At 38.5% G+C, this 103,419-nt stretch overlaps 1 protein-coding gene across 3 annotated transcripts; it reads right to left on the bottom strand.

Moving 5' to 3' along the window:
* Nucleotides 1-14,152: 14,152 nt before the first annotated feature.
* wscd2 (WSC domain containing 2) lies at nt 14,153-93,530 on the bottom strand. 3 transcript variants are annotated; one of them, XM_006640219.3, is made up of 9 exons: nt 92,784-93,530; nt 54,863-55,843; nt 45,468-45,582; nt 42,966-43,150; nt 38,124-38,245; nt 36,749-36,923; nt 31,480-31,644; nt 29,753-29,953; nt 14,153-21,932 (listed from the first exon to the last, which is right to left on the bottom strand). In XM_006640219.3, the coding sequence occupies exons 2-9, from the start codon at nt 55,227-55,229 to the stop codon at nt 21,580-21,582; spliced, it is 1,683 nt and encodes a 560-aa protein (XP_006640282.1). In that variant the 5' UTR covers nt 55,230-55,843; nt 92,784-93,530; the 3' UTR covers nt 14,153-21,579. The 3 variants fall into 3 exon arrangements, with proteins under 3 accessions (XP_006640282.1, XP_069038219.1, XP_069038220.1); XM_069182118.1 differs by lacking the exon at nt 92,784-93,530 and adding an exon at nt 83,137-83,199; XM_069182119.1 differs by lacking the exon at nt 54,863-55,843 and having other exon boundaries at nt 92,784-93,529.
* Between the last annotated feature and the right edge of the window lie 9,889 nt (nt 93,531-103,419).

A 103,419-nucleotide genomic window follows, 5' to 3' on the forward strand; every position in this document is an offset into this window, starting at 1 on the left:
ATCAAAATGATGCCAAAACATTAATCAATTTCCAAAATCTGGTGTTCATTGTTCATTGTTATTTTTCTAGTATACGTGTATAAAGTGATAAGCTTATCTTGATGCTTATTGTATGTTTTTTGCCTCGGACAAAGAAAAAATGCCCTGTTTTATTTTGGCAATAATGGGCAACTACTGTATGACAAAGAAAATTATTACTTTTTTCTAACTTCACACAGACCCAAAATGGGACTTTAAATTACTGGAATCTGTCTTCTGTGCACCTAACCTCCACATTTCACATACAAATGATCATTGTGATTTATGACATTGTCCTGGTATTGTCTGGGAATGATATAGAAAAAATTCTACTATACAAGATGAGAGAAATAATCAATATCAACAAGTTCTTCAGCTTGACTGTTTCTGTCTTTTTCATCTGTCTTGTTCCTTACACCATTACTGTGTCCTGTATATTGTTAATGATTTCCATTGGCACTTCAGTCTAATGTGCAAGTTGACCTCCTTTGTAATGTTTCTGAAAATGTTCAGCAGTGTCCTCCTACCACATCTCCACATAGAGCGAATGGTAAATACAGTGTTATAACTGGCTGGGCTGCTTGGTTTTCCAGGCACACCCTCATCGGAGCTCTCTGACACCACAGTCAGATAATAATAGTTTGCTTTACCAGCCACTACATGGTCGTGTCTACAGTAAACACAATCTTATGTCAAATTATCAACATAGAGAAATTTGTTTTAAGCATATTTATCTTTGGGTGTGCCATGCAGTTTGTTGTTATTGATTTGCACTACTCTGTTATCATTGTAAAACTGAATAAAAATCTGAGTAAAATCTTTCAATCCGTTCTGGATAATGATGGCAATCTTCTTGACTTTCGGTGTCTGTAGGTTATCTTATCTTCTCACACTTTTAGAATCCAGAGAGAAGCCAGGTTCTCAGTCCCTATTCTCATAAATGAAGCCATGGATTAATTTTTTACAAAATGGTGGAGGTTTCTTAATCCTGTTCTTTATGTGCTAATGTAATGTAGAAAAGCTTAGTGTTTAAAATACTAAAACTTTATAGGTACATTAACAATCATTCATAATAATATGAATAATTAAATAACAATTCAAGCAATAAATGAATGTTCCTCTGATAAGAAAGTGCAAATAATACAATATCAGTACTGTCTTCAGGAAAAGCACAAGAGTAAACAGATGTGAGATGTCTTCTTTATACTCTCTAACAGCAATAAAAATGAACCGGGAAAATTTCACAAGGTTTAAAAAAACAGATGAGATGTGTTTATCAACATATCTATTTTCCATAAACTAATGTGTATACGTCTTAGATAAAATTAAATGGCTACTGAATTGACTTCCTAGGGTTTTCACACTGTAAAAGCACATTACCACATTGCCGTCTTGGTACTTAACCTATCTGATAGGTTTTACACAGATGAAGTCCCATCACTGCTGAAATGATTTATTCTGCTGTTTTGCTTACTTGTACAACTTCCTATGCATTATAATCTTCCTCTCCAAGCATGACACATCAGTGTGATTCAAAGACACAAACATACAACTTCAGTTATTGCAAATACTGTATTGTAAAAGGAAATAGCTGTGCTTTACATTCTTTTGCCTTGCTTGACTAGTTGCCAGTTTTGTAGCAGCTAGTCTCTCCTGCCCAAATCATCACTAGATACAACAGTTTATTTTACTTTGTTGGCAGATCTGGCAACTGTCTATGCTGTAGTAGAGATGGAAAGCACCCGAAGAAGGCTCCACAGCAGAAACGCTGTGTTTCCTTTCTTCTCTTTTCAGCATGAAATAAACGTATTACTTGTTCCTTTGCAGCCTACGTATGCTGACGCGGCTACAGTACCTACTTGAACTACTTCATATAGATAGTTTGCCAATGGACAGAACTTCAAACAAAGATGTTAATTATCAATGTAAAAAGTTAACCCTTGTCATTAGAGGAATTGCATTCTATTTTCATCATCACTTGATATTACTGTACGGTATGTATAAGATAATATGAGGGGGTAGTGGAGTACCCAACAGGAAGAACAAAGACAGAGATGAAAGCTGCACTGCTTTACATACAGTTGACTGGTAGGCCTGGGCACATTGTTAACACATCAGTACAATTGTGAGGTTGACAAACTGGTTATCAAATTTGCAGTTTCAGATGTTACAATGCACACATTGCCAACATTTATTCCTCATCGCATCTGTCCTGGCACAGAGAGATCATGCCTAATTTTTCAGCAGTTGATATTGCTAATATTTTAATAGTTAGGATGGGCGCCTGCTTGAATTCTATTGGGCAGGCAAATCAAAGACCTACAGTAAAGAGAAAAAATGATGAGCTATGAAATTCAAGGTCCCGAGTTATTTACAGCCAGATGTAAGTTTCATGTGATTTCCTTTGTTGTTAAGATGAATATATTCTTACAATTAGGAAATTCAAAACATTCAAGTCATTATTAGTGTTTCAATGTGTATCATACTGACAGGCATCAGACACTGCATTCGCAGCACTGTGTGAAATTACTGTCCCATCACTTTTACAGTCCCCAGACTATTTATAGTCCACATATTAAGTATTCAAGACAGTATTCACATCCTCCTCCACACACAGCACACATACACACAGTGTTCTGTCCCTGACCTAATTCAGGAAGCCTGATTTCCCTAAACTGTATGTTGATCATCTAATCAAGAGGTTATACGTGTCATTTTAATGAAGCTTTTCTATATAAAATGTGCAGGGACAACTGATTAGACATCACAGGATTGCTAATGTGCTTTAGGTCATTATACAGGAGCTGCTACTCTACAAATCATGACATTAGCCTTGAAGTTTAGATGCAATACAAAAATGTGAACAATAATGCAGTTGGGTTGTTTTATTTATTTTATTTGCTTTTTGATTTCATGTTCTATTTATAAATGTTTTCTCAATAACTTCAAAGCAAAAAGCATTGTAACAGATTGACAGAAAATGAATAGAATCTGAATAACCTGACAAAGACTGGCCCCTTAATAATGATTGATTGCATGGTAATTAACTCAGGTCAGATCACTCTAATATCTACATGTCTGTTAATGGTTATGTCGGTGTTACTGCATTTTAGAATGCATGATGCAAGTGAAAGAGCACAAGTGCATTCAAGGAATGCAAGTGAAATAGCCCAGGTAAAATCAGAACTAGATTGCTCATGGACAATGTGGTACTCTCAATCCGTGCAGTTCTTGCACATTGACATGTGAATTTGACACATTAAGTGCAAGTTTTTTTTTAATGGGTATGCCAGTGAGTGGCCCAAGGCTTTGTAATAGTTAGGATATATGTATGTGACTGGCCAATGTCTGTATCATTTCCTGCCATGAGTGAGGAAGATGAATTGCCACCATTTTGTAAAATGACCCTTTTGAAACACAAAGCAAAGTAAATAGCACTTCTAACATTGTAGCTGCAGTTTCTTTGTTCTTGTGTATATTCTCAGATTGGAAAATTACCTTTGAATAATGTCAAAAATATTAGACTCTATAGTACATAGTGCAAATTTCAAGAGCATAAGCAAAATAGCTTGAAGCATGAGCCAGTTACTGTACATCCACTCTGCACTCTTACATGTGACTGGTATCTCTGACACATTCCTCAGAGGCCAGAAAGGAAAAAGAACACAACAACATGGACTCTGTACCATGTAACAATGTACCGAGAAATGTTTTTATGTAAGGTCATTTAAAATTAACAATGACATTTACAATTTTGTGAAAACGCACATTCAAGAACTTTACCATGGTTGCTGCCCAAAATCCAGACCATGAAACCCTTTTTGTTCTTTTGTCACTGTAATTGTAAACAGGTCAATCGAGTCAGGAAGCACACGTCTGTCATTCCTTGCCTTACACAGTTTTACCTCAATAAACAGAATACAATAAAGCAGTGACAAACCAGAACAATTCTTAGGCTAAATGGATCCATAGTTGTTTTCAGATGTTCCCAAATGGCTTTGCATTTTGGAAGGGACCCACTTTATCCCCCAATGAAGTTCACCCACACCACAGATCACATTATGAACATTATCTTTTGAACAATATAAATACATATTAGTAATAGTAGCAGTAGTATTACTATTAGTATTATTATCTAACTTAGACACATTGTAGTATACACTTAATGTAGTTACTTTTCTAACAGGTTGTTTATCTCTTACATTTACACCAAGTTATTGCTCTTAATAGCATCAATATTCCATTATATTTCATTTGCATGTAGAACTGTCAATGTTTTCTGCAAATGAAAGTGATATACAAGAGTTGAAGTATTCGTGTTATTCTACTATAGAAAGAAAACCTTTATGAGGTACTGTACATCAGAGCCATGTATTTTGGTGAGGAGTTGAGTGGCTAAAAAATGTGTAAAAAATAGGTTTGGGAGACAAACAGGTGTTCCAACCTAATAGAAGACACTTGCAAAGGGTTAATCCATGGAGATTTAAAATGCTGAAGAAACTGACGTCATGGAAACCACTGAGCAGAATGATCGAATTTTCAAATACAATTCCATTGATTGAACCAACACATTCTTGTAAGACAGCATGTTATTGTCAAGGCCATGTTGCAGAAATTGGTGTGAGCCGTTCTTGTGCCTAATGGACCGAGGAAAATAAAGTAATGAGTTCTTTTTTTCAGACATATGACCACATGACCAATATTCTCCAGCAGCTTATGAGCTCCAAGTAATTCCTTATTGTGGGAAACACACTCATCCAGCTGCTTGTCTCTGAAGGAGCTTTTTATTCCTTTCAAAAACTAGAACTGGAATGCTGCTGAAAATGTAATGCACCAAATTTCTTGACTAATTTATTATTGTTGTATGATATCTTCAGCAGAGATCAAAGGGATGACTTTGACCAATGACTAAAATCCTGCCAGATCTCAATTGGTACTCTTTTTGAAAAACTTCCTGGGAATTTTTAAGGACCACAGGGAATCAAGATCTCTGTTTTATGTCTTATCCAAAGGATGATGCCTTTTTTACAGTATAGTTGCCCCATCACTATACTGGGACATTAGGACCCACACAGGGCCCCCTACCAGTCCCACTATTACCTCTTCCAGTAGCAACCTTAGCTTTCCCAGGAGGATTCCCATCCAGGTACTGGCCAGGCTCACATCTGCTGAGCTTCAGTGGGTTGCCAGTTGTGATGTAGCTGCTGCCATAAGTTGGATAGCTAGTATAAGTTAAATAACCTGTAACTTTTAATATTTTAAAATATTTATGCAGCATGTTATCAAAATCAAGGCAATACCGATAAAGCAACTCTTTCAGTTTTATCATTTTATACGGTATAATCGTGTTGTCATTGACTTTGTTATTTTCCCTGTTATTAAGAATAAATGACCAAAAAAGTTAACAAAAGTATTAAGAGATGGTTAGTGGTTTTGGATGGCGCACAAAAAGCCTTGCGGTCGATGAAGGTTAGCTGACTGTGTATGAAGTCTAAACCTCAACATGCCGTCCTCAGCATCCAAAAAGAGAGCAGCTTGATTTAGACGCCAAGTCATGCACCTTAAAAAAAATTTGCAAGCTTGCTTGAAAAGCCAAAGCTTTCTTTGTCTGTTGGGGTGAAGTATTGTTTGTCAGCTTTGCCACTGTCCTATCTTAGGCTTACGGTTATTTTAAGGCAATACCACTTTGGATGTGTGTAAGCAATGAAGTCATCTTTCCAGAATTTACTGCATCTCCTTTATATAAAAATAAAAACATCAAGCATCCATTACTGAGATCGGAAAAGGAATTTGCAATGATTGGTTCAAAAATACACCATGGTCTGGAGAGCCTTTGTGACTCAGACACTTTGCCAGGATACAGTGAGCTGCTATGGCAGAGAAGGTGGCAAACGCTGTACCAGATAGACTTTAGCAGCTTGATTGGCAGCACTCTCCATAACACTATAACACTCGCCTTGCAAATAAAATCCAGTTTTGCTATCTAGACTTAGACACCACATTGAACAGTACAATTCCACATTCATAAAAGCTATTCAAGACCAGAGAATGGAGCAGTTAAAGACAAGAGCTAGTGAACAAAACCCAAGCGGCAAAACATGATACCATTGTCAGCTGAACCCTTGGTATGGTTAAGCCACAAATACATAACCAGTCAATTGTTAGTCTTTTTTTCTCATGCAGTGGTAGATTTTGTGAAAACATTTTTGATTTGCTGCTGTGAAAGCAACCCCTTTAAATATTACTGTACTGACATAACACCAGAATTCTTACCTGAAGTTCATGAAGGACAATAATAGACAAAGCCAATTTCATTACAGACTTTTGCTATACTTTATGTACTGTATACAGTATATATATATCTTTCACGCACCTCTTCTTGCATTTGTGTTGTATTTGTCACAACTCCATCTTTGCAACCACCCCTTGGTTAACTCCTCTCTCTGAATTGGGGTTCAAGGCCCCCCTTAATCATGCAAGTTAAGCCAAAACTTACTATAATTACAGTCGGTACTTAATAAGCATTCACAACACATCTGATTCTTGGATGTTGATATTTCTCATGAAATACATTTGGATTTCATTCGGCAAATGCATTATTCATCTTTATATAAGACAACTGTTTAGGAAGTAATGTTTCTCATTAAGGTTATTGTTTTTCTTCATGATACACAGTTTTTAGGCCCACAAATTGTAGCTGGTGTTTCGGCACAGACACATGTGCATTTCGTTTGAATTGAACTCAAATCCTCCCACTCTCTTCGCTGTTATATACCACCATAAGTAACAGTATACTGTACATCACATGAAACCAGTGAAGCATCTTTGTGAGGCCTTGGCTTAAAAACCAAGTGCCAAACAGACCAGCAGTTTTCTGACAGTAACTGCCATGCTTTTACATACTATCCTAACATTCAAGGACAAACTGGTACAGATGCAGAAGGCATCTGTACCAGACTTTTATTTGTTTTGCTTGCTGTGCAAAGTGATGTGCAAAACAGCATATTTTTCATGTCAATATTAATCCGAAATAAGAACTGTAGCCTCCCATAATCCAGTCAACTTTTGTTAGCATCTGTTTATTGTTTTTTTTTTTAATATTCAGTAACTTCCCAGGACATTCCTGTAACACATATAGTATAAGACATGGACATCTCTCAACATGTCTTTTGGTGACATTTATTCTGTTGGGTAAAATGGAAATACTGTAAGCAAATTCCTGGTATATGGGAATTAGGGTTTAATGTTATTAACCTTTTGGTAAAGTATTTTTTAAACTGAAAGGCCCATTCTTTCTGTTATTGTATATAGAACTCCTGCTATGGATGTCCTGCAGTTCCTAGAGATAAATGATTTGAGAGTATTTTGTAATTGTCTCCTCAAACCTACTGCATCTCAGCATTTTTAAATTGTATTGCTTTTCTGCACTAGGATTTGGATTTCTAAATTATTCCAATTTTAAACACCCTGGACTAACCATAGCAATAATTTCCCAAACAAGACAAAGGAACATTCTGTTCATTGCTTTTCATTATTACATTTCTGCATATTCACTTTTCTGCAGATAGTGTGTAATCACGGCTCTGATGTTATTCAGACGTCACAGAAAGGTTGACCATGCACAGGTGTGATTCTATTTTATGATCAGCTCTACAGGTCAGACAATGGATGCAATCTGCGTGGGAAATGTAAAAACAAGAATGATAATGCGCTTCCCCTTAGTTTCTATTTTGTTCTTTGGTTTGTGTTTCACTGTTGATTCTGGTGGTGGTGGGGGGGGGGGATCAGAGAGTTAACTATTTTGATAGGTCAGTGATAGAAGAAAATACACTTTTCTATGCTGTGTAATTACCTCATTAATTTCACCCATAACAGTGGGCATTTTTATTGTTGTTTTGTTATTTCTTATCTTCAGTTCTGTTGATTGGATCACTCCTTATCAGCTAAAGCCACATTTTGGAGCACTCAGCACTGTGTGAGAATGCTAATTGCATAGCCAAATGTGTTAAACCAAAAAATGGGGAAAGAAAAATGACCGTTCTGTTGCTAGAGTGACATTTGCTTTTGAAGTTGTTATAAAGTTTTTTAACTTTTCTTTTCTGAAATTAAACTTCTAATATTGAAATTACTTCCTAAAAGACAAAAATTCCAACTTCCTCAACTTGATATTTACTGTACAAAACAACTTCCTTTTTTTAACATGTTCTTGAACTTGAACTTGAACTTTATTGCCATATGTAACAGGTACTGGTTCAATGGAATTCTTACTTACAGAAAGTCTCTCGATTGTAAAACAAGTGTAAAAAACAAAACAAAGTGCAAACAGTGCATCAAGACAATGTACAAACAAACAATAGACAGTGTGCAAGTAAACATGCAGACAGTTTGAATGTAAACAATACAGACGTGTAAACAATGACTGGAGGTGTGCAATAGATAAGAAATCATAAAGAGGTAGATGGTGATGGTGTAGGTGTGGTCCGAGGGGGATGGCTAAATGTGTTCGCCAGTCTCACTGCTTGTGGATAGAAGCTATTGAAGAATCTAGTGGTAAGTGTCCGTATGCTCTTTTATCTCTTGCCTGAGGGCAGTGGGGTGAAGAGCTCATGCTCGGGGTGATGACTGTCCTCTGTGATGGCCAGAATTCTACCACGGCAGCGGTCCTCATAGAGCTGTTTAATCTCGGTGAGACCGCAGCCGATGATCTTCTGGGCCATATTGACCATTCTCTGCAGTGCCTTTCTCTCTGGAGAAGAGGTGTTGCCATACCACACGGTGATCCTGTTGGTGAGGACGCTCTCGATGATGCAGCGGTAGAAGTTCACCAACACATGTATTGGCACCTCAAGAAATAAAGGCGCTGCTGAGCCTTCTTCATGATAGAGTCAGTGTTCACAGTCCAGGTTAGATCTTTAGAGATGTGAATTCCCAAAAACCTAAAGCTGGTGACTGTTTCCACTTCAGTTCCATCAATACTGAGTGGGCTGTTTACTTCTACAGAATGAAGTAAACTCTCTCCTTTTAGAAAAACAATATGCTTAGCGAGCTTTGCCATTAAATTCAGTGAATGTAGCCTATTACAAAATCAGTACTGGTACTGCCTTTAGGCAATAGGATTGTATTTTTGTTGCTACAACAAAGAAAGTATAACAAGACCCCTAAGCGTATACATACAGTACAAGTTAAAAAATGATTTGCATATGAATGAAATTCTGAGGAATATGCCATCACCCCAGACAGCCAGTGAATTGTCTGGCAGTGAAAAGTTGAAATACAAATCCTTGCAGTATTTTTTATTAATGAAAGTAAGTTGTTTTCCAGTTAATTATTAACTTTAAAAAATCACTCTATCAGAAAATTTGCGATTTAATCTGTGTTCATGTTAAGGGAGTCTAATGCTATTTCTGTCACTTATGGATTACAGGCTGATCTAAATTCTCCAATCTGTTCCTAAACAGCTCCTTTCAGAAGCTCTGTTCAATCTGGAAGAAGAGACGGTGTGTTTAATCAGAGATACTGTTTACCATAAATAGATAAATGAGGAAAACAATTTTTATATGCACATTATTTTAGTGTTTGTAAGACCCAAGGGACATGATGTGACCATATTTCAAGTATTTTAATTAATTTAGTCAGAGCCAATAAAAAGGCTGATAAAAAGGAGAACACCTGGAAACTTTCACAGCTCCACTACAAGACAAGAAAAGTAACTTAAATGACAGCTGTTGCTGTCAGAAGGACAACTACAAAGCAGAACAACAGCCTGAATTATTAGTACCATGACCATACACTCAATTGACTCAGGTTCTGTATATCATCTTCTGAATTTACAAGCCTCTTTGATGCTTTGTTTGAAAAAAAAAAAGAAAATCTGTTTCCATTATAGTTCCTGTGATCAAGTTGAAAGAAATGAAACAGTACATGAACTCCTTTGTTCCAATAATCTCACAGTACAGCAAGGCTAGGTCCATAATTTACACACCCACCATGTGCCAAGAGTGTCTTAACAGGATAATTTTTTTAAATGAAAAAGAAACACATTAATCCTTTTAAAAGGGGAGAAGAAAGGTGGATGAGTGACATTATTCAAATACTTAAGTGCACTTCAAAACAACAAAAACAGTATAAATGAATCTGAATGACTTTAAACATGGAGGTTAGAGTGCTGTCTTTTTTTATTTCTTGCAGTTCTTGAGTACGAAAAGTAGATCAGAACGAATCACAAGTTACTTCAACCCATTTTGCAAAAGCAGTGATACACAGCGATCTTGGTCATTTCATGACAAACAAAAACAGAGGTGCTTTTCTGGTCTTGTCCTGCTGTAAAAAACGGGAGCAGTTTTTAACTGTTGACTTAATTTTGTTATGTGAGAAGAAGCCATTGGAATTTTCTATAAGTCAGAACTTAAGAACATAAGAGAGTTTGCAAGTAAGCAGAGGCTATTAGCCCATCCATCTCATTTGATTTTGAGTAGCTATTTGAAAGAAGCCAGTGTATCAGCTTCAACAACACAACTACTCAGTTTGTTCCAAACTCCCACAACCTTTTGTGTTAATTAGTCCCTATTATACCTAATTTTAAATGCACTTCCCCTTAGTTTCTATTTTGTTCTTTGGTTTGTGTTTCACTGTTGATTCTGGTGGTGGTGGGGGGGGGGGGGATCAGAGATTTAACTTTGCAAGTCTTTGAGGACTATTCTCTGAACTTCAGTTCAGTTTATTCAATTATTTTAGCCTGTCAGAGTACCACTTGCTCTTCTCTGTGCTTTTAACTACAGTATACTGAATATCCTCACATTGTCTAGATAGAAAATGACAATTGCTGTGTCAATAAAGGCAAATATTTTCATAAATAGGTTCTTAAAAATGAACCATCTCTAAGAGAAGACAAATAATTCCTTGTGATACATTTACACTTGCAACAAACACAAAGGATTCAGAGTTTAATGATTCAGTGTCCATCCTTTCTTCATTCACATCTTCAGCTCTATTATTATTACTGAAGTAAGTGTGCTACAGTACGTGCACAGCAATGAAATCTGTTTAATGTTTTTTTGTGATTCTTCATCATAATGAGCCATTGTCAGTAAAGAGTGCAGGCTTATAGTAAATAACATATCATTTACAGTACAGTATGTCTTCTAGACCACTGGTTCTCGAAGTTCTATGGTCCATGGACCACTTACACCAAGTCACAGATGCGGTGGACCACCTATGCCTATGTCCACTTCTTACCCTGTAAAAATCATCACCTATTAAAGTACTAAAATTAATATTGAATTTAATATACTAATATTTGTATGAATAAAATGCCTTATTTTGCAAATGCTTTTATTAATTAGAAAGTTAATGTGAAGAATGGAGCTGCTTAGACTTGCTTTAAGAGAGATGACTAGGGCAGTCCGTGGACCACCTGGCACACGCTTGCGGACCACCAGTGGCCCACGGACCACACTTTAAGAACAAATACTCTAGACAACATGGGGAAGCAAAAAAAAGGCAAACAAAATGTCAGGATATATGATTAGAAGTAGAAAAGTTAAATTGAGGGATCTTATGTTACTGAACCTTTTTAGTCTTGAACAGGGAAGATTACAAAGGAACCTGATACATATATACAATATGTACATCATACAGTATATATGTGTAATATAATTGATTTAGCTTTTTTGGTTGTGATTTCATGCAAGCCTGTTTTTCCTGCGATCTAGTCAAATCTTTTTTTATCCTTGTTGAAAATATAGCTCCTGTGTACTTCACTTGATATTTCGTCTGGTCAAATCTTAGATGAACATTTATCAAACCCAAATGTTTAGCGCTAAAAACAACAGGAGAGAAATGGGTGATGTTGGCTGCAGTGTGGATTTGCAACTCCTTAAGAAAGATAGGGTAGTATTTGGATAAGTTCTCTGTGAAATGCTTAGATGTATCCTTATGATTTATTTTCCCACACATGTCTTCAAAGTAATGAGCTTCAGGTATTTTGATTAATCACTTGGCAGAACTCAGGAAGAACAGTTTCATTGCCACTTTATTTCAAAGCTAAAAGTTAACAGATATTTAATTTCTCTGTCAACTATTGACTTTCACTTCCTCTACATATTTTTTGATGAGTTCATCTCATTAATATTTTCTGTATTTTCATTATGGGGTCCTGTTGTTTTTACACGTTAACTTAACTATGAATTTTCAGCTTATATTATAGAGTTAAAATGCGGCCTGCTCACCCAGACTTCGGGAGATTATAGCTGACGTTGGATGGTTTTGAGAATATTCTGCATTAGTCATCTCTATGATCTGTTTCCAAGGCCTTGATTCACACTCACATACCTAATGTGAGCTGGCCAATGGGTGCCTTCAGACATGCTTTAGGTTATACTCCAGGATCCATCAGGATGATTTATTTATACTGGAAGTTTAATGTGGAAATGAGCATATACCCCACAAGCTAAAAGTACTCACAAAAACAGTGGTCTATTTGCAGCATATTAGCATAGAAACTCCTAAGCATGCAAAGCATTGCATATACAGTATGCACTATATAATGACATATTCATGCATTTAAAATGCATATACCAAACAATGTGGGTTTTAGGAAAAGGTGATTTTTTTATGTGTGCAGTAAACACAGCATCTGTGGTAGACCAGCACAGAAATGCATCATAACAAACAGAGTTTCACTTCTCCTTCCTGCAATGAACATCCACAGGTCTCTTAACAGCAAAAATGACAATTCTGAAATTTATCTGACAATATTCTTGCCAGCTGACACTTTACCATGAAAAATCCGATCATTCAGTTCAATGCAAAAGCCCTGGCACATTGCTACTGCTAGCAACAGTCTTAGAAATAATAATTAGAAAATCTATTTTTAAGAAAAGGCTAGGCTGCACACAACATTGTGTCAAATGGAAAGAGAGACGTGATACTTTCTATTAATGGCACATCAAATATGTTTGCAAATGCTTGCGTCTCAAAAAATACTGGGAATGTTTGAAAGTTTCACCTTCCTGTTGTACTTTAACATGACTCTCAATTCCTTTGCAAATTGGTGTGTTAAAATTGTATTATTTTTACATTATTTGTCATTGAAATGCATAATTTAAATTGATTAGACCTTTTTGCGTCCCACAATCAAGCCTCCCACAAGAGAAGCTGATTAATACAGCATTCAAATTTGAATTCAGCATCACACACTGAAAGGAATGTAGATTACACTGTATTCTTTATCATGCAGCGGCATCCCACAATAAAAAATGTCACTCAGAATGAAAGGATAATATTACCAATTTTTTTGTGAAGGCATCTGAAGAACTGGAGTTTAAAAAAGTGGCTTATAAAACAAAAAATCTTTAATGATAATCAACTGCAGTAAGATTTTGAGTGTCAGTCCATGGTGCTTCTTAATCAATGGAAGAAGATGGAGTGTAATGTTGCAACATAGATCCACACTACATGTAACATCAAGTAGTTCTTGCTGGTACTCACAAGACTAAGAGGAATAACAGGCCAATCTCATTAAATTCCCTACCTCTCTGGTACATTTTAAGACATGGCTTCCAGTTCAAAGATTGCTGTGTAATGTCCACCAGTTCTGCATTTTCACTTTATAAATGTTCTTTTAATGTTTTTAATGTTTTAAATCCTTTATAGAATGACCTATTCTATAAAGGATATAGAATAGGTATATATAAAAATATATACAGATTTATTTCTTACATGTCCTTTTTTGTGGGAGTTTAATATTAAATGGAAGACTCTGTAATGTAAGAAAAAAGAAGAGATATTTGTAGCCTGCAGTTGCTCACAATGAAGTGTAGACGCAAAGGGCTGATAAACATTTGTAACAGTTGCTACACCTTTTTTGCTACACTGTGGCCTTGACATTCCACATTGTCTGGGAGAGCAGAGGGAGAATTTAGGAACATCAGGACATCTTAATGTAGCAGTAAAGTACAGTATATGTCTTCAGTTCATAGTCACAACATTCTGACTTAATCTGTATTAAAGTCAACTATGCTCATAGCACTTGCTGTACTTGTAAGTTTAGAATAAATAAAGAAGATGACTCTTTACAGAATGCTAACATCAATTTAAAGTTCTAGTGTGCTTCAAAAGGACACAAAACACTCGATTGGAAGATTAGGAAACATTTAATTACAGGTACAACCTGAGGATAATCCAGGCAAGTGCAATACCTTAACATTATATAAAAATTGAACAGATAATTTCTTTCCTTTCTCAGGAAATGAACATGTGCATTTGGTCAAGCATGTCAGAAACATAATATGCAAGACTGCGCAACATATCCCATTAGCATACTTCTGGGGTTTTATTTCTTTGTTTTGCTTAACGTTTTTGGTAAAAACATATTACATTCATTCCATACAAAATACATTCAATGAAATACCCCCCAGTATAGTACCAAGCCAAGATCAGTGGTAGCATGACACATTCAAAAGTAGCCCATGTCAAAAAAATAAGTTACAACTCTGAAAATCCCCATTTATTTTGGTTCTATAAATCTTTTTAAATCCTTTATTGAATGATCCATAAAAAAATATATACAGATTTATTTTTTATTTTATATGTCCTTTTTTGTTGGAGTGTAATATTAAATGGAAGGCTCTGTAACGTAAGGATAAAGAAGAAATATTTGTAGTCTGCAGTTGCTCACAATGAAATGCCTTCTGTAACATAAATCCAGACACAGAGGGCTGATCAACATTCGTAACAGTTGCTAAACTTACAGTATATCGGAAAGCCTCATGCACCTTTATTTATGCATCTGAAGGTAATTTGGGGGGTTTCTGTTCTCACTGAATTTAGATAATCCCGTATAGATTGGATTATGCAAATATCCTGTAGTTGTCAATGCAGTGTATTGTGTAACCCACATATAGAAGAATATGAAAAGAGAAATGGTGACCACATCCATGATCACAAAATGTGATACATGACATGTCACTTCACTCTCTTTAAGCAAGCAGGGTGCATGTACAACCAAGCCATATCTAAAGAATCTCAAATTGTGAAAATATCAGAGTCGATTATTAGGGAAGCTTGTATTTAATGATAGGGAGGTATTTTATGCAAATGTAAAGCAGTTTCATCAAAACAGCAAGAGAAGAGTTGTTTTTTTCTGTTACTATAGCTGTGGTATCTGAAGTGAGGGATCAATTCCATATACAGATGTTCCTTTTTAAAATTCATAAACATAATAAAATTGCAATGCATGGATCGATTGATCTTTTTTAGTGTTATATTTTACTGAGAGAAGCTGACTTACTGCAATAAACCAATGAGAGATACAGGTAGATGTAGAAAGAGACTCTAAATATAGTTTTTAGAATATGCTGTATCCTTCTCACTGCGGTCATTTAAGGGGGGTATTTTTGATTTAACAGGAAATTTGTAAAGGAAAAGTCCCGTCATTTCACTTTGTTTTTATGTAACCAAGAATTAATAGTTTACACATTGAGCTGCCATATTACATCTGACAGAAACCCTGGCTAGTCTTGAAAAATGGTAGTAAAGAACATGCAAGTAAGAACATAAACATTAATGGCTCAAACAACTTGTTTGGGTTTTAGTAGTGAGTTGATGAGAGAAGCTCACACTTCATTAAATAAGCCAGGGTATTGGCTTCAACAGCATGGCTGGTTTTCTGCTTCCACTCAACCCCACAAAAGGTTTGAATATACAGTACAGTGCATTCTCAGCACCGTAGTGCATAGAGCCAAAAAAAGAAAGAATATCAGATGCCAATTTTGTCCAAGCCCTCAAACATTTTGAGAATAACAGGATCTGTTGTTGGTAACAAAAGCTAATTTTAACTAAAGCGACATAAAAAACCAACATAACCTGCATAACCTGAGTCAGGACTACTGAAAGGAACACAATTCTTCAATAGTGACAAACTGTATCAGCTCAACATACTGTATGAATAGTCCCAACAGTGTGTGTGTTTATTTGAATTTTTTTGTCACTATTTTCAGTCTAAAAGATTACCCGAGAGGTTACTCAGCTCTGGTCATGAGGATGGAGAGCAATTTGTCACCATAACTGTCTTTGTGGATGTGTGAGGCTAAGCAAGTACATCCCTGTTAAAAAAAAAACTATCTCTTAGCAACTGTGACCTCTGCAGAGCTGGTTGTTAAAATTCCATATTAACAAAAAAGCAATTCCCCACCAGTTATTTTTAATTCCACTTACTTTACCTCAGAAAGAAATATGAGTAAAACACAAAGAACAGGGAATGTTGCTAGATCTTCAGTGACGCCCTCAAATTCTACACCAGATAAATTACTCTGATTTCTATCATGCCAGAAATACCTAATTCAAAATCCAGAACCTTCCTTTTCTGTAGGCTCACAAGACTCATTGCTCAGAGGGGAATCAACCAGAGATTTATTTTCTCCCTTTGGGAGTTTTTCTTTTTCTCGTTTCCATGCCCATTGGCCTACTTTACCTGTACCTGTGTTGCAACTTGTCGCAAAAGCACCTACTGTACATGCAATTAGAAAGAGATTGATAAAGCAGAAGTATTATCCAGTGTCTCCTTGAGTCACAGGTTCTTTTCTGTTTTTTTCTGGTTAGAAAGGTATAAATATTGGAGCAAAGGCTACATAGATTGACTTTTTATGTTGAATAACATTTTAGGAGTGACACGAACTGAAGCACTTTCAGAAGCAAAAAAACATAAGTATTTTTTTTTTCTGTGTGGAAATGGGAATCTCTTGAAAGAACTACTGGGAATTGTATCTCCTTATCTAGTAAAATGGATTCTCAATTCAAGTGTTATGAGCTGTGCTAGGGTAACCGCTGGGACTGCTGGTGTGCATTTTACTGCTGTTGTACCTAAACTGTTTTATCACTTACTGCAGGTCAGCTCACAACATGTCTTACCACAGTGAGGTTTTGGCAGATTTCTATAAAGGCCATCTAAAATAAACTGGGATTCAGCTGTGAGATCCTGGGTCGTGTTTTTGTACTTTTAATCTTTTACAATTTTTCAATTCTTTTTTCAATTAAAAAAATGAAATCTTACACGACTCAAGTTCAAGAAGGTACCGAAAAGGAAGCCATAAGGGAGACACTTCGTATTTTGTTTTTAGTTCGAATGCTGGAGTGTGCTGGGCTGCATTTTCCTTCTAATAATGAAATGTTGAGCTCATACAATGTCACCCCCTCTTATTCAGCTTCACCAGTTTTCAGTTTAAGATTAAACTCAGGTCAGTTTCAGTTTTCAACATGATTGTTTTATCTGATTCTCTATATTCCTCCTGGCAGTACCTGAATACATGGCTATTTGAATTTCTTACAAACATAAAATAACTTCAAATTAGAGTTTTGATACTAATGGAAAGTACCTAAAATCTATTCTGCACGAGGCACTAAAATTTGCAAAGAAACATGAATCTAATTACAAATTGCTATTTAATTCTAGAGACAAAGAGGTCTAAAATTGTGAAAATATCTGCATAATTGCTGGGTAATTGCACAATCAATTCAACATACACTGTGCAAGTCAATACAGTTGGCAAGCTGGGGCCTTAATTACTCTGTCAGATGTTAAGGAAACTGTCTGAAGAAGATTAGATAAATCAATAAAATGAAACTTATGTAAGGCAAACCAAAACATAATTCTAGTTTTCAAATGTCATCACAACAACGTGTTTTCTTTTTGTTGCAGTATCACATTGATTGAATCTTTTATGTTAAAACTATCTAAACCAGCCCAAGAATACTCCGTCTGACTTCACTATTCTAGACAATGACATTCATTGCTACAAGAATAATAATTTCTTGGATTTATGTAGTACCTTTTGTCCCAAAAATTTTCAATTCACTTTGGCATGTGCCAGTCAAGTGGAAAAGTATCTACTTCAAAAATTGGGTTTTCAGTAGCTGGGTTAGATCCTAATGAACGCAAGACAAGAGGTGATTTAGGCGACTCACTTAGCTGAGGGAATTGCTACTGTAGTCACAATCTCCCCCTCACTGTTGCAAAACTGATCTAGGGAGCAGCTACTAGGCTGCAGATGGGGTAGTGAGAGATGTGTGAAGGGAAGTCCCAGGTGTAAAATACATACATATACTGTATATAGAAGAGAAGTTGACAAAAATTAGGATCGAACCTTCAACCCAAACTTCTGTTATGAATTCTATATGGGGAAATTTGAGAAAAAACAGATTGTATAAGCCTGGAGTAGAATTCAACCAGGACACTCCTGTTAACTCTTCTGCTCTTGGGTCTTATTCAGGGGACAGCTACTAAGGACAGTGCAAAATATATGTGCAAAAATGAAGGGGTACTGTGCAATTACAGGGGCTCAGGGGAATTGTGGGGGGCTAAACATACAGGTTCAAATGGATTCCTATAGGTGAGAAAAGAATTAGTCACTCTGCAAGCCCCTCACAGGAGAGTTGGCAACAACTGGAGGGTTGATGCATCTCTCACTGTTGTCACTGCAACCCTGCAGGTTCCCAATAAGTTGCAGGAATAGGCTTTGTATCGAGAATTACGTAAGTGGAACCTGACCGACTTGGCTTCATGTCCATTGAAGCACAGTTGGAATTCCAGTCACAGTATGCTAGTGACGTGACTCAGGCTCAGGCTAGCTACTGTACATTTGAGCCACAGGGCTTGAACTGTCATCTGTACAAGTACTATTACTAATTGAACCAATCTGGAGCCCCGTTCACTTTTTTTGCAGTTTCACTGCAATGCTCATACTTGTGAATACAAAGTAAAATTCCGCAGTGCAGACATAGAGGCAACACAGTAATTTGTAGTGTGGAAGAAGAACGCAGCACAAAGGTTTTCTAGTTTTCAGTTCCTCATTTTTGTTCCGGCGTTCATATGGGACTTGCCGTATTGCACTCCACAGGAAATTGCTTTTTGCGTTGTCCCCAGTTTTTGGAATTTACTCATTTTCAATGAAATAAGCAATATCACGGTTATGGGGTCTTGTGTCAGTGAGGGTGTCCAGAGACTTGCCAGGTACTGAGCTTTCAGTGATGTCAGTGGGAACTGCATCTCACTCACAACTGGGGCAGCTCAATAGTGGGCACATCACATGACAGTGTGCAGACAACATACAATAGTTGTTTATCAACTGGCAATTTACCATCACTAATAAATATGGATCTATCTGGCCAAAGCTTTTAAGCAAAAAAATCACAGAGGTATCTATTATATCTGTTACTAGTCATCTGAGATATCTAATTTTCCAACCACTAATCACTGCTCCGAGCTGCCCACCATTGGGTGGGGATAAAACAATAATAAAATTATATATTTTTAAAAATGTACAATTTTAACCCAGGAAAAAGCTGGCATTTAAAATATTGCTTTATGAAAAACAAGAACTTCTTTGTTTTATGTTTTCTTTTAGTTTCCTGCTGGAGTGTAAAAATGAATATTAAGAATTAATGTGCAGCTCCATACTGTGGGCTTTGATTTATGAAATAAAAAAACGTAACACATAAGTGCTGTTGTAAAATCAGCCCTTCAGATTACTTTAACATACTACAAAAGTCAGGGAAAAGTGACCTAAGGAAGCCTTTGGTTGAAAACTGAGCATCTTCCACTACAATATTAACAAGAAAACATAACCTGAAAACACACTAATGCCCCAGAAGAATTCAGAAATCAATAATCTTTTCTATTGCAGCAGGATAGTGACATCCAGATTATACATTTCTAACAGGGAATTAGAAAGATAAGGAATTAATAATGGAAGAAGATGAACTAAGAACAGAATGCCTGTAGAGACCTACAGAAGTTCTAATAATTATTATTAATAATAATAATTGCTTGCACTTATATAGCGCTTTTCTGGACACTCCACTCAAAGCGCTTTAAAGGTAATGGGGACTCCCCTCCACCACCATTGGTAAGGTGGATACATTGGTATAAAAATGGTGATGAGAGAGTGGGATGTATTGTGATGTAATCACTGTTATAGAAGTAAAAGCAATAGTGGAAAAAGTATTTTTTCTTAGCGAACTATGTTTGCTAATCTTACTGTTCTTTGAAAGAGAAGGAAGCAGAGCAGAAATGTGTCAGTATGACTTAGTCACCCACTCAGCCGTCCAGAAAGTCTTGCTTCATACCTTTCTCTTAGTCACAGTCTGTACCTTAGTCACAGACTGGTAATGGATCCAATTGAAAGTGAGCTACCCATACTGAAAACATACATATTGTGGAAAATAAGTATATTTGGGAAAGTACCATTTTTACCATGAATTTGACCAATTTAACAGTGTATCATTGCCTGATCTATTTCATAAGACATGTACAGTATGTTGAATTTTGCAATCGGAAAGCGTACAGTAAATGGTCTGTGTACATACTTTAGTTTGTATTCAGAATATTTTAAATATATATTTAGAAAAGAGCAAATATGTTCTATGTATGGGTAATAGCAGCACAGAAACATATATATATATTCAAATAACTTTTTTTTTCTATTTTCCACCCACTGAGTGGAAAAAAAACTTCAGCTGGAATTAAATCAGCCATAAATTGTCATGTGGACATACTTCCGAATACTGATACTTTAATAACATTAGAGTAGTTACAGATTTCTAATACTTAAGGCATGATCTTAACACAACCTGACACTCTGAGGAGGAATTAAATGTTGACGTTACATCCTTTGTGCAATGTTGTGAGATCACTTAACTGATTGGTATGGAGTTCTTTACTGACACTGCTGCACAGTGGGATATACAGTAGGAGGCTTTAATCAATGCTATAATCGATATCAATATATCAATGCTACAGTAAGGGATTAAAATAAATTGTTTGATTGGGATTCTTGGATCATTAGATCCAGGTGCTAGACTTGTCAAAAGCCAACTCTTCTCATATTTTTTCTACTATATGTTTTTGTATCCTCAATTATAGGAGTCAGTGTGCTGGAATTATACGTCATAGTGTAACACTGTTACACTGGGCAACAACATGACTATTTTGAGAAACACCATCACATGACAATATTAAAAAATGATGGAATAGCTAGTACAGAGAAGTAGTGGTTTCATCCTTAACTGAGTCCCACTGATTTCTACCTACAGCACGTCTCTATCTTGAGCCCAAGTGGCCATTGTATTTATGATCTTCATTTTTAAATGTATTCAATAATTCAAAATGTTGTTTATTTTTTATTCGTCCTCTGCATTGCTTATTAATTCTAAATTGTTACGTGGAGCAGGCTGGGTGCCTGCTCTTGACAGATTACAACGTCAGTTGCTAGGGCACTGAGAAGTAGTTTGAAAGGGAAATATAGGCAGAATATGGTCGCAAGGCCTAAAGCATGCCAGCAGCTTGTCCTGTGCTATAAGTGAGCCTCAAGGACCTAACATGAGAAAAAGTGCTTCCTGTTCTTAACCATCATTTCCCCTTCATAGAGCATGGTGTTAGCTGCATGTTACTGGTATTGCAAACTTGTAACAACAGTTCATTATTAGCGTATCAGTATTTTGAAGTGTGTCCACCTATTAAGCTTTCTTCGTGAAGAAGTCGGGTGGAGAGCGAAAGACGGTGCTGTATCATCTCGGGCGGTAGTCCTCCGGCACTCTGGGCAGCCGCCTCTCCTTCAGGGCCGCATCGACAGTCTTGATGAAACCGTTGATCAGGTTCTTCATCTCTGGGGTGTAGGGGTCGTACTCCAGCTTGCGTAGCCCCGAGCGCTTGAAGTTGCCATCTTTCTGTCCTTCCACACATAGCAGCCGGTCCTCAGACACCTCCAGTCCCAGGAAAGTCACCATCCCCTTCAGCTGGTTGAAGAGGGCCTTCTTGAGGTCTTCAAAGTGGACCACGTGCACGTTTTTCCCATACTTCAACCAATCTAAAGTATGGGAAGCCCACCATGGGGCGTAATTTTTCACAAATTCTGGCCACTCTAGGGAAAAACAAACGAAAAATATATACTGAGTTGAACAATGCACTGCACGTGATATTTTAGATACCCTCTGTATACTATAGGTACAGTTGATTGTACATGCAGCTGAGAGAGTTATAGTAGTGATTGTTATATCGGGAAAGCAGTGATCTGTCAGTCCCCCTGTGTGCCACGACGCAGTATCCCCACATTAGCACGACAGTGTCGCATGAACACTAACCCTGGGTGCCAACATAACAGTGATCCCACCATCACGTGAAATCTAGACTGTGTAAAACTCTGCCCCGACAGAGGATGATCTTTCAGAGTGGGGGAGTGCTTTCTCTGAGACTACTGGAGTCCATGATCGGGTCAGGGGCAGGGGCAGAGGAGAGCTGTAGATGTCAGTGCAGTGTCAGTAGATACCTTGCTTGGGCAAAAAATCTAAAGATGAACACCACTAAAGAATAAAATAAAGATACCTGTATATTTCATATTCTGATCTTTCCTGTTAATCCTTTCATGTATCATATCTTTGAGAAATATTTCACTTGTAAGTGGCTCATATAATGTGTAATATTGTATTTAATTTAGGCAGTTCTTGTATGTCATATTCTTTTTCACCTGTGCCATACAGTACAGTAAATATTGAATTTATTTGTTTTCCTTTTGGTGTGCTGCAGCCTGACAAATGTAACCAGTCAGGCCCCATTTGGCATCACTGAGGGAACAGTGTATCCAGGTTGAATTTCACAGATCCTTTGTTTGAATACTATTAAAAAGACTACATTCCCAAAACAGTTCTAGGTAGCATGTTCTGAACTCCCACAGCCCCCTTCTTAAAGTTCACTAGGAATGCCAACGCCCAAGATCGAAGCGTAATTATGGAGTGGACTATTATGGAGTGGATATTTGGCTTAAACCTGCGTAACCTCCTTGTTCACAGCTCCCTTGACCGCCCTCAACAACCATCCACACCAGGCACTTTCCCTTGCAACAGAGCTCGCTGTATCACCTGCAAGTACACATCCACCACCACACTCATTCAAGGCCCATCAGGACAATTCCGGATCACCCAGACAGCATCTTGTACCTCCAGCAACCTTATTTACTGTATCTCTTGCAGTAAATGCCCAGCCATCTATATTGGAGAAACAGGAAGGAGACTCTGAGACTGCTTCAGAGAACACATCAGGGCTGTGAAGATTAAAGATCTCTCCAAGCCCATTGTTTCTCATTTCACCTCTGATGGCCACGACCACTCTAATCTCTCCGTCTGCATTCTCAAAGACGGTTTTCCGAACTCATACATCAGAAAGACAACCAAAACTAAAATTATTCTGCATCTAGGATCACACATTCTCCCTTCTATTAACGACAGACTACTGTTTTTTTAAATTTTCTCCATTCATTGGAAGTTTCATTTCACACCTCTCTGCACCCATTCTGACTTCACACCTCTTGATTGGCCTCTCTTTCTGTCCCCTGCTCCCGCCTCTCACTCCTCCTCCCTCCCAACCTTTGTTCTCCATTTATTTGTTCATCTCTAGCAGCTCTGGCTGTAACTACAGTAGGTGATCACAAGCAGAAAACAGTTTGATGACACTCATACACATCAGACCCTTTAGTAAAAAAAAGGCATATGTTATTGCCAATTTGAAGGAGAAAATAAATCATAAATACAGTTAAAAAAATAGAAGAGAACACGAGACCTGCAGTCTGCTGCAGTCTCACTAATATCAATCCTACTGTACCTGACTTCCTCATCAGGTCTCTGTGTGGTGGCCCGATCACTGGGTCATGCGTAAAACTAGTCAAATCCCTGAAGAATCATCAAGCACTGAATTTATTTCATTAAACAGATACTACACAAATCACCTAATGTAATCACAGCACATAAAGCTTAACTTTGAAACGGCCCAACAGAGATTAAATTAATGACGTGGAACAAAGTATTTTTTAAGAGATTCCTTAAGCATGAATTAACACAAAATTTATTGCAGGGGACTGGGATAGTTAGAGGGTCTCTAGGCATTTTTATCCCTTTGATTTTGCACTTTCTAAGCTGCTGAAGATAAATAATCATTTCAATTTTTGGAGTTACGGGACTATTGATATACAGGTATGCCCTGTAACATGTGTATGTGTACGATTCTGTTAAGGTTAGAAAGATCACAGTTAAAGAGAAAAAATTAAACTGAAAGAGAAATTGCTGCTGGTATGTTCCCACTGGTTAATGCACGTATTTGCATGTGGTAGATACTGTACTTCAAATTGGTTGAAGGAGGCTCACATTTGGAGTCTTCCAGTTAAGGTTAATTTCTTGGTTAGTGTTTCCAGTAAGGTAATAGTTAAGATCAGTCTCTCTGCTGCAAGCGATTTTAGATGGGTAGGTTTTGAATTAGAAAGATTTCATATCCCCTTAGGAACCAGTGAAGCTCAGGGTGACACTGAAGGCTGGGAATCCAGTCCTGGAGCAGCAAAGGCCCAGAAAAATCCAGTTGCAAGAAAAAAAGACATTTTCAAACTTGCGTAGCTATGAAACATCAAGTTTTGGGTTGTGAGTCACAGATAGAAGGTGGCCATGGCGCTCACAGTGGTAACAAGTGGAGACTGTTAAACTACCACATTACTTCTTCTCAATGATAAATCCTCCATGGAACAATCATCCTTGATGGAAACCACAACATTCCGCCCTGCAACACTTGATTCTGGTGACCACCCCTGATGAAAAGTCCTCACCCCAACAATTCGTCACTGGGGTGAACACCACACGCTGATGAACTAGAGACCGATATCTTTTTAACATGCGGACTGTTTCACAAATACTTAACTTCTCTTCTAGTTCCTAATAAACTGCAATGGATAACTCTCCTGCTTTTGTTGGCATGTAAAATAGCATGTGTTCAGATGTTGGAGCCCACAGTAAAAGGTTTGTCACCTAATGAAGTTTGTTTTATTCCATGCATTATTAATTTTGTTTACTCAATGTTAATTTAATGTATACATGTGCCATACAGGGCCACTGTAAATAGGGGTGGCAGCACTGTGAGGATTATGTTTTTTGATGTCTCCGGTGCTTTTAACACTTTTAACACTATCCAGCCCTTATTGCTAGGAAGGAAACTGGAAGAGACGCAAGTGGGTGCCTCCATGATCTGACAGGCAGGCCACAGTTTGTGAGACTGCAGAACTATTTGTCTGAGCAGGTGGTGAGTGATACAGATGCTCCTCAGGGGACGGTTCTACTCCGTTCTTCTTCACCCTCTATACTTTGGATTTTAAGTTCAACTCGAAGTTGTGCCACCTGCAGAAGTTCTTAGATGACTCTGCGACTCTGCGACTCTGCGATGACTGCATCAGCTACAGTCCTGTGAGTGTGCGGGCTTTACGTTAGTTTCTGTATCAATCAGATTTCTACTTTCCAATTCATCAGATTTAAAAAAGTGGCCACATACAGTATGGCAGGCACAATCACATCCCGGAGCAATGCTCATGTAGGTCCTTTTCCCTGGAGGTGTTGCACAGCTTTGCAAAACAAGACAAAAGCTGTGCACAGCACAGTGCATTATAGTGTCCTATAAAATTGACATGAAAAAGCGAAGTATTCCCAGTTGTCACTGGGTTTAGTGTGTGGGTGATTTGACAGAATCGGCTCTTGGATCCTGTTTCTGAGTCACAATACCGATAGCTGAAAAACATCTGGTGCACCAACGTGTTGTGCATTCCAAGGGCATCTACCCGCTTGATGGATTTTTTTGTTTTTATCATAATACTCTTGAACACCTTCCAAAGGGATAGATCACAGACATTCTGCTGATTGTTTGACAAATCACAAACTGGCACTCGCAAACACGAATTTTCAGCCTTATACTGTAACTCCTAGGCCACTCCCTCGGCGTTGATTTGCACACACAGGAGACACAAGCAGAGATCAGAAAGTCAGTATCTTGCACAGATCACACTGACGACATTATTAACATTAACGTAAAATCGAGAGGCACCTGCACTTCAAAGATGATATCACATTACTGTGTACTATTTGTTGTAGCTGCGTAAGATGGTTAGGATAAGTCAGAGGTGTGTGACTATAACCTACAGTATATGTCCTGCTGTGTAATTACATATGGACAGCATTAAACAAGCCCAATTACTGATGTTGTGATTGACATTTTAACTCCTCAGAAATGCACTGGTGTTGTTTCTATGACAGCAGAGGCAGTTTGCAACGGTTTGTTGCAGCAGTCCACTTCAAACTATACTGTATGTCAATGTTATCTGAACATTTTTTTCCTGACATATACAGTACTGTATGGCCCTATACAGTACATTGTCCTGAAGGGGACTTTTGTCTAATTTGCCCTAAAATCAAAAGTTTGGAAGAAATTGATGACACTAATCAAAGCTCTTGCATTTTGTATTTAATGTACATGTATTTTTTAGAAATGAAACCATAATTTATTAGGTATTCCTGCCTTTTACCGTAGCTAAACCTGATACCAGGCTCAGTGAGAACACCATTCAACACAAAAGTTCCGATTAACAGTATAGTATCTGAAACTTGATTATTTCATCACTGGGCAATCAAAGTGTCCCATACAAAGCGTTTTCTTGAATATTTTGTTGTTCAACTTGTCTTCTTAAATACTGCAGCACTAACAATATTTAGATCTATATCCATGTTCTCTGCATGTTGGGTTCAAGGAGTCTGAGACACTGTCCTTCTTGAATGCTGTCCTTTCTCATCCTTTTACTTGCAAATACTGTACAGTATGTGTGAAATACAAAAACTGAATAATGTGTTAAGAAATCAGCTAAGTGTTTTCTGGCTTTTTGGTGCAGCATACTGTATAAGCTATCTGACTCATGATATTTTAAAGCAAATGACAAGTTTTATGTGAACTCTTGCAGTCTCTATCTTCCAAAATCATGTATGCTTAGTAAACTGTGTATTAAAAAACCTCAACTTCCTTTGATGATAGTGTGATGTGTTTTTACACAGTTAGACCACACCCACGTGTTTTATAGCTGATTGGTACTTTCAACCACAAGCTTCAACATTACCTCTTGCCGAGAAAAGCCAAGATAGGGCACAGTATGCTGGTAAAAGCAGCTCTAGCATGAAAAATATCCAACCAAAAAATAGCTTATGTGACCATCAGGTTCTAGTACAATATTATGTAACTGGTGAGGTTAAATCTGACAGCACAGTAATTACAATGTGATGTACACATATCCTGAGAGGCATTAGAAATGCAACAAAAATTGCATTTCAAGGTGGTTCTGAATCTCATTTGTTGTGTTTCATTGCCTCTCAGTACATGATACAAGAGGCAAAACCCAGTTGTGAAGGATTCCTCTACACTGGCTTTGAAAACATGACTTGACCGAATATCCCCACGTTTGTAAAAACAAAACAAGCAAGTAAATAAATAAATAGCCATTATAAAAGCTCAGTGGCATACCAAGCGCAGCCAGGTATGGTTGAGCATGAAACAAACCGAAGAAAAACATAACGGAAGCTGTGGGCAACTTACTGTAATTATTCTACTTTCACAGTGACAAACTTATCACTTGATAATATGATATAATAACAAGTGTCCTTATATATAAGCTTTAATATTTAATATTTAATATTTAATTATATTAGCTTTAATCTGCTTTTACTGGAAAAGGTCCAGTCAGAATGATCAAATTAAATTTCAGTTTTATATATATATAAAGTACATGTGCGGTATTGAATAAACGTGCTATTGAATTTACATCCATGTATCAATAAGAACCCTTTCATTGTAAACGTGTAGACCAAGTAAGAAGTAAGGATGCTGTGGCTTTTTTGTGAAGACACAAAAAAGTGTCTTCTCTTTTTTGTTCCAACCTCAGTAGTCAATTAAACAATTAACCTAATTAAATTTTTAATCCTTAACTGTTTAATACATAACACATTCACTTTATTAAAGATGCAGTACCCTATCAATCACCCCAGAGCCTGGTTAGACAATTATGCAGCTAATTAAATAATTACACCAAGTATGTGTAATCACATCACTAATATGATAGCACAGCAGACTCAGACCAGATGGCAGCCCTTGTCTGCGGTCCATTCCCCTGAAAGCTCCACGGTCATCTGACCAGTTACTGAAAGACAATTGGTCAGGTGACAGTTTAAAATGCAGCAAGTCAATGTTTTTTTTGTTTTGTTTATCCTGTTGGGTAACTAAAGTTTGGAGGACAAAGGGCAGAGTCAAAGGGCAGTGCCAAAAAACCAAATCAGCAGAGAACTGGGAGTAGGAAGTGACTGAGTGAGGGACAAAGACATTTTTGAGAGAAACTAGTCTTTTGAGAAGAGTAAGCAGCCAGCTGCATGGCAATATTGGCAGGGAGGGGTTTTCTGAAAGAGTCAAGGTAGCTGCTCATAAAAGAGCTAGGCTTTTTGTTTTGGTTTCTATTTTTCTGCACTGAAAGCTATTTTTTGTCCATTTCCCGAGCTTATCGAAGTAAAAGATTGGTTTACTATATGGCAAGCCAACCCCTAGTGAGTTTCACAAGTTATAAACGGATAATGGGCAAAAACCAGCAATCACCCTTTCACATCCTTCCTAATCCAGGTTCCTGTGACCCCAGTGTCTGCTCATTTTTGTTCTAGTTGAAATGTATCACTATTGAGTTAAAGCCCTGATTTAATTAACTTACCAAGTGGACAAAATTAGTTGTTTTCAGTCCTCGAACTGTCAGCCTACAAAAATCATACCTTGAGAGCTTAATTTTCTCTAGTGGAGAGGAAAAGAATAAAAAAAGTCTCAATTTGATCTAATTACAGTACAGAAATTTCCCTGATGGGAGGGGGTCCATCTAGCTCAGGGGTCTCCAACCTTGGTCCTGAAAAGGCCCAATCCTGCAGGTTTTATTGGTCATTAAATCTTCAATTTCTACAAATCTTTAACAATTCTATTACAGTCATATAAAGAGGTGATTTGTTCAATTAAGTAACTTGGAGATCACATTGGACTAAAATCTAAGTACCCTTCAGCCCTCAAGAACCAGACTTCTCTTCTGCTCTCTGAACAGATTATTGCTTGATTCATCAATAATACACAGGAGTCACCAATCTTTAAAAACAGGTGACTTACAGTATAAGACTAAACAGACTGGGGCTTTGGGGTTTTCCGGGAGTAGGGCGGGAGACCCCTAATCTCATCTAACTCGTTTGGGTTTTGGTAGCAAATTGAAGATGTCCCCAAACACTATTTTGAAAATAAGAACAGTGACCACACTGGCTTCAACAACATTGGTAGTGTAGTAGCTTGTTCCAAACTCCCATAATTCTTTGCATTATGTAGCACCTCCTGTTCTCTGTTTAAAGGTACTTCGCCTCCGTTTCTATTTGTGTTGGTGTCTCACTGTTGATTAAAGTTCATAGCGCATGTACTGTAGCTCCCATTCATTCAATTAAGGGTTCTGTTATATCCAGTAGTTGGACTGAAAACCAGATAACTTTGGGATCACCAGGATTAGGAAGCTTCACAGCTCCCTGTCAGAAGCATCAACAGCTATGTGTAGGGAGGGCAGGGGTTTCTACAGCCTTGCTCTCACAGCAATCCCACATCTGTACCAGACTGCCATTTCACAAAGCAGGCACTCCCATCTGTATATATCTATGTGCGTTTTGCACATATTTTATTGTTTTACAGTGACTATGAGCATATTTTGCACACACCTAACTCCAGCTGAGATTCATTCTTAAAAGAAAGAACTGCAAGGTGTGCAACCTCTGAGGTTTGCCCAACATTTGCTCCCAACTCCGAGAGAGCTGGAAAAGAGAGACCTTGACTTGCTCGTACCTTTCCCTTTCCAGTGGGCCTGGGAGGCAAATCCAATATGGCCGCCATATTTCCGGTTGAACTCCGCCATCAGCGCTTTGTAAGGGTTGCGTATCATCAGGATGCTGGAGTCAAAGGCCTCGATTTCCTTCTGGCCGCTCTCATGGGTTTTAATGCAGATCGTCCTTCCACTCCTCCAGTGATCTCGTTCCCCCTTAAAACCTAGTTTTCAAAAAGGAACAATGCATTGGAAGGAGCTGACAAGTGTAAGAGCAAATGGGCAGTACACTTTAATTCTTTAATTTGCCAGGATTGTAAAGGCTGATGGTTGTGGACACCTGGTGTTCCTTCACTACATCTTTACAGCTCTGACTATACATTATTTACATATTTACTCTGGATGGAAGTTATTTAGTTTTAAGCCGCATTGATTAAAGAATTAAAAGAGTTTTGCTACCATCCATTATTATCATCTGACTTCAAACAGCAGGCCAGAAAACAGTCTTCATTAAATTTACCACCGAGGTTCACTTTGGATAACAATCACAGAAAAATGTGTGTATTTGGAAATACAATAAGTGTGAATTTGTAATGCAAATGAATATGAGGTAATGCATCCCACAGAAATAATATGAAATGCACTCTAACTCAGGTTGAAATCATGGATTCATCTGTTTATGTGTAATCTTAAAGACTTAATTATGAACAGATGCTTATCCTGATTGATACTGTATAGCTAGCAAAATATGTTGATATGTTGAGTTTTTTAAACTGTAGTGACTAAAAAATGAATTCTCACATCTTGCAACTAGTTCTATACTGTACACTTTACTGTACGTAGAATGTGGAAGTTTCAGCATACAAGAGTTTCACATTGCATTTTACTTTAGCTTACATCACTCTTTCTTTATCTGCAAGACATGAGGTACAATTGTACTGTACCAATCAGGAGAGATGCCCATTTTGCATTACATTGTACATTCCTGACAAGAAACCAGAAACCCACATTTTCACAGGTCTCTTTGAAAATGGAGAAAGGACATTTAGAGCAAAAAAATAAAATTGAATGTACCTACCTATAAATAAACCACTTCAAGCTGATAGTAACATTTTGCTGTGTGATCATACCAAATATAACAGCAGTACTGAAGTTTACTTGTTTCTAAATAATCTTAGCTCAGTGGCAAAAAACCACAATGACCTCAGAATGTTCTCCATACCCTACATTATTCTTTCCCACATTCATAAGCTGTGTTTCTAGCCTGTCATTTCACTGGAACATAACATTGAGACTCTAGTTCATTAACTTTTTACCACCTTTTCTGATGCAGTGCTGAACACGCCACGTAAACAGCAGCTACGTTATACATGAACAATTTGCATATTTTTGTGACTCAGTTAATAGAAGCCTTAATGTGTGGCACTTAATAACCTGTGAATCACAACAATACCTCTCTGACGTAAAGTTTAGGAGGGTTAATAGAATGTAAACAAGAATCAACCATGCATATTGAAAAAGACGTCTCAAAATGTTTACAGCCTTTAACAGCTTAGTCCACTCCACCCGAAGTCATCAATGAATCTCTGCGAGGCTGTGACGCTCATAGGTCCTGTTGTTAACAAAAGGTTAGGGTCAGGGTCAGTTAAACTCTTCTGCCAGAACCGTCCCTAGTGGTGAGTGAGGAAGCTGTGTAGATCTGATCTGGGATTTAGCTCGTCTCTGAGCTGTGTGAGAAAGACCTTCTCACCTTTGTTGTAGAGGGACCCATCAAAGTAGTAGCTCCCAGTGTAGAAACCAGTGGCCAGCTCTATCAGGTGTCTGGCCCAGGTGTTGCCTGCCCCAGGGAAACTAGCCAGAGCAATGAGCTGCTTGGATCGGGTGGGCAGGAAGCGTCTGTCCATGCACCGGTTATCTAGACAGGAGAGGGGAATGTTAGAGAAAGTAAATCAAGCAGGACCCAGTGTCTGCAAGCTCATTTTTATTCATGAGCAAAGACCCCTAGTCTTCGGTTTTCAACCCCTCAATTAAAGAGGCTGATTTCCAATCTCCCCGGGGGCTCTCCGAATTTAAATAATAATGAGCGATAACCTGTCACTTACACTGACATCTCTGTAGTCATCAACAAAACGACAAGTACGACAAGCGCTTTCATTTTTTTAATAAAACGACTGTAGTTGCATCTTGAAAACCCAGAGAATGAAAAAAAGCAGAGAGATGTGTGTGTTAAACAGCTGTTTTTGTTAATATCAGGTAAGAAGTGAGGTTTGCCGATTTATCGTGTTAAGAAAACATAAGCATTGGTAGGTTTTTGGAATTTATTCCAAGAAACTGTAGGAATAGAAATATGACCAAAAATGTGAAGTTGTCCCTCAACACTGATTGGATACAAATGACATCTTAAGATTTTTTTGCTCAGGTCACCGTTCTATACTGAATGTTTCTTATTGAGAATTTATACAATGATTTCCACCTGTCTTCTTCACTGTTCTATTATTAGTATATCTGGTGCAATCACATACAGAGCATCAAATTTCATGTTCCACAACAATTTCACAAAGTTATTAGCAGGAAGATGAGATGATTAACATTGATCATCAACAGGGTGATCAGTAGAGAATATATTGTGAAAATCATAAACTAGCAGCGTGTGTGGCCACCATTGGAAACAATACAAGTTATACCAGGTTGCAAATACTGTCATGAGGGATTGTGTCCCATTCCTCTCATAGATCCCAAACATGTGCTTGTTCATTGTTCTCTGAACCCTTGGAGCCACACGTCATCCCAACGAATGCAAGAAATGTTCAATGGGGCTTAGGTCTAGCTCGTAGGGCATCCACGACTTAACTGTCACACTGTTATCTCGAAAGAGAGCCATTGCTACACAAGTGGCTTATGGATATTTGTTGTCCTGCTGGAATGTTGTCATTTCAGGATGAACCCACAGAATGGGCCACGAGTGAGTTCCCAGGACTTAATAAGTGTAGCAATGTGCAGTCAGTCTGCCATCAATCACTACAAGTGGAGTTCTGCAGTGACTAGACACTCCTGGAAAGAACATCACACCTGAGTCTTTGTATCTGTTGGTGTGGTGTACATTTGTTGCAGAGGTTCTACATTTTTGCACCAGACTCACTGACATCCATCAAGGTGGTATATACAGTACAAAACCTTGTTTTTTTTTTACTCTGTGGGAGAGTTCAACAAAGGTATTGCTCCAACATACTGTACAGAAGCATAAAGGCATATTGGTTCCTTTCTGTGTTCATTTCCTGAAGAATGTCCTAAGCCCAACAATCTCTCTCTAATGAAGTAGTTTAGTCCTTATTCCACAGTCAGAATCACTAGAGTGTGACTCCGGCATGAATGACCAATTAATCAAAATTTTACCAAACAATTATCAGTTTGTTTGATAATACACCCCGAACGGGACACCAGTCCATCGCAGGACACACACTCACTCAATCAGTATGTCTTTGGACTGTGGGAGGAAACCCATACAAACTTGAGGAGAACATACAAACCCCATGCAGACAGCAGATAGTCCAGGGCCTCAGCACTCAAGGCAGCAGTACCAATCACTGTGCTGCCTTTCTAAAAACATACATGCAGCGATGGAGTGATAAGCTTCTCTTGATGCTTAATATTGCTTTTATTTTCAAATCACAATGAATTTAAAGTGATCATATAGCTTTTTAAACAATTCTTACTGGGAACGTGCAATGTGTATTCAGTACCTCACATGTACTCTACACAGAAGCCACCCCATTCCCCCAAAAATACAATATCAAAATGCCACTTTATTGTGTGGGAGAGGATATTTACTTGATTGAACCGAAGCTTTTTGTACAGTTTCATGTTTAAAAGAAGAATTTAAAGAACCTTACTGTAGTAAATCCAGCCATTAACAGAGCAGAAAACAGCTATAAATCTTTTAGAAAGGTAGGTCTAGCGACAGGCCGCAACACTTGCACAGGTTAATCCACTCTAGCAAGGACAGATTCAAATCTGGCTCTGTAAGCACTCCATGTAATGCTAAAAAGGGAGAAAAACATAGGGAAGTTAATGAGTAAGTCTGATTAATGGCAACTTGAACATGTGGTGGCCCCTTGTGATCTGCTTCTGAATTGCATTTTAGGAAGTGAAAGGACTGAGTCAATTCACTTAGAGGCTCTAGTAAAGATTGCTTTTTACAGGCTGTCTGAAGGACCCACTGCTTCCTAGTTACAAGAGCTTTTGATTGCTTATGTAAATACAAAGAGACTGCAGAGCAATGTTGACACTTTAATGATTGGCTTCCTTCATCCCAGTTAGAAACAGAGGGTACTATTCAAGACAGGCCTTTGACCAAAACGGAGAAAGCAGCAGCATACCAGAACATAAAAAAACACCTGGTAAGTACAGTAGGTTTAAACCTTTAGAAATGAGTTTTCCAGGAGAATTATATTTATTCATTTTTAGATTACTCAAATTGGAATATCCATTTATTCCAGCACCACTACTGCAGCATTATACTGTGTACAAAGAGAGCAAACTAACGTCCTTTAGGAAATTAGATTCCTCTTCTTATCCTCCATCCTGGACAGCCACAATACATCAAGGTTTATAGCTCACTTCTAATTGTCAATGGACAAAAAGACTTGGGGTCAATAAATTATTGTACTGGTTTGGGTAATTTAATAAAATCAGATTTGGCCAGCTCTTGGGCAGCTGCAGAGTGCTGGTGATTTTCTTGCAAAGTGAAATCATTCCATGACAATAAATTACAGACTTAGAGATGATTATAAAATCTACTAAATTGTGACTCTCTAGAAAAAAGTGTTGGTCATCCCCCTAATGCACCAAGCTTTCCACTTTTATACTCTGATCCTAGAACATGGCTTCATTGCTTTAATGGAAAACACAGAAAAGACACATTGCTCTTCCTGATAGCATTCAGTGCTGTAGGTACACAGCCAGCACCACCATGATGGTGTGTGCTAGATCAAGATTCCTCTTCCTCACTGCAACACAACCCTCACAGTATACCACAAATAATGCTTTGAATGATGATTTGGATGAATTGCACAACCTGGACCTGAACCTGAACCCACAACCTCCAGCAATAAGAGTAAAGTAAAAATACACATTTTAAAAATGTTTTGCCTGCTGTTAAAATTGAAACAAACTGCATTTTGATGCAAAACCCTTTTAACCATTGAAGTGCAGTAAAATACAGCAACATCAGCGGTTACAGTATGTTCCGGAAAAAAACAATTTCTTACTCCATTGAAAGCATTACATCCTGAGAAAACAAGCAATTATTGCTTAACAAATTTACACAGAAAAACATCTGGCTGTTTTCTGTATTCATTCTTAATGGCAGGAAGCAGATCATACCTAATAGACTTACAGTGTCCTCCATAAGCATTGGGACAATAAAGTCAAAATTGTCACAGATATATTTTAACATTTAAAATAATACTGCTTTTTGTGTTACATTCCCCCATTTTAGGTGACCATGAGTAGTGGGACAAATTAACTTAAAGTAAATTGAAGTAGTATCAAGCTTGCAACTCATGGACCTCACCAAACTCTTGTTTTGGTCTTTTGCGATGCTTTACCAAGTCTTTGCTACAGCCATTTTCAGTTCCTGTTAGTTTGGGGGGGGGGGGCTGACTTTAGTCTCCCTTTCAGCCAGTGAAATCTAGTTCGATTAGATTTAAGTCAGTTTAAGACTTTCTTCTTTATTCCCCTCATGAACTCCTTGGTTGTGTTGGCAGTGTGTTTTAGGCCATTGTTTTGCTGCATGATGAAGCCTTGCATCTAGAGGCATTTTCTAGTACATAGACAGGCAAGACGTTCCTGCACACATCTGAAGTCATTCTGCTGCTACAATCATTAGTTACTGTACATCAATAAAGATGAGTGAGCCAGTTTTGGAGGTGGCCATGCATGCCCAAGCCATGACACCGCCTATGGAAGACTCTGTTTGTTTAGACGCATAAGTCAAATAAGAAAAAGGCTCCAATCAATAGGTGCACCTGACGGTATTGAGCATCTAATCATAATGACACATGTGTAAATACCTCTGAGACATGGCAAAGAGTGTGTGCTCTAGCACAGAAGATAGAATGTGTAAAAGCATTTTTTTTTGTAAAATAGTCTAAAATATTAATTTAAACTAATATTCTGGGTTTCACCGTTATTTCCTCTTCCCGTTTCATTTCATAAGATCTGCAAGGAGTGCCTCAGTGTTAAAGAAGCCACTCATGCTGCACAGCAGCTATTTGTATGAAGATTCGCAGTGCATAACTTCTCCTTTTCATCTCTGCAAAAGTGCATGAAATTCAGGTGGACCTCATACTGCAGCTCAAAAGTTTTTTTATGATTCCTGTGTGTGTGTCGTCTCCCACATTAGCTCGATCTTTATTGTTCGAATATATTAGAATGTGTTTAGCATATTCAACATGGAATACAGAATATCATTTTGCCCCCCTTATCTTTGGCTTATACGCTTTTTGCCAACAAGGTCCTAAGCGTCTAAATTAAGTGTTTGAGGTTAGAGTGAAGAGGCATGTGTAGGATTGGTCTTGTATAAAACAAAAATAAGTTTTGGAGGAAGCACGACAAACGTTCAAACCTCTCCAGGGCATGTCAACGTCCGGATGGAAGGTGGACATCAGAAGCCACCGTGATTTTGGCTTTGTTATGTGAAAATACACTTGCACTAAAAAGTGACTTGAATAGAAAAATTAGACGTGTTACAGTGCTTGGCTGGAAGCAGTCAGAGAAGACTGATGAAGGTGTGTCTGAAGGGGCAGAGGAAGCAGGACCAAATGTATGCTTCGATAATAGATAAATAGATACTTTATTGATCCCGTGAGGGAAATTGAGGGAAATACACTGTTGTGGAGAATGGAGAATGGTGATGACGGCCAAGTTGGACATCAGGAGGGGGTGTGAAGCACTGGGTATAACAGTCCTACATCTTGTGGAGCGCGAGCGAGCTCTCGGACGCCGCGGGCAAGTCTTACCTTGGGCCTGCGTCTGATACACCACGAAATAGTCCGCGGTGCCGCAGCCCTCGAACTCCTCCCCCGCGCAGCGCTGCAGGCAGAGCTCCTCGTCCTCGCGCTCGTGGAGGGAGAAGAGAGGCGTGGGGAAGCCGCAGCGGCAGCTCTGGCCCGCCAGCACCGCCAGCGAGTACTCCTGAGGACGAGAGAGGTGCTTCAGCACGCAGGGAGCTGTCTCCTCAAGGGCCGGCCCTCGACGAGAGCTCCTCCAACCTGCAACCCACTTACAGATCATCTCCCGCACAAGTGCTTCCGAAGCTTTGATGCTCTTCATCCTGCTTCACCCTGAGTTTGCCCACAGTAATTACTAGCCATTCCACAAACGCTCACACATGTTAATTGAGGATGACGGCTCCAATTTCTTGGAGGTTGAGGTGGATTCAAGCTTTTATTTCACCTCAGATCTTAATTACTCCACTGGATTAATTATTTAAATTATACAGTTAAATTAATCAGTTTTGGCTCATATTAAGCAGCTCATAATTGAAATATACCTAGAAAACCAACAGGAGTACAGGTTCTGAGGTCTGGATGTCCAGATAAGAGAGAGGCCTTTTGCAATAGAAAGATACAGGGAAAGAGAACAAAAAGGCAATACTGCAGTAAGGGCATGACACAATGTACTAGATTGTACTATTTACCAAGTTTTCTAGAAACCCATGTTTAACTGAGATATATTTCTTCTTAATTACGGGAAAATAGCAAAATACAAGTTATTCATCATTTGAAAAGCAACGGTGCAAATATATTGAGTATCTCCTTCAAAATGTAGCACAAAACCAGATTCTGAGAGGGTCAGAGGTCTGAAGTGAAATGTGGATCTCTGAAGACTTCCAAGGACATTTGCAGCTAATGATATTTCTTGAAAAACAATCAGCACAAACATCTTCCATTCAATGAGAATTAAACAATTAAACCCAAAGGTTGATTTGTTAAACTGATATCCAGCATTTCAAAAGCTTCTGTGCACTGCATCTCAAATGTATAGTCTAAGAAAAAGATCAATAGAGTCCAAGGGCAGTATTGACATAGAAGCTGCTATTTTAACAACTAGACTAAAACATACTGTAAACAGCATATACTGCACTTATGAGTCTGAGCATAGATGATTACGTGAAGTGCAGATTTTGCCCACTGTTGTCACCATGTCTGCACATTCACGCTACTTTACTACCAACCCACCTGTCAGCTTTAACAAGAGTGAGTGTGTTTCTGCAGTTCTCAAAGGTCTGAATGGGGCAAAAAGAGTGTTTCTGGTTTGGGTTTTAAAAGCTGAGAAAAACTGGTGATTCTAAATATCAATTGAAAAGAAAAACAGGCTGAAAGCATTTCTCACCTTTTCGGTACAGAAATCCACACATTTATCCACCGACATGTTCAGTATGACTGCATGGACTGGTAAGGCGAAGGAGACGTTTTCTGGTTTCCTGAAACACCCCTTAAAGATTGCACTCCCATCTGAAGAACAAACATACAACACAGAAAACAAAATGTGGAATTCTTGAACACAGTGTTCATTGCTCATTGCAATGAAGAGCAGACGTATTGGATTTACAAGACACACAGAGCCAAGCTTTGTTAATAAATAAGAATTTCAAAGGCATCTTTGTGCCATGGGCCAAAACTCTGTGGCAGCCTCTTAGAACTTTCATGCAGGAGATGTGCTAGGAATAGGGAAGAGCCAGCCCTCCAAAAGGAAGATATGAATGAAGAGAATACTCATCTAATTGCACACTCATCCTAATGGTAATTAGAATCTAAGTACAGATGGCATGGTTGAAAAATGGATGGAATTAGTCATCATGAGTGGGCTGGCGATGATGCCTTTGGAAGTGACAGAAACAGCCATTAGATGGTCTATTTATATCAGACGGAACTTGGAATTAAACCTCCTTTGGTAGCGCTCACCCCACAACCCTTCACATTGATAGCGTGCTCTCTTGACAATGAAATTCTTTGTCCCAGCATGCTCTTCTTGTGACTCCCTGGGTTTCTCACTTTGTAAAGTGGTCACCATAGCTCCCTTCCCCTGAGTGAATATGCTTTTAAGTCTATTCATTCTATCGCATGTCTAGCTCATTCACACACACGCACAAACCATTTATTTGATTCAGTCAGAAAAGTGCATTTGTACTTTTCTGAAAAATAACAGCCAGGACTGAAAAGCAGTGCCTATAAGCTGAGTGAGTCGGCAAATGCTATTCTTCCCCTAGGATGTAACCAGCTTTCATAGGTCACAAATGTCAGGCAAAAGCAAAGGCTAGACATGTCTATCCCTTTTCTCTTCCTGGTGTAATGACCATTGACCAGACATGCACTTAGAGAACTGCCACTAGTCAACCCTTGAACAATGTTTTTTAAATGACCAGTAACACTAAATGAGACGATACCTGACCATAGCGCACCAGTTGCTAGATAAAATGTACGTGCTTCTGCTTTGCAGTCTTTGAGGTGTTTTGAGTACTGCTCTAGAGTCTGGGAACAGTCACATTTTTAGTCATTTACATGCTGAGCATCAGCTTGTGTGTTGTGACCTGTGTCTGCTAACATTGCTTGAACTACAATATCTATTCTAAATATATCAGAAGTTAATTATGCCAACCAATGAACATGATTACAAATCAAGTGTCGGCTACCACAAGATAAAACTGCATATTAATTCCTTTTATAATAAGCGGCTTGCTTGATCCAGACCATGCATATTGGGTACGCCACCTATAAAAGCATTTAGCCAGCTTTATAAATTCATGAAGAAGGTCTATGCGTTGGAATTTCAAAAAACACATTTCGCAAAATCAGTTGCTGCTGAAATAAGTACATGTTGAACTGAAAGGTAAGGAAGTGAATCTTGCTTCTCAATTGGTGCGCTACTGCCAAAGTCTTTTTAAGTTTAAAGTTTTTTTTAGAGTTACCGGTCAGTTTCAGAGGTGTTTAAAGGCTTGACATGTGGTTAATGCCTACCAAAAGCAGATGCCAGCTGTGATTTATCCAGGAAACAATAGTTTGTAGAAATATGCAGATGATACTAGGAAGTCCTGCAAAGTCCAGGTGATATCTCTCTAACATTGCTATGTGATGCTCATATTGCATAGCTCTATACCATATGGGAAAAAATAATAATACAAAGGGTCTGGTGTAGGCGTGCACCTTGTAATTTGTAAAGTCATGTGAAAGGTCCTTAATTCTGTTTAATTGCAGGTTTTTAATGTGCACATCATTACATTTTGGCAGTAAATTCATGACTCAAAACTCTTTCTAAAAACTATTAATTGTGCTGGAAGACAGGTTTGTAATTATAGTTCTTGGGCAAAGTTCAGCAATCTAAGTGCTTCCTTGTTACTTTGAAACACTTAATTCATCAAATTCCTACGTGAATCCAGTCGATCCTTTAACAATTAAGTAATGACAGTCCTGGTAGGCATAAAAGACTGAATCGAAAGACTCAAGTTTGCCACTCTCTAGTGGAATGTCACAAGGAATTAACAATGATCCTACAAGAATCTGGTGGAATTAACTGCAACTCTCCAGTCACCAGTAACAAACACCCTGGGATATGCAGACAGATTAAGACGTACAGTATGAGGAAAACCAATATTTCTCGCTGTAATTCACATCACATGTAAAAATATGTTTTTAGCTAGAGTTTATCCTCTAAATTTCAAGGCCTGCTACTTTACGGCTAGGGAAGAAACAGATGGACAAAGCACACTTTCATTAGGATCGAATTCTGGACACGTATCATAAGAACATAAGAAAGATTCGAAACAAGAGACGACTATTTGGCCCATCTATCCTGTTTGCTAGTTAGTAGTTAATCGATCCAAGGATCTCATCCAGCCATTTCTTGAAAGAAACCAGGCTATCGGCTTCAACAAAATTGCTAGCATGTCAACCATTTTGTGAGAACAAAATAAAATTCCTCCTTCTCTAGAACTCAGGAGGAGATAGGAGACAGAAGAAAGAGATTCCTTAATCAGAGCACAGCCTAGACCCCGGAGTTTATCGTATCTAATTTATCTCACAGGAGACAATGAGGGATTGGACCCTAAGCACAGACATCATTAGCTGTTAATGGGCTGGCTGCACAGTTGTGGCACCAAGGACAATGGGGAACACAATTAGTAGAGCTGCATGTCTGAAACCGTTAAAGTCATTGGTGCTGACTGAGATTCACAGCAGTCAATCACACCAGCAATTAATTTCCCTCTAAATATGGGTCAAAAGCACCATAAATATTGATTGGCACACTTTTCTGCAAAGACTAGAGACTGTGTTTGTTTTGTCACTAATTTCATTTAGACAGAAAAAAACGACCTCTGGAAGCCAAATGAGAACAAGCCAAAGCAGAATATCAATCCATGAAACTAAATGAGCTCATTATTTCAGTGCTAAATTAATAGTCTTAATTTCCCTGTTCGGTTTAAACATACAAAAACAAAAACAGAGCCTTTGTTTCAATAATGGTTTTTTTGGTTAGATTTTCTGCTAAATAAATCTGCACTGATGCTGTGCTGGGGGTTACATTTCAAATAACTTGTTGCAGAAAACAAAATGGCAAAACCACGAAACAAAAAACCTATTAATTGTACCACAACTTAAAAGTTTGTAATTAGTGTTTCTACAACCCAAAAAACAAAAGTGTGACATCTCCCTCAGCTGACCTGGTTTTCAGACAAGGGCATATTGCTTGCACCCACCATATTCACTTTGGGCGTGACAATCCAACTTAGAAAACATAGCTCACAGCTAGGTACAGTGATGCTTATACTGTACACGTCTGTGTACTTCTAATATAAAACCCCATTTCAAACATGCATAAATGGGTCATTATGTGGTATAACGCATCCTGTGGGCTGCTCTGCTCACAAATGTAGTCTCCAACAGCTGAGACAGATGGAGAGGGCCTGAGCTCAGCCTTGTGGGCACAATGTGCAACTGTAACCTCATGATTCAGGAGCAAGAGTGTAACATCTTCAGCCTCCATCACAGCGTGTTGTCAGTTTGGAAGCTTTACAGACAGAAGCTCCATTTTACACCGAAAAGACATTTGTGTTTAGACATGCAATTTCATTTTAAAAATGCATTCTTTTGTGATAAGGCCCTCGCAGGCAAAAAGGGCAAAATGTCCCTTCTTGAGTTCTAATATGGAAGAAGATCTATAATCGAAGTTGCAAATTGAGAATTACTAACCTTGCTTTCTTAGCTTTTATTTTCATTTTCTTTTTCTCACTTTCAGTTTTCCAGCTAGCTAGGTGCCTTGGGTTTCAGTTGAACTCCCATTAGGGTTTTGTATCTGAACCAGCCATTGTAAACAGCAGCTCAATAATTTATATTTAATTTGCTTCACAAGTTAACGCACCTTACAAAGGTTGCATTGTTCACCTCAACACAGATATTACTTCGTTGGCGAAGCAAAACTTTAAGGCCAGCTGACAACATTTTAAGGATTTTTCTCTTTATAATAGTCCTGCATACAGAGAGACACTGTATGTTATAGAAACATATTGTATATACTGTAGATAAGATGTTTATATTATTTTGGGCATAATTTAAGCTAACCTAAAGTGTCTAAATTGGAGTAAAACCATAAGAATAAATGTTTTTCTATCTTTGATTTCTAGACACCATATTTTTTAATTTTCTTTCTAACAAAAGGGCCTGCATTTTCATACAGTACTTATTTTTAGCAGTTAGATTTTCATATAACAAAGGAGAGACCGTCATAGCAGAAGAGAATACACCGTTCTTGTAGGATGACCTCCCACAACACAGCTGCTCTGTGCATGTCCTTAAAATTTTTCTTGTCAATTTAACTTGTTAACTTCCAAACTAGAGTAAACAGGGTACTTAATCATAACCAAGTAACAGTGTTGTTGCTTTGATGATTTACAATAGGGCTCTGTTTGGGTAAAAATATGTCAGACTTGGTCATTTCCTACACCTTAGGAACAAATCAGAAGGTTTCAAATGTAAATTAATTCAAATTTCATTTTACCTTAAGAAAAGGTTTTTCGAAAACGAGAATTTTAAGGATTTAATTGTTACATAGAAATATGGAGGTATTTTAACAAAAAAAAAATAGCACCTTAACTTAGGTACAAAAAAGCGACATTATTTATTTTTTTTACTTTAGAAGCTGATCTTGTCAACATTAGCCAACAAGTGCGAATGTACTCACACCGCCGGGCTGACTCCTGGCTCAGCTCCAGCCTGTAGATGGAGAGACGGTTCGCCCCTCCACAGGTGTTGGTCTTCTCGCCCTTACACTCCATGTTACAATCACTTTCGCTGGCGTTGGGCGCCTGGATCTTGTGCCCACAGTAACACTCGGCCCCAAACTCCAACCCAGCGTACATGTAGCCTCTGTTACGGGGCATGAAGGGGAGACAACAACAGCGGATGAAAAACAATCTGGTGATGGCGGCTACCACATGCCTGCGGTAATTTCATATTCTGCACACATACTGTACAAGTACATCGTGTTTCTTTTTGCGGCCCCGGTCTTATCCTTGAGAGTCTAGCAACAGAGGTTGCGCACCATCTCTCAAACTGTGTGCTGAAATGCTGAGACACCTGTACTGCTCCTCACTTCCATTCCCCCAGATAACAGAACTTGTTTTGGAAAAAGCAGCCTATCTGTTTAAAAAACGCTCTGCCTTGGAACATCATAATTCCGATGTCGGCATTACCACAAATGACAAACTTTACCACCCTCGCGATTCATTTTATAGGAGCTTTCTAAAATTTCCTCTGGTGGTAAGCCATCCAGGACCACAAGGCAGCCTTTTCCTGGTCAGTTTCACCCATAGCCTGTCCCAGACGTTTAGGAAGCAAGGCAAGACTATAGCCTCGATGCCACAGTGAGTCCATTTAAGGACACATTCAAAGAGACAAGGACAATTTAGGGAAATCGCTAGCCTGTAGTTCTTTGGAAGGATTGAGGAAAACTCACAGCGCCTGCAGAAAACCAGAACAAACTCAGGGATGCAAAATCCATGGAGAAGGCATCGCAATCCAGAATCAAATCCAGCATCCAAGAAATGTGAGATAGCAGTGCTTAGCACCATGACACCACCTCCCCCCATGGTGTTGCCTGATGTTAAAAAAGAATCACCCAGACATACCCACGGGCTGCTTTTGAATTTTGCATTTCAGAGAGGATACAACAAAGCTAATATGTAAGTGTTACAGAAGAGGGAACAAGTGAGTGCCCAAAGGTATTATACTTTTACTACTTTGTAATAAAATCGGGCTTTAAAAAGGTTTAAGGGCTCCCATATGGCTCGTGTGCACAGTTTGAAGCTCTGCTTTCCAGAAATTGGCAGTTCAGGCCTTGACTGCTGTATGTCAATAGGTGACTGTAACTGGAGCCCTGATCTGTAGGGCAGAATTGGTAGGATGGAGAGGCTTGAGCTGGCCAGGTCATCCTGGACTTTGCCCACTAATGAGCCCTGTGACTCGCCGGGTGCCTGCAGTTTGCAGTGCTTTCAATGAGAGCTGCATCACTCCTTCAGTGGATGCTAACTCTCCTGCTGGCACTGTGGTTCTCAGAACATGGTGAAGTGGAGGTGAGTCAGAGAAATGCATCATCCTCATCACACTGACAGGAGGTACAATGCCAGCAGATGCCCTAAAAGACAATTGGCAGTTCCGATTTGGGGATGGAGAAGCATATAACAAGAAAACAATTGATGATCTCAAATTTAAAAACTCGAGAATCACGTAATATGGTTGAATTTGTTTTGTTTTTTTCACAATCCAGACGTGAGTGTAAGCTTAGAAAGCTGAGACATGCCTAGAAAATGCTTTGGAAAAATGAAGGTATATGTGTTAAAAAATGTAGAGAGCAAAATTCTCTATTGTACATTGTCAATTGATTTCACTGATATTATTTTGCCTCTACAAAGTATAAAACATCCTGCACAGGAACAAAAATACTACATGGATAGTCTGAAAGTAGGAGAGGGGGTTTGCTTACATATATGGCTTATTTGGCTGGAGAAAGCTCCAGGATGCTGCAGTCTGAGAAAGAAGAAATAACAAGAACGTTGTGGATCTTTTCTTTTAGTTTTAGTAGTCTTTCATGGTTATCCTTGTGTAGACGCAGCAGTATAAGCAATGGAGCGAGAAGGAAAATCAGAAATGTGTTCAATGTCTGAGAATAGGTTTACTAGCTACACAAACATAAAGCAGGCAATTCATGTTCCACGTGCTGTTCTATAATGAGGTACGGTCACAGTCTCCGAATTACTGCAGGAGGCCACTTAACAAATGCCTTTGTCATTGTTACAGAAAACTAAAATCACGGTTTTAAATGCAGCCTCGAATTATTATGTAACTAGTCAACTGAGGAACCTGTGCCTTTGTACTACTGTGAAAACCAAGAAAAACATGCCTGATAACTAGTGATGGTAACACTTTACATTTCAAAATGAGAAATGTTACTTTTACTTCTGACGTTTTCATTTTTACTGGCATGATCCTGACAAACAGAAATGGCTGCGTGTGTCACTTTTTCTGCTTTTGCGACAGAAAATGTTAAATCTCTTTAGGGTAGTTTCTGAAGTCACTCGTTTCCCAAACAAGCCAGCTAACTTCAAGCAGTAGCAGTATTTTAAGGTAATTGTGAAAAAATAACAGTAAATAGTAAACACTTTAAATTAAGTCTTCAGAGGCCTACCTTTCAGCACAGTTGTCCTGGCAACGAAAAACCGTCATTTTCCTGTAGTCAAAAAAAGAAGCTCCCCTGAGTGCTCTCTTTTGTGTATCATCAGTATAACAGCCAATATATTTTGCTGTGGAAACACAAAAACAAGAATTTAAGATGTATAATTGTAAAAATACCTGAGTGCTTTCACTATACTTGCTTGGAGCTGAGTGAAGTCACAGCCATAGCTGGTTCACAGATTATAAGACTGCACAATTTGCAACGGACACTTTCATAGGCTTACTTGTCAGTTTATTGATTATGGGTTTATACAAAATTCCCAACATAAAACAAAAATGTCAGTTCATCAGGTATGAAATTCCTTATTTTAGAAATTTCAGTTAAACAAAAAAAAATGACACAGCATCATAGTATCTGATAAAGTAAGAGTATTTATACAGTAATTCAGCAGAGACGCAATAAAACATTCGATTACTTCCAAAATCATTGTTCTCATCCAAACACATTGAGAAAGAAGTGAAGATGCCTAAACGTACAGCATCTCTAGAGGGCTTTATGTGTTGTGGCATTCTAAGTAATCATTTATAAAATATCTATGCAGTGTTATATTGAAAGCCAGCATGTTTTACAAACAATAGGATGGTTTTTCTATTTAGAATAACACGTGCACGGCGTGCTGCTGTTATTTCTGATACAGCTTTAGTGCCATATCTACAGTGCAGACACACACCAGCACAGAACAAGTCTGGACCTGGTGGCTGAACACTGCAGACTTGAAGGATTGGCCAGCCAAATGCTCATTGTCTTCTTAAGTGGTGGGTCAGCAACCTTGAACGAAAGCACTGTGCGTGCTGATCATCTCTTTTTGAAGATGGTTTTCTGAACACAAGCTGACAATTACCAAGAACTATAGAGCAAGTGCTTCGGTTACTGAGCTGATGGCAACTGATTCCCTGGTCAATGTCATGGGGTGGGAATTCATATTACAACACAACCAGAATGGACTGTGCCAGCATATTTGATATGAAAGGTAAAAAAAAATTCTTGCACTGTTAAGACACAAAATATCATTGTCTAGGTTAACAGTACAAATTTGATCAATTTGAAATTTTACTTTGAAAACAGTTTTCTACAGTTACAGCTGGAACGCTATTTTGCAGCAGCACAATTACTTTAGACAATTAAAAATTGCCAGACTTTAGTGTTTCCCAAACGGGAAAATAAAGTTAATGTGATAATGTATTATTAACAAATGTAATGTAACACATTCTTCTCTCTTATTTTATTAATACATGTACTAAACATTGTTTTAACATATTCAAATGAGATCTACCGTACAGTACACACCGTATGCGGGTCTAAACAGATCTACACAATAGTTAAGAGTGCAAAAGACATGGTCTGTTAAGCCGCATTTTACAGCAGAACTAGTCAACTCAAAGTATTGTAGAACACATGGTATAGAGTACAGCATATGAAACAAATCAAACAATAAAAAAAACAGAACAGAATAGAACAAGCATACAGTAAATGTCTCCTATCATTTAAGTTCAATTCAATGTAATAAAAATGTCAAAAGTGCTCAGCAGATGTGATTTTACAGTTTTCAGGTCTTTTGCTAATTCTAAAGAAGCCTGTAAACAAGTTCATACTACCTTCTGGTGGTCTTGTGTTGTAACAGCAGTTTTTTTTCTTTAGTTTCATAAAGTAAATGGCAAATAGTCTCGAAGCTGGCCACTTAGTTGATAAATTTTATCCATTTTAATCAATCTACCCATGTTGTCAGGTCCATATTATACCTTAAACTTTCTTTGCGACTGACCTTCATGTAATCAATACATTACATATTGTGCTTCAATGATTTCATTAAAATCTTGTAGAGACCTTTATTTCAAAATGTGGTTAAAACTATAGTTATGTAGCAAGTGTTCACCACTACACAAGCCTGAGGTGATTTTTATTCAGAGACATCTAACTTGCTTTGCCAGAAAGTAGGGTGCAGATTTAATAAGGTTTAGCTCTAACACAAAGGATTCTTCAGGTTTTCCAGAACTCCCTGCTGCTTTCAGAACCTCAGACTGATAAAGTGCAAGATTACCCTGGATCGCTTCCTTTCTCTCACCCCAGCAAATGCCAGCAATGACAAAAGAAATAATCAAAGCCCATATTCTCTCTTGCCAGAGCTTTTTCCTTTAAGCAGAATCCCCGAAGAACACTTGGAGTATTATAAAATAACTTCTGAAGTGTGATATTACTGTACATCGTGGCTGTACTGGAGGTAATGTGCTAGCAATGTCAACAAAAGTGTTTTGATCAAGACTTCTCACATGATAAATAATCCTTAGCTCTGCATATTTCTTACAGTGACTGTAATCTTTTAAATGTTTAGTGGTCCTAAAGAATCAGACCATCCCTGTTTGCCAGAAGATCCCATGTACAGTACCATTTGATGGCTTAAGGCCTCCTAATCTTTCTGTCTCACATTTGTTTTGCAATGGTGACAAAGCCAGCATTGCTTTATTTTTTACATAGTAGAATCTGCTGCACTCGAACTAGCCCCTGTTATCTTTAAGAACAACACAACTCCATTCATATTAGATTCTCATGATTTGCAATATCAAGCAAAATTAGTTTGTTTTTTTTACTCCATTGCATTTTTTGGTCAATACAGAAAGAAAACAGGCTCGGCTCCACTGAATGAACTGAACAAAACCATAGAAACTATGGAAACTATGACAAATGCTCATTAAGTAAAACAGCATACTGCACATCAAAATAAACATGAAAATGATTGCAAACGTACTGCAAACAAGCCGGATCATAAAAGCAAGGGGGCACTGATATTCAAAGTTTTGAAACGAAAAGAGTGCCAAGAATTGCAGTCAAGGATCTCAGCAGCTGTCTGGAAGGTCTGGAAAAGTCAAGTGCAGTAGCTAAGCCTGCTGCTTTCTATAAACCTCCAGAGTCTTAATCCTGCTCAGTCTTGCATACACCAATACAGAGGGCAAAACATATGATGAGGGTTCATTACAGATGCTTCGCTCTGCGCAATGTTTCAGCACAATCTACTACTCATTGTTCAAAGTCAGAGAAAATCTCTTCTAAATAGATTATTACAAGACTCAAGACTGTGCTCTTCAGATTTTTGGCTGTCACCGAAACTCTTCATTGAGTAACCTCAAAGCTGCTACAATACTGCAGACTTCCAATCCCTCCCCCTTAAAAAATATCCTGGCTTCATCATACAATTGATTCACTCTCCTTCTCTGTCACTCTCTCAGAAAGGGTAAAGGTCCCTTGTAGTGTTGACTGTATTAGTATGTGTGTGGTTAGATATTGCATGCTTTTGTATCAATCTGCATCAAGAAAGATTAAGCAGGAGTGAACAGGTTTTATACAGTATGTACTATATATGATTAGCCAGCTGTGAATTTGCTATCTGGATTTTGAATCACCGGTTCTGTTGTTTTATCTTTCTGGTTATAGCTATGAACCTCACTGCACATGAGGGAGAAAGAGGAAGCCTGGACAGACTTTCTGATCCACCCAGCTTTCAGTCACTGTATTTTCTAACATGTCACAGCCAACAGAACTCCATACGGGAGGTTCACTGCTGACCGCAAAAGAGGCACATTCCTCACCAACAGCAATGCAAGCCTGCAGGTGACTAAGGAGCTACTGTACAGTGGTCACTGTATTGCTTGGAGCCAAGAGAGCCCTGGCTGACTACCCAACAGAATTCTTCGCAGTGCAACATTACAGCTGATATGATGTGGTGGCATGATCCAGACTCGTACCTGTGATGTCAGGTTCATAGAGTTCAACTTTCACTCAGACAAGCATCTTGACTGGTCAAGACAATTAGAATGCCCCTCTACTTGTAATTTCTTAATAAATGCAATACGTTTTAACAAAGACGCAAATGCCTACATTCCCACATTTAAAAGCTTATCTTCGTCTCCCACTTGTTGCAAGACGGGGAGTGATCTAGGAACCACAAGCACTATAAAAGAAAAGAGCAGATGACGGTGCAAAAAGGCTGTAGGTCCCAAGGTGCCCCCCACCAGCTCCCGTCGAAAACTATGGAATACCCCTGTTTTTGATGAGAAGATGATTCTACACATGAATAGAGCAACACTTCCAGCAAAGGAAAGAGTGCGGGTTCCGAAGTCTAAATTTCTGCACATCCCCTCATCTGCTAGAGTGGCAAGAGACCAACCGGGGGAGAGGCAGATAGAAAGAAGGAAACCCCAGCATAAGAAGTTCATGGAGCATCAGCGCTTGGCAGCACTGCCAGGGGAGGTGAATGCAAATCTGAAAATTAATGCGCTGATAAAGTTCTGGAACACCGCACAATCACATACAAAACGCTCCTACCAGATATGAGCCTTGTGATTTACCATCTTATCAAATACAGGTTGTGTTAACATGTTTACACAGCAATGCACTCGGGAAGCAGCTGCAGTTTCTCCGATGCTCCAGTTACACCCTCGATTTGCAAAACATTCCCCACAGATCTGACATTTTTAGACCTATCATTTTAGCATGAACACTTCATAAACGTCCGCTGATCTGCCTGTAATCTACCTGTGTACAGTAGCTGTGTTTGCAGCTGTGCCTAAATGCAGAATGTAAAGAAAACCGATCTGCATGCCAAATAGTACTCCTTGCAGGAAACAACAGTCTGAGTGAACGGGGACTGAAGTGAACTTACAGTAGCTGACCCTATAATGATTCAAACGAATCAGACTGTCAGGTAAAAAGCGATGCTCTAAATGGACTCAGTCTGAAAGGTCAAATTTCAAGACATTTAAAAAAAAGGAAACAAAAATGGAAAAATCAGACACACTCATACAAATACAACAAGGATTTTAAAATTTGTACCTGGATCTGGACTCTAGTGCAGATGTACAAACTAGCCTTCTTGGATTATGAGTGATGAGTAGCAATAATGTTGAAGGTTACGAGTTGATGGTCTGGATTATGGAGTGTGAATTATTTTAAGGGCGGCACATTTATGGCGCAGTGGTTAGCACTGCTGCCTTGCAGAGCTGGGATGCTGGGTTCAATTCCTGACCTGGGGTACTATGTGGGTGGAGTTTATACGTTCTCCCCGTGTTCACATGGGTTTCCTCTGGATGCTCTGTTCTCCTCCCACAGGCCAAAAACATACTAGTTGGTTAGTTGACTTCTGGGAAAACTGGCCCAGGCGTGAGTGTGTACATGTCTGTGTTTGTCTGTATGTGCCCTGTGATAGACTGGTGTCCGGTCCAGGTAGTACCCCACCTTGAGCCTGTCACTTGCCCCTTGTGACCCTGAATTAGATGAAGTGGTTAGAAAATGGATGGATGTTTTCTCAATAAGTGCAATGAAGTGATTTCAGACCTATGTACCAGTACAAATGACTGACCATGACATACCAGTACTAATGACTGTAAATAATATATTTAATGACTTCTCCTAGTTTATTTTTAAACTGTTGGATCATTCCTAAATGATTAAAATGATTTTTTCCAAGGTCATAAGAATCAGTGTTATCTTTAAAGCATTTTTGCCAGATAATAGAAATAAATGCTCCTCAAACAATCACCCATGACTTTCAACATGTTCACTGGAAATATATGTCATAAATGGTTGGTTTCAAAGATATAGTAAACATATCTGATTTTCCCTGAGGCAGAGCTGGACATAAATATATTTTTTGTCCCTGACTTCCCAGTTAGATTTTATTTTATATAGGGAACATAATTATATTCTGGGGACGAACCACAAACAGTACAGTGCAGAGACAGGCTACGTAGGATCTGTAGTTTCACTGTGGGACTTTGACCTATCAAGTACTCTACCTTAACACGTCCTTAATTACAGTACATAATTGACTATGCCTCTGAGGATTACTAAAATAATTAAGGTAGAGCTAGGACAAAGGCTTGCAATGGAGATGAATTTAAGTAGCCACATTGCTTTTCTCTGATCTAGAGTATCCCTCCAATCAGAAGACAAACATTCCAGCTAACATCTTTACCTGCTGTAGGTTAATGTACTGTAATCCTTGCCACAGCATCTCCTGAGGGTATCATTGTACTAGCAAGGGTTTGTACTAGAGCACTATCTGTCTTTTCAGTCTTTGAAAAGACCTTTAGGTTTTTCTCTGGTTCCATTGCGCCAGGGTGGACTATGTGAAGTTTAATTGAGACTCCCAAGGGCTCTAACACTAAAAAAATGAGTTTTGGGACTAGCTGGTTCTTCAGGAACAATAATGCCTGGATAATCTCCCAATGACAACATTAATTTCTGTCACTTAGAGGACGAAGCTGTTTTGTCAGAGGTTAATTGCTCTGGACACATTACATGTAGACCGGAAAAAAGGTGCTGTGTGGTTTTACAGTGACTCTAAATTTACACATTTCGAAACCATCTGCTAGGAGTTCTTAAAATGTCGGTTCTGATTAGCCTAATGAACAGAGAGTGATAGAATCTTCAAATTCAGTTTTTTTTCTATTAATGGGTCCTTCCTTAATTTGTCAGACAGCACTGAATATGAAGGCCCTGTACGTGATTATGAGTGGACTGCAAGCCAGGTATTCACAGAGGTTATTAAAACACTCCCAATATCTTAAATGGAAAAAAAAATGAACATGGGGATTATCAGAATTTAAGCAAAGTAAAGGCAACACAATGCTGTAGAATGAGTTATAGTTTAAATATATCCTGAGTTATAGTTTAAAACCAGGTTACATCAAAATTTAGACACAACAATCAATCACATCTCACAAACCCAGTGCTTGATGCTTGATGCAGCACTCCTGCTTGTGACGAACTTGGTTTTACCCATTGGAACCTCACCATTATGTAACTGACTTGTATTCTGTGATTACTTGAGCATTAAATGTAATAAATGCTGTTATCAACAAAATGTGGCACCTTTGTGATAAGCCTTACAGTACTGAAAAAATTATATCCAGATGTTTGATATATGATCTATGCGGTGACATATACACCAAGTTGGTACAATATAACACATCCACTTACTACATACAGTACTGTGCACAGTATGCACAGTACAAATGTGCTGTTACAGCAATATAATGCAGAGCCATTGCAGTGACTCATACAGCAACTGTGATGTACACATTTGATAATGCAATAAGTTTGAGGAATACAAGGGAGTGTATTTCAAACAAAAGTGAAAAAAGGAACTCAACAATAGTTGAGGTGCTGTCCAATACACCTCAGTAAAGACAGCCAATTAAGCTTGCACACTTTTTCTTTTTTTATTAGAACTCATCGATGTTTTGGTACAGCATACAGCACACAAACCTTAAGCAGGACACACATTTCCAGTGTGTGAAAGCTTATCTTATCTGTCAGCAGGGAGAGAATTCAGCAAGAGTACAACATTCTTTAGGATAAGCGATTTGAGGTTTAGAGGGGTATGTTTAAAAAATGTGAATTTGCGTAATGCCCAGGAAGCTGGGGGGCTTCTACTAGTCCAGCAGCAATGAGATTTGAATAGAAAAAGGCAAATGACACTAATGCGATTTAAAAAAAAACTGACAAACTGCAAAGGACAATTACTGCAGTTTGAAGCCAAAACCTGTTGTGTGAGAACCTCTGTGCTCTTTTCTTATTCAAAGTTATTCAAAGGTTTGGTAAAGTGTAGCCGAGCAAATACAGTATGCTAGACCTTACTGCCATTAGATAAATGATAATACAGCAGCAATTTCCCTAAATACCAATGCCATCCATTATGCTGCTGTCACAAATTCAATGTACTATATCAGTATGTGACTGTACTGTGCCTCTTGTCACTGACCCACTTTATTAATGACAACAAATTGCAACCACATGCATGGTCCCATGAGGAAAGAAGAGAACAAGCTGTTTCAAAGAGCTGTGAACTGTGGCAATCTGCTCACTATATTCTTATAATGCATATTGATTCACATCAAAAACATCTGCCTTCAATGATGATAAATAGCTCTGGAAGCAGCCTGATGTTTACCTGGGATCTGGGAATAATTCTGAGTTCCAGCCTTTCCAATGAGATAGTAACAAAATCTGGGATTGCTGCTACTACTAGCCAGTGAAGTGACAGTAAAAAAAACATTGAGACTTTGTAGTTCATGCATTGCAGGTAAAGGATATAGTAAAGGCATTTGTCTCTATAAGAAAGGAGCTTTAAAAATGCATCCAATGAAGAATTATGTCCGTTTCACCACTATGAGAACCAGTTATTGCTTATAAATTTAAATATTCCTGTAATTCACAGAACAGTCATTGAGTGTGCTTACTGACTCTCCGGTTAGCTCCAAAAGCTTTTAAAATACATGCAGGCAATAGGTTTATGTAGGTTCAGCAGAGATGTTGTAATCTCTTATCAGTGACTTCTCCTGACAGTTACCTTGATTTACAATAATGCAGAGTCACTCAGAACAGAAAATGTACAGTATTAGGATCCCTGTATTATCCAACACGGGCTGCACTGTGGCACAGTGTTAAGCATTGCTGCCTTGCAGATTTGGCTTCAGGGTCCATTTCCAGGCCGGAGGTGCTATCTGTGTGTTTTTGTGTTCTCGTGTTCACGTTGGTTTCCTCGGGGTGCTCTGGGAAAATGGCCCTAAGTGCGAATGGGTGCACGTTTGTGTCTGTGTGCCCTGCAAAGGACTGGTATCCCACCCAGGGGGTACCCTGCCCTTTCCCCATTGTTTGCTGGGAGAGACTCTGGCTCCCCCGCGACTCCCACTCCCTGGCAACCCTAAATTGAAAGAAGGAGTTAGAAAATGCAATGCAAACTAAACTACTCGGGTGAACCTAATTCTCTCACACAGTTTTTAAGTTCATCCCTACACGTTGCAGTTCAGTTTGAACAGGGGATACACTTGTTGTTGTTTTTTAGTTTGGAAAAACGCTGGCGTCGTCTCAGCTGTTACCGAAAGGTGGATAACCTGCACCGAGTGACAAAATGAAGGACTCCACCTGTGTGAAGTACTCCTCATTAGCACTCAGTGGGTCACTTGAATTCGTGGGCACTGCTGAAGGGAAAAATGGCCACAACTGATAAACCCTCCTGTAGCACCACAGACAGCAACGTCGTAATAACGTTCCTGATTTTCTCCTCATAGGCTCTGTCTGCCAACGCTTTCATTCTTATCTTCATGGCCACCTTTAGCTCATACAATAAAAAAGCTGAAGTTAATGTTTCAGTGCTGTGCAGTGTGGCTTTATCTTTTAAAAATGTCATTAGATCCTTTTGTTCCATTTCTTTTTTTTTTTTGCAAGGGCTGTATGGGCTGGAGAATTCCCGGTAGACTTAAAGTTACTCCAAAGGGACTTTCTGCATGGAACAATTGTTTGCCTGATAACAAATATCAGGGAATGGTGGGAAAAGTCAAGGCGCTACTTACCTCTGCTTTCCTCCAGATCCTTCGTATTCCTTCCTTTGAGTGCCCGGTTCCACCTGTTGGCATAGTCCCCTCCTCTCCCTCTTTCTGGAGCATCCAGGGAAGCTGGCTTCAACCAGGGTGGGCTATACCGCCTTGGCGGTCTCTGGGTCTCCTTGAAGACCCTACCAATGAGGCCCAGGTTCTGTGCATCAGGTCCGTTTGCTGTCTCTCCAGCCGCTGGCCCCTTACTGGCCTCGGCAGTCTCCCCGGCAAAGCCAGAGTGCAGGAACACGAGGCTGCCCGCCGTCAAGTACAGAATGATGAAGGAGAAGAAGCGTACCGGCTTCCTTCGGAAGTAGCGCTGGAGCTTCAGCAGTAACCTAGCCATCCTTTGCCCCTCTGCCCCTCAAACTCTGGATGCTGGGACCAAACATAAAGCAGTCAGCCTAGTGAAAAAGGTACTTGTCGCCCAGTTAAAAGGATAGTCCCCACAAAACAAACAAACAAAAGAAGGTAAAACTCAAAGAGCTCGGCGGAAACTCTGTGCACTTGGTATTCCGCTTTAGGAAAAAAAAAAGAAGAAAATTCTGTTGACATCAAAAGATGACCACTTTCTCCTGTGTCGTTCTGCGGTTTGCATAGTATCTGTTTCCCATGGTTAAATGTATCCTGTGTCGCTCCGTCTGAAAACCACCCCCCCTATTTAAGTTCCTGCAGAAAGCCCAGGAGACAGGGCTGATGGAGGGTTCATGTCGTGAAAAATGAGCGCTCGCCGGTGGTTTGAAAGATGATCAGTTGATGCAGCTCCTGTTCTGTTATCAAGGCAGGGACACAGCTCCTTCGGAGCATTTTTTCCCTCCTTCTAATGAGAATGGCTTTGTCTGCACTCCTCTGCCAGCGCACCCGGATGCTGATTCCCATGTACAAAGTGCTGACTGATATCCTTTAGTTTTAATAAGACGCCATTCAGGATGCCTCAGCCGGGGGGGATGAGTTCAGCATCTGCAGGCAAAATCAGATCTGTCAGTTTGTTTTGTCCCCCATGTAATTGCTTGACTTTACCTGATGTGTGCTCCTCTCTGGATTTGGGGGAAAAGATCCAATTCAGAAGCCACAACAAAAAAGTAAACAAAAGATGTTAAGGAATGACACTGACACCTTTGTTTTGCCTACAATTTTCAGGAGAGTCCATTCTTGGTTGAATGGTATTATGATTCGATCACCCTAACAAATCTTTATTTGTGGAAGGGAAGAGGTGTCATGTGATACATGAGCTTTGAAAGATATAAAATATCCAGATAGCAATACTGACCACACAGAGGCATTGTGTTGATCTGGCTTTAATTGTCTTCGGCTGTAATTAATGAAGTCAAAGTAGAGTGTAATTAACAAAAACACTTTGTCTGAGTGTAACATAAAAAAACAAGTTAAGTGATTCACTTATACTGGTAGTTTGTCTTAAGTACAGTACCGAACTCTTAATTTTTAGTTTGAAAGTCTTCAAAAAAGCCTCCCTGGCTGTCACATTCTAGCACATGAAGGTACATTTTATTCTTGATTTTTAAATATTAGATTTCCACAGCACAGAACACAAACAGATTTTAAAGAAGAATTTTTCCTTTTGACTGAAAACCACAGGCTGTTCTCCCTTACTATAACACGGACATAAACTAAGTCGTGCAAGGTAAATGACACCTTCAGACTGCTAAGGCCCCTCATCTTCAGCTGTATTGCGTAATATACGCTATATAAATCCAATTGCTCAAATTAGTTATGAGAAAAGTGAGAATGTAAGGCTTCAGAAACTCTAGCAACAAATGAAATGAAGCCACTAAGCTCCTGACTGTTTACCTGACTCCTAGTGCATAAATTATTCTCGAACTTAAGGTCAGAGTTCAGGGGTTAAGTTTAGGGCCTTGGATGTTTTAATGTTAAGTGCTTTTTGGGCTAGTACGTCCTCTGATCATAAAACATTTTTCCTACTAAATTTGGACTTTGAATAATAGTTTACTGTAAAAAGACATTTGCATAATTTCTTAGTGAGACTGTCCAGGTTGACATCTGACTGGGTGTAAAGTCAAGTCTGCACCTTCACTTGAAAGTGATTTTCAGTTTTTATTATCTTATGAATATCAGACATGCTAAAAATAGCATATCACTGAGCCCTCTTAAAATACCTTCAATTTTCTTTACTATATTGTACATTTACATCAGAATATGTAACTTTGTAAGAGCACATCAGCATAAATCCACTGAAACACATTGTCATATCTAGAGGACCTACAGTACACAACATTTGTACATGTTTTTACAAGAACTGTATCTCAAAGCCATTCAAGATTACATACTGTATAAATTATTTTTTTTAAGACTGATACAGTAATTGTTGTTGAATTGTAGCACAAACCTTCAGAGTTCCCTATTTTCTTTCCTTTCTGCAAGGGACAGAATGATGGTTGCTAGCCAACATACCAATGAGCCATGCCATAATTTGTCTGTCCTCTGCACTGTATACCATCTGTTTCAGGTGCTTTTTAACATGGCCAGCTTTTAATGCATTTTTGATGGCTGTTGTGTGATGGGTTTATTACAAGATGAGTCGGATGTGATGTGCATCATCTTCTAATGAATGGCTTTCACAACAAAACTTGGAAGAAATTTGAATGTGTAACAGTCTAATGGACTTTACCTTGAAGCCCCAGATAATCTTGTCTCGTTTTTTGGTCTCGACACTAGAGCTCAATTGCTATAAAAAAGCAGAGTGGTTTTGCTTTAGCCAACTCTATCTTGCTGCTCATCACATTCCAAACACTGTTGGCAGCTCACTGGGAAAGTCACACAGTCATCTCCTCCTAAACATGATTTAAAATTTTGAAGTGGTGTTGTCAGGGTGAGAGTTCCCACAGGAATGGAGGTTTCCAATTGGCTCAACAACACTGGCTGCTATTGCACACTGTTTGCTCCAGCACACCCAGCAGAGCACCTGTATTACCTGATATTATACTCCCCCAGTCTCACTGCCATGACTGCAAGGGAACCAAAAAGTCAGAACTCCTAGGGCTAGCATGTAACCTTTGAAGCGTTCAACCTTTGAAGATACGAGGTTGGTGTATGGATACCAGAACCCAGCTTTGATCTCTGGAGCCCATCACTGATGCCTGACACAGGCTTGAAAAGTTGATTGAGTCTGGTGATCTTTGAAAGAAACATTAGAATCCTGAGCCATTATTACACAACCTACTGTAAGTGCTTTTATAGCAAACCCACACGTTTTTCTCAGATATTTTTCATTCCTACTGTCTTTTGTTCTTTCATTCATTTTTATAGTCTATCTTTGACATTGACACGCCACAGACGGTATGCAATTTGATTGTATGTTCATCCAAACCACTGTTTTTCTGTATCAAGGTTGACCAACCCTGGTCACTGAGGGCTCCCGTGCCTGGTTTTAAAACAGCAGAGCTGCAAGAGATGGTTAAATTAGTCCAATTAAGCCAATTAATGAGCTGATTGGGGTCATTAAGAGCTGAGCTGGAATGGAATGAATATCTGGAGACACATACCATCTCTCATGGATGAGGACCGCGTAGCCTATCTCTCCCAGTGTAGCAGCTTCTTTCAAAGGAAATGTCAAAAATAGCCCTCGTCCAACTCTTCTGAGAAACAACATACATGTCTGTCAGGCTAGACATACCGTGTTATTATTATGTGATAAATTAGGAAATCATCCTATCAGTGAGAGCTTAAATAAATGTCATTCTTTTTTTTCTGAATGTGCATGAAGTTATGTAAAAAATTTGCTTGACTTGTCATTATTTGTTTCCACACAAATCAAACCTACATCACTGGTAATGAAAAAAAGAGAAGCAAAATAGGTTGTTCAAGTTGAAATGATAAAAATCTTTTCATGGACACGACACATATTAGGGAAACATAACACCCTCGAGTCACAAATGAAACAAGTCGGCTTTATTTTCAACTCAGAGTTAGCCTGAATTGCCAATTCACAATGCTTCCAGTGATGTGCTTGTAACAGTCCAAAATCCTTAACTATTGCAGAAAAGAAAGCCATTTAATTACTGGCAATCAAAACTGTGACAAAATTATTTGAATTACACACCTGTTTCCTGTAAATATGATAGCATTCCAATTTCCAAAGGAAAGATTAACAGAGAGCAAGAATACCGTACACTATCAAAACTGCATTACAAGTAATAAAATGTACCTTTTAAAAAAGTTATTAGGTGTAACTAATTAATTTTTCATAATCTAGATTTCATTAAAATTCACTACTGTCAGTTTTATATTTAATGCCAATCTTATTTCTTCCCATAAAAAAACATTGATCTAAGGCTTCTTGCTCAAAACAGCAAATGAATGTCCTGATTAACGTCTGGGAGTCAGGAGCCCTGTCATCGCCTTCCACCTAGCCACAGCTCTGTCCCAGGGAATCTTATCTTTGATAGATCAAACCATCCACAACCTCAATCACACGAAATGATAAAAAGCTGTGGCTGTCTAGGTGCAGTCTTTTCATCATCTCTCTGCTGACAAAACTCCTGTTCTGCCTCCCTCCCAGTGTTTACACCATTTTTTATCTCGCCGGGGAAATTAAGTGGGACCATGGACTCACACCCCACACTCAAGATCAGAGAGTGCTTGTTGATGGAAGACATGCCAATATCCCAACATGTGAGGAACAAAACTTCCCGCAGTATCCTGCAATAATACTATCATATTCTAGCAAAAGAGCAAAAAGTTCCAAAAACCATGCATATGTGCAATATACTATATAAGATTCATTTTTGTTCTTATCCTTTTGTTCTTATGTGAACACAACAGGAAGAATAAGACAGATGAGAACTATAAAACAATTACTATCTAATAGAAGTAATGATAATAATAATAATAATAATAATAATAATAATAATAATAATAATAACTGCTTACACTTATACTGTATGTGCTTTTCTGCACTCCACACAAAGCGCTTTACAGGTAATGGGGATCCCCTCCTCCACCACCAATGTGCACCAATCTAATAGAAGCATAGCCATTACAATCTTCACAAGCCTAGGACAGGGGGTGGGTGCTACAGTACGATGTTCAGACATCATATAGTTATTTTCCACTGATGATGGGATAGATATCAGCGCAGAAGGGGGGTGTAGAAATTCCCTGTTGATGGTAAAGCATTTTGGAGAGAGTAAGGGGGGGATAAACCAACTCACTGGTGTGTACATGAATGAAAAATATATTTCAGAATTTGTTCTGGAAGAAGAGAAGACTTTACTGCTTGGGATCATCATTTTCAGAGCTGTTTTGTGAACAAGGAATGGTGTTTTTGTTTCTTGAAAAAATCCAGCAGGATTTATTGTCGCAGACCTTTGTATCTGGATTGCTTTCATACAGTGCAGTACCACATTCAGGGTTCAAGCTTAATAAAAAGAAGACATAAAAACACAAAAAGTGATTATTCTGCATAGCCTGTTCTAGATTATTTTTTCTTGCCCATGCTAGTAACACATTTTTGTCTTTCCATGCAGACAAAATACAATATTTTCTTATTACCTGCCAAGTCTATGTCGCCTTTAGGCATGCACTTCTTACAGACGCTCAATAAGATTTAAGTCCAAAGGCCATTAAGGCAGTGTTGGAGGTTGTTTTGAGGCTGTGCAGACATCTCGCATGATGGATAGGAGTCTTGTCACCTCTGAAAATTGCCATCTCACATCCATAGCCAGTGTAGCACAATGTACAAGGAGCAGAGCTTTGATTCTCTAGTGTGAAACATTACATAAACAGTACACATATTGTCCAGTTTGTACTGCATGTGTGCATACGTTTCACTATCCACTGAGCTTAGAAAAAGACAGACACGGAATCTCCAAGGGTGTGCAATGTGCTTTAAATCTATTTTTCAAATTCACTAATTCCATTGGCAGATGGTACATGACCTGTAGAAAACTATTTACATTCTGGACAAGATATCAAAAACCTTAGGATGTATTCTAGATACAGTATTTGTCTGTGGACAGATGGTTTCAGCAATCACGTCCTTCATTATTGACCTGGACTGCTCTGGCACAGTATTCTGCCTGCCTGGCTCACTCACTGACAAACATGGCAAAGCCACTTTTACAACGGGTGTTTAGACTTACAAATAGATCAAAGAAATAAAGGGGCATTGTTTAACACGCTCACAGTAAAAAAATCAATTCTGTAATATAGCCACTGTGTTAATACAAAAACACTTTCACGCCAATTAAAAAAAATTAATTGAATGCTGGCTGTTGCTCTGATATGAACAAGCGTTTTTGTACGTGTGTGTGTCTTATGTTTGAAACCTAAAAGAGATTTCAAACTAACCCAATGGCCACCTTTTGAAATTGACAATATTCTCTCTCACAGCTGAATTAATGTGTGCATGTGGAAAAAAAAACTGTTTTACCTGCTCCTCCTGCTGGAGCTTCATGACTTCACAGCTCGAATGTATTTTTTGAGAAAAAAGTGGAAAACACCAACACGACAGAAACACCTACAGTAGGGATTAGAGCGGGCACTGAGAGTTGTGAAAATGCTAGCCATTCCTAAAAATGCTGTACTCCCGTGAAATGCCTGGAACAGACCTGATGAGCATTTCAAAAACCTTGATTTTAATTTTGGTTTGAAAACAACATCCTTTTGAATTTATTTGAGCTACAAGACCTCTTTCAAACATCTTTGGATCCATGAATTCCTAGACTGATGTAGGAAGAAACCACAAAATAGATGCTTCTGATTTGTTTATTGTTCAAATTCTATTTACCAGCTGCACAGATAGTCATAAATGACTCAAACCTGCTTGTTAAGAAGCCTATAGTACCATAAACTGCCTCTGTTAATAAAAAAACAATTGAACTCTGAGCTTGTTGGACCCCTTGAGTGAGAATTTAAAGCTCTTCAAACACACTTAAAAACAAGTTTGAAAGTAAAGAAGGTGAAAGGATTTTAGCAGCCAAGTCACGGCAAAGCCATCAGTCTACAACCACAGGCAGAAACCTCCGATTGGTCATTAATTCAGATTCATAATAAATGAGCCAGCAAATATTTAATCAAAGTGGATTTCGGGAGAAAATGTCAGAGTTAATCATCACACAGTCCGTGAGATCGTGCGCAAAATGAAGACAGGAACTCTATAAATATACTTTTATCTGTCACAAGGCACTTGAGTTTAGTGACAATCCACTCTCCACAGAAAAACAAAACTGGAAGTTTTTTTTTACCCTTTCTTCAAGACAAATTGAATTAATCAAGACTTTTGAAAAACCATCAGCTGTACGAAATCTAGCATGCCTCTCTTTTTCCATCTGAAGTTAGTCGAAGCAAAATGTATTTAGGTGGCAATACATCAGGGTTGGTGGTGAGTTCACATCATAAAAATGAATACAGCTCTGTGTGCACTTGTGCGTTTTCCAAAAAGCAAAACTTGAAACCACGATCATTTGTCACAAAGAACATATAGCCAGAATGCTTGCACATAGCAGTGATTTCTAACCCTTCCCAAAGACAGAATCAGATTATGATTCAGGGATATAAACTTCAAGATTAAACTTCCTGGACTGCTTCTTTTATTGTTTCTTCTCACAAAATCAGCTCTCCTCCTCACAGTGTCCACAGGACTGTTCTCATGGCTGGCTGAGATATGACTGATTACTAATGTTAACAGCAGGAGATTCAAGATGAAAAATGTTAGAAAGTTTTAAGCAGTTTCAAAAGATGTTTGACTCTTGGTTAAATTAATTTCTTTCCAGTTTTATATTGTATCTGATTATGGATATTCTCTTTGTTTCTTAATTTACCTTTCTCTTATATTATTCTCTACCTCATACGATGTCCAATAACAATATACAATTATATGCTTACAATGTCCTATAAGCATGTGATTAGCTTTGTATCAAGAAAGAGGTGATATGTTTGAGACAAAAGCTACTTATTGAATGGTTAAGCACTGAGAAATGTGACCAAACAACCCCACCTCTTACAAAAACAATGTCTTGCTGGTAATGAAACCCAGCAAGGACTTCAATTAGGAAGGTCTACAAAGGAAACCCAACTGAGTTCATGTTCAGTGCAGGATTTGCCTTACTGTTTTGTTGTTTACTTATTTTCAAAAATCCTTCCTGCTTTGGATCCCTGCTAACGAGAGTGAGAGGTGTTCAGCCTGAAGAAAAGTTTTTTTAAAAAACTGAGTTTTTAAAAAGGTGTTCTAGTGAGGTAAAAAAAAAAATATAGTAGCATGTTGTTTGGGAAGCATGAGGCTAAAGAGCAGCCTCAGAGAAAGGGTTATAGGTTTCACATTTCTTTCAGATGACCCTACTGGGTCCCACTTCTTCACATGACATCAAAAGGGCATACAGTATTAAGAGTTCAAAAGGAAGAGAGAGGGAGATTGTGGGGAAGACTTGAGGTGGGTAACTTATAAGAGAATATGCATTTCACCATTGAGGGCTGCGATTTCAATGAACCCATCGTTCATGGGGTTTAATGCTTAAGACTATCAGATATTCACAAAATAGATATAGTGCCAAGTACTCTGTGCTGCATATACAGTATATGTGAATTTATGTGTATATGATGATTTTAGCTCACTTCTTAGGTTTCATACAAATTTGTAACATGTAAATTCGTATAACTGCCATAAATCAATTGAAAAGCTCGGTTTTGTGTGATTCCAACCACAGGTATTATTTCTGACTACATAGTGCTTCCTTCCGTCCACTATTTAATCCATGAGTTTTTAATTGTATTTCTTCTGAGTCTGCCTTGCATTAATTGCAGACTACAGAGTACAGTATTCATTATATTACAAAATGTTTCCATGTCAGGTGAGAATGGCAGAAGTCAATGTCTGTATGAGATTATACCCAAGACAAGGTTTCAGACTGGTATCTTTGACACGGAGCCTCCCAGGACATTTAACTCTCGAGTTTAATGCTGATGTTTGAGATAACTTGTGACCTTGCAGAAAACTGACCATTCTCGGGCAAATTAACAAAACAGCTATGCTAAAGAAAAAGGGAACTTTGTCCCCTGATTTCCTTGACGTTAATCTTTTTTCCCCAACAAACAAGCATATATAAGTTGTATAAGCCTCAGTTCCTGGCTGGGTAACCAAATCTGAACTATCCATGGGGAGACAAGTGGCTATTCTAGAGACCAACATGGGCCAGGTGTAGTTTGAGTAGATCACTTACACAAGCTAACATAATTTAAGAAGCTTCACAATATACTGTAAGTCAATCAGCTTTTGGAAAAGTTAGTACAGATCAGGAACTTAGTAAGTAAGTTCAGGTACTGACTATGACAGTATTCCCATTAACCACTGTGGTATTAGCCAACCTGTATACACACAGCCTTAAAGATTAATGATAGGGCTTCAAATGCCTGGCAAAGAACAGACACTTTTATTCTTTACCTATAAGCCCTTTAGCATAGGTCTGTTTATCTTGAGTGACCTTCAAATGCCACAGAGTGACTTATAATAGGATGTTGGCATTACATCGTATTCAAAAACCAAAGATCATTTTTTGCTAATATTCATAGTAAAATAAATCACATGACGCAGATAATCTATGCAGATAATCTATCTGTTTCTAAAGGAATGTATACAGAACGTTATCATTAGATACAATGCTTTGTTAAAGGTATCCAAGACAATGTTCTCAGAATGCACCTAGCGTACTGTAAGTGGGATCAGTTCATAAAAATGTAAAATGTCCCGCATTACAGACAAAAAGCAATAAAGAAGAAAAGTCTTGTAGAGCCCAGTAACAACATTAAGCAATACCTGCTCCAAAACAGACATTATGAAAGCAAACAATTGGATTTTACCATTGTAACCCATCTCAATCGGATGTTAGCACTTTTTCTGTCAGAAGCACGCCCTGCCTTTCAATAATGGTTTGCTCTCTGCTGAGGAGACCTCTTTGACCTAATGTAGTATTTAAATTACAGGTTTTGCTGCCACTTTTGTAACCATCAAGTCAAATTACTGCATTTAAAAAGATTTCAGCTTGCACCGATCTGAATGATGATATGTTTACATTTCCATGCTGCAAGTTACAGTAATTGTCACCCTCGAGTCCTTTCCCCATTGCACAATTGCTCCTTTAAATCACATGAAGCATGTTCAACATATTTATTCTCAGGGAGATCCCACCAGCAGTTAGAGACAAAGCTCTGGGAGACTGTGTCATGAAATAATGGCCTACTTTAAAGTATAGTCTTCCATTGAGCCTGGCGCCCATCCACAACACATCATGATTACAATGAGATCATTTGTTTCCTGTGCAAGAGAGGTAACATATGCAAAAAAGCACATTGTACTGTAAGTGCAGGCAATAAAGACCCACAGAAGATGAGAACAGCTTGGCATTATCAGCCCAACAGAATAGCATTGCACCATTTCATTCTGCCAAAGTATACAGTATTTTATTAATAGCAGCCTTTCCCACCTGTTGGCATCCCTCATGTTGAAAACCCCCTGAAGGCTTTTCGTCTACTTACTCATTAAGCTTAAACAACACAAATGTTTCAGATCCGTTCTGGCAGAATAATCTTCGTTTCAGCTATTCTGGATCCTCAAATACATGTGGATTCTCATATTCCTCACATAGCATTTCTCTCTATTACAGTATATTACAACCAGATTGAATCAGACTTATAACTTGAAAACAGAGATGATCCTGGGAATTGAATCTATATTTTCCTTAGTTTCCTGTAATAAGCAGTGAGCAAATGAGCTCTCAGACATACTGCTCCAATATGCCTGTCTGTCACAGCCATTTGTCATCTGAGACCCTGTGAGCTCCATAGACTCATACACGAGAGTTAACACTGACTGGAGGAGCCATGTCTCAGTGATTGTACTACATGCTTGCAGGAGACTCACAATGCACAGCAGCCTAACCTACTGAAGAAAGATCTAGTGTACAAAGCTGAAGGCAGTATGTCATGTTTGCGTCCTTGTTTTTTAATCTGCACCACGCGAGGAGTAGTATTTTTGATTGATCTAAATTATTAGCCGTTTGGGCTCATCTGCTGCAGTTGTAACAGGATGCTCAATTTTAAAGAGGTCACACAAATTGGTGGTGTAGAAAAGGGGACTCTAACCACCTGATTCCCATGTCCCCTTGATGAGTCTCACGTAACAGTCGGCTCGCACCATGACACAGGTTTGTGACACTGGCAATACACTGAGTTAAAACTAGTTAGAGCTCTTTGAATGAGGGGGGCAGATCGTACTGGCAAACTGACAGAAGTTAGTCTTGTGCTGCTGCAAGTACAGCCAAACCCTGGCAGCATTCTCATTTATTTGTACTCACCTGAGCAATCATGGTTACAATTAAGCTAATAAAACGGAACAAAATTGAGCAATTTCTGAATTATGGGACACAGCCTTTGCTCTGAACAAGCCCCCCTACTGCTCAGACACTCGGGAGTAACTATTTTGTGGCACATTTTATTAAAACTGAAAATAATACGGTTGACATACATGACACCACAAATACTAAGAAGTTTCATGTTTACAAATTTTGATAACGGGATCTGTGGGGCTTTGGAAAGCAAAAGCACAGCTCTCTGCTGTGCCTGGCAACAGGACTCCCTGCACAATGGGACTTGCACCTCCGCCAACCATTTTAATTAGGAAAATTTCTGATTGCATCGCATGTCATGTAGTGTCCAGTGCCAGGTACAATTAATTACTGGCCCTAATTCAATGAGTTTGGCAACGTGTTCCATTCGACATTGCCAACTTTGCAATCTCAGAAAAGTTCAGAAGTCTCCTGGGTAGAGTTTCCACACTTTTAGCTCTTTCTCATCATAACAAGTTATTTTCTTGATCTTTCCATTATATACATTGCAGTACATATGCAATATTCAATTCTAGGTTGACTTTTGAATCTCATGTGCAGAATCGCATTGTTTTTTTCACCTCAGGAACGCTGTCAGGCTGCTTCCTACGCTGTCTGCAGCTGAACAATTGATTTATGTTTTTGTTTTTCATTATTGTAACACTCTACTTGTAAAAATCAATCAAATTACATTTAAGAAGTTACACCATGTTCAAATTCAGCATCAAAAGTCCTGATGAGATTATGCACAAGTGATCATAGGCTTGAGCTGCAATGTCCATGCACTGTCTAGCAGTTCATGCATTGGCTTCCTATCACAGTTTACTGATATACAAAACCTCCTTCTTCTGTGGGTCAGAGATCTGTGGCGGTCGAGCAGTAGAGTATTTTATTTACCGATGAATGCTGATTTGCCCATGACAGATCTAACAGAAGACAATGTGTGGAGGCATCATGATGGGCGTTCACAGAGTAGTGGCTCCATGGCTAAGGATCTGTCTGTGCCTGTGGCTGGAAGGTTACCAGTTCAAATCCCATGGCTGGCAGTGGAATCCTACTCTGTTGGGCCCCTGAGCAAGGCCCTTCACCTCAATTGCTCCAGGGGTACTGTACAATGGCTGACCCTGTGCTCTGACCCCAAGCTTCTCTCCCTTTCTGTGTCTCACGGAGAGCAAGCTGGGGTTTGTGAAAAGATGAATTCCTAATGCAAGAAGTTGTATATGGCTAATAAACTGAGCTTATCTATTACTGTTGACTTGTTCAATCAAACCAGTAAAATGGTGTAAGTGGGATGAGATATGAAGGAATCTGCTTTAACACAAGAATGCCTTTTGTTCATAGCTGTAAATTAAATTTAATGTTTTCCCTTGAACCAACAGTTTTTCCATTCCTGCAAGCGAATCCATGAGTGTGGATTTTCCAACAGGACAGTGCAAAATACACAGCATTACAATGACACAACGTCAGGAAAACAACGCTGACGTTTTACTGTTTGTGGACAGCTGTTTTTCTGTACCTACTGTATGTTTGAAAGATTGAATTAAATGCATTGAAGCCTGCATTTCTTTTGTGAATCAGTACAGTATGTTTTGGTGTTTCGTGGTCTTTTATGCTAATAGGTCTTATCTCATTTACAGTTTATTTCTTACTGAGATGAGTAAAGAGGGATTTGCTTTGAAACAAACATACTGGAAGCAATTGCAGAAGTGAATAAAAGAGGATCTTTTACCCCCAGAGACCTGCCAGTGCTTCCAAACAACGGAGATTCATCTTGATCTGGTAAAATAAACTTAGAAATTTAGAATTAGAATAAAATTAGACCAAACTAAACCCAGCCTTAGTAACACAATTTCCTTTTCTGCTATTGAATATATGAACACATAGCTGAAATATTTGCATCTGAAACACATTTATAAAAAGAAAAACATTTCACTTCCTAATTATCAGTCATGTTTGTTTTATGCAGTTACTCTGAGTTAATTAATAATGCACACGCACTTTTCCAAAATCCCTCTTACAACCTAACATTAAGACAATTTCATTTATTTCCAAAGTGCTCTGAGCTATCAAAGGAACATTGGACAGAGATACTGCATTAACCAGAAGAAAAAGAAGAAAGTAGGCATGCATTATTCTGTAGTTATTCAGTATCCACAAATCTTCAGGGTATAATCTAGAGGGAGATTAGGAAGTATAAAGTGATTTATATATTCTAATAGGACACTAAATGCCAATTGTGAAGAGTATTTTTTCTCTTTCAAGTGATGTAAAAGCACATTTTCAGTGGAGGTAACGATAATGATCACTCCTAACGATAAGATTTTTCTTAGGAGGAACTGGGCCACCAGATGTAGGTAAGCAGATTTTATAATCCTGATTTGGCCAAAGGCGCCAACAGGAAAAAAGGTGGGCAAAAAGAAAAAACATCAAAGACAGGTGCTCTTATCCTTTACCTTTTGCCTCACAGCATCCCAGACTTCCTGAAAATTGAGAATTATCTGGCAAACACTAGCCATCATCTACTGTATTTAAAAAGTGAAAAAATGCATCCCCACTTTAACTCACATTATGTGTATGGTACAAAATACAAAATACTTAGACTACTCCGAATACCTCGACTCACAATTGCGGAAAAAGCAAATTGCTGTTTTAGCCTTAGTTGCTGCAGTCAGTAATGTAACAAACTAAATTGGTTCGAAAAAGCAGTATTTCTCACTTTTGATCTACCGTACCATTTTTTTACATAGCCTTCTTCAATATTTAGTCTCATGATACAAAACCCTATTTTTGCCGCATTTATTTAAAAGCTCAAAATTAAGTCTGGGATGGTTCATTGTAATCCTTATAATAGATTAACCTAAAATCCCCACTTACTTTTGAAATATTGGAGTTCCACAGCACAATATAGTATAAAAATATTACTGAGGCCTTTTAAGAGATTGAATTGATTTCAATGGACCCATTAGTGCCACTGGGTGCTCTGAGATAAAACAAAGCAGCCTTCATACCTATAATCCTCCGTTAGAAATATGGCGCTAACCGAAATAGGAATCTGGGCAACACTAAAGGTTTGTACTGTACTGTAGGTCCTCTGAAGTCATTAAGAAGTAAGACTGAAAATATAGGGTAGTCAAATGCAATTAAATCAATTGAAAAATTCAATACCTCTTTACCAATAAATTAAAGTGTTTTTTTTTTAGGAAAACCTAATAAACCAGAGTGGCATCAGCCTCCATGATGCAAAGGTTACACAATATATTACTCTTTCTGTAAAACCTTTCTGTACCCCGGAGCTTTTTCAGAGGACAAAGGAAATAATCTGTGCTTATGCAAAACCCTTCACGTGAATCCAAATCACAGACTAAATGTCCTTCTGAACCTTGTGAAGAGGGTCTTTTCAGTCTACAGTCTTGTAAACCTTCTCTCAGACTCCTAGAATCTAGCCTTTTCTTCACACTGCTAGCCATTCTCCAATAATCTAATAATTGACAGAAATTTAAAACAATCACAGTATCAACCCAGTTTAATGATTTCCTCAAAGACATAATTATCTGCAAAGCCTTTGAATTTGAAAGTCTGTCAGTGCCAGATCAAATAATGCTTAACACTGTCTGGCAAGAACAAAGCATGTTATTTAAGTCCAACAGAACAACTGTATCTGCAAAGAGATGACTTTATGTTGAGCCTGGGCACTGATCTTTCATTAAAAACATATATTGTACATTTTATGCATTAATATATGTAATTAGCTCATAGATTTTTGCATTTTGTGAAACTATCAACCACCTTTCCAACCATTATCAGAGAAACACTTTTCCTGGTACAGGCAGTGGTGCCCCAAACCCACCTACACACAGGGAGAAAAGTGAAAATACCAGCTACATAAAATGAGAAATAATTGGAGAATGTTTAACTGGACAGTATGCAGGAATGTTGCAGGAAAAACTGAAGGTCAAGTGAACAAACCTTAAACATTGAGACATTATAATGAAATAACGATAAATTATATTAATCTTAGAAGGTAGCATAGATAGCTTAGCTTTCTAACAGTAGAGAAAAATGGCCAACACTGCCACTTAGGAAAAAATGCTATATTATCCTTAGGTCAACAAATAAGAGGAAGAATCTAAAAATAAAGAGAAGAATCTATTCAGTGTATCCCAGAGTTCATAAAGGCATACTGTACCTATAGAAACAATGAGAAAGCTGAATGAGCAAACATAGTTCTCCAAAATCTGTTCGCTGAGTCATTTTGCTTTCTCATACATCAGAACAGTAACAAGTCCATAGAAGCTGAACATGAGAACCCTTTTCAGCCTTCACATAAGACAATGGCTATTATTTGAGATTCAAAATCCATCAGCCCAGCTTTTTAAATAAATGCCGAATTCTTTGTCTGGTTAACTCCATTTTGACTCAGAACTCCTTTAATAATTTTGCAAACCAAAGAATGATATAATTGCATAATTAAATATACAATTAAGTTTTCCATTCAAACAGTCTTCCTGGTGAAGTGAATGCATCATTCATTTATTTAAAAAATTATGCTGGTATATGTCTGGGAAGCCATTTTGAAAAGATAATAAAAAAGACTTTAGGAAAAATCTGAAAGCATTTTATTGCTTTAGAAAGCAAACATTAAATTACATACTTGAGAATACATTTGAGTAATAACCAATAATAATTTGCACTGCCTAGCAGGTCTGTGAATTATGCTCACAATGAGTATCTTAATTTAGAATGAAATTTAAGAAATCTTTAGGTGGTTAACACCTTGTATTCCTTTAACATTCCAAAATATTGGAATCAAACTCAAACAATTTCAGACACATTTCTATACTGTTAGTTCCAAGGCTATCAATTGGTAATTATAGGTCATATATGGGATTACGGTAGCTTTTTCAAACAACGTAGCAACAGCATGAACATCTAGCCATGACCAAAAGGATAATATTGGCTATAATTAGCACAGCTCAATTACCTGGGGACAAGGCTGTCAGCATATAACAGGGCTAAGTATTTAAGAGCCATTTACAGAAGATGACAATACCACCCTTTAACACCTAGACTTAGAAATCCTGCCAGTTATGTTCCAGAGGAGCCCTCAGTTACAAAATTGAACCCTTAATAGACTTAAAGATATGATTAATATGAACTGTTTTCAGCTCTTGGACATGCATTTTACTATTGCATTGTCTAAAAAGCATATAATTCCAGCCTGCTGAGTTGAAAAAACACTTGCAAATGTTGCAATCAAGCAACTTACAGTATTAGTTCAATTAAGACTTCAATCACTCAATTTAATTCAGCCGGAATTAAAAAACAGCAGGTTTATGAGCCTCTGGGACCAGAAATGGGCACCCCTGCACAAATTCTTTACATCACTACACTTCTCAGTATGTTGCTCCAGATGCTATCGGTCACAAGCTCCTTACTAAGACCTGTGGCACAGATCACACAGTAACCTGCCCAGTGATGTTTTGCCAAAACAGATTTATTTACTATTGTGCTGCTCTTTTCATAAGCTTGTTTTCTCTTAGCACACAGGCCACAATGTGCAGTTGAGACTGGGTGCAACTCAACTGCGAATGCTGGTATTGTTGGCACTGGATTTGCTCTTTATTCCTATATCTGGGGTTAAGTCATATCATCCTCCAAAACTGTGGCTGTGCAGTTCATTCGGTCAACTGACTGTTGAAAAAAAGGCTTGTTCTGCTTGCCTAGTTAGTTTGCTAAACCACAAACCAGTTTAAGTTTTTTCAGTGGAAAACATCTTTCAGAGTCCCCGTTAGTTTTTGATTCCTGAAGCCTGGAGTTAACTGAGCATTCAGCCTACCAAACAAATGCAAAATTCAAAACATGTCACTTGATAGCAACTGATTGTTAAAGGCTTCTTGTGCCTGCCTGAAAAGGACAGCTGCCATCAAGCACTGGAACTGTTGGGTGTCCAGGGGATTTGACTTAATCTGATTATAAAAGAGAAGAGATTATGTTCCTCTGTCCTCCTTATTTACAGAGCAAGCGCTGGATTTCTCAATTTCATCTTTGAAAATTATCATCCATGTCCCTTCTATTCCATTGACACCCTCCAAAACATTACAAATAAGAATAAATTCACTACGCTGCATGGGTCTTGCTCACCTAAACATAGACTTGCAGATAGGAATTAATTTAAGCAAGACTATTACCTGTGAATATGGTTTTGCCCTTCCTGATGGAATAATAATACTCCAATGCTGTATCATAAAATACATTTTCTAGCCCCCTTGAGATATGGTAATCTTTTTGCTAATCCTCGGGTAAAAGTTTAGTAATAATTAAATAATTCAGAGTTTAATAAGTGACACATGAATAATAGTGCCTTCTTTGCTGTGCATTCTGTTCTATACAATATCTTTGTGTGCAAAGACAAATCGGCCTTTGTTAAGGTAATGGGTCTAAAAAAATTGTGTTATTCTATATCCTGAACTGAATTTCCCAAAAGCTCAGCATGTTTGCTTCTTCTATTACAGAATAATGAAGAGATTCTGTAGGAATTTGTTGTCTGCAACAATGAATCAACCATGAGGAAAAGGCCTAAGATGTCTTGATGATGTGTCTGTACATCTGGAATATAAATGTGCACAATGTTTCAATAAAAGACGCCACATGGCTAATATTTTCAAAGGAAAATAATACCAGTCTAAATGTGGCTTGGATGTGTCTGAAAAATATGTGAGTTATATTTATATAGTTTCTAAGTGGTGGCATCAGAATGTCCCTCAAACAATGTTGCAATGAATTTATTGCACGTTTTACATTTAATTGCTATACACCTATTGAAAAACAAATTCTGGTGACATTCTGTGTGCTATCACATTATACAGCTACCTTTAATTTGGTAAGCAAACAATAACTGATATTGCTGTAACTTCAATGTGATTCTGTCCGCCAGAAAACAAATATCTCTGTTTTTGGTCATCATAGTGTCTTGAGACACATAACAAGAAGCCATCATTCCCTTTTAACAACATCACTTTAGTAGCCCTATACAATTTCTTGCATTAGAAATTCATCTTTTCACATACCCCAGCTTGCTCTCCACGAGACACAGGCACACAGAAAAGCTTGGGGTCAGAGCATAGGGTCACCCACTGTACAGCACCCCTGGAGTAGCTGGGGTTAAGGCCCAAAAGGGATTCCTCTGCCTGCTGCAGGATTTGAACCAGCAACCTTCCACAGGGGCAGATCCTTAGCCACAGTGCCACCGCTCCATGGTGCAGTGATGGTTATTCATCAGTCAAAATGCTCCTAAGGAGAGGTGAAGTTCAAATCAGACTCTGTGCTTAAATCAGAGGGTTGTGAATTCTTTTAGAGACAATCAGCACTGTTGACTGTCACCCAGAGGGAAGGAAGTGTTCATTTATAAGCACCAGAACATCACTGTGCTACAAATTTAAAACAAATCTGACCTGTGCCTTTTAAATAATTAATCAGGGCACACGCTAACCTAGATTTGTAGTTTATAACCTCCCTATTCTTCTCAAATGTTATTTTGTACATAATCTTTTTTACTCTTGACATTTACTTCTTTTACATTAAATTAATGTTTCAGGATCTTTGTTTTTTTTTTCCAAAATGTCCCTTGAGGTACTAGAAGTTGTGTGTCAGCCAGTATGTCCAATATTGAAACATTCTCAAAACCAAGTCTTTTATTCTTTAAAAAACCTTTTAAGAAGCTACAGCCATTTGTAGTTTGATGTTGATAACATGCACAATACTGCATGCCTGATACTGCTAAGACTACTAATGTCTCAGACACAACACATTTAAAAATACTAGAGTAATACCAATGCCTGAACTTCAAAATTTCATTAACTCCCTTGATTACAAGATGTAGATTTATAAAAAATAATGCTTATCAATTGGCCATACCATCCAAAAGATGATCAATTGTATTCTTTGATATTTTTGTCTTAATACAACATATCATCTCTCAGGGATAGCACAGTGGCACAGTGGTTACTATTAATATCTTGCAGCCCCAGGGTCAATTCTGAAATCTGCTTGGAATCTGTATGTTCTCCCTGTGTTCATGTGTGCTTCCTCCCACTGTCCAAAAGCTTACTGGTACAGTAGGTTAACTGGATGATGGGAAAATTAGCCCTGCATGTCTGTCTGTCCTTTGATGAACTAGCATCCAGTCTGGGGTGTACCCTATGTTGCGCCCGATTCTTGTCCAGCGAGACTGAAAAGTGGATTAACATTATCTCCTTGAATATTGTATTGTTACAATATATATGTATGCTGCAGTATCAAATGTCAAAATACAGTATACTTTGTATACTTACTGACCTACTAACTGAATTCTTGGTCAGTGTATGGCTGAGACATCATGGGGAATGTTTTCTATATGCTCTTGATCAACAAGCACATCTATCAAGCATCTAGAGCTGACATCCAGAACAGTGTCAGAAAAATGTTGATGTTTTTACTGCATTTTTTTTCTGTGAATGGCAACAGGATACAGAAGATAGCAGATTTCAGGGCACACACAGCCACTGCCTGGACTGAAAAGCAGCTTTAACTTTTTCATTTAAACTCCAGCTCCTCTGTCAGTCATGCAGTTAGGAGGGAGAAGAACTAGATTCTCCTCATTATCCGCATTCTAGCTGTTAAAGGTACATCACGTGGCTTGCCGCCAGTGAAATGTCTTCAATAAATTCAATTTTTTTTTGCAAAACACTCCTTACTCTTACATACTGTAGGTGCTTACATTAATGTATGCCCATGATGATCTACGTATTCTTTGTAGATTAAAATGAAGGTAAAGCAGTCACATATTTAGCAGTTTAACAGTAAAGCAGTGAGATTTAATCTTACTCAAAATGAGAGGTGTTCCTTAGAGGGACATAATAGCACATGGAACTCTGAACATAAGTTATGCGGTAGAGAACCACTAACTAAACAAGATCTGGACAACTCTTCTTTTCTTAAACTAGGCCCCTCCTAAAAACTGCTGTTTTCTCTAACATGGCAATCAAAACGTTTCTAATGTGTTGCAAGCTGCAAACCAAATATGTTTGACTCAAATTTTACACTGTGTTAATTAACTTAATTACCTTTTAAGTAGACGACTTGTTGGTTGATGTGTTTTTTTTCAGAGGACTGTCACGAGGTGAAAATAAGCCTGTGATGATTTAGCAAAGGTTCAGAATTGCCCGTGTTGAAATGTAGTACTGATTATAAAACATAAGGAGCTTTTGCACCTATTTCTCCATCTGATCAACTCAACAGAGACCCAGCACTGGCTAAAGCTAAGGAGAACGGGGATTAGTTGGTGTTTTAAGGTTAAATCCCTAAACCTTCATTCAGTGGAAGAAATCTTCTAATTCTCTTCACATCTCCAAGCACAGGCCAAGAGTCACAACATGACGTCATAACTAAAAAGGTCCACATTAATGAGAAATGCGAAATTGGAGAGAATTTCTGGCAGGTGCCAATTTTCTGGAATCCGGTTCTTTCCAGGATGACTTTCCAGGGTCAGTAGCTCAGGAGTGTTTTATTCACCATCTTGAGTGTTCAACAAAAAAAAAAGTACAGGATCTGATCAGCTGCCATACAAAAATTACTCTTTCAGAAACAACTAAAAGCATTTCCCCTTTTTTGTTCCTTGAAATGTTCAGCTGAAGCACAATGCTGTCTTACTCTTTGGAGGTTTTTTTTTCCTGTTACCTAGCAACCGGTAAAACCGCAGGAAAAAAAAAGTGGCATTTGCCAAGACACACAAAAATAAAGGGATCATTACTTTCACCCGTATAAAATGTTTTTTCACACATCCACGGACGTTACAAATAGAACTTCCCCCTTGCGGCTGTTCTAGAGAACAGTCTTGACCCTCTTGGTATCCAATGCGTTTTTGCTGAATGAATCACGTAAATGTCCCCCCGATACTGAGAACATAACACATTAACACCATTGTGTTTATTGTTTTCGTTCTAAAACAAGTACCTGCCTACACTGGGAATCATACACATAAAAGACTGTAGAACACAACGTTTCGGCCGTGGAGCCTTCTTCAGGTGAAGAAGGCTCCACGGCCGAAACGTTGTGTTCTCTTTCTTCTTTTTTTCAGCATGGAATAATTATTACTTGTTCCTTCGCAGCTACCCACCTGAACTACATAAAAGACTGTGGCTACAAGGCTTAGTAGCAGCAGTACAGGCCCAGAAGATGGTTCTGGTGATCAGGTCTGAACGCGCCCCTTCCTGAAATGTCTATATTGTGAACATTTTTTTATTGGCTTCCAGTGGGCAGCATGGCATGGTGGGGCTGTGTTTGCCACTATTGCCTTGCGGTGGTGGAGCTCCGGGTACAGTTCTGGACATGTGTGCTATCAGTGTGGCTTTTGTGTATTCTCATGTTCACATGGGTTTAATCAAGGTTCCCTGCTTTCCTCCCACCATCTAAAGACACAATGGTGAGTGAACTGGTTTCTGGGAAAACTGGCACTGGTGTGAATGTGTCTGCCCTGCAGTGGACAAGTGTCCTGTCCAGGGTGTACAGGTGCTTGCTGGGATAGGCTCCTGTGAGCCTGACTTGGATGAACTGGTTAGAAAATGGATGGATGGAATGACGAATGAACCTACAGTCCCAAAATGTAATGCTCCCTTCCTTTTTCCAGCACTAGTAGACAAATTTGTTTGTGACTGGGTCAATGAATGCCATCTCTAACTCTGGGATGGAATTACAAAAGCACCACCACCAAAGAAAAATAATTTTTGTAAGGACGCTTGGTGGAAAACTTTATTTAAAATGCGAGATGACATTTGTAATGTTTTCTCGATTAAAACCAATAAAATGTCTGTTAGTGCCATGTTATTTCTTATTCAGAATATGAAAGTATAAGTAAGGTTATAGACAAGAGGAGGCCATTAAGCCTATCAAGCTCATTTGGTTTGCTAGTACCTATTTGATGCAGGATCTCGTCCAACTGTATCGTGATGTCAGCTTCAACAACATGGCTGGGTAGCTTGTTCCAGACCCCCACAATCCTTTGTGTAAAACACTTCCTCCTTATCTAAATTTTAATTGCACTTCCACATAGCTTTCATTTGTGTCCCCATTTCACAGATGCTTCTGAAGTCTAAAGTCCATTGGGTTGACTTTGCTTCTTTGTTTTCACCATATCACTACCTCAGTTTAAAAATGCTGGCAAATCAACTTCAAATGTAGTGTCACTCAAAAAGTATGATTCAAGTGAGAACAACATTTACAGATACTGTAGAGATTGAAGTGAAACTTTGATCTCAGAAATCAGCTTAGCCTTTTTTCACTTGCGACTCTCAGGTTGTTGCAATAATTTTTGCTCCAAACACCAGATTTCAACTGCTTTGAAAAATTGTTTCACAAGCAGTGTTCAAGGACGTTTTGGTCAATTAACTGCAAACGTGATAGACACCCTTCTAGTGATAATACTAAAGAGAAAATCTAGACCGTAATAGACTGTTATGGCTCCCCAACTACCATTGTATTCTCAAACATGAAAATACTGCAGTCTCAAGAGCAAATAAATGAGAGTTATGAATTCAATGACATCGCATTAAAGTATGAGAATTGCACCTCACATATTACAGCGCCACTTTTACACTCACAGTGGGTCATCACCTCTTTTGCATAATATGACCTGTGCCAGTTATTCAGAAACACGATGGTGAATGAGCTCCAAACTTGGTTGGTTTCATAATGCCATTTAAATATTGCCAAATGATGTTCCCAGACAGCATTCTCACTACCACTGTTTTGTGGAAATCTAAACTATTTTAGTCTTAGGAACCACTGCTCCAGTTGACTTGAATCTTTTGAGGTTTTTTCAACACTCAAACCTACATCAGATTTGTACCTGATACATTGGAGGAATACATTCTATACCCATTCATCCCCTACTTAAAGGAACAGTCTGTAAGAAAAACTGGACCAACTATTTGGGAAATAAATATTGTCTCCCCAATTAACCCCAAACTCAGTAGGCTGGGGCATGCTTGGAAACTTTCAGAACTGCTGGCAGATTTCTATCTGTACTGTGCAGGCACTCCTTATTTTAAAATACGAACAGCTGCTTGGGCTTCTGCAAGGTTTCCTGCTGCAGTGGCAGTAGTTGATTCATTTAATTGAATTGACAGATGCATGTAAATGAGCCTATTCGGAATGTTATCATTTTCCTTGGTATCATGAAACAAAACCAAATAGCATAAGGTTTATTTCCCATTTCTAAGGCTTTTCACAGTAATTCTCAGTGCATTACCTAAATGATCCCACTGTTAACAAGATTTTGTGTACTGCAGGAACTTAATCTGAATTGGCTCAAAGAGATATGTATTTTGGGGAAAAAAACTAGCCTCCAATGTCCTCTTTGGAAGATAAAAGAAATATCACTTTCTAAAACCACAAAAGATGATTCCAGTACTCCAGTAAATGGCATGTTACTCCATTGGTAATTAGGCATAAACTGAGATACAAGGTTTTTTAATTATTATGGATTTTTTATGTAACCCATACTGTATGTTTGTACGGCTCTTTTAGGTTGACGACATTTGAAAACCATTTACACAAGTGGGTTCTCCAGAGCAAAGCACACAATGTAGTCACTGGATCACTGTGCCACTGGCCACTGTATCCCATTTGATTCCAAAGCTTTGGATGCTTGTCAGGATTCCCAGTGGAAGATTAATTCACTTGGTTAGTTCTCAGCAGGGTATCCTTCTTCCCAGAAATACAGAATGCAGCAAACCTGCATTTCACATCTTCAAGGATTATAGTGTTAATGTAGGTGTAAACTTAAATAGCATGCAACCAACTCCAATTCTCTGTGTGAGCACAGAATAGCTCCTTATGAACACTAACCAACAGAATAAGCCCGGCAGTTTGTGTTGTGGGTTTTATTTTGAGTGCATGAAGCTGAAACTCAAATAAGGTTCAATAAAATCTTTTTTTCCTTTTATGTAGGAGCAGAAGGGAGTCAAGTGTTACAGTGTCTGACAATAATAGAGCAAAAGGCAAAAAAGCCCTCTTCATAACGTGTGATTGTACCTCACCCAGCCTCATGGCTGCCAAGAGTTTTGGTTTACATTGCTGAAAGAGTTCACAAAATGAATAAAATATGAACTTCAGGTACAGTGGTTGTCCCAGCTGCATCAGAATATGAAGAAAGTCTCGAAGACACTGAAGCAAATTCTGCAACTGCTCAGCTACCTGAATCAACTGTAGACCTGTGTAATAAACCACACATTATGCCAATTGCTTCTACTAAGTGTTTTCAGCAGGTTTATAGATAAATATGTAGGAAAAGACAGAGCCAAAACAATATAAAATCTGATCATGATGATGTAAAATGCTTTTAAACTACAAATGTCTTGATGCTTTTTCATAGTCGGATGAGGAATCGTATATCTGCCTATGTGTTTTTCCCCAATCCCCAGCAACCTGCTTTGAAATTAATGCAGGGTTCTTCTTTCTACAGTGGAAATTATCCGAGTTGTGCCTTGGTCAGCCTCAGTTAGAGTAGCAGGTTAGAAAGAAAAACAACTGTTATGAACATTATTTTCTCCCGCAAAAAATAAAAGCAAACTTAATAATTCAATTTCTAAAAATGTACATATTACTCCAGCTCTGTCTACATTCATTTTTACAGTCATGGTATTTTCACCGCATTGCCAAAGAGATGACCTTGCTTTTTTTGAACTTCGAAATGGGTAAAAAGTGTCATCAGCAAATGTACTAGAGTACAAATAGTATTACAGGAACAAGATAAGAGGTTTGCTTAAAGCTTCTTTTTATAGACATCAAAGCCTACAATGACTATGTATGTTTTTTTCTATTCCCCTACCAGACTCCTTCAAGGCTTAATGGTAGCTCATAAATTATTACTTTTCTTTACCCATATGAAATCCTACTATCATCCTTATGCATATCCTAAAGGGAAAGATTCCCTAAAAACCTTTAATATGATTGTAGGGAACTAAGCGAAAGCTGGCTCTAAAAGCCTTAGTCCTCACAAAAGCGTAGCATGCACAATCCATTTACAACATCTAGCAGATATGCACGACTTCAACGAAAGGACAATGTACAGAGTTGCTTCAGAGATTGAATATTGGGGATTTAATATCCAGATTTTCCTTCCCCAAGAGGCGTGGGTTGGCTTCCAGAGATAATTAAGAGGAATGTTATCCTATCGGATGACTCCAAGGTTTTGAAATACATATCCATAAGTACTGTCGACATCTTCCCTGCAAAATCAAGCTTGACACCCAATATTACATAGGATTAGCAATACAGTAAGGACACACAGGGCAGATAAATATTCCTCGACTGACTCTCCATATATTCTCATAAAACAGAAAGAGACTAATCTTTGGATTCATGGTGCCCCAGCCGATAGGAAAAAAAATTACCGCTGATTGGAAAACTTGTCTTAAATCTTTCTTAATTCAAGTGAATCCTATTTCATGCTCTGCTTTTGAAGGGTGCTTTCCATGTTCTGGGCCCCTGTGTCACAGAAATCTGTAATTACAGAATCCAGACAGCAAGGAGACCAGCTTTCAAATTCCCAACCCGCTGATTAAACAAGCAAGCCTCTGCAAGACTTAGGCCTGCTTTCAAACCTCTTGTATGGAACTGTAGCAGTGCAATCCAATAATTACCTTTCTGCTCTAGGAATCTGTACTCTTTGTAGCCCCACATGAAACATCCTTTGAATGCACTGGTGATAGTAGGTCTGTCGATAATGGAGGGGGAAATGAATGCACTAGTTCACTCTTTATTCTGATGTTATATCATTCAGAGAAATATTGAGTCTGATTCAACAAAATTCAACAGGCACTGTTACAAAATGTATGACATGCTTTTAAAACAAAAATCGAGATCTTAGTAAGTCAGTAGTCCAGTGATTAGGGGCCTCTAGACCTTTCCCCTGAAGTGAGTGCTCTAAGAGTGCTTCTCCACCCTTAATTCAAAATTAACTCAACTTTAACAGCATCAGAGACAAAAGTTAATAAAAAAGCACTTTATCTGTACTTAAATGGTATATTTAAAACTTTGCTTCCTTTCCTTCTACTGTTTCTAGTTCCTAGTCCTTAAACTTATCTATTATATCTCTAGGACGTAGCTTTAAAGAGGCCTAATGGAAAACGAAGCCACAGGACCTGAAATTGAGCTATCTCACCTCGCCAAGCCTAGTTGCTAACTTACTCAAAGCACTCCAATAGTGATATATTGTAATACAAGAGGCTGTATGACACTGCCAAAGCTTAGAAGGTTACTGGTGACAAAAACATTATTTAAGAATTTATTGTTCTGCTCATATTTCACCTGTTGTTTTGTTAATTAGAAAACACAACAATTCATTTTTTACAGTGCCACTTAAATATTTCAGCATGCCAATTTAACTGTCCCTGCTTATTTGTTAAATTATTACATCGCATTAAAAGATTTCCCTTTGTAAAAAGAGGCACAGCTTCTAGTGCATTGCAGATACAGTCTAAAAACTAACCCAGGTCCATGAAATAGCAGTGGCTCAAGATATGGGGGAAGACCAGACGCCTGAATTGACAGTATTGGCCAGCAGGCAACAGAAACAAATGCTGTACTATATTTAAAAAACTAAAGGAAAACTATCAATTCTGGAGAATAACACTGTATCTATTGTACAGGGAAGTCTGGAACTGAACAGTAGTTAAAAGTAACCTCTGTTTGTCTTATTTTGTTTCCTTTTTAAATTATGAGCTGCCCGCCTTTTCAAAAGACATTAACTGGGGAATTCATTTGTGAAATTAAACATGAAGGAATAAATACGGGAATGCTCCTTGGAGCTACACCACCGATATAAAACGGGGCTTTCATCTGTGACCCATGATGACTTCAGATATGGACAAAGCTCAAAGATGAATGCCATCCATGGAGAGAAACACAAATGTTGTTTTGTACAGTTCTCTGGTAACTTCATCGCTCAGTCGCCAGCAGTGTAAACAGAACCCATGGGTAATATTTTCCAGGATGAAAAAAAAAAAACATGGCCAGCCTTCGTGAATGAACAATGCTCGTTCAGTTTGATATTAAAATTCCAGCTTTAAGATAGCAAGCCTTTCAGTGCCCTTTTCCAAGTGCAACCCCAGGCTGGTTGAGAGCAGTCTGCTATTCTAGGTAAGTGATTACTAATCTCAAGTCACTGATAAGTTTAATCCTCATTAATGGCCTTATCTTTAAGCAGACTTAAAAAAAAAACATTTGCAGGGCGATTAATAAGGCTAGCCACCTTTTTCTTTGTGCAGCCCAAAGTCAAGTGGTCTCCCTTTGCCTGTGTTTTTGGACTCGGAGGTCTACACAGTTGTGGGAGTCAGAATCTTAATACAGTGTGTCACATAATGCTGTACCACTGCATTTTCAGGCAACAAGGAGACATGAAAGTCATAAATCACAACAGTTCTGGAGTTCTGTATTAGTCTGCATTAATGACTCCCCAATATGCACTGTCACCCTATCAATAGTGATTCACCAGTAGCCTGCTGTGAAGTGGGCGATACAGGTTGCTGAACTACTCAGGCAGCCTAATACAGCTCACCAGTGCATGACTGTCTCATTAAATTTCATCTGCAATATCTGCTCAATGTGGTTCTCATGCATAAGCAGCTTATAGGTAGCTATTGTTGAAAAATGAATGTACCTCAAGCCCATTATAATGCAGATGGACTATGAGAGTGGCAGTGTGTGGATTATATTAATATAAACGCCTTGAAGCCAACAGTAGGACATTGCTATGAAGGGTAATTGTCGGGCCATAGCAGGCTAATTGGAAAACAGACGTTATCAAAATCCATGTGTCTTTGAACGTTGGGGTAAAGGCTGTTGATGAACTATGACACTCACAGTTGCTGTTTCAATTACATTCAAAATCCACTCCAGAGGCAGTGTACAGTAACGCAGAACTGTTGCACCTGACAAAACAATAGAAATAGAATATAAATAAGAAATTGAGATAGGTAAATTAGAGAGGACTAAACAATTCAAATGTGAACAATATACTGTATATCCCTATGCATGGCATGGGAGTGCCATAACAGCCTATTATTGAGCACTTACTTTTGAACTATATCATCAATGATACACTACTTGTGTTTTGCCTATGGATTCCTTTGTACTTCACTTGTCAATTCTTCCAAAAGCCACCAGCTCTGATGAGCAACCCATTTTTGCAATTGTGATGGAAATAGATAGTAACAAAAGCAGCAAAGTCAACAACAAAAACTGAGCTTTAATTTACCAAGGCACTGTATGCATCGCTACAGTAGTAAATATAAATGTTAAGGCACTACTTCAAATTCCACTCTCACAACATCAGCAACTGTACAGGAAAAAACCATAGTGGCTTCTCTTTGAGTAAGGTAAGCACTGGCTAAAAAGCAGAAGCCTTTCCTGGACAATGATCTTGTAAAACAGTGCATGTTGGAAAATGCTAGAGGAGTTTTGTTTTTCTGCAGATAAAAACAGAGATGACATTGTGAGCTATGCAGAGCAAGTTCTCCTGTCTGTCTACATGGCAATGTGAAATCAGGGGTAATTCTACAAGGATTGTCTGTCCGCACTGCTTTTCAATTTAAGAAACACCAAGCATACTATGTGCCTGTTGCAGTGGGCAAATCATGAGATACTGTATATGTGATGCTGCCCAGCAACTGCTGCACATTTTCAGTGGGGGGTTCTCTAGTGTATATCAAGGTAGAGGTCGTTATTGCAAAGATAAAAGGATTTTTTTAATTGAAAGGTTCTAATCCACAGAATGTAAACTTGCTTGGAAAAGAGAAGAGGTTCATCAATAACAGGGAAGAGATATATTTCATGTTTCAAAGAAATTTTTTCTTTTTTCTTAGTCAATTAATCAGGTTTAGGTTCAGCTAGGATATATATTATATTTTAATGCTCCACAAGTCAGATGTCCTGAAATCACAATTCTGAGAAAAGGACATTTCTGATATCTGGACCCCCTTTGTAAATTGATTTCAGCATTGCAAGAATATTGTCATTGTCATTCAACAATGTTCAGTTCAATGTACCTCTGTGCATGAACATTATAAAAGCCAACAGCCCTACGACTTGACACTAGAGAATCCTTAGCATAACATGAGCCTTGCCCTGGCCTACAGCCCACTCTGCAAAAGTTTGCCATAGATGTGCCACAAACGCAGGTTAAAACACAAATACTTACAGAATGTCACAATAATGGCCTTTATATATTGACAGCTGATTTATTTTGTCAGCCTTCTGTGCAGATGGCCCACCTCCTGAGATAAAATTCTTAAATCAAACCACGAACAGTTCTAACCAAGTTACATCAACAATTGTTACAGCAACACTCTGTAAAAATAGCAGGAACAAAAGAAAAACTGTTACAGAGAAGAACAGAAACATCCTCCGTGTCATGTGGTATCTGAATATAGTTTCTCAAGCCATTTTTTTCCAGTATTCCCCCTTCCCTCTCTTCAACAACTGTTCTTAATTAAAAAAGCAATTAGTATCACAAAAAGAGTAAACAAATCTAGCATAACAATACAAAAAGAAATTCCCACGCACTCCAGCACTGCTAGTACTAATACCGTTATTACTGACAATTAGAATAAGGACAATAACCACAAAAAGAAACCTATGGCTCACTTGTGTCTCTCCAAGGCATTAATCCCAGTAGGCAGCTTGCTCACAGCTGATCCATCATCTCTGCAGCAACAAGTCACTAATGGGTTAGTACTGCCTGAGATGTTGACAAAGCGAAGTGACAGCCTTCACGGCACAGAAGCCACTTTATAATTCACTACAGCTGTGCTCAGTAAACCAAAACCACTGTGCTGCCTCAGTGAAGTAGATCTCTTGCCTTCCCCAGTGAATGCAAACACAGAGAAAGTGCCTCCAAATTGACTAGAAGCAAGCACCACTGTGCAAAGATGCCATATTTGCATTTCCAGGGCACATGCCAGCAGCGAAGCAGGTGTTATTTAGAATATCCAGACCTTTTCACATTCCTTAACAAGGATATGCTGATGAAAGAGTAAAACAGTAGGCAACGCTTTCAAAGCACTTAAATAAAACATAATTAGCATAATTACATGGCAAGAAAAAAATCGAGTGAAAGGAAAAGGTCTAGGGGCAGCCTGTAATTGCGTTCCCGGGTTATTTATTTTGAAAAGACAAAAAAAAAAGATTTTGCTATTTCATCACTAGATTTATTTTTTATTTCTCCACTCAATTTGGAATAACTGATCGTTACCCAGCACGGCCTTAATGCTTCAGACCTTGTACTAGCACACGGGGGAGAAGGACGGAGCACACTGTTGTCAGGAGTATCAGCCATCTTTGTCACAACGCAATCCCACAGTGCCTCTAACTGAGATCTTGCTTCTATCTCAAGGTCGATGCGTTCTTTACTGACAACAGGTCAGCGACATTGTAACAGGTGCCCAGCAAATTACTGAAGTCGCTGTTTAGCAGCGAGCCAAGGATAGGGGCAGTCCAGCCTGCCTCATCAGCACTTCAGCATTTGTGCACCTCTGCTCGGTGAATCTTAGGCACACTCAGCTAATGACATAGCCCTGGCTCAATCAGCAATATGAGCCTCGACGTGCACTCTCAAAGAGTGCCCTTAGTAGCTGTGACACTCAGGACCCCTAGTTATTTCATTTTTTAACGGTAAGCGATAGCTGCAATAATGCAATACAATAACGCTGGCTGTAAATATCGCACTGAACAAGCTCGCTGTGAAACAGGCCTCTTTTTTTGAAGAACCATCTGGCACGAAGTTGCCTGTCTGCTTCCTAGTGGGCTGAGAACTCCAGAACTTCACACAGTGGATACTGCAGCAGCTTGCCTGTCTGCTTCCAGGTTGCCTGTCTTCTTCTGGGCTGAGAACTCCAGAACTTCACATACATAACAGCTTTAAAAAGTACAATAAAAAAATTAGACTAAAAATAAACAAGGACATACAGGATACAATATAGGGCAATCAGACAAGCCCTATAGGTGAGTTTTGAGTTGAAATGTTAATACAGTCAAAGAATTTGTCTCTTGCAGAGTCAGAAAAAGGGCATTCCAATCTAATAAATAACAAAGCAGCAGCAGCGGAAAAGACAGGGTCAACAAAAGTTCGAGATGTAGTCCTGGGTATAATGAGCAAAAGGCAAGCCTCAACTAAATGGATCCTACAGGAGGGATTTTAAGCATTTAAAGACTGGCAAAACACCAAGGAAGCACAGAAGGGGCTCCAAACATTCTTCACAGGTACAGTACCACTGCATTTCTAGTTAACTGTTTGTCAATCTTATGTTCCTGCCCATTTTATAGGCTTTCAGTAAAACAAAGCCATCTGTCTGGACAACAATAGCTTTAGAATTACACAATGGAAACTGCCCATTGTCTTAGATTACACTGCCTGCCGGAAAGCATGTACATACACCTAAAACAGGGTTATAAATAATGCCATGCAGTGATTTAAAAACATTAGCAAAATAAATATACCTTTTAACACCATGACATAATATATCATCAATAGCCTATAATATAGGATTATAGCCAATGCAGCAATTTACATTTTAAACACCAGTTTTCCAAAGCAAATTTAAGCTACATAGCATTTATTATTCTAAAGCCCATAACAAAGACACACTAGTCAGATATACAGCAATAAAATAAGAATGACAGTACAGGATGAGTAAGTCCCATCTATACAGTCCTTATTGCTATGCCTACATGTAAAATGCCCTGTAATCATAACCAAACATCATGGATTTACTGTACAGTATATACTGTACCGTGACAGTTACAACTCTTAAAAAGCTAATATATAAGGAGCCATTTACACACTGCCTTTTTGTAAATAATATTGACTCTCAATAGATACTAATGATATAACTTAAGACAGACTGTACACAAACATTGTCTTAGCATATTGTTCGGATATGGGTGGCTGAAGGCACAACTCTCATGACATTCTGGACAGATTCAGAATCTCTAACACATTCCAAAATAATTTGTATAGTCACTGATTCCACCGGCCTGTGGAATGATACCAACATCAGTTCTCAACCTCCTAAAGAGTTTCAAAATAGGTTTAATGAACCTGAACTGAATTTGTGGAAGTATGAAAAGAAGCTCTGAGAAAGTATATTGAGTGTGATGTTTATTCTGCATGCATAAAGAATAAAGGTACAAAAAGGTGGGGTTTTTTTGCAACACCTTTCAGTCCTTTAAAAAATGAACAAGAGCATAACCATCCATCTTCTAACCTCTTTATCCAATACAGGGCTGTGGAGGAGTTGGAGCTCATGCCCAGCAAGCAACAGGCCGCACAAGGCAGGATATTCCCTGGACAAGACAGTCCAATCTATCACAGAGCACACACAGACACTGACATGCACACACTCAGTCCAGGGCCAGGTTTCTCAGAAGCCAATCACCTTACCAGTATGTCTTTGGCCTCTGAGTGGAAACCAGAGGGCCCAGGGGAAACCTATTGTATGCAAATATGTGGAGAACATACAAACTCCACACAGACAGCATCCCCAGTGTGGAATTGAACCCAGAGCTGCAGTGTTGCAAAGCACTTATGCCAACCACTGCACCACTGTGCCACCCACAACAATCTATCACAGATTTTAATTATTTCTGGAAGCAGATTTAGAATTTTATTCATGGGTAAATGCACAGCTTGCTATCATTTTTATATCCGTTTGACAAGTTTTGTGCCTAAGCTGGGTTTTTTTTTCGCATTGCCTGCCCACCACTTGAGTTTGTGAGGCTATTCAGACAAAACGCCTCGCCCCCTTTCCTGACTCCATGAGCAAACATCATTTAATATATGCAGCACTGAGCACCCAAGCCTCAGTCAAATGCTCCTGACCTGCAGCCTGACAGCAAATTGCCTGGCTAACAGTCTTGCTCTCTGACTACTCAACTGCTTCCACAAACCTTCCGCTGTTTAATGTTTTAGCTAGTCTGGGTTGTAAATCGCGGCTTCAAAATATCAGAAGGCAAGCATTTCATTGGTGGGCAAACAACATTTAGTCGATTGAAAAGCAGTATTATTTCTTTTATTTTTTTCATTTATTCTACTCTCTCATCAGTTTATACTCCAGTAACTACAACTGAGCTCTCCCTTTGAAGTTCTGAAGTTCAAATATGTCTCCTAGTAGCTATCTTTTCAATGCTGTCTTCCAGTTAGATATGATCTCTGCACCATTACATTAATAAAGAAACACTAAATTGACGTATGATCTGACTCCTTTGTAGCTTTAAAGAAATGTTTTAAATACCAGGCAGAGTAATAACACACTGCCACAAACCCCTGTTTCTACTAAAATCTAAGACAATTTTACTTCTCCTATCTACTTTTTTTATAGTGAAATGGCTCCAGTACTGTTTAATGCTATGCAGTTTATGGATTCACTTTGCAACATGTAACATAAATCATTAAAATGCACTGCAGTTTCCTTGCGGCGACTGTGATAACTAATTTCATCAAGTTGTTGGTCTGCTGTGCCTTTTCATAATGTGGCTTATTAAGCATTGCAGTGTTGTTGTGGCAAAACAGCTCCACAGATTCTGTTTCTGGAAAGGGAATTAGAGCTATTGTTTCAAGGAGTTATTGTTTCAATGGCAAACAAGATGCCACCAGTAGACCCCAAACACCCTTCCTTGCCCTGTCAGGTTCAGTTGAAATACCAAAAAAAGGATGTTTTAGATTAGTGGCTTTCTTCACAAAAACTATTTTAGTCAAAGCTAACCAGTATTGCATCAGGATCCAACTAAATGTCCAAACACAGGAACTTGCTATCACGAGTGCGTGGACACATATTTATTTATTTTTAAAATTATGGCTTGTGGCTTATATCCTACTTGAGGAATATTGCCATCATACATTTTAGTTTGCAGGTCTATTAATAAGGCAACAGTCATAAAATCTTTCCCCACTGAACGTCCTCATAAAACCCTCTCCCACTGCAAGCCATAAAAGTAAAATACTATTCATTATGCTGAACAAAACAGACAATATTAACACTTTTTCATATGTAAACAAATATAACTTGCAGCTATTCCTTTTACAATAGGTTATTGCTTATTGTTCTGTAAATATACAGTATGGATATACAGTAGGCACATTAATAGAAATATACAATAATAAAAATATACAAAGCTATCCATACAATTGAGTGTAAATTATTACCAGGATTTTCATGAAATAATCTAACTAATGTCCATGATGAGGATACGCTTGTGACCATTAAATATAACGAGTGAATTGTTTTCTTAATGGGGTTTTGTTTTCTTACATTTCGTGTTTTGGTTTAACATTCCATACCAGTGTCAGGAAACTGTTAGTCAGGACTTCAGGAAGAGTCCTGAGGAGGTTATAGTCAACGTCACAAAGGGGTCTGGAGCATGACATGTTTCGATTTCCTTTACAGCTTCTGAGAAAAAGAAAAGGTGCTGAGCAAGTTTGCTTACTTTTTACTGCATCTGATAGTTCAGCTTTCCCAGGCACTCGGTGCATAATGTGCACAAGCTCAAAAACATTCTTGTTTATCTTTCATATTGCTCAGTAAAATTTCCTGCAATCTGGTATCTGCCATGTTTTGAGAGTAAGGGGAAGACTACTGTGCTTAGGAAACAATGTCTTGTTTTCCAACGATTATGTTTAGAACTACACAAATATCTCCATAATATCTCCAGATATTTTTCCTTTTATCTGACCACATGCATATTTCTTGTATTGACTGAATAGTGCAGCAATATCAAAGCTAACATGCCCACTGAATCATACAGAATGCTTTCCTGGTACTGTCATTCCCATTGCTTTTTTGAAAATTCTTCCTAAGCAAAAAGCAGTATTATCTACTGTTGTGAATGCAGAAGGTCTTGGCACGGCCACCGCCAAAAGTAGTCCAAAGCGTGTCAGATCCGCTGTCTTGCTCAGCCTTCACTGAAGGAACATGCAGACATTATCCTTTACTGAACCGTCATTGTACACGGCCGTCAGCTGCTTAATGATTTAATTTGTCAAAGTGAATGACTGCTAATTCATGCGACTCACCTCTTTCACACTTAAGCTAAGAAATTTGTTGGACACCAAAAGAAACATGTTTTTTTTTTCCCTCAAGTGCTTTCCAATGTCCGAACATATCAAGCATTCAGAAAACCCTGCCTTTATGTAGGGGACAGTGCACAGGTCTGCTCACACTTGCAACATCTCAGTAGAATCAAAGCAATATAGTTCCCCCCTGAGCAACATAGGAATCAGATTTTAGGATCTTGGGATTCCAGAGAATGCTAGAGAGTGACACAGGACTTTTTTTAAGAGGACGTGCAAGATAATAAAAATGGATTTCTGCACAGGTAAGCTGAGTTCCCCAGATAAAACTCAAATGGACGTGGCAGGCAGATAGAGTCCTGAATAACTCCACTCACCATCTCCCCAAGGTGTGTTAACCTCAGCTGTATGTCCATTTTGCAGCTTTGCCTGTCTATCAAAAAAAGCCCTCTAGACAGATCTCTGTACAAAGTGCCAACCTGCAGTGTCATTTGGACAGAACTCACATTGGGGATTGCGTCTTACTGCCAAGGGCAAGAACCCTACATGTTGATAAACCACTCACAGGAAGTGTCTAATTAGAAAGCAGCAAGAAAAGCAGAAGTTAATTGGAAGAAGTGATGATTCCCAGAGTTACCTGTTATTTTGACACCATTAAAAACACGTCAGCAAAGACAATATTTCATCCTAGATCACAAGTACTGGTTGATCTGGAATTGCCTTAATAAATTCATCGTTGAATATACATATTTATATTAATAAAAGGAATGACACTAGACGTGTCATGAAGATATGAAGTGTTGTCTGCAATGAAAAAATAAAATCACCACAATAAAATAGGCACTAATTTAAAATAGCCACATCTTGTAATAGTGTGCTTTCTGCAGAACGTGTTTTCACAATCACTAATTCTGTATTTCAGTTTTAAGCACGTACAGTAGAAAGAACGTGGTGTGGCTACCGCAAAGCCTCTCCTTCTCAACTGAAATCAAACAAATGAGAGAAATATGTTGTTGTTTGATTGTTGTGTTGTGTTGGTTTGAATCTCGTGTAAAATGCAAGTCACCGCTTCTTTTCACGTTTTGTTATTTACTTGTTACTTACGAAAGATCTTTAGCTTTCAACCTTTACTTATTAACCCTGCCCCTTTCGGGTGACCACACAATCAATTCATTTGACGCAGAAATCGTTGAACACTAACATAATTTCAATAACCCCTACGGCGCATTTTATAAAGTATTAACATATTGGTGTCCGTCTTTACCCTTCTCTTCAGCTACTCAGGTGACTACAGAAAGTAACATCTTATGGTGAATTAAGGATTAATTAGAGTGAAGTATTGCCGATAGTCTATCCCATTACATTTAGTTTTAATCAGCTAGTTTACAGTTAAAGCTAATTTAAACACCCTGTAGCTTAGAAGAAGCGCAAATTGTTACGACCGTTTAGAGAATGCAGAGAAAAAAACAATAATAATGTTACTGTATATCTTCAGCTCCAGAAGTGAGGCTTTTTACCGTATGTACTGTTTGAATTATAACTGACGTTTTAGACCAGAATCCTGGAATATAAGCAAATTTACCACAAAACCCAAACAAGCCAACTTTATAACACATTTGTCAATTGCAAAAGACTAGACTAACACATTGGGGGTGGCAAAAAGATTTCCACCGAATGTAACAGATAAATTCACAGAATATTCAACATGGAGAACAGCCTATATGCATGTACCCAACCGCCTAGAATTTGCGCAATTGGAAAAGAATACAATATTTATGGAGAGTGCTTAATTTTGCTTTTCAGCCTCCTTTCATTTGCCACGACTATTTTCGCTAATTTCCAGACGTGGACCTGTGTCAGTTATTCCAAATCCCAGCTCCAATTCCAATTGCATGTATTTTCTGCTGAAAGCATTAGACTTCACACTTAAGAAGAGGGATCAATGCTATAATTCATTTTAGAAGTGAAAAAAAAAGAATTAGCTATTGCGGATCCCCGAGGAAAGCACAGAAGAGTGATTCTCCTTTAAATCAGAATTTCACAAGAAATGCCAATGGAGTGGTTAGAATATATTCAAATCCGGAAACATCACTCAAAGTATCGGTGTTGCTCCACATACAGTACTATAGATAAAACAGTCTGGAGAACACCAGCCGGTTATTAAAGTTAAACCAAATCAATGTGACCCAATAAATTTTAGCAACTGACACAAGCAAAAATCACCATGTGTTAAATTAACACTTTAAGTGATGTACACAGCTCCCTGAGTTTCAGAATTGAAGAGGAGCGCGTTACAACTCACCTGTGAAATGGTTAAGTCTATTGGCAGAGGTTTAGTTTTTGAGATAGTGACCAAGATAATTTTTCTATAAATGGGACGCCGCTACTGTCTTTGTGGACAGCACATCGTTTTAACGTCTCTCCTATTATCATTTTTATTACATACCTCTTTAAAGACAGGGCTCCGTCTTTCTAACGGGAGCACTGAGCAGAACTCCAGTCACCAAATGCTGGTCCGCTTTCTCCTCAATGCTGTCAAAACATTTCTCCGGCAGCGAACAGTTCAGTTAGAAAGGCTGTGCAGTACTAACTCAGGAACCTTGAAGCGGACAAAGCTTACAGGCATCAGTTTGAAAATGCCCCTCCGTCTTACTGTCTTTCCTGTAATCTTGGTGCTTTCTTTCTTAATGTGAGAACAACGATGGGGCGCTTCTCAGATCCCCGACTCCCGTTCCCATTTTCACATCGCGGTTAATTCTACTTATTTCACATCAGAGACCGCTTGCTCGCACAGCGCTGTTCAATCCCGGTGAGCTGTACTGTACGCTCCCCTTCTGCTCTGCTTTAATACAGCGATGACTGGGTGCTGCAGAGACACACCGGCAATACGAAAAATTCTTTTTATAAAGACCCTCACTCACTGTCCTGCTTGGAAAAAACACGGGGGCTGTGGTGTTGGTAAAGTCTTTAAAAAACCATCTCGACAAGGGATCCTACAAACTAATCAGGTCAGATGCGATCTCCACACTTCTGATGTAGCCGGTCTTGGGAAAAGATCTGTCCCTTTCTCGGGATCCTAAGTGCATGCTAGACAACCCCGCAGCTGCCTGCACACATCCACATCCACATCACTGAGAAGACAGAACTGGGAGCGCTCTACACAGGCCCACAGCACTGCCTACAGTATTTAAAGAGATACAGCATTAGGATTTAGGCTGGCCAAAATAACATGAAAAAACGACCAAGTGTCTGAATTTCTAAAAATAAAATCTACCTGGATTTCGCAAGTATGAGAAGCGCATCCTCGCTTTCTTTCAAGTGCGTCTTTTCTCACCCACATTCGCATCCCTTTAGTTCATTAGTCTTTCTTATTAATGAACTAAACTCATTTAATAAGTCAGTATTCACGGAAGCTCGTGGGTACTGCGGTTAGAATCATTTTTATGAAAACAGGAGGCGAAATCCCCTCATTTTCATTTTCGTTTACAGTATTGAGCTGTAAAAAATAAGAATACGATTTAATATGGCCTGTAGGAATAACTGAGTAACGATTTTCATGTTCATGTAAATTTGCCAGTTTTTTAACTGGTTCGGGTTCTGACAGTTTCTGTTGAAAGTGCTGTTAGAATGGGAGAATATAGTTTACAGCGACGCTGAAAATAGAAACTGATCTTATTGAACTATTTCAAAATTAAATGCAAATCAAATCTTCTCACCTGCGTATAGTTTCTCAATAAGTACAAATTTCGGTCTAAGTGAGCCGTAATTCAGCTGCAGTCAGACTTAAAATTTTAAAATGCTTACTGCTTTTCATTCTGCAAACTGTCACATAAATGTAAGTATGGAATTATCTCGTCCTCACTGGGTGAAACTGAAGACCTCCACACTAACAGTCATGGAGGACAAATGTGGTTTTTCCTACTTGGAAACATTGTCTTTGGTTACATGAATGTTACGCAACCCATAAACCATAGACTATAATAGAATAGACTATTCCTGGTCATGCCATAGAAATCAACAGTGATTCCATGACTTGACACTTTTCTTCTCAAAGTACAGTACGCATTGTTTTTAGATCTCAGTTTAAGATTACAGTCTACTGGCTGGTTTTCGTTTTGCCCACTGTATGCTATCAAAAGATAATGCAGTGGTTAAAAGACCATGGAGGTCTGAAATCCTTTATTTTACATTTCACCATCGAAACAACTCCAGATGGGTTGAGGTGTTAAACTGGTCCAGTTAAGGCAATAATAAGCTTGATTAAGGTAACTCAGGTACAAGAAGGACAAGCAGATACTGAAGCCCTATAGGACTTCTTATTTATCTGGGGAGTAGTTTCTAAAGGGCAGCACAATTGCACAGTGCTCAGCGTTGCTGCAATGGGCAGACTAGCATTGCTGGGGCACAGGGTTGAGTTCCAGACCTGGGGTGCTATCTGTGTGGAGATCTTCCTGAGTTTGTGTGGGTTTCCTCCAGGTGCTCCGGTTTCCTCCCACAGTCCAAAAACATGCTGATAGGTTAATTGGTTGAGATTGGATGGATGGGTTAGTTTTTGAAATAAATATATACTGTGCATCTGAATGTTACCAATTTCTGTACACTCCTAATCCAAACGAAATACGTAAATCCGATAGTTTTGAAATTGTTTGATTCAATGACTATTCCTTCTAAGTAACTGTTCCGCTATTGTGGACTGAGCTGAGGGTTCCCTGTTCTGAATTTCTTGTTCTCTCCAGAAATATATTCCTACTGGAGACTGACACTCTACCTTTGAAGGCTTGGTTGTGATGTATGACGTTTCATCTGGCTGCTGCATCAAAGATGGATTCTTAGCATCGTGTCTGAGCGCTCCCAAATAACCTTCTAGCGAAGAAAATTAAAATACTAAATTAAAGCATGGTGAAGTCCTTTAGGGAAATATGAAAAGCAGCTGAAGTACTTTATCTGTTTGAGTATTTTGTCTGCAAGAATGGGAATATGTTAATGTAGCTAAAAGGAATGTTAACAGAACTGCGTAAAAGGTGCTTTTTGAATACAATGTACTATACAAGTAACACAATGCAAATGTCTTTTTTATTCAGCAACAAAAGGTTTTTTTTTTTCTCGTCAGCTTAAGGATAGGACTTCTTGTTGTACAGTTAGTGAAGAGATGATCATTCTAGTAGAAAAGTTAATTGAGAACATTTTCAGTCTCCTATGAATTTCAATTACAGTTTCCCCTGGAAAAAAAAGAGAACTACGTAGTAAGACATTAAGAATAAACCTATTTTGAAATTTCATTTTAATGTACGTCTATTAAACATATTTTTCATTATACGTTGTTCTATTGAACTAGCAAAACATTTTGTTCTTCCTAATACATGTTTCCCTGTTTTGCAGATGGGATGAAAAACCTTTTAAGCTACATGTTTGTGATAAAAAGGACACTACTCGCAAGTCGGTGTTTATTTTATCTATATTTGTATTTGATCTATATGTATCTTTATTTGTGTATTTTACCAGTGTAACCCATGACAGAAAGACGGTCGATAGTTTAATCTGTCCTTGGCAATTAGAAGAATCAACATTGTACAGTACCTCACATATCTTTCTCCAGCTTTAGATACAGTACCTCATAGTTCACTGTTGTCTGTTTCTTGTAATACAGATTACCCATACTTGCAATCTGCAGAATTGAGAAGGTGAAATTAAATTGATGCGATCAACCACAGAAATCTTCATAGATAAAAAATGATTTTCTAATATGCAGTCCTGGACCTATAAATAATAGAAATGAGCAGAAGGCGATATGTTGTGGGGATACCCCCCCTCTTTTTCCTCAACTCAGACCCCTGTTTTAAAAGCATTAAGCAGCCCTCTCATTGAAAATATGTAACAGAATATAATCAGATGTTTGCCCTCTGCAATAAATTCCCCACTGTTTCAGACTGACAGGAGAAAGTTTATTATAATATTTAATATTTAGACATTGATATCAAGACAGTTATTGGCTACAGTATCTTAAACCAATGGATGTTTGTTAGTGTTTGAAAAAAAGGAGAAAATAAGGCTCTAACACATCAATATGTCATTGAAAATGTATATATTTTTTAGAACCCATGTGCATGTCTTATGTGTCTATTTAAAGTCTGCATTGTTTTTAAACTAATTAGCTCGAACCTTTGTAAATACAAGATATGTCTGACAGTAGTAACGGTTTTGAATGAAGATGATGGTATATTTATTATACACAGTCACAGAAAATTGCAAATACGTTATAATTATGTGCTTCTTTGTGAAGGATTATGTAACTATTTAAAGGAGAAGCTTTATTTCTGTTTACTCTCACCTCCTCTCTGAGAAGATGTGGCTCAGGAATGTAACATCTGCCGATTTTCTGAAGAAAAAACAAATACCCACACTGAACATTGAACACCAATACAATTTCCAGCAGCTAAATAATCCAATAGATATCATATGGACAATAATTAATGTAAATGTTAATAAATCTAACTGTCCCAGAATTATCACTCGTGTCACAATAAAACAGTTCAGCATCCAACAGGTAATTTTGTAAGGACAATGTTATCCTATTCCAGTATGTGTGTTGGCTCAGTTGGGCCTTTGCATTGATGTTATTCAGACAGGTGTCCTTTTTACATAGCTACAACTAAGCAAGAGTATCGTCTAGCATTATCTTACAAAGGGCTCCATTCACTTCACTGCCAGCCAAGGAACTGCTTTAAAGTAATTGGCAGCACATAGTGGCTGGTGTCACAGAGGTTCATTTGTGCACAGCTGTTTTTAATGCAGATGTAAGGCAATTGTTATTCAGGTGATGCACTACAGTAACTAGGTGGCTTTCCCCAAAATGTTCTGCAAAGTATCATTTACTCATTTTCTATATAATAGTATTAACGCAATTCCCAAGTAGCTCAGCAATTGATTGTGCTCATTCTAATGGAGCACTTACAGTCCTGAAATCACTGGTTCCGTTTTGGGCTACATTATTAGCAGACTGTGTAGTCCCCAGCAGTAGCAGGAAGGTCATGAAAGCTGGACACTGCATTTATTAGCGAGAGCCACACCACTCCTCCATCTGATGCTCGTCCAGCTGTTTGCTCTGCACGACCCAGTGTAAAAATGGAGCAGATCACTGGACAGCACTAATTTCCTTGCTGGTAGGAGAGCCGTACAAGTGACATGTGTTTGGTTGACAGCCAGCTAATCCTCATCGAGGAATATGGAAAAAATAATTGTTATTTTCAATTCCAGCATTGTCCACATTGAATAAAAGAACTAATACTGTAACTTCCACGGCCTTCAGAGTACATAGTAATCAGAACTGTAGCAGAAAGTTCTTAGGAGTCACCTTGTTCCCTTGTTTAAGCATATCTGATTTCTTGTGTTCCTAAGAATTCTGATTAAACTGTCAGCCGCAGAGGAAATGTTTGTAAGTGCAGCGCTTGCAATGTTACACTTAATAAACAGCTGCTATCCTTGTGCAAATCTTGGCTGAGGTACAGGTTTTTTTTTTTGCTTTACATAATTAACATAATTTTGTGTTGTGAAAAGAAATTATTTTTAAGCAAAGCATGTGAAGCAAATAATGCTGCAATAAGGACAGTGAAACTGTTTAATCTTAAAATAAAGGTTTGTCTTCTTGTACTTTTGCATAGCTCAATACACTGTCCCATGTACAGTCTAAGGAAATAGCAGTCATATACTGTACAGTATGGTGTGTTTCCTCAGGCTTGACGCTGTCTCACCACAGGTTTCTACTGCTGTTTTAGTTGCTGTTAGCCAGAAGCACTAACTCCCTGCAATTCTTAAAAAAAGGGGAAACTGCTGTAATGATGTAGGCCCACTCAAATTAGCAGAGGCATTGGTAGAATAGAAAAATGCAATGCAAAGTAACATATACTGTACAGTATTCCATTCCTCATCCCTGCACAGAAAACAAACATTAAAAACTGTCCCAGTAATTCCTTATCCTGAAATAACTTGTTTTTTTTGTGTTTTTTATCTAAAAAGTTTACTAATTATATGTCACCTGTTCTGAGTAAAGTGTCAGATTATTTATTTGCACTTTATTTAATTCTGAAGCATAACTGGAAGGTATTTCTTGATTATGTGGATGACCGAGTGAAAGAATGGTTATTATTTCCTGTCGTATTGTGACTCATCAAACTGTCGAAAAACAGTAATGTGCCCTATTCCCTCTCAATTCAGGGTTCAGTTGATTCACTTGGTTAATGTGGCATGAGGATGTGTTAGCTGAAAAACAAAAGCTGACAAAATCAGATTTATGCGTATTACAGCACATACAGAAGGAGAAAGGTTTCACTGACGTAACCAGTTGAGGGATTCACATGCAGAAAAAAGGAATTGTTTTGAGAATGCTGAACTACTGATATGAGACATTGCACCTTATGAAGATGTACTGGCTGATGTTTGCCTAATGCAGAAATGCCTGTATCTTGTTTCATTATTTTCTATATACTGTATACACACATTACATTTGATTATATTACTGTTACTTTCGTGGTTCTGTATAAACACATTTGATTATTTTCACTGCTGCAAGTATTTTTCATCTTTCTGAATTATTAGCACTCTACATCTTGATACGAAAAGAGGCATATTTCATAGCACATTGCTTTGTGCACAATTTGCTGTGGTTACCGTTGCCTGTGTTATGAAAAGGAGTTATTATTTAAGCTTACGTTTTTTCACAAACAACACACCGCTGAGAAGATAAATTGCATTCTTTCATTTTTTTCTGCACTGTTCGGCTCAGATACTTATATATTCATTTTTCTGTAGAAATATACTTGCAGTGCTCTTTTGAGAATAGTATTTGTTTTTTACTTTTTTCCCAAACATTTGGAATTAAATACAGACACATCTCGTGTTGTGAAGATGTCGTTCTCTCCATGTTTTGTGCTTTTGGTACCGTAGGTATGGTCAGAACAGAGGTGGTTTATATGGTTGCCTCACAGGTCCTGGGTCCAGTGTTTGATCGCAACCTTCCGTGAGGTGTTTGCATGTTTGCCCCCAGGCAAACCTAAAAAGGGTTTCTATTTTCTCAAGTGTTGTAGGTTTACTTGCTCTGTTTTAATGAGGACTCTTGAGCTATATCCAGTCTGTGCATCGCATGTTGTTGTTCTAGCTATTTTCTGTTCTAGTAGATGGAACTGCTTACTTTACTGGGTTTAAGCTGAGTGCGCTGGTTTCCTCTCATACCTGATGGACATTCCAGGTTAAGTGGCATCTCTAAACCATTCGAGTAGGTAGCTACCTCAGCATGCGTAGGCTGCAAAAGAACAGGTCATGGGTTTTATTCCAGTCTGAAAAGAAAAGAAAGGAAACACAACATTTTGTCTGTTTCGGCTGAAACGTCGTTTCCTTTCTTTTCTCTTCGGCGTGGAATAAACCCGTTACCTGTTCCTTTGCATCTCTAAACCATGATGGTCATGTGGGTGAAATACTTGAATCCACCTGCGTGTGCCCAACATTGACCTGGCATCCTCCCCAAGCTGATTGTGCCCAGTCTAACAGGTTAGCCTCTACCTCACCTCAAGCCTGTGCTGGACCTGCTCTTACTGAAAAAGGATAAGTGATGGATGTAAGGTATGGACAGCTCAAAACTCATTGGCAAATACCTGATAAACACAACTATAAAAATGAGACTCCACAGAACATAACAAGCATGTATTTATAGACAACAATAAAGATTTTAATCATTTCTAAAATCTGTGATCATATAACACGCACACCCAAGAGTTTATTCTGAGTTTCTGGTGAGCTTTCCCAAATAAACAGAAATAAGGTTTGCTGCTTCAGGCTTCTATTTCTCTACACTGGAATCTGAAATGCTGCACTATAATAAAGCGATTCTATTTTCTCATGTGCTCTAGGTTTGCTTGTTCTGTTTTAATGATGTAAAAAGATCATCAAAACTGATATCATAGATCATCTTGAACTGATATCATAGCTATATCCAGTCTGTGCATCGCATGTTGTTGTTCTTGCTAGGAGATGGAACTGCTTTCTAAAGTTCTACTACTTCCCTGGGCTTTGACTTTCACCACTTTTGTGTGTTTTGTTCGTCTCAAAATCCTTTGCATTCCTCAGATCATTCCCTGCTAAGCCAGGACGGCAAGTACTGAGAAAGGAAATCAGTCTTCAGGCTGAGCATCTTGAGAATTCCTAGCACATATGCACCACAGCATAGCTTGCATTAACCTTGCATAAACAAGGCATTGCAGTGGCTTTGAAATTCACGCTGATGTAATTGTAAAGGAAAATTTTCATCTGAATGTCTTTCTCATTTATTGGATTGAATCTGCTCCCTGAGCAAACTCATCTAATTAGGTGAAAATTCAGCCTCACGGTATGGAAGAGGCCATTTCTATTAAATGAATATGCAAATACGATTTAGTGGCAATACTGTACACTGGTGTTGAAGAATCCGAGGGAGAATACGGGGTCTGAAACAGTTTCTGTGCTGTCTGACCCACATCTTTTTACAAGCTCCTACATCCTGAAGCTTCTGACAAACTAATAGAATACATTTCCAAGATACATTGTGCCTTAAAAAACAGACCTATTTAAGCAAACACATTTTGTAATGTTTCTAACAATTTGGTTTCCAGAATTATTTTTGGCTGATGATGTATTAGGTAATTACATATTCCAGTCCCTTCTTCCTTCCTTGAGATGAGGGAAGATTCAATAGTTGATGAGTAAATCGTGTGTGGGTAAATCACCTTTTTCTTCCTTGTGGTACAGGAATATTATACCATATCAGGAATTAAAAGCTTTCTGGCAGTGGATGGAACAGTGGATTTGTTGCTTACAAGCCACTGTTTCACTTTGTATTGACGTCAGTAGATAAATCTGATTTTTAGGAGTAAAGATAGTATTTTAGGTTTAGAAAAGCTAAAAAGGTCATTCATGATCACATTGTAAGTAAACATTGTAAAGCATGTTATCTGAAAAAGATTCTGGGATCGATCTCCGGCATCAAGGCATAAAAATTAAGAGAATGTTTGGCTAGTTTAATTTATTTCATATGCATAGCAGAAGCCAGCAACATACTGTAGCTAGCAACATAGGACTAAATAAACTACTGATACACACCAAACCCACAGTGATAAATTCATTCTGCAGCCATTTTTGCACACAAGGATGAGACATAGCACATTTTAAAAGGGTCTTCTTTCTGTGCTTGGTATCCTGAATTGTCACCTCCAATCAATCATCTCTTTAGCACGGTAAATGCACTCAATAAGCAGAAAAGAGCCACAGTGTTGTAAGATCTCTCCAGTGGCACAGGCAATCCAAACAGAAATCCATCAGGATTTTCATCCAGTACACAGCAGCATGCCTGTTTCTCAGTCCCAGATTTGGGTTAGAATGTATAAGTTGTGCTGCTTGGTAGGCAAGGAGTGCTATTGAGTGAACCCTGATGCTCTGATCTTGGGTATTGCCCTTCTGTGACCTAGAGCTGAGGATTTACATGAAACACAACCCCAGTTTTTGGTTTTCTATCCCACAGACATGGGAATCTATACTGATAAATGGCTCAGAGAGAACAAGCATTCAGTGTTCAGAAGCTGAGCAACACCGGTGCAGCTCATAATTAACGTAATACACAATACTGCAATGCATTTTCCACTAGGCAATTGTTTATTCATTTGATCTCTGAAACTGGAAAATACAGTACATAAATGCACACTCTGGGCTGCTAACAGATTTTATGTTGCGTGCCCTGCGTATCTTATTTTAATGAGCTCAGATTGAAATCCTTTCCATAGCTGCGATTCTGTTGAATTAATTGATTTACTTATTTATTTGTCCTTCATGGTTTCGGTGCCTTGTCCTCTCCGGTGCAATGTCAAAGGAAGTTGGGTGGTATGGATTTGGGGTGCGGTGGGAGTGTTTTTTTTTATTTTTATTTTTTATTTATCTCATTGAAAATCAGTTAATAAACCTGGGGAAAAAAAATTCACATCGTCTGTCTATAGCTATTCTGTCACAAAAGACACACCGGCCTAAAGAGAGATTGCAAAAGTCTTGTTCCTCTTCTTTGTAAAGGAGAAAGGGGTGTGCACCTTTTTGTTACTCCTGTACTAAAGGTATAGAAAGCATTAAGCATTATTTAAATCGTAGCTTTTATTACAGCACAAAGGACAGTAATCACCTCTTTGGCTATTGTAAGTACAGCATAAGGATTATTGTATTAAGAAAACAGATTAGATCAGTTTTCGCCCTTTGGCAAGGTTGCAGCACTCTTCCGAGAGCTTCAGTCCCAGTAGGGAATACAATATTATTGTAATTAACACCAGGGAAATATCAGTAATGAGTAATGGTCACCCCACAGGTGCAAAGCAATGCTTTTCGTTTCCATTTGGCACCAATGATTTTGTAGGGGAGACACGAGCGAGAAGATATTTATTTGAAGGGCTGCGTCACTTGACTTGAGGGGAAAACAAGCATTTTGTGATAAATAACTCCCACAGGGATCTGTATCCGCTAACTATTATTACCAAGTCAAGATAATTATTGCCAGCATTATGCCTTTATCCAAAGTGACTTATGTTCATAACAAGAATTTTAATAATTGTAATTCCTGTATCAATCATTGAATTAAAAGTATAAAGTAATCTTAGTGTGTCCACACAAACAATAGGCTGACATTATCTTCATTATGAGATGTGCTGGTTTTATGAGTGCTTGTTTTTAAATACACATAACTGCCAATTATTTATTTTGGAAACAAAACGAACATTAAATGAACATACGAACAACAACCCAATTCCTCCCATAACTTCCTCCTCCCCAACCCAACCCTTGGAATAAACCCCTTTTCCATCTTCCTTAAAATCCTCTCTACCACAGATGGCACGTCCCAAGGATTACATAAAACCCACCCAGCAACTAAGGAATGCTAAAGAGACCAACGATGCTTTCAATTGTTTTCAAGACTTTTTTAGTAGAGACCTGGGATTTCTTCCCCAGCACAAGGGACTGCGCTCCATTTGTGCAACATGAACAAAGGCAAGGACTGACTGTGGGGGCTGCCGATGACACACAAA

The sequence above is a fragment of the Lepisosteus oculatus genome, chromosome 22 (genome assembly GCF_040954835.1).
Source record: "Lepisosteus oculatus isolate fLepOcu1 chromosome 22, fLepOcu1.hap2, whole genome shotgun sequence".
Lineage (NCBI taxonomy): Eukaryota > Metazoa > Chordata > Actinopteri > Semionotiformes > Lepisosteidae > Lepisosteus > Lepisosteus oculatus.

Coding starts and splice junctions, on each gene's coding strand:
- wscd2 (XM_006640219.3), bottom strand. CDS start 55,229: ATGGCTAGGTTACTGCTGAAGCTCCAGCGCTACTTCCGAAGGAAGCCG. Junction 31,645..36,748: donor GTATCAGACGCAGGCCCAAG/GTAAGACTTGCC, acceptor TCTCCTGTCTAG/ATAACCGGTGCATGGACAGA. Junction 29,954..31,479: donor TGGGTCCCTCTACAACAAAG/GTGAGAAGGTCT, acceptor TTTGAAAACTAG/GTTTTAAGGGGGAACGAGAT.